The following is a 144,179-nucleotide window of genomic DNA, read 5'->3' as shown; positions in this document are numbered from 1 at the left end:
AAGAAAGTATACAGGAATACGTGAATGAATGAAGAAACAGTCTCACTGAAGGCCATAATAGCAGCCCCATACAATGCTTCGGGTCAAGACTCATGCATACTTTAGTGCCAATAGCCCCAGAATTGCCATAACTGGCAGTGGTGAAAGGTAACAGACAAAAAAGGAAGACGAACATTCACAGGCTAAAGGCTATTGTGATACATGAAGGGGGCGGTGGAGTACCTTTCTTTGATGGACATCCAGCCAGTTAGTTGTAAAATCCCTCTTGGTCTGTTCTCTGCTTGCTTTACCTGTAAACAATCCCACAGGTAAAAGAAAAGGAGTGGGCACCTGACCAAAAGAGCCAATGGGAAGGTAGAACTTTTTAAAATTGGGTAAGAAACTTTCCCTATGTCTGTTGTTCTCTGGGCTGCAGGGACACGGAGTAGTAATGCTGTAAGCGGCTTTAAGCCAGGTATGATTATAGATTATCAATGCATACCTCGAACCTACTTATCCAAAGCCTCAGAGATGTAAGTAAAATTAGGGAATGTCTAAAAATACGCGATTAGTGTTATTTCTTTTATTTCTTATTGGCTTGTGGACTCCTCTGTGCTAACCCCAGATGCTTTTGTTTGCTTGTAACCTTTAAGCTGAACCCCCAAGAAAGCTATTTGGGTGCTTGGTTTTTGAAATTGCTCTTTTAAAATGTAGCAAAAGCCTAAGTTCCAGATGTATTTTCTTTCTTTTTGTTTTTAATAAAATTCACCTTTTTTAAGAACAGGATTGAATTTTTGGTGTCCTAAGAGGTGTGCATATGCTGTTTGATTAGCTGGTGGCAACAGCTAATTTCCAGTTTACTTTCTCAGCTCTTCCCCGGGAGGTGGTGGTGGGGGAAATGAAAGGGCTTGAGGGTACCCCACTGGGAGGAATTCCCAAGTCCTCCTTCCTGGGTCCAAGGGGTTTTCTTTGCATTTGGGTGGTGGTAGTGTTTACCAAGCCAAGGTCAGAGAAAAGCTGTAACCTTGGGAGTTTAATACGAGCCTGGAGTGGCAAGTATTAATTTTTAATCCTTGCGGGTCCCTACTTTCTGCACTCTGAGTGACAGAGGGGGGATTCAGCCTTGACAGCTACTATGACTAACAAGCTAAAGACCTCCCAGAATACAACCTGGTGACACTGTCAGGAACAGATTATTTCCTCAGGACAATTCATGCACTTTGGAAGCAAGCTACATGTGTTGAACAGATAATGTAATGGTGGATGAGCACATATCTAATCTAAACTGCAAATACATTCACTCACTACGAACACAAGGCAAACATGGACATGGAAGATGTGAAACACATACTCTGTTGAGTCTTGATCAACATGTCATAGAATGAACACAAGCCAATAGACTGATAGATATTGGAACCCTCTCAATTCAACAAACACACAGAAAAACCAAGTGCATGGTAGTCTCCTGTCATCACAAGAAACACTTGCACTTGCTTCAACATCATATCACGTGTAAAGTGTAAATAAAACTGTACAATAGGGGAGGGATGATAGAATAACCTTCCCAACCTAGAGGAAAATATCTTAATTCCCAAGCAGGTTAAGAAAATAAAAAGTTGATGTTGTTATATATATTTAGGCTTCAATGGAGTACAATAGAATATGGTTTATGGCATTCATATTTAATTTTGCTATCTCAAATGAATGTGACAAAAGGGATGTGATGACAGATAGCTCCCCAAAAGGGGTGGTATAGTATGATGGTGTGATTGTGTATACAGTGATGTCTAGAAATGTTGAGAATACTACTTTCAGGAAATGCCTGAGGAGACAGTTGTAAGGGACTGAGGCGTAGGCAGTCTGGCCTAGTGATCAAGGCTGGGCTGAAGTCCACATGTCAGGGTTGGTAATCCATGAGCAAGGGTCGCAGGATTTGCTATAACAAGTTTCACTATGCAAGAGTCGGGGTCAAAATCAGGCTGTGGTCGGAGACATATGAGATGAGAGGTAGCATGAAGCTGGAATTGGGAGGCAGGAATCAGGGTCATAGTCAGGTTGGCATTGGAGACCAGAGAACAGAGGTAGCACCAGGCTAGCGTCAGGATCAGAGTCGGGTTGGGATCGGAGGCCAGAGATCAGGAGACAAGGAGAAGTCTAGAGTAACAACAGGCCCAAAGTCTGTGTTGTTGCCCAGAAAACATCCTGGGGCACCCTCTGGGGTTAAATAGGGTAGCTGGCCAAGCAGAGGGCCACAGGGAACTGTCACTCTGGCTCCCTTGGGTGGTACTTCCTGTGGCACCTAGTCTCCACAGTGGTCCCTGGCAGAAGCTCTGCAATGCCTCCCGCTGGCACCACGGGAATGTCAGCCATCCCAGGCTCTGCAGACCTGCGTTTTATTCCTGGCATCCTTACACTAGTATAGTATATGTGGAGAATAAAACCTGAATGTTACATCTTGGTCCTCTTTCTTTTTATGCCTGAACTCTGAACAGAGACCATCCCCTTGTTGTCTCTCCAGGATTTCTTCGGGATTTGCTCATTTATGATTAAACCCTCCTCAACCAATAACTAACTCCACTATGCTGAAACATAGAAACAGATTTTACTTCTCTTCTAAAATGAATCTCTTACTTCAGTGAGGCAATAAAGGACCATCTAATTGTATAGGTCACTTGCAATAATTTATTAAACCTGGACCAAGTGTCCATTACTACTATCTTTCACACTAGATCTGCTTTCACTCAGCCTAATTCCTTGCTAAAAATAGATTTCAGAAACCTTCTCTAGTAAAAATGGAAAGCCACAAAGGTATGAAAACAAACAAGCTGATTTTTTATTTAATTTGTTCATTGATATGAACTGCTTGGGAAGATGTAATCATAATAGGTTTTTATGATGGCCTAATATAAACATATTTCCAGATGCATAGTTTAGCTGAAAATGGCAATGTACATTTTATCTAGTGGATGACTAATGTGTAGAAATTCTTCACAGCACACAGTTATGGAAGATAATCAACTTCCTTGCCCAGAAAAACACTTTCCCTACTTGCTTTCAGAGCAAAATGTCCTTGTCAGAATTAGGGTCTGCAAGCTCCCAAGCTGCTTACATTTTCCTCGTGTATTGAATTCTCTTGCAAAGACGACTCGTCATTAGATGCCTCTCTCTACCCTGGTTCTTCTTATACAGCTCCCATTACTGTTGTGATGTTGCACTCTGTATGATTTTATGAAACTATGCTAATGAGTGTGAATATAATGTAACTGGAATATGCTTCGTGCAAAAGGTCTCTTGTAAGGTACCATTACAAAGCTTATAATCTACTGAGTGTGGTCATCCTATTTGTATGTATGTATCATTCTTGTATCTGAAACAAGAAATATGAACTATAACTCTGAGGGCCTATTGTAATTATGCAAAGTGTGGGCCACTAATGGTGGTTTGGAATCTTGGTGGCTCCCATTAACCAGGACAATTGACTGTAGATGGCTCTGTTTACTTGTAAGTCTTCCTATATACCAGTGTGTTGGCAAGTGGGTAATGAAGTCTTACAATGACGTGATCATGTCACCTGAACTGAAATCCATCTTTAACCTGGTGCTTTTTCATTTAGAAGGAGGGGTGGGAACCGAGAGAGGGACAAAGGATTCCCGCCTTGTACAAAAGATATATAAGGGGGTGAAACAGAACAAAGGAGGCTGCAGTCATGAGAAATTCCCTAGCTACACCTGAACTAGAACAAGGGCTGTACCAGGGGAAATGATTGCGCCCAGACTAGGAAGGCATCCAGTCTGTGAAAGAAGTTTATTGAAACATCTCTGAGGGTGAGATTTTATGTGTATTCAGTTTTCTTACCGTATTAGGCTTAGACTTGTGTGATTTATTTTATTTTGCTTGGTAATTCACTTTGTTCTGTTTGTTATTACTTGGAACCACTTAAATCCTACTTTTTGTATTTAATAAAATCACTTTTTACTTATTAATTAACCCAGAGTATGTATTAATACCTGGGGGAGGGAGAGGGGTGGAGAGGGGGAAACAGCTGTGCCTATCTCTCTATCAGTGTTATAGAGGGAGAACAATTTCTGAGTTTATCCTTTATCCTAAGGTTTATACAGGGTAAAACAGATTTACTTGGGGTTTGGACCCCACTGGGAGTTGGGTATTTGAGTGCTGGAGACAGGAACACTTCTTAAGCTGTTTTCAGTTAAGCCTGCAGCTTTTGGGGGATGTGGTTCAGATCTGGGTCTGTGTTTGTAGCAGGCTTGTGTGTCTGGCACAACCAGGCAGGGCACTGGACTTCAGTGCCCTGCCTGGTAGGGACAACAGGCTCAGTGGTGGTCTCAGCACATCAGGTGGTAGTCCCAAAGAGGGTTTCTGTGATCCAACCCGTCACAACTATGTAGTCAGGTACCTCCAAGAACTATGAAATGTACATAAACACTTGAGGGTGGGGATTTTCAAAGGAACCTAAGGGAATTAGGCATTCAAATAAGATTGAAATTCAATGGGATTTTGAGGGAGGATTTCAGTGGCACAAATGGCAGTTAGATGCTTAGGACCAGGTTTTCAAAGATATGTAGGCATCTAAAGATGCAAATAGCCACCTAGTGGGATTTTTCAAAAGTGCCTAATCAGGTTTCAAAGGGAGCTAGACCCACAAAGGGGACTTAGGCTCAGCATTGCAACACTTAACTTGGGGCACTCTGCCTCCTAGTGGAAGGCAAAATCCTGAGGTAGGTACCTAGGTTCCCTGTACAATGTATGGGAGAATCAAGGGCCTAAGAATGGGGTTCAACTGAGCCTCCTAAACTAGCCAATAAGAAATGCTGAGGAGAGGGGTGTGCCCCAAGCCCCACCCCTCAAGCAGACTTAGGCACTTGGAGGCAGGTGTCTCCCTCTGCTCAGGATTCACAGCTGTGAACTGATTCCTGCAGTTAGATGCCCAAGCCAGGTCAGTTCTTTCTCACAAAAAATAAGCAAGAGGTGGTGATCTCTTTATACCAAATAGCCCAATGGTTAGAGCATTCACCCAGGATGTGGGACCCAGGTTCAAATCCCCGCTCTGTCTGAGAACAGCAGGGGCTTGAACACAGGTCTCCCACCTCCCCAGTGAGTGACCTAACCACTGGGCCATTGTGAGGTGGGTCATAATGTTTCCTGTGGAAGCTGTTCCACTTTGTGAAAACTAATTAAATATTCATTGGGCCAGAGAGTGAGCATGACTCACTAGCCCAGTGGTTAGGTAACTCATCTGTGAGATGGGAGAATCAGAATCCAGTCCCTGCTCTAATGACTATTTTAAATATTATTTCAGAGCCAGGTTGAAGCACCAACTATTTAAAAATTATTGAAGGCCAAAACAGCAAAGCCTCTTGAAAGGAAAATCACACCCCTCCAATCTGCTAGAATTTTTTAAGTGTGTCAAAAAATAATGGATAAAGGAAAACCAGATGATATAATTTATTTGGACTTTCAAAACACTGTTGACAATGTTCCCCTCAACGGTCTATTAGGAAAATTAAGTAGGCATGAGAGGAGAATTAAAGTACCCTCATACATTAGAACAAGAGATAGAAACAAAGTGTCAGAATAAATGGTTAGTTTTCTACATGGCAAAAAGTTAATTGCGCCCCAAGGATCCATCTTAGAATGGGTGTTTAATTTATCTAACAATTATTAGAAAAGCGGGTGAGCAGTGAGGTGTCAATATTTGCAGATGGCAAAAGTGTACACAGGGTGCTCATAACTAGAGAACACAGTGAGAAATTTCAAAGAGCAGTAACAAAGCAAAGTGAGTGGGCAGCACAATGGTTACTGAAATTCAGTGTTGGCAAATGCAAGATAAGGCACCTTGGAAGGAATAATCTGATCCATTCATACACATTGGTGCATCCTTAATTAGCCATAATCACTCAAGAAAAAGGTCTGGGTATCACTGTGGGCATTCAAAGAAAACCTCTGATCAACATGCGGCGGTGACCAAAAAATACAAACATTAGATATTTAAAAAAAAAAAGATAAAGAACAATACTGGAAATATTATGCCATAATATACCTCCACCTGGAATACTGTGTTCAGTTCTGGTCACTCCCTTCAGAAGGGGTTCAGAAATAGGCAATGAAAATGATTAGAGGCCTAGAACAATTTCTGTATGAAACATTGGGTATATTTAGTTGAGAGGAGGTAGTACAGCACTGATCCTATGAGCTATTCCATATGGTTAGATCTGTGGGCACACATTGACTTCAAAGGCATCTGCATGGGCACAGGGATCAGCTTGTGCTTGAGAACCTTGTGGGGCCCTAAGATGGCATAGGACAGAGATATACAAAACCAATGCATGCGGTAGCCTGAAAGGGAACAGATTTACAGCTAATAAAAGAAAAAAAACTTTTTTTAACAAAATGCATAATTGAGAAGTGGAACTTATTGCCACAAGTTATTATTACTGCCAAAAGTTTAGTAGGATTCAAAAAAGGATAAACATTTATATGGATAATGAGATCATCCAGTTACACTAGATAGGATAGTTTTATTTTAAATTTAAGGGATATATACCCCAAGTGTCTTAGAGCCTAAGTCAGTTAGTAACTGACAGGAATTAGGAAGAAACTTTCCCATAAGATTTCATAATTGCTCACTATGAAATTTCTTATTCTGAAGCACCGGCTACTGGTCACTTGACTTGCTGGACCACTGGTCTGATCTATAATGGCAATTTTTAATTGCTTTTTTTTAAAAAAAGGTTTAAAAATGTGGGAAGTCTGGTCAAAAGAGTGAGTATTGTATTTTGCTCTGGAGGCACAGATGTTTGTGCCTTACCTCTTTCTGGAGTAGGATGACCAGATGTCCTGATTTTATAGAGACTGTCCCGATTTTTGGGCCTTTTTCTTATATAGGCTCCTATTACCCCCCACCCCGATTTTTCACACTTGCTGTCTGGTCACCCTATCTGGAGCAAGTTTAATGACAACAAACTAAGTTGCTGAGAAAGCTGCGTCTCCTACGCACCTAATTTTTACCCTTGCAGCTTACAGCTCAGATTTCTCACTCATAGTACATATAACAAATATGTAAGCAACTTGCATACAGAAGAAAAACTATAAGCTGCTATAAGAAGATTCTCAACAACAAGTTCACTATGACGAGCTGTTTTATAAACAACAACCCAAATTATTTTAATCTCAAGAGTCTTCAAAATCCTTTTCTACTCTCTCTCTCTGGCAAAACAGAGTTCAAATGCAAATGCTACAAGCAAAATTTGTTCACACAGATGGCAGTGTAGATCTGTGATTAGGCTCCCTTCTACAACATTGAGACTTCAGACACAATTACAGGTGCTCCACTGATTATAGGACACAAACGTCTAGGTTACTTATAATTCGTTCTACAGTTTGTCACTTTGGGGAAAAAATATTGTTTCTGTCAATAGAGCCATTGCAAGACACAGACTAAAAGTCAAGTAATTCCAGGTTAGATGCTGACAGGTGAACCCCCCATTTACAGTTTACATGCAAGGATCTGTGAGGAAATAATCCAATGAAACTAGGACCGCCTTCTTTAATCACCTGCTTCAATATAATGATTATACAAAGGGTATCTGCAAGGAAGATTAAAACCTACAATATATTATATACTCTTAAAATATATACAGTGTACAGATTCGGTCAAATCTGACTGTACCTTCACCTCTCCCACAATCATAGAGAAAGAAAAGTAATTTAACTGACACCTGTAGAGAGGAGCTTAAATTCATAAGTTTGCTAGACACTAAGAACCATGGCCTTAATGAAGACACTGGATGTATGGCTTATTACAACACCCGGTAACCCACTAATCCCTCTTTTTTGTCCCATGACTGCAGGGGCATTAATGGGCCACTTTACCTTGAACAGTTGATTAGAATATGTGTTAATTACTTAAGCTAAACAATCTGTTCCACCTAGCTGTGACACTCTGAGTATCTTTCCCAGACTTGAAGAAGATCTCTGTGTAGCTTGAAAGCTTCTCTCTTTCACCAACAGAAGTTGGTCCTATAAAGGATATTACTGTACCCACCTAGTTTTTCTAAGGGCATGTCTACACTGGCAAAGTTACAGCACCGGCAGTTACAGTGCTGCTCAGAGAGCACTGAAGGGAAACCGCTGTTGTGTGTTCACACTGTCAGCTGCCTGTGCAATAGCGTGTTCACACTTGAGGCATGTGCAGTGGTATTCGGAGTGGTGCACTCTGGGCAGCTATCCCACAGAGCACCTCTTTCTCTTCTGCCACTAAGACTTGTGGGAAGGCAGATGGGGTCATGCGGCATCCTATGTCATGTCCCACTGCCCCGTGATGCATTGCTTTGCATCCCAGAAATCCCTGTGCTTCCGTCCGCATTTGGCGCCATCTTTCGACGGTTTGTGTATTGTGCACCCTGCCTCTTCGGGCTGCAGGAATGGATCCAGAACTGCTGACTGGTATGCTGCTAGAGGAAGCAGAGGCAAGAGGAGCGTGACATTGATCTTGCCATGCGTAGCTACGACACGAGATTGCTTGTGTCATTCACGGAGGTGCTGACCACAGTGGAACGCTGCTTTTGTGCTCGGGAAACAAATGATGTGGTGGGATCACATCGTGATGCACATCTGGGATGATGAAGTGGCTGCAGAACTTTTGGATGAGGAAAGCCACATTCATGGGACTGTGTGATGACGCTCCCCAGCCCTGCGGCACAAGGACATGAGAACGAGAGCTACCCTGTCATTGGAGAAGCATGTGGAGATTACACTGTGGAAGCTGGCTACTCCAGACTGCTACTGATTAGTCACTAACCAGTTCAGAGTGGGAAAATTGACTGTTCGACTCGTGTTGGATGAAGCATGCAAGGCCATTAATCGCATCCTGCTCCGAAAGACTGACTCTGGGCAACATGCGTGACTTTGTAGATGGCTTTGCACAAATGGGCTTCCCTAACTGTGGAGGGGCGACTGATGGCACGCACATTCTAATTCTAGCACCAGACCACCTAGCCACCGAGTACATTAATCGCAAGGGGTATTTCTCAATGGTTCTCCAGGCGCTTGTGGATCGCCATGGGAGTTTCACAGACATTAACGCAGGCTGGTCCGGAAAGGTGCATGACACATGCATCTTTTGGAACACTGGCCTGTTCAAGAAGCTGCAAGCAGGGATTTTCTTCCCAGACCAGAAGATCACCAGAGGGGAATTCGAAATGCCTATTTTGACTCTGGGAGAGCCCGCCTACCCCTTAACGCCGTGGTTTATGAAGCCATACACGGGGCAACTTGACAGCAGCAAGGAGCAGTTCAACAACAGGCTAAGCAAGTGCACAGTGACTGTTGAGTGTGCATTTGGCCGTTTAAAAGCCCGCTAGTGATGCCTGTATGGGAAGCTGGACTTGGCCGATGACAATATTCCTATACTTATAGCCGCATGGCAGATGATAATATTCCAATGCTTATAGCCGGGTGCTGTATGGCTCCATAATATTTGTGAAGGGAAGGGTGAAAGCTTCACTCAGGGCTGGACCACAGAGACTCAGTGCCTGGAGGCTGAGTTTGAACAGTCAGAGACCAGGGCTATTAAAGGGGCACAGCACAGGGCCATAAGGATCAGGGATGCCTTGAGGCAGCAATTTGAAGCTGAAAGCCACTAATATTTGTTGCTGTGCTCGGGATTGCAGTGCTTGTAATGCTAGGAGGTGATTGGTGCACATGATGCAATAAGGGGGTTTAACATAATTGTATGTAGCTTTGCAGGGCTCTTTTTGCTTTCACTTAATAGAATAAAGATTCCTTTCAAAACAACACAATTCTTTTCTTAAAAGATAACAACCAGAGGAGAGAGTCAAGCGAAAAAATACATGAGCAGGGAGGGGGATGGGGGAAGGGAAGGTCCAAGGAGGAGGAGGGGTCCTGGGATGGCTAAAGATTTGTAAATCTATGGCTAAAGATCATATCCAACCTTCTCCTCTGGAGTAAAATGCAGTGGGTACTGTACTTCAGCAGGGCCAAACTGCAGAGGGATGGGTGTTGAGTGCAGTGGGTAGTGAGAGTCCACAGTGCTGGACTGTGAGTGGGGAGAAGTGGAATGCAGCAGGTATAGATTGGAGCCAGGTGGTTGATAAGTGTGTGTTGGCGGTGTCTGGGGGGGGAGCATAGGAAAGAGTTTTGTGACAGCAGCTGCGGGGTGGGGGGGAGTGGGTGGGCACGGAGCTGCTCAGTTTGCAGCGCTAGTATCATCTGGAGCATGTCCGCTTGGTACTCCATAACGTTTAAGAGTCACTCCATGGCTTCTTTCTGGTGTGCCGTGTTCTCCTTTCGGTCCCTCTTCTCATTGTCCCGCCACTCCTTCAATTCCTGTTTCTGGGCAGCGGAGTGCATCATAATCTCACGAAGAAAGTCCTACTTAGATCTTCTTGGCCACTTTCTAATTCTGCGCAGCCGTTCTGCCGCCGATAACAAAGAGGGAGGCTGGGCTCCCAAGGTCATCTCTGTGAAGTTTAAATGCAACATTTTACAGAAGCAGTATTGTTTGCAACACTGATTCAGTGCTTTAAAACACAGCCAGTACTCACACAGCTGTCACTAACTGGCTGACCCCAGGCAAGCACACATGAGCCGCAAGACCCCCAAAATGGTGAGTAGCTGCACAGGTAGGGTAAATCACTCTTCCCGGACCCTGCTGTATACTGGGCATGTGGCTCTTGGGGAGAGCCAGCACTGTGGGGGGAGAGGGGGCTTATAATCATTCCTGTCCCCACACTTTCCACAGGATGTGATCATTATGGAAGATATCTCGCTGCTGAGGGTGAGCAGGGAATCAAGGGAGGCTCTTCTCTAAGCCTATGGCTTCTGCCCTGGCCCCTATGTGGCTCGCATGTGTGCAGCAATGGTGCCCCCCCCGTGACGGCACAGTGGCGTGAGAAAATTACTGTTAATGGGGCAAGAAACAAAGCAGCTCTGCTGAAGAACCTGTGGCAGCAGATTGCCCAGTATCTCCACGACAGTTTCCTGGAGATCTCTGAGGGAGATTTCCGTGAAGTGAGGGAGTCAATCAACAGCCTGTTCCACTGCTCAGACTAGGCATGTGGTGGGAGACAAGCCTGCTTTCTGCAGCCCTCCTGCCCCCAAAACTCACTTCAGCGATTCCAAAAATCAGATCCACTTATCAGGGGCCTCCTCTCCTGTTTGCACTTCGCCAAGATCCAACTGCTGTGACTGGCTAGCCTCCTCTGGGATGGAAAAGAGCTCCTGGCTGCATGCATCTCTGGCCTCCGAGTCATCCTCTGCCTCTGGGTACCCCTCACCCTCCACATCCTCATCCAAGATTTCCTCCTCCTGGCTCAGTCCACTCTCGACTGGCACACGAGTCAACAAAGTAACCACAGGGGCCTTCACAACTACTCCACCGAGTATCACATATAGCTCTTTGTAGAACTGGCAGCTTGTGGGCGCAGCACCGGAGTGGTGGTTTGCCTCCGCGCCTTGTGGTAGGCGTTCTGCAGCTCCTTCACTTTTGGCCTACATTGCAATGTGTCCTGGTCATGGCCCCTTTTATCATGCATCATGAAATCTGTCCGTAGGTATCATAATTCCTATGGCTGGAGCGCAGCTGGGACTGCACAGCCTCCTCTCCCCAAATGCCGATGAGGTCCAGCAGCTCGGCACTGCTCCAAGTGGGGGATCGCCGGGTGCGTGTAGCAGGCCTGGTCACCTGGAAAGATGTGCTGAGACCACTGCACGCATCACCGAGCAAACAGGAAGGGGACTTTCAAATTTGCAAAGGAATGTACGGGGTGGGGATGACAGTTGGTTACCTGGGGGAAGGGCAATAAAGTTCAAACTGATGACCAGAGGGGTGAGAACAGGCATTGTGGGACACCTCCCGGAGGCCAATCGTAGCACTGTAATAGCCATGGTGTCTACACTGGCACTGCAGTACTGTAGCCCTGGTGCAGAAAGCTCTATGCTTCTCGTTGGGGTGGTTTTTTTAAAGTGCTACAACTGCACAGTTTCTGCGCACTAAGTGGCTTGGCCGTGTGTACAGCTCGGGAGTTACAGCGCAGAAAGCTACTTTACTGCGCAGAAACTTGCCAGAGTAGACAGGGCCTAAGTACCTGTAAAGAGGACAACTTTCAGTAGAAGGGCACTGAGGGCTTGATTCTTATCATTCTAACACTGACATCATTCCATTGATAGCGATGGAATGACTCTTATTTACACTGGTGTAACTGCAGTCAGGATAAGACCCTATGTACCATGGCAACCTAGACACGAACACTAATTCAGGTAACCCTAACCCAAGGATTTATGTTTTTTCCTTACTACAGAAGACATTTTTAGTAAGCATAAAATGTGATTTGTGAATTACACTGTGTAAAGATGCTTTAATTTTTCAGTCGTGGATAATCTGTGTTATAAGATCATACAACAGTCAGACAAATTAGAGCTTTTTTACCATCTGTTTTTGGAAAATGCCACACCTCTTTTATGGAGTTGAGGAAATGTCTGGGATTATCATTTATAGCCAACCAAAGCATCAATTTTTCCAGTCAGCAGAAAGTTAATAAATGCAACGTTCAAATTGGTCTTGTGAAACTTGGTTTTGTGATGTTGCCTAGCAAAGCAGATCCTGACTAACGCAGTTTAAAAGCCTGACGTGCCGCATAATGCATGAAGTGATATATATAAACCAGGAAGCAATCCAAAGGAAGCAGCACATTTTAGCCCTGCTACAGCCCACCCACGAGAACACGGATGGAGAAAACAAGTGCTGGCTGCTTTTGCCAGCAAATGTAAGTATTTTTGCCTCTGTTTCTCTCTGAAAGTATTAAAATTGCCTCAGTAATTTAAGTCAGGATTCCTCAGGGATGTGTGTTTGGGCTTTGTTATCCTCTACTTCTGTTTATTCTCTGACACAGTTTTGAGAAAGACAAGTTGGGTCAGGCAATATCTTTTATTGGACCAACTTCTGTTGGTGAGAGAGACCAGCTTTCAAGCTGAAAGCTTGCCTCTCTCACCAACAGAAGTTAGTCCAATAAAAGCTATTACCTCACCCACTTGTCTCTTGCATATCCTGGGACCAACATGGCTGCAACAACACTGCAAACAACAATTCTGAGAGGAATTTTGTAAAGATATGTTCATTTTATATTAAATATATTCAGTGATATTGTATTCTTATCAGAGTATGCAGGCATCATAACACATGTTATGAAATTGCTACTGTTAACTAAGATTTGTTAAGTGTTCTGATATTCTTGAATGAAAGGAGCTGTAGAAATTAAAAATATTGTAGACCATAACCTGAAGATTTTACTCTATCCTAATTCAGGAAAACTCCCCTTGGCTTCTAATGAAGTTTTATCAGAGTAAGGACTGAATAAAAATGAAATTAGACCATTAGGGTTATGCCCTATAGGGAGTGACCAGTTTGGAAATATTCTGTAACTAATGCTAGTAAAGAAATTTTTAAAAATGTAAATAAATAAATAGGGCCAGATTTGCTACTTTGCCCTTATTAAATCAGGGTGTGGGGCTGTCCTGGAGCCAGTTATGATTCCCTATTTTCAGTTAGGGTTGATAATTGTCTAATCACACAAACCCAAACACCCTTGCCCTGCCCTGCCCCTTCTCAGTCCATCCCCCCTCCCTCTGTTGCTAGCTCTCCCTCACCCACATTCACTTTCACCAGGCTGGGGAGGGGTTGGGATGTGGAAGGGGGTGCAGGCTCTGGGCTGGGGCCCAAGGGGTTCAGAGTATAGGAGGGGTCAGGGGGTTGGGAGGGGGTGAGGAGTGTGGGCTCTGGGTGGGAGTTTGGGTGCAGGAGGGGATTCTGGCCAGGGGCAGGAGGTTGGGGTACAGGCTCCTGAAGGGGGCTCAGGGCTGGGGCAGGGGTGGGAGAGGTTCGGGGTGCTGGGTCTGGGAGGGGGCTCAGGGCTGGGGCAGGGGTGCGGGCTCCACCACAGCTCCCATTGACCATAGTTCCCAGCCAATGGGAGCTGTGGAGTCAGCGCTCAGGGGCAGCACAAGGACACCCCCTGATCCCTGCCAGCCACTTCTGGGAGCAGTGCAGGGCCAGGGCAGTCAGTGAGCCTGCCTTAGCACCGCTGTGCTGCCAGACTTTTAGTGGCCTAAAAACTCCTGGTTTGGCTTCAGTAGCCTCTGAGAGATAGAGCCCAATTCTGGGAGACTCCTGGTTAAATCAGGAGGGTTGGAAACCCTATTTTCAGTCCAGCTTCAATGCAGGTTAGAGCAGTCCAGGCCATGGGCTGGCTGCTTTAACCAGTGCCAATTAAGGATAGCTGGAGTACAGTGCATCTAACTGCTCCTCCCTCATTATTCACACCTGCACCTGCATTGGGGACTATATAGGAGCCAGGTACATTGGCTCTCTATACTCTGGGGCCCTTCCCATGCTGGAGGCGTCCCTGGCTAGAGGGATGCAGTCAGTCTTTTATTCTCTTTGTGTAGCCTGAGACACACACAGGAAGCAGAAGAAGGCACATAATCTGCCCCATTATCTATATCTATCCGTATACTCAATCAAACACACACACACACGATGGATGCCTAGGATAGATGTGGTTTCAACCTCATGGGGAGGGCTCTGAATCACTCCACAGAATTCTTTCCCAGGCGTGTGACTGGTGGAACTTGCCCACATAGTCAGGGTTTAACTGATCGCCATATTTGGGGTTGGGAAGGAATTTCCCTCCGGGGCAGATTGGCAGAGACTCTGGAGCATAAGCACTGACTCCATGGGTGCTCTGGGGCTGGAGCACTCATGGGAAAAAATAGAGGGTGCTCAGCACCCATCAGTCACAGTTGTTCAGTTGGGCCCTGCTGATCAGCTGTTTGGTGGCTGAGGGAGGGGTTGGGGGGAGAGCGGAGAGTGATGGGCAGGGGGGGGCCTCAGGGAGGGGGTGGAGCCGGAGTGGGAAGAGGCAGAGTGAGGGGCGAGGCTTCAGGGAGGAGCAGAGTGTGGGTGGGAAGAGGTGGAACAAGGGTGGGGCTTCAGGGGAAGGGATGGAGTGGGACCAGGGCCTTGGAGTGGAGCGGGGGTGGAGCTTTGATGGATGTGAAGTTTGGATGGATTCACAATTAGTTTTCCATTTGTTTTTTGTTATCACACTCCGGAGAAGAGTTGTAAAACTGAATAATTAATTAATTGCATGTATTCTCTCAATTTCAAATATTAACAAACAACTTCCATCTGTATAGTACACGTCACCCAGAAGCTTCAGCCAGAGATACAGCTGGCAGTCTTCAGTTTAGCTGGCATCCCCTCGCTAGCTTCGTAGAGCTATACAGTATATAGCTATAGAATGTTTACAATAGTACTTGGTTGGTGTGGGGCAAATAATGCTTTCAGGAGTTGTAGGAATTGTCCTATTAAGAATATTTTTAATGAAAATAGGCACAATTTTTGTGCAATCTGCTGCACACCAAAAGATTAAAATATGTGCTTTTCAGAAATGACTTTATAAGTGAGCAGTACACTTCAGTACTATGTCAAATCAGAGATTATCCAATTGAAGAAGAGATACCTGACTTTCCCATATTTTTTTAGTTCTAACTAGAGATGGGCCCGTACCAAGCTCCCAGATATGACAAAGAAGCTTTGAGGATTTTTCCTGTTTCAAACTTAGGTCACAGAAATGTAAGGCTGGAAGGGATCTTGAGAAGTCTTCCAGTCCAGCCCCCTGGGCTGAGGCAGGACCAAGTTATACCTAGAGCATCCCTGACAGGTGTTTTTTGTCTAGCCTATTCTTAAAAACTGTCAATGATGGAGATTCCTCAATCTGCCTTGGAAGCCTATTCCAGTGCTTTACTATCCTTATCTGGATTTTCATTTCATTCATAGCTCATATCTTTATAAAGAGTCAAACTGGATTCAAACACTCATCTGACCCACCATCTCCAACTCAAGGGATGTTTCAAATCAAAATCTAGCTGGATCCTAATTCTAACAGTGTGCCCATCTTTAAATACCTTTCTCCACTCCTCATCCTCAGAGGTGAAATGCATCCATATCTCAGTAACATATTACGTGCTATATTCTTCTCTCATTATATCAGCTCAAGCCCACTGATTTAACTGGAGTAGCACTCGTCACTGTGTAATAACAGGAGAATTTAGTATTATGAGAGGGAGTTCGGAATAATTCTTCAATTCATCTACCGGGGAATTAAATGAAGGCAAAATGTTATTGCCTGCATTGCAGATTAGCCAAGATCCTGGGGCTGAGCACTCCTACTCTTGTCAAAAGGGTTATCTTGATGACTCATTACACTTGTAACTAAAGGCTCAGAGCATGAAAATCATCTGAGTCAATAAGATACAAGTACCAAGTGTCAACAAGCAACAGATTACGTGGGGAAAGTCTTAATCTAGAAAATAGTCTTGTGAGATTTACAACACCAAGCATCACTCAGCATTATTTCTTTCACATTATCTCATAAAAAAAAAGCCAATAAACCAAGACTTGTGGGAAGTTGCACTGGAAAAAACTTCATGAATAAAGTGCTCATATTTTAAGGACATTTTGCTATTATATTTAGTAAAATTTTGGGGCATTCTAATTTGATCTTAAATTCAATGTTCAGGTAGCAGGAAACTGATAATTGTCACAACTGTAGTAAGAATAAAGCCATGATGCACATTAACATGGAACTATTGCAGCCAAAGCCTTAGGTATAGGCATGCAACACATACTTTTTACCAATGGCTCCTACAAAATTGCTTGAGTAGCCACAAAAAGTATTATTTTATGATCAGGAAAGATCCTTTTAAATCTCATCTTTTACTGTGCACTGATAGAGTTTTAGAGTGAGGGACCAGAGCTAACAAACATGTTTGACACTTGTATTACTCTAATAAACTACATGAGTCATAACCTAACGATTCTTTGGATAGATCTTTAATGACAAAATAGGCAATAGGTCATCAATAGCTTTTTGCGTCATTGATCTGCCATTAAACATTTCCCATGACCCAACAGTCATCCTAATCCATCACAAATGTACCTGACATAGTGTATTACACAGATTGGGCCAATCCCTGAGTAGGTCGGAATATCTACAAATCCCACTGAATATAATGTAGGGTGTAGGCAGTCTACCTCTTCTGGCAATTTGACCTTTTAAAATATAAGGCCAAATCTTGCGGTCCTTAGTTAGCTTTCACTCAGACCTTAACTAATGCAAAACTCCTATTGAAGTTAATGGGAGTCTTGCATGGGTAAAAACTGAATAAAAACCTCAGGATTTGGCCCTTATTAATTAGATTGTTTCAGCATAGTAAGATAAAATGGCTATGAAGAATTACAATGTGAACATGATATGGCTGTTCTAAAGTACACACAGGAGGCCATATGAAACTCCCCACAGGACAGAAACAGAAAATCTACTCTTTTCTTTTCATCGAATTAAAGGAAAAGGTGAAGTGCTTCCAGTTTCTCAGGCTAGAGGAAAATGCTCACAATTCATTTCACACAGTTTTTATCAGCTAAGAGATTACTCCAGTTGGAGTACACAGGAACTGGCTGTTTTCATAGGATGCTGTGGGAAAGCTGCTTCAAAACTCATGTCCCTACTGCTCCAGATCTTAGTCCGGATGTGAAGTCTTCCCATAATTTTCACCTCCTGTCTCAGTTTCTCATAACCTACAACAACCACAGAATCCCTTCCTCTCTCCACTTGTAACTTCTTAAGTGCTACAAACCTTTCCTCTACTCCCAGATCAGTCCAGACAGATATGAAGACATCCAGATGGAGCCAGCAGGAGGCTGATTAAACAAACAAACAAACCAGAGAGATGCAACCATCCTTGGTGGGAAATGAGAGAAGTCCATAATTTTAGCTCTGTTAAACACACAGCATAAAATGCCTATATTTGCCAAACAGACGAAATACACTGGTTGGGGAATAATTATTGCTTGTTGTCTTTTGAAAGGATAGTACCAATAAGCAATAAAAATTTGTTATAAAAAGAACTTGAAATTGTGTGTCAGCGTCTAAATCAGTAGTTTTCAACCCGAGGTCTGTGAATCCCTGGGGGGCCACAGACTACATCTAAGATTACCAAAGGGGTCTGCACCTCCATTCGAAATTTTTTAGGGGTCTGCAAATGAAAAAAGGTTGAAAACTCCTGCTCTAGATTGTTACCATGAAAACTGTAGAAATAAAATCAACATACCGGACAAACATTTAAAATAGTGAAATTGCTGAGGACAGATGTCTATGTGCCCAGGCTCCATTTAGTGTTTAAAGCAGCCTTGAGAATGCCACATCATCATTACTCAATATAAACATGAAGACAGAATGTTGTGGCAGCTGCATAAAGGGTGGGAGAAACTGTGATGAACCTAACAGTAGGATAGAGGCTGCTCCCTTTATGAAGGCCCCTGGGCAATCCCATGGGCCTCCGGGATTAGGCAGTGGTAGCATGTTCTGTAAAAAATGAGTGTTCTGTTAGCAGGGCAGTGCTGTAACACCATCTTTCCCCATTGGAATGGCATCTAATTTTTTGCGAGGTTGTAGGCCAGGGCCATTTTGGGGTATTTGATATTTGTCCACATAAAAATGAATGTTGATAAAGCGTTTCCTTTTGAATCACAATATGCTCTTTCCCACCATTCCTACTCCCTCACCTATAGGCCTCAGTGATCAGTCTTGTCATTCGGTGACAGTGAGCAGGCTTGTTGAATGTATGGTAGATGCAAAATGAAAAACACAAGACAAAGTATCACAGACACTAACTTCTTTACCAAAAGGGATTCTCTCTAGGGCCACCCAAACAAGTCCAGTTGCTCACATGTGAAAACATACTTCTGGGAATCCTGATGAACACAAGTTAACCAACTAACCATACAGTTAAAGTTATAGTGGCTAACAACCACAACATTCATAATGCTGTTCTCAATAATTCAATGGGACATGTTTCTGATAACAATTCCTGGATGAAACTGACACTAGAAATAATTCTTCCGCTCTACTCCGTGGTGATTAGGCCTCAACTGGAGTAGTGTGTCCAGTTCTGGGTGCCACATTACAGGAAAGATGTGAAAAAATTGGAGAAAATCCAGAGAAGAGCAACAAAAATGATGAAAGGTCTAGAAAACATGACCTGTGAGGGAAGATAGAAAAAAAATGGGCTTGTTTAGTCTGGAAAAGAGAAGACTGAGAGGGGACATGATAACAGTTTTCAAGTACATAAAAGCTTGGTACAAGGACAAGGAAGAAGAATTGTTCTTCTTAACCTCAGAGGATAGGAAAAGAAGCAATGGGCTTATAAATTGCAGCGAGGAAGGTTTAGGTTGGACATTAGGAAAAACTTCCTAACTGTCAGGATGGTTATGCACTGGAATAAATTGCTTAGGGAGGTTGTGGAATCTCCATCATTGGAGATTTTTAAGAGCAGGTTAGATAAACATCTGTCAGGGATTGTCTAGATAATACTTAGTTCTTTCATGAGTGCAGGGGACTGGACTAGATGTATTCGTCCTGTTTTAGTCATTTATTTGATTTGTGAAATGAATAACTTAATTTTTATTCTTCTATTCTTTTAATGTGTTGTACATTAAAAATGATTTTCTCACTAAAATAAACATAGAAAAAGTATGGATACACTAATGTCTCTTGAACTATTATTTTCAGGACAAGTAAGTATAGAAAATGAAGAACATTTATGAAATGAACTCAGCATACAAAATACAGATATCAGGCCAGATTCTGATCTCATTTATACTAATATCAATCCACAGTCACTCCAAATCAGCGGGGTGACTCCAGATTGATACTGGTATTATTTACAATAAAAATTCAGTCCCTTGGGTTTGGCCTCAGTTGCTTTCACAACAGTTGCAATGTTTAGTATTTTCTTACAACTATTGGTTATGAAGCTGGATAATAAACCAATGTCATGATTATACTAAAGTAAGCAAGTGTCTATAACAGATGGAGAAATATTTAAACTTTCTGAAATCTATCCCATCACAGGACTTCTTCCCTATCCAGTGTTTTTCTGAAGAGAGACCACATGAGAGATCTCAGAAGATACCTGGTACTCAAATATATTCAGTACTTAGTCCTGCCTTCTTCAAATACTCTCATCACTCTTTTGGGACTTTTGGGCAGTCTGTATACAACACTCATTCTGAAGTCTCCAAGCATATCATACAAGTCCACTGCTGTTTTTATTTCATATATAGCAAAAGCAGACATACTGGTTTTTGTTAGCATTGTTTCCGAGATGATCATGGAGCCATTTGATGTTAAAATCGTATCTGCAGCCTTTACAACAGCCCTGTTGCAGAATTTCCTGACTGCAAATACACATATTTGCTGCCTGCTGCTAAGCTGTGTTACTTGTGAGGCCCTTTTAATCAGCATATTTTCAGTCAAGTCGCGCCATATAAGGACTGTGAAATATGCCAGACGGACATCTAATATGATCTACATTGTAGTAATTGCAGAATGCATCATTTTCCAGATAGAGGACATCCAGGAATCTTTTGGCCTCAACAGTCAATATATTTTGTTGCTCCACTTCTGTTATGGAGCATCATCTCTTCTCAGGTCTCTTAGTTATTCCATAGGCTTGTCTTTAAGGATAATCAATGTATATATTTACTACAAAATATTTTTTAACGTGTCTAACAGGTCTAGGCTAAAGACAAAGTAATGTACCTCCTAGAAGAAACAAGTACTCTGTAGCCCAATACAGAGTATATGGAAAATGCTATTTTAAAGTGATGGTTTGAATTACATATACATAAGCCAGGCAATCCAGGATCAAGGCTGATTGTTTTATGACTAGGTATTTAAGATTGTCACGCGGAGCTGGTAAATGATGAAATGTGCTTCAGAGCTGAGGCAAAGCAAAATTAACTGGAGGGTGCTGTCAGCAGCCTCAGCACAAGATTTACTTGTTTGGAAAGGCGAGGTCTCAGCCATGAAGTTATTGATTTTATAGACGTGATTTATTACCAATTATAGAATGGGTTTAAGAAATTAAGCAATCTGGATAACATTATTTATATTAAAACAATGCTTAGAGACTGAATTAGGGATCCAGGCTACATTGTGCCAACTGCTATACAAATATGTAGTAAAGAGCTAGTCCATGCTGCAAAGAGTTTACAGTTCAAGTTAATCATGATGCTCAACAGGTGGATGAAACAAACCTGTAGACAAGCTGTGTGCATGCAGTAGCTTGCCATCTGCCTAGCCATTATCAACATGCAGGGTTCTGCAAGCAGCTCACACATGTTGTGATAGCATGCCATAGCACACTACTTGCAGTTACTTTTATACAGTTACTTCAGCACATTAGCAAATAGCCCCTGAAACTTCCCCCAACTGAAATAAAGAGAAACTGAAGGGATAGATTATGGCTGTCCTAAGGGGGTGCTTTCTAGTCACCCTTTCTCGGAGAGAATTTACACAAGAGGCAGCCATAATTTGGACAGCTGTGCTCCCAGCATGCAGTGAGGGGAAGATGGGCTAGTGCTATTGACAGGGTGCCAAATCCCAGAGGACTTTGGGCAGGAAAGGACTTGGCCATGGATCTGTGTGTGGAAAAAGGGGGATCCCAACATTTAGGCACCAAAAATTAGAAAATTTGGCCTTTGACATCTATGCTTCGGTTTCCCCCATCTGTCAAGGGGGATAATAATGATTACATTACCTACCTCACAAGGGGGTTGTGAGACTCAATTTTTGTGAAGTGATTTGAAATCCATAATGGTGGAAGTTGCTATGGAAATGAAAAGTGAGTCAGCATATATTAACAGTATCAGTTGCCCAGCTTCCATATACAGCCCTCATCTGTTGTGTTTGCCAAACTTTCCAGATACACACACAGCTAGAATTCACCTGCTGTGCTGCTTTAAATTCCAGGCTCACTATAACAATCCACTGATTTGAAAAGAAATACAGTATTCCAGCACAATGTACAGATACGGCCAGAATCAGCTCTCACTTTCAGTCAGCTCTAAATGTCTTTTCTTTGGTTTATATTAGACCCTTACAGCCAAGGTTGCACTAAGGTCTAGAGTAACTGTTTACAGTGGTAAACTTTCTTTGCATTTATACTGATGTAAGTGAAAACAGGATTTGGTTTCTTGGGACAGTTTTTCAAGGGGCCACAATCCAGCTTCTGAAATTCCAGGTGCTTAAAGAGACACGTCTGTGACAGATATGGCAATTTCCTGCAATATCTTTGGGAGATATTATTTAATTAAGTTTAAGTATCTTAGGGGTCTTTGTATTAAATGCAAAAGTTATGTATTATTATGGGCTGAGATGATCAAAGGACTATATGGAACAATACGGCAGACAAGAATGAACTTGTGGGACAATGCATGTGAAGAGAATTTCCTGGGAATTATCTAGGGGGAGGTGAATGCAAATTTTCCCTGCCTCTGGTTATACAAAAACCCAGCCCTTTGAAGCTACTGCCTGAGGAGAGGAAGACAGTCTGCTGATTACCTGTTCCCAATATCCCAAGATTCAAGACCCAAACTATGTAAAGGAGAGACTCACAGATTGATGGGTGTTCTTGTTCTGAGCAAAAGCTGTTATGAACTTGTGACCACAGAAAAACCTTTGTGGAATTTGAAGGACTGAAACCTGCTGGAGCACGGGTGGGCAAACTTTTTGGCCCAAGGGCCACATCTGGGTATGGAAATTGTATAGAGGATCATGAATGCTCATAAAATTGGGGGTTGGGTTGTGGGAGGGGGTGAGGGCTTTGGCTGGGGATGCAGGTTCTGGGGTGGGGCTGGTGCTGGGGGGTTGGGGGTACAGGAGGATGCTAAGGGCTGGGACTGAGGGGCTTGGAGGGCGGGAGGAGTATCAGGGCTGGGGTATGGGGAGAGGCTCAGGGGTGCAGGCTCCAGGTGGCGCTTACCTCAAGCAGCTCCCGGAAGCAGCAGCATGTCCTCCCTCTGGCTCCTATGCGGCGATGCTGCCAGGCAGCTCTGTGTGCTGCCCCGTCTGCAGGTGCTGCCCCTGCAGCTCCCATTATCGTGGATGCAGCCCCCGGGTCGTAGTTGCCCACCTCTGTGCTAGAGCCTGGTTGGAGTTGAGGTGATTTCTAGTAAGCTTATTAGCATGCATGTAGTTTCTTTTATTGTTTTTTAAATGTTTCCTCTGTAATGCATTCCCTTAAGGATAAATGTGCTTGATTAGAAAGGATTGTGTGGTAAATGTGGGCAGTTATGCTGTTTATAACCTCTGAGGAGAAAGCAAAGTAGGCCTCTTCAGGCACTCTGACTTGCTGGGGAACTCTCAGCGTAGGCAGGGAACTGTACAGCCTGGAAAGACCCTGGTAAGCAGGGAGAGAGATTTGGGTCTCTGCCCAAGAGAGATGATGGCTGCGGAGCTGCGTGCCCTTGCTGGACCATGGAGGGGGAATACAGGCGCAGTTTCCCTGAAGTGTGACACTGTCAGCTTGAGTGGGGAGGAGTTAAAAGCAGTTTCACTCACTACATATGTCGGTCAGTCCAGTGCCAATGTCTAAGTTTTTGCATTTTACTATTTTAAACGTGTTCTCTGACCCTCAGTTGCTAGATCACCACCACACAAATAGGACAAACCCACTACACAAGGGGACACAGCAGAATTGAGTGTACAGAAAGTACTGTCAAATGCACTAAAGGTGTAATTCATCTTGTGCTGAGCACCAACACATGACTTATGGTGCATGTGTCTTGTGATGGCCCTCAGGACCGGGCTGAATTTCACATGCAGTAAATGAAAAAATAATAGAGAAAAATATTTTTCCCTATTTCTCTTTATTTCAGATAGAATGGTCTTAGGTGTTATTGAGTGGCAATGTCTCTCAGGGAGCAGTATGACTAAAATGGATGGTCGCTTTTTAGATTTATGTCTGAATGCCTTTTTTTCTGCCAAGTTTTCATGTGATAGACTTACTTGCACAGGTATGCCTGGCTGAGTAACTCCAAAATCATCTTAGTGCCATTCTCTGCCTTCCTCTTCCCTTTATACTTGTGTCTACTTATGATCCTCACTTGGTTTGTCACATCCAATTTAGATTGTGCACTCTGTGTCAGAGGCTGGATCCTTAATTGTTTGTGTGAGGTGCCAAGCACATTTTTGGGAACTGTTCTTCCCCACGCCCCCAAATCAAACCATGAATGAATGAATAAAATTACAGAAGTACCTGATGGGCTATGAGTTATAAAGATACCAAGCTCTTACATACTAATACTGAGATTTGCAAAGCCACCCAAATCCCTTTGGTGGCAATGATAGTAAATAAGAGAGAGAAAAATCTGTTTAAATGCAAACGTTTGCTAATTGGCAACAATGTCAAAGAATAGTGCAGAAAATGCAAAACAGAAATGGAGTGAAACCTGTTTGATGTGATGACTCAGAAAACTCAGGGCTGGTTTTCTAGTAAAGGCAAGGCAGAATTGTGCTCAAATCATTTAGAGATTTGTTTCAAATCATTTAGTCATCTCTTAAGATAGGAGGTTGCCTAATAAAGCTGGTTGGTCCCTTTGATAAGTTTTACTTTGGATCTATTTTATTAATGTGATATGTTGTCAAATTTTCACATTCTGAAAGTCCTTTCTAAATGTTATTTTAAACAGGAATTTTTTTTTAACTGGACTTTGTTCATGGGAAATTATTTGAATGTAAAGTATTGTAGCTAATGTTCAGGTAGATTGTGTTTCTGCTGTATTACAATCCTTAAAACATGAAGCCTCAACATTTCCTTGCATTATTTAGCCACTGAAGAAAAGCTGCTCAGTATATTTTTATCAAGATTTGATTTGCTCCTATCTATTTGTTTCTAACCATGAGCAACGTTTGTTTTTGTTTTTAATTAAAAATATGTGTTGGTTTTGTGTGTTTCAAAAGTGTCTTTCACCACCACACCTGTGGCCCCATCCTGCACAAACTGATGCAGGCAAATGACTGTTGTCATGGGAGTGGTCCCATTGACTTTAATGAGGCTTCTCACATCTGTAAGGACTTGTCTACATGATGAGGTAATGCACAAGGGTGTCGTTTCTAAAGCGCACTAACATGTTGTGCATTAATTGGCCCATGTTGACCCTGCTGGTGCTCACCACAGGTTCCCACCATGGTCACACCCCCATAGTGTGCCTTACCCCACTATGTAGGCAGCCCTAAGAGAAGGCTAGAGCTTTGAATATGTGAAATCACAAAGCGGTTGGAATAATTTTTGTCATATATTTGTAAGGCGGGCCCCTTCCTTCCATGTCATAGAAACATACAGCTGACATTTCCTTCCTCCCACACTTGAGTTTGGAAGTGAATTAAAATAAATTTAACGCGTAGCTTTCTTAAAAAGAAATAAAATAAGACAGTTCCACAGCTCACCCTAGTCTAGAATACAGCAGTGCTTTTAAGGTTTTACCTACACCACTAGTAGTCACAGTAGAGAAAATCCTCCAACTCACCTGTATGGGTGTAAGCCATATGTGCATTAGACTCATTGCGCTGGGGCAGGCTGAATTTGAGCAAGTCACACTCTGCAGGGTCTCCCTCTATGCTGCCAAGGAGAGGGTCTGGTAACATGGTGGAAGGACAGATGTGGGGATGATCCACTGATACACAGCTCCTTCACTCCTTTTGCCCTGCAAAGGCAGTGCACTAGGATGTGGAGCCTGTGCCAGCCCCTGAGATTGCAATAGCAGTTGTGGAGCAGCTCTTTTCCCTCTCTGAGGCTTAATGGTTGCAAAGGGGTGAGTATATGGCTTCTCTCCTTCCGGCCTCCTTGGAGTTCCCCAGCGCTTGAACCAGTTACTTGCGGCGTACGCTGGGAAGAATATGTGTCCGTGAGAGACCACGAATGGGCAGATCCACCAGCTATGACACTAGTGCAAACAGATAAAAATAATTTCAAATAGTGTTTAAATTTGCCCAATTGGGGGATCAAACACCTGCCCTTACTAATGCCTATAACACTAAAAAGCTCATTATATACATTACCTTTTAACAAATCCTTTCCCACCAGCAGAGTTACAGGATAAAGCTTTTATTGTGCCACTGACCTAAATTAATTTCATCTCTCTACATCCTGTATGGCTTAGGCCCTTTAGAAACTGCCCCATTACTTATATGGTAGAAGGACAGCTGAGATAGGTTTAGACATTGAAGCTACTCTCACTGGTTAAACAAAAAAGGTCCTTGACTCTGGACTATTCTTCTGTCTTGAACTGACAGATCTGGTGACCCTCATGGAATGCAGTAATGCTTTTCCAGAGGAGGCTGGAACAACACAGGAAGGCAGAAGGTTATTTGTAGGGATTGGGGTTCCCTTTCCCCAACCTATTGGGTTGTTTTGAAAGCATTAAATCATTCTTTTTCTGCACTTAGGCACTGATAATTTTTTACATATATACATATAGGACAGTTTTGTGCTGTGGGCTTTAGTCATCAGGTCAAGTCCATTAGCTAATCTCTCTGAGTTAAACAGAAGGGTCCTTGACTCTTACTCGGCATCTACTAAAACAGCTTTGAAAACACCCAGGGATGTTTGAAAGCTTTCATTAAAAAGCTTCTACATAAAATAACTAACTAACTAATATAAATAATAATAATTAGAAGCAGCTTCCTCACCCACAGTATCAGAGGAACAATCTCCTATTTAGACAGTAAATTATGATTTCATTCTAGTAATTTACAAAATCTTGAAAATACCCTTAGGCACTCTCATAAAATAAGAAATATGGCTGAAATGAATATTTACTTACTGAGTTGTTTTCAGAACAGAAACGAATGATCTGAGCACTCCAAGGAGGAAGTCATGTCATTAGTACTGCATGGAACACCCATTTGGTGTATTCAGCCACTGACAGGCAGATTCTGAACCTTTGACTGTTATTGAGCAGCACTTTTCTCCACTAAAAGTCCCAATGACTCCAGAAAAGGAGGTATATTCAAGTAACAAAGGGTGCCAGAATCCAGCTCATTAACATTGCAAACAGTAATACATAATAATACATTAATACATAATACATACATATAGGACAAATTTTTTAAAAAAACTTTAAAATAATGTATTGGCTTCTTTCCATCTTCTGCTTTAGTGGGGGTTAGAAAAGGAGAAAAAGAATCAGATAATTATTTTCAGTTTCTTTGGATTTCCTTTTATAATTACATAATCTTGCTCAACTATAATGATTGTGGGAGAAGAAAAAAGGTTGCAAATAAGAAGTCTAGTGCAATTGCACAAATTTGCACTTCTCAAGGTTAGTTAGCAATGACAGCATTCGTCTAGTTCTGTTCTGGTAGGGATTTTGTGAAGGCACGGTGCAGTTCTTCTGAAATTAGCATCTCATGAATGAGCAAAGTGAAATGAGCAAGGTGCAATTCTTCTGAAATGAGCATCTCCACTGAGCATACACACCTTCAAGTGCATGTGAATTAGTGGTGCTGTTTAGGGAAGGTGCAATTTAGACACTCCAATGTGGGTACTTAAAAGAATCATGCTATTGTTTCTTGGAAAGATACACTAGTGAGAGGTTTTCCCTCTTTGATTTATAAGCCCTAGGAAATTTAATGCACAAACCTTCTATTATGCAATAATAGAACTGCCCAGATGAAATAAAGGGAGTCAGGAATTCTAAAAAAGACCTTGTCATAAATATAAAGGGAAGGGTAAACCCCTTTGAAATCCCTCCTGGCCAGGGGAAAGCTCCTCTCACCTGTAAAGGGTTAAGAAGCTAAAGGTAACCTCGCTGGCACCTGACCAAAATGACCAATGAGGAGACAAGATACTTTCAAAAGCTGGGAGGAGGGAGAGAAACAAAGGGTCTGTGTCTGTCTGTAGTCGTCTTGGCCAGGGACAGAACAGGAATGGAGTCTTAGAACTTTTAGTAAGTAATCTAGCTAGGTATGTGTTAGATTATGATTTCTTTAAATGGCTGAGAAAAGAATTGTGCTGAATAGAATAACTATTTCTGTCTGTGTATCTTTTTTGTAACTTAAGGTTTTGCCTAGAGGGGTTCTCTATGTTTTTGAATCTAATTACCCTGTAAGATATCTACCATCCTGATTTTACAGGGGGGATTTCTTTATTTCTATTTACTTCTATTTTTTATTAAAAGTCTTCTTGTAAAACACTGAATGCTTTTTCATTGTTCTCAGATCCAAGGGTTTGGGTCTGTGGTCACCTATGCAAATTGGTGAGGCTTTTTATCCAACATTTCCCAGGAAACGGGGGGGTGCAAGTGTTGGGAGGATTGTTCATGGTTCGTAAGATCCAAGGGTCTGGATCTGTAGTCACCTAGGCAAATTGGTGAGGCTTTTTACCAAACCTTGTCCAGGAAGTGGGGTGCAAGGCTTTGGGAAGTATTTTGGGTGGAAGGACGCGTCCAAACAGCTCTTCCCCAGTAACCAGTATTAGTTTGGTGGTGGTAGCGGCCAGTCCAAGGTGTAATATTTTGTACCTTGGGGAAGTTTTGACCTAAGCTGGTAAAGATAAGCTTAGGGGGGTTTTCATGCAGATCCCCACATCTGTACCCTAGAGTTCAGAGTGGGGGAGGAACCGTGACATGGTGGCACAGCGGTGGGATTAACCTGAAATCATTTTGAGATCCAGTTGAGGTTTTTTGAACTAGAAATACAGATTTTAAAAAGGAATTTTTAGGAAGTCCAGGAAGCAGCTTTGAAACTGAAAGCAGCTTGGTTTCTCTCTGCTTTGTGGCCAAGCAGAGACAAAAGGGGATTATCTTGTGAATTGCAGGTTCTCTTTGCCTGGGGGCAGGGTACTTAACTCCTGCAGGGAAATTCACAGTCTTCCAACCCAGAGGTTTTTTTTTTCTTTTCTTCCTAAAAGTAAATAGGGGGTGTGTGCTCTACCCATTTGCCTGGAGACAAAAGTGGCAGGGTTTTTTTTTTAGGATTTTGATTTTTTTTTTGTTTTACAAGGAGCACAGGTTTGAAAAGAAATTTTTTTTTTCTTTGGGCTGGGTAAGCAGGTTTCCAAGTAGTTGGAGGTTTTTTGCTTTAATTTGGGCCCAGAGCAGAGACAAGGGAATTGTCTTTTTCTGTAGGCTGACAATCACTATCAGAGAATAGGTATTCTATTCCAGCACAGCAAAATTTTACAGCCAAGTTTTGTTTGTTTATTTCTAAACCTCGGGTGTAAAGTTAGTTAAAAACAGAGAGGTTAGAATGGCCAAATCCTCGGCTCAACTACAGCTGGAATTAGCCAAATTTCAGGCTGAGGAAAAACAAAGGGAACATGAAAGACAGATAGAACTCATGCGGCTGGAGAAGGAGGTACAGGAGGCTGCCCACAAGAGGGAAATGGAGGCAAGGAAGCATGTGGAGGAGATGGAGAGGATAAAGGCCCAGCAGAATATACCAACAAACCCTAGCAATCCTTCTCCAGGTACCACTTTCCATCCCAGAAAGTTCCCCACCTACAAGGCAGGTGATGATACTGAGGCCTTCTTAGAAAACTTCGAAAGGGCCTGCCTTGGGTACAACATCTCTACTGACCAATACATGGTAGAGCTGAGGCCGCAGCTCAGTGGACCCTTAGCTGAGGTGGCAGCTGAAATGCCTAAAGAACATATGAACAAGTATGAACTGTTTAAATCCAAGGCGAGAGTCAGAATGGGGATAACACCCGAGCAGTCTCGTCGGAGGTTCCGAGCCCTAAGGTGGAAACCAGACATGTCATTTACCCGACATGCCTACCACATTGTGAAACATTGGGATGCCTGGATATCAGGAGCAAGTGTTGAATCTCCAGTAAATTTGCCCTTCCTAATGCAAATGGAACAATTCTTAGAGGGTGTTCCTGAGGAAATAGAAAGATACATCCTAGATGGGAAACCCAAAACTGTAATCGAGGCAGGAGAGATTGGAGCCAGATGGGTGGAGGTGGCAGAGAAGAAGAAAACTGGTCGCAGTTGGAGCGGAGACCAGAAGGGACCACCCCAGACCACACCCTATTACCGGGGGCCGCCCAAAGCCCCACCTACCTCCCAAAGAACCCTCCAGACCCCTTATCGTCCCACCACCCCGTTCTCCAGCAACCCACCTCGCCCCGGTGACCCGTCAGCTGGACGATGTTTTAAATGTAACGAGCTGGGGCATGTAAAGGCCAACTGCCCCAAGAACCCCAACAAGTACAGTTCATTGCACCGGAATCACACCAGAGGTCCACAGGCCCAGATACCTCCCAGATACCCTTGGAGCGGAGGGAAACTGTGAGTGTGGGCGGGAAGAAGGTCACCGCGTGGAGGGACACCGGAGCAAAAGTGTCAGCTATCCATGCTTCCTTAGTGGACCCCAATTTAATCAACCCAGAGATCCAAGTGACGATTCAACCCTTCAAGTCCAACTCTTTCAATTTGCCTACAGCCAAGTTGCCTGTCCAGTACAAGGGCTGGTCAGGAATGTGGACTTTTGCAGTCTATGATGATTATCCCATCCCCATGCTGTTGGGGGAAGACTTGGCCAATCACGTGAAGCAGGCCAAGAGGGTGGGAACGGTCACCCGCAGCCAGGCTAAACAAGCCGTGGGGCCTAGCTCTGTTCCGGAAACTTCTATCAGGACCCGGTCAGAGGTGATGGACCCGGACCCCAGGCCAATGTCTGCAACAGCAGTAGTGGATCCAGTCCCAGAGACCCAGACGGAACCAGTCCCAGAACCGGAACCAGCCAAACAACCAACACCAGACCCCGTGCCAGCACTGAATCCAGTACTTGCAACCTCAACACCAGAGGGCCCCACCGAACCTGAACTGGCAGCAGCCGATAACCCTACACAAGAGGCTCAGCTGGAGCCTGAATCCCAACATAGTGCACCAGCGGAGAGCGGTTCACAGTCAACAGAAACAGCTCCATCCCCTATATCGCTTCCAGAGGGACCAAGCCTATGTCCCCAATCCAATGAGGAACTGATGTCTCCAGCATCAAGGGAACAGTTCCAGACCGAACAGGAAGCAGATGAAAGCCTCCAGAGAGCGTGGACAGCGGCACGGAGCAACCCACCGCCTCTCAGCTCTTCTAATCGATCCAGGTTTGTTGTAGAAAGAGGACTTTTATACAAGGAAACTCTTTCTGGGGGACACCAGGAAGACTGGCATCCTCAGAGACAGTTGGTAGTTCCAACTAAATACCGGGCCAAGCTCTTGAGCTTAGCCCATGATCACCCTAGTGGCCATGCTGGGGTGAACAGGACCAAAGACCGTTTGGGGGGGTCATTCCACTGGGAGGGAATGGGCAAGGATGTTTCTACCTATGTCCAGTCTTGTGAGGTGTGCCAAAGAGTGGGAAAACCCCAAGACCAGGTCAAAGCTCCTCTCCAGCCACTCTCCATCATTGAAGTTCCATTTCAGCGAGTAGCTGTGGATATTCTGGGTCCTTTTCCGAAAAAGACACCCAGAGGAAAGCAGTACATACTGACTTTCATGGATTTTGCCACCCGATGGCCGGAAGCAGTAGCTCTAAGCAACACCAGGGCTAAAAGTGTGTGCCAGGCACTAGCAGACATTTTTGCCAGGGTAGGTTGGCCCTCCGACATCCTCACAGATGCAGGGACTAATTTCCTGGCAGGAACTATGAAAAACCTTTGGGAAGCTCATGGGGTAAATCACTTGGTTGCCACTCCTTACCATCATCAAACAAATGGCATGGTGGAGAAGTTTAATGGAACTTTGGGGGCCATGATACGTAAATTCGTAAATGAGCACTCCAATGATTGGGACCTAGTATTGCAGCAGTTGCTCTTTGCCTACAGAGCTGTACCACATCCCAGTTTAGGGTTTTCCCCAGTTGAACTTGTATATGGCCGTGAGGTTAAGGGGCCATTGCAGTTGGTGAAGCAGCAATGGGAGGGATTTACACCTTCTCCAGGAACTAACATTCTGGACTTTGTAACCAACCTACAAAACACCCTCCGAACCTCTTTAGCCCTTGCTAGAGAAAACTTACAGGATGCTCAAAAAGAGCAAAAAGCCTGGTATGATAAACATGCCAGAGAGTGTTCCTTCAAAGTAGGAGACCAGGTCATGGTCTTAAAGGCGCTCCAGGCCCATAAAATGGAAGCATCGTGGGAAGGGCCATTCGTGGTCCAGGAGCGCCTGGGAGCTGTTAATTATCTCATAGCATTCCCCACCTCCAACCGAAAGCCTAAGGTGTATCATATTAATTCTCTAAAGCCCTTTTATTCCAGAGAATTAAAGGTTTGTCAGTTTACAGCCCAGGGAGGAGACGACGCTGAGTGGCCTGAAGGTGTCTATTACGAAGGGAAATGTGCTGGTGGTGTGGAAGAGGTGAACCTCTCCATGACCCTTGGGCGTATGCAGCGACAGCAGATCCAGGAGCTGTGCACTAGCTACGCGCCAACGTTCTCAGCCACCCCAGGACTGACTGAACGGGCATACCACTCCATTGACACAGGTAATGCTCACCCAATTAGGGTCCACCCTTACCGGGTGTCTCCTCAAGCTAAAACTGCTATAGAACGGGAGATCCAGGATATGTTACAGATGGGTGTAATCCGCCCCTCTGAAAGTGCATGGGCATCTCCAGTGGTTCTAGTTCCCAAACCAGATGGGGAAATACGTTTTTGCGTGGACTACCGTAAGCTAAATGCTGTAACTCGCCCAGACAACTATCCAATGCCACGCACTGATGAACTATTAGAGAAACTGGGACGGGCCCAGTTCATCTCTACCTTGGACTTAACCAAGGGGTACTGGCAGGTACCGCTAGATGAATCTGCCAAGGAAAGGTCAGCCTTCATCACACATCTCGGGCTGTATGAATTTAATGTACTCCCTTTCGGGCTGCGAAATGCACCCGCCACTTTCCAAAGACTTGTAGATGGTCTCCTAGCGGGATTAGGAGAATATGCAGTCGCCTACCTTGACGATGTGGCCATATTTTCGGATTCCTGGGCAGACCACCTGGAACATCTACAAAAAGTCCTTGAGCACATAAGGGAGGCAGGACTAACTGTTAAGGCTAAGAAGTGTCAAATAGGCCTAAACAGAGTGACTTACCTTGGACACCAGGTGGGTCAAGGAACTATCAGCCCCCTACAGGCCAAAGTGGATGCTATCCAAAAGTGGCCTGTCCCAAAGTCAAAGAAACAGGTTCAATCCTTCTTAGGCTTGGCCGGTTATTACAGACGATTTGTACCGCACTACAGCCAAATCGCTGCCCCACTGACAGACCTAACCAAAAAGAAACAGCCAAATGCTGTTCAGTGGACCGGAAAGTGTCAGAAGGCCTTTAACAAGCTTAAAGCGACACTCATGTCTGACCCTGTACTAAGGGCCCCAGACTTTGACAAACCGTTCCTAGTAACCACAGATGCATCCGAGCGTGGTGTGGGAGCAGTTTTAATGCAGAAAGGACCTGATCAAGAATTCCACCCTGTAGTGTTTCTCAGCAAAAAACTGTCTGAGAGGGAAAGCAACTGGTCAGTCACTGAAAAAGAATGTTATGCCATTGTCTACGCTCTGGAAAAGCTACGCCCATATGTTTGGGGACGGCGTTTCCACCTGCAAACCGACCATGCTGCACTAAAGTGGCTTCACACCGTCAAAGAAACTACCAAAAAACTTCTTCGGTGGAGTTTAGCTCTCCAAGATTTTGATTTCGACATCCAACACATCTCAGGAGCTTCTAACAAAGTGGCTGATGCACTCTCCCGTGAAAGTTTCCCAGAATCAACTGGTTAAAATCGTCCTTGAGATGTGGAAAATATTGTTAGTCTTTATGTACTTGGTAGTATATTTAGAGATGCATGTGTCTTATTAACTCTGTTTTCCTAGAGCTCCAGGAAGAAATCCCAGCCAGTGTTTCACCCTAGCTGAGATTTGGGGGGCGTGTCATAAATATAAAGGGAAGGGTAAACCCCTTTGAAATCCCTCCTGGCCAGGGGAAAGCTCCTCTCACTTGTAAAGGGTTAAGAAGCTAAAGGTAACCTCGCTGGCACCTGACCAAAATGACCAATGAGGAGACAAGATACTTTCAAAAGCTGGGAGGAGGGAGAGAAACAAAGGGTCTGTGTCTGTCTGTAGTCGTCTTGGCCAGGGACAGAACAGGAATGGAGTCTTAGAACTTTTAGTAAGTAATCTAGCTAGGTATGTGTTAGATTATGATTTCTTTAAATGGCTGAGAAAAGAATTGTGCTGAATAGAATAACTATTTCTGTCTGTGTATCTTTTTTGTAACTTAAGGTTTTGCCTAGAGGGGTTCTCTATGTTTTTGAATCTAATTACCCTGTAAGATATCTACCATCCTGATTTTACAGGGGGGATTTCTTTATTTCTATTTACTTCTATTTTTTATTAAAAGTCTTCTTGTAAAACACTGAATGCTTTTTCATTGTTCTCAGATCCAAGGGTTTGGGTCTGTGGTCACCTATGCAAATTGGTGAGGCTTTTTATCCAACATTTCCCAGGAAAGGGGGGGTGCAAGTGTTGGGAGGATTGTTCATGGTTCGTAAGATCCAAGGGTCTGGATCTGTAGTCACCTAGGCAAATTGGTGAGGCTTTTTACCAAACCTTGTCCAGGAAGTGGGGTGCAAGGTTTTGGGAAGTATTTTGGGGGGAAGGACGCGTCCAAACAGCTCTTCCCCAGTAACCAGTATTAGTTTGGTGGTGGTAGCGGCCAGTCCAAGGTGTAATATTTTGTACCTTGGGGAAGTTTTGACCTAAGCTGGTAAAGATAAGCTTAGGGGGTTTTTCATGCAGGTCCCCACATCTGTACCCTAGAGTTCAGAGTGGGGGAGGAACCGTGACAGACCTCACTAGTAAATACAGCAGGACTTTTCCATATGGGGCCAGTCGTTTACTACTCCACTTTGTGAGCAAATGAAAGTGACATGCCCATGAAACATTTAGAGTTAAACTGTATTTTTTGATGTAAGTGTTCTAACTGAAATTCTTTCAACCCACTGTAGTTCCTAACATCAGGAGGGTAATTAAAAAATCTCAACGCTCCTGAATTATATTAGGTGAAAAAACCCACTAATATGTGCCTGCAAAGTGTTTTATGTGGGAATCATTTTATTTGTCCTAGCATCTGAAAATACTGGTACCTCTCAGTTAAAATTTTAAATTAACATTTGCATACCACAGCCACTTGTCTGGCATGAGTTTTGATCTTGTCACTATAGAATACCCAGAGAGACAACAATCACTTATTCAGTAAAATATGAATAATTTAGCCAGTATGTTACAAGCCACAAAACTATGACAAATCAGACAGCTAAGAACCTCAAAATGTTGTGCAGAAGAGATAGGACCAGCTAGCTAGCTATTCTTTTCCTCTCTAGGATATTATGACTCATTTATTTTATAGCATGACAAAGTCATACTGAACTTGAGTGACTTATCAATAAAAATTTTTTACTGTTAATACTATGCTACAAGCAATGGGATTTAAAGTGAATGCTAACTCATTCCATTCTGACTGGAATCCAATCCTGACTGCAGGAATCCAAGGACAAGGTGTTGTATATCTTCAGAACTACTTTTAGGTTCTGCATATCACAACCAGTGATGGTGATCCAACCATCAGTCTAACAGCCTGAAAAGCCTACATATTTCTGTTCTATCTATCTTCTTATACTGTGACATTGCCATGATATCTCAAGTATCTCAAGATACACTTCTGTACAATTCAGTCTCCACGCTAGAGAGAGGTGCAGACTAGACTACTAATTTAAATGACATATAAGTTTCTAGGCCAGAGGTCCCCAAACTGTGGGGCACAAAGGAACATTTGGGGAGGCATGCCAGGGTCTGGGCCAGTCCCCAGGAGGGGTGGGGAGGGAGTGCAACCAGGCCCCAGTCCCAGCTGTTTCCCCCCCCACCATGGCCCTGGCTCCACACCTGGCCCTGCCCCCAGCCTCGGCCCCCTTACTCCTGGCTGTCTTTTTCCTCCCCCCCGGGTAGCCGTGGCCCCACTCCTGGCCCCGGGGTGGGGTGGGCACAGATAGGGTAAGTAGGGGTGCGACACTGGAAAGTGTGGGGACCATTGTTCTAGGCACTTCCAACTACTAGGAGCACGGCAAATAACCTTTTTGTATCTGCTTTGTGTAAGTCAATGAGAGAGTTGCATCTACTTATGGTGTGCCAGCGGGCTCCATGGCCTTCATGTCAGCTCCCATGCATGCCCTGAGAACTAACCAACCTTTCAATTGTTGGATTTAAAAACTGTAAAGCACGCACATGAAACAAACAGCAAAAGAAATACCATGGCTAAGTGATTTTCTCCCAGGGTCTCTTTAATACACATTTCTATGATAGAGTCTATAAACTCCAGTCTTTGCCTCAACATAAAAGTACCTTAAAAAGAAAATTGTGAAATCCTCAGGACACCTTATCACTCAAAGTAACCACACGATCCTGTCATAAGCCTTATTCTTCTTCCCCTCCAGCCCCCAGTGTTGGTTGCCATCTCCCCTATCCTGACATATCTCCGAGCAAAATCCAGAGAGGTGCTGAGCACCCAGTAGCCAGTCCGCAATTAGGATTGAATCTGGGTTAACTTTATAAGCCTGATGTTGGTCCCAGTTCTAATTTCCACAGGAGCAATCTCATCAATCTCAAAACTGGTCCATCAGGTCTGGGTCTGAAGTACAAATCTTCTAACAAACCTGAAATAAGCTGAGGCAAGGGGCTCCTAAATTACGGCACCCTGTTCACCAGAGTGCAAAGAGAGGGGGTGAGATAAAGCCTAGTATACTGGATTCCCCTAGCTGAGATCCAGGGCAAAGGGCCAAACATTACTTGATTACAATCAAACTTGCCAACATTTTAATTAGTAATATTGTTACGGGCTAGCTGGGCCTGATGAGCTTAGCTCAGTGCTCCACACACAAGGCTAGGAAGCAGAGAGAACCAGATATGAGAGACATTATTCCTTACCTGGATCTCCTGTACAGAGCCAGAGGGGTGGGAAGTCTCTGCTGCCCTGTTCTCCCCTTCCTGCATGTCTCCTAAAATGTGAAGGAAGTAAACCCTATGAAAAAGAGTGAGAATGGAGAAAGCAGAGGTTCTGTGGGGAGGAGATATGGGGCGTTTCCATCTTCCTGTGGATCTCCTGCAGTCTGGGAGCAGAAAATGCTGCCGAGTCTTAAGGGTATGTCTTCACTACCCGCTGGCTCAGCGGGTAGTGATCGATCTATCGGGGATTGATTTATCGCATTTCGTCTAGACACGATAAATCAATCCCCGAATCGATGCCTGTACTCCACCTTGGCAGGAGGAGTAAGCGGAGTCGACGGGGGAGCCACCGCGGTCAACTCACTGCCGTGAGGACAGCCAGGTAACTCGAACTAAGATACTTTGACTTCAGCTACGCGAATAGCATAGTGGAAGTTGCGTATCTTAGTTTGAATCCCCAACCCCCCACCCCCAGTGTAGCACAGGCCTAAAAGGCTCACTGGGACTCCCCATGCCTTTGAGAAGCTCACTGGGGACCAGCCTCCTTCCCCCCATGAAGCTTAATAGGCTTCTTTTGCACTAAGACTTGTTGAGGGCCAAGAAGCCTGTTTTGGCTTGACCGTGACTGAGAAGTCTATTTGATACTTCAGCAGATAGAGGTGGCAGAGACAGCTGCAGTAGAGTTATCCCATACTTTAATGACAATGGTGCTCATGGCAACAACTGATACCCATCCTTCTTGACGGTCCATTGTACTGGTAAAAGCCTTTTGTGTAAACGCTGCTTTCCATTTTCCCTGGGTTGTTAATTACACATAGTTTTCAGTTAGCCAAGCATGAAGCCACTCAGTTTTATTATAAGAAAATTTGGAATCACATACTTTCTTACAGTACAAAGTTTGTCAACAAAGTAATAGGAGAATGTAGACGTGATACTTCCTGTGTAGGAGCTCTCTAGGGTCATGGGAATAAACAGAAGTTTATGACATGACAGTGTGGAACTAGGAACACGAATTAGGATGATGGCTTTTTTCACTTTAAAAACTTCCTATAATTTACTCAGGAAATTAATGTTGATGCTGAAATTTCTCAGGTCTGTCCTCAGTCCAGATATATATATATATATATATTTAGAGAAAATGTGGTAAAATTTCACTGAGCCGTTTCTAAGGGAGGTGTGTAAGGCAGGAGAGAATATTTTTCACCAATAAGACCCTTTGCAGATATCTATTTTTTCAATTTGGAGAAACCAAAAAATGGCCTTTGATGTAGACCTCCACAAGAAAGGATGAACTGAATTCGCTGAACAGATGGTTGTGCACCTCATTATAGTGTCATAGATCATAATATTTTAGCTGGGGAATAACACTAGGACTTTGAACTCTACGAAATTCTGAAAAAGTTATAGAGCTCTACTGGTGTTTTAAATTGGTCTCAATTTAATTCATTTTACAAATACCTGGAATATTTTAAAGTTGAATTTAACATGACAGACTAGGATGTTTTTTAATGTTAGTTTAATCAGGCAATTTGTTTATTAGTGAAAGTCTGCTTATCTGCAGAATTACTGGGAGGGAAGATGCGTAACCAATAGCAAGGTACTTAGACGTTTACAAGTATGCCCCTAGGCTTGCAGAGTGACTCAGCTAACTTGTGGCTTTGTCATAAGAGGATGCTGTGCACCTCATGCAAGTTGTTGAGTTCCCTTATTCCTCCTTCACTTCAAGAATAAAGAATGTTCAGCACCTGCAGAATTGGGCCTTTGATGTTTTGTAGCCTTCCAAAAAGAAAAGGAGTACTTGTGGCACCTTAGAGACTAACTAATTTATTTGAGCATAAGCTTTCGTGAGATACAGCTCACTTCATTTATTTGAGCATGAGCTTTCGTGAGCTACAGCTCACTTCATCGGATGAAGTGAGCTGTAGCTCACGAAAGCTTATGCTCAAATAAATTGGTTAGTCTCTAAGGTGCCACAAGTACTCCTTTTCTTTTTGCGAATACAGACTAACACGGCTGCTACTCTGAAACTTGTAGCCTTCCAAATGACTTCTATTTAGATGTATGCAGTATTGTTGTAGCCGTCCACCCTAGGAGATAAGAGACACAAGGTGGGTGAGGTATCTTTTAGTGGTCCAACTTCTGTTAGTGAGAGGGACAAGGTTTTGAACTTAGAGGTGCTATTTCCAATGGCAACAGAATTTCACAAGTAACACGAGTTTGTAATTTGCATGTAGTGCCCTCTACTGGAAAATTTATGTTTCATTCTTGATGTCATCTGAAGAGGAAATTCATTCTCCTACTCTACCAAACACAAGGAGAAACATTAGTCTGATTCTTTACTCACTTATAGCAATGTAAATCAGGAGTAACTCTGCTGAGGTTGATCGAGTCACACCAAAAATCAGGCCTACTTCAGTATGTCATAAACATGGACGTAGGTAGAAATGTGAACACAGCCATTTAATTTTACCTCAGAGTATTTTGCGTAAGAATTTGCAGCCCAGATCCCACTTAATGTGTCCCCATTGGCTGCTCCTTGTATTTACGTTTTCTCTTTAAGCATTTGTTTATATTTTTATTCCTGAGTCTGCAATAGTGGGTGAAGGATGAAGCTGAGCAACAAATGATAAGAATTTTGTTTTTTTTCTTGGTTATATGAAGTCATACCAATCCTGGCACTTTCTAAAACGTGTTTGTGTTGCTTACTAAGAAGACAATGGTTCCTTGACATTTGCAACCCCCTGAACAAGGCACTTCAAATTGTTAAATGCCTGGAACTGAACAAATATATTTAAAGGGATCTTTGTGTTTTCTATCCAATAATTAGAGCCCTACCAAATTCACAGCCCATGAAATCTGGTCTCCCCCTGCAAAATCTGGTCTTTTGTGTGCTTTTACCCTATCCTATACAGATTTCATGAGTGAGACCAGCGTTTCTCAAGTTGGAGGTCTTGACCCAAAAGGGAGTTGGGGGGGGGGGAAATCACAGGGTTATTTTAGGGAGGTTGTGGTATCACCACCCTTACTTCTGCACTGCCTTCAGTTCTGGGTAGCTGGAAATTGGCAGCTGTTAGCCGGGCACCCAGCACTGAAGGCAATGCCCCACCAGCAGCAGCGCAGAAGTAAGGGTGGCAACACCATACCATGCCACCCTTACTTTTGTGCTGCTGCTGCTGGCGGCAGCTCTGCCTTCAGAGCTGGGCTCCCTGCCAACACCTGCCACTCTCCAGCTGCCTGGCTCTGAAGGCAACGCCACTGCCAGCAGCAGTGCAGAAATAAGGGTAGCAGTACCGCAACCCCCCGACAATAACCTTGTGATCCCCCACCCAACTCCTTTTGGGTCAGGACCCCTACAAATAATAACACCATGAAATTTCAGATTTAAATAGCTGAAATCATGAAATTTACTATTTTAAAAATCCTGTGACTGAGAAATTGACCGAAATGGACCGTGAATTTGGTAGGGCCCTACCAATAATCCTTAACACATTCAAAGCGCTGTTCAGGTATCAATTAATCCTGGCAACACCCTTCTGGGACATGGTCAGTAGTGCATTATATTTTCCTGTTTACAAATACAGAAACTCCTGGATAGAGAGATTAAGGCCAACATTTTCAAAAGTGGTCCCTGATTATGGTTGCCCAACTTAAAAAAAAACTTTCAGGCAATACACATCCTCCTCTACCAATATGCAACTATATGAGGAAGCAGTGAGACAAACTGTACACAGGGATCTCTCAAATGCACCAAGTAAAGAAACTGATAGTGTAGGGAAAATACTATATTTCTCTAGTCTCTTTCAGTTCTAGTAATCTTCGGTGCTACTTGTAACAACAGATAAAAAGTTGTTCACAGGAGTGAGAGTATTTTTAGCTAACAGCATCCCTCAAAATACAGCAAAAAATCAAACAAGAAAAAACATGATTCATTGTGTTTGGTTTAAAGAGAACAGCAAATTCACCATGAGTCCCATGAGAAAAGAGGAAGGACAAAAGATTACTCAAGGCATTTACAGAAGAAAAAATTGAGAACCCTTCAAAAGAGAATCTATGGTGCTCATGCCAGAAGTGGTGCATCTCATAGGAACTTTAATTATTTAATAGGTGATTGAAGTAGTGTGGATGTGACAGCATAGTTAGAGCCAGGGTCTAAGAGGAGTTCAAAATGAGGCAGACACTCCTGCTTTTCTCTATATGCTAGTGGCCAGTCAGTGTGGCCTAGTTTCACACTGGTTGGAAAATACAAAGGGCATAAAAACTGTCATTTTTGTTTGGTTTCTCTTTATAAATGTTTAATAGGAAGCTTTTGAACTTGGTCTCTTTCCGAAATTTTTTCCTTGGTTGTCTTCCTTGTCATTGTTGCCTGAGTTCTTAAAATAGTATCTATCTATACAAAACTTGGTATAGATGTGATTCCTGAGGGGAATTAGCGTGACAGGGAGATATTTTTTTAGCTATTACGTACTGTGGCAGAGCTCCAACCTTGTCCCTGTGGGTCCCGCACTTCCCGGCAGTTTATTCTAGCTTCAGAGGTTCACTGCAACCCTCCACGTAGCCCTTCTCTCTCTAGGGCCAGGGATACAGTCTCCGGAGCACTTTTCATCATAAGCCAGCAAGGAGGTTGATGAGAGAACTCCCACAGTCTCTGTTGCTCCTGCAAAGAGTCAGGTGTTCTCATTAGCCTGGAGCAGCCGCTGTTCTGGTCAGTCAGGGAACAGAAATCTGTTCATCCAATGACCAGTAGATCTGCCTTTGGCTCCTCTGCTGAACCCAACTGGCCTGGAGGGAGACTACTGCTCCAGCTGCTCCCCTGGCTGGGCCAGACCACCCCCCCGCTTCTCTGCTACCTGGTTGCTGGCTAGCTGCTGTCCCCCCTACCCCCACTTGCTTGCTGCTGCTTCAGCTACAGCCCCTTGGGCGGGGGGTGGCCTGCTGGCCCACTCCTCAGAGGAGGGGAGTGAGGGACCCCAGCCTCGGCCGTTGCTGCTGTGGATGCCACAGCCACCTGTGAGGGGTCCTTTCTGCCTGCCTGGCCACCGGACTGCCACCTGGAGCTGCTGCTGCCTGGGACCTGCTGGAACCCAAAGGAGGAGAAAAGGACCATCTGCTGCTGGGGGAGTGCACAGGGACTCTGCAGACCACCGTGGAGGGGGCCTTAAGATGGAGTAACTTTTGAACTATGCTTTTGTGGTGGGGGTTTTGACTGTGTTTGTGGGGACACAGGGGGTGTCAAGGTTCCTCCCCCACTCTGAACTCTAGGGTACAGATGTGGGGACCTGCATGAAAAACCTCCTAAGCTTATCTTTACCAGCTTAGGTCAAAACTTCCCCAAGGTACAAAATATTACACCCGTTGTCCTTGGACTGGCCGCTACCACCACCAAACTAATACTGGTTACTGGGGAAGAGCTGTTTGGACGCGTCCTTCCCCCCAAAATACTTCCCAAAACCTTGCACCCCACTTCCTGGACAAGGTTTGGTAAAAAGCCTCACCAATTTGCCTAGGTGACTACAGACCCAGATCCTTGGATCTTAAGAACAATGAACAATCCTCCCAACACTTGCACCCCCCCTTTCCTGGGAAATGTTGGATAAAAAGCCTCACCAATTTGCATAGGTGACCACAGACCCAAACCCTTGGATCGGAGAACAATGAAAAAGCATTCAGTTTTTTACAAGAAGACTTTTAATAAAAAATAGAAGTAAATAGAAATAAAGAAATCCCCCCTGTAAAATCAGGATGGTAGATATCTTACAGGGTAATTAGATTCAAAAACATAGAGAACCCCTCTAGGCAAAACCTTAAGTTACAAAAAAAGATACACAGACAGAAATAGTTATTCTATTCAGCACAATTCTTTTCTCAGCCATTTAAAGAATTCATAATCTAACACATACCTAGCTAGATTACTTACTAAAAGTTCTAAGACTCCATTCCTGTTCTGTCACTGGCAAGAACAGCATACAGACAGACCCAGACCCTTTGTTTCTCTCCCTCCTCCCAGCTTTTGAAAGTATCTTGTCTCCTCATTGGTCATTTTGGTCAGGTGCCAGCGAGGTTACCTTTAGCTTCTTAACCCTTTACAGGTGAGAGGAGCTTTCCCCTGGCCAGGAGGGATTTCAAAGGGGTTTACCCTTCCCTTTATATTTATGACAGGGGGTGTGGCATGGAGCCTGCCTTCTAGTCAACCGTGTGTCCCCCCCCCAACTCCCACCACCACCGTCATTGCTGCCCCCTCCACCAATCTCAGTGGACACTTGCCATCTGCCTTCAGCTCCTGCCTCTGGAACTCGGCTGCTCACCCGGCTTGCCGCGCCCTTTCACCACCATTTGGGCCAGAAGCAGCAGCCTGCCCGAACTGACTTCTTTGTGCAAGCGCACGTGGGCGCATGTGCTCCCCCCCAGACTGATCCCCCCTTCAGCAAGCCGCCAACTTTGTCCCTTGCTACCTGCCCCATTTGCCCCTTGCAGCCTTTTGCCCCTTCCCTTTGCCCCAGCCCCCACTTACTAGCTTCAGTTTGTTTGCCTGCCCCGCCCTTTTCCCTCTGTAGCTTTTGTTTGTTTGCGTCACCCCAGCCTCTCAAGCTAGCCTCTTGGTTCCCTGTCCTACCTCCAGCCCATGCCCCCTCCCATGTGCTTGTGCCCTTCCCTTGTTTGAGTTTGCCCCTATCTCACTGCACCCCCCCCAATGTTGTTATAACCCCCCTCCCCTAGTGCAGCTAGAGGAGCCGGATTTCCATCCTGAGTCGGTGACTGCCCCCCACAAGCCTTTGATTACCCCCCATCCAGCCCACCCCTTTGGCATCCTCCTCCTCTGCCTGCAGCCTAGCGGGGAGGAGTGGTTGACCTGCTTCCCTTTTCCCCTCCTCTCTCCAGTGTTTTCCCCTCCCTCCCTGCTCATTATGGTGGGGGACATGGCAGGAGGGGCCCCTCCAACAGACCCAGCTGCCCCTCCCCCACCTGCCGCCCGTCACCCCCCCCATACCTCTACCTCAACTGCCGCTGCCAAACCACCTGCCCCTGCCGGGGCTCCAGCAGTGGCGGGCACCGGGGTGACCTCCGCCTCTGCCACGTCCCTCGCCCCCTCAGCTTCTGGGGGAGCCCCCCCCAGTCGGTGGGAAGGGCCAGGGTAGGAAGACGGGGAAGACCCTCGCTAAAAAGGCCAGGCCCTCCATGGCAGGGACTGCCCCCACTGCCACGGCCCCACCACCGGCCGCGGCGTCCCTACCCGCTGCTCCCTCCACCAGCTCTGAGGGTGCCCCTCCCCCAGCCCCTAGAGCATACGCACAGGTGGCGGCAGCCCCCCGCCTGCTGCTACGTCATCTCTCCCACCCGCCATCTCCACTACCATCTATAGCAGCCGGGGCCCCTTTCCCACCATGACCAGGAGGCACGGCATCCGTTGCCTCCTGGTGCCTGCCTCCCTCCACGTGGAGACCTACGTGCGGGCGTTGGTGAGGGTGGTTGGGCCCACGGCCATCGTGGCGGCCTCCAAAATGTATGGAAAGGTTGCATTGTTCCTAGCATCGGATGCCGCTGCCCAGGAGGCAGTGGAGAAGGGCCTGGCGGTGGGGGGCATGTTTGTCCCCCTAGAGCCGCTAGAGGACCTGGGTGTCCATCAGGTCCTGACCTCTTTCCCTCCAGTTCTTCCCAATGCCGCCCTATTACCCACCCTCTCTACCCTGGGGAAACCCTCTCTCACTGGGCTGCAAAGACCCCACCCTCCGTCACATCCGCTCATTCTGCCGGCAAGTGCAGCTTCAACTGCCGCCGGCAGCGCGTGACAGAGAGGTGCTCGAGGGGTCATTTTTGGTCCCCTACCAGAGGGCCCATTACTGGGTGCATTATTCTACAGGGGAGGCCCGGTGCTACCTCTGCTGGGCGATGAGGCACGTCTGGAGGGACTGCCCCCGGCCCAGCAAGGAGGGGCATCCAGGACCCCTGAGTCCTGGCAGGGCGCCGGCCCCATCATCGCCGGTGCTCCTGGCTGCCCGGCGCCCGGAGACGCCCCTTCTCCTCCTCAGTCCACGCGACCGGGACCCGAGCCCCATGGGATGTCCCTCGTTGGTGTGTGGCAACTGACCTCCTTCCCAGGCAGGGACCCCACTGAAGACTGTCCACCTTCCAATGCCATGGCTACTACGCCGGTCATGGAGCCAGAGCCTGGCATCACAAAGGGCCCCATTCCCATCCCCCAGATCCCAAAGCCTGACCGAGAAGGGCCATCTCCCAGCGGCCTGGCTACTGGGGCCCAGGATCCTGCCTCTGCCCCTCTTCCTGACCCCTGCCCTAGCCCTACTCTTGATCCCTGCCCTGCTCCGATACCAATCCCGTCCCTGTCCCCTCCACCTCCCGTGATATCATTGCTGCACCTGGGGCTGTCACCTCCTCATTTCCAGAGGATGGCCCACAGAGAGCGGCCTCTGTATTTCCCTGTCCCAACTCACCAGGGGCTGCTATCTTCCCTCCGCCGCCCCCACTTGAGCTGGGGTTTGAGGGGGGCTGTGTAGTGCCAGCCCATTGGGCACCATGTCGGGGCTCCACCCCTTGCCTGCCCATCTCGGTAGGCCATGGGGCTCTGTCAGAGGCCCCTCTGGAAAATAGCCGGGGGCTAGTGACCCCAGCCCCCCATACTCTGTGAGAGTTGCTGTGGGAGTTCCTTGAGGACGTCCATGGCTCCCGTAACAAGGTGCACCTCACTCTCCAGCGATGGAGAGACTTCCATCAACTCCTCTGGGCCGCGAGGGCCCTCATGTGGGAGGGTAAAAGGACCAGGAAGCAGGCTGCTGCGGCCTACCAGCAGGTCCATCTCTTCTGTTACTCCTTACTCAGCTATCGGATAGGTCATGGTTTGTTGTGCGGCGTGACGGGGGCCGTGAGGGACCCTGCCGGCGAGGATCCCCCCCCAGCCCTCCTCTTGGCGCCTCTCATCATCGCAATGTTGAACACCTGGGGCTGTAGGATGTGTCTCCGCAGGTGCCAGGTGCTCTTCTTCCTTCGGGAGGGGAGTACTCTGTGGTTTTCCTGCAGGAGACCCATACAGATCCGGCTGCCAAAGACAGCTGGCGGCTGGAATGCGGGGACAGGGTCTACTTTAGCTATCCCACAGTTTGTGCAGCTGCAGTGGTGACCCTGTTCTCCCCCAACTTACAGCCCGAGGTGCTGGGGGTCACCGAGGCTATGCCGGGCTGCCTGCTGCACCTCTGGGCCCACATGGAGGGGCTTGTGGTCAACCGCGTCAATGTCTATGCCCCGACATCGGGCCCGGAGCGGCTGAGTTTCTATCAGCAGGCATCCGCCTTCCTCTGCACCTTGGATCCTCGCAAGTGCCTGGTCCTGGGCAGGGACCTTAACACCACCCTCAAGGGGTGGGACCACTGGGGGACTGAGCAGTGCCTGGCCGCTGCGGACGTGCTCCGGGAGATAGTCGAACATCACTCCTTGGTGGACTTCTGGCACGACCACCACCCTGACGATGTTTCAACATTCACCTTTGTCTGGGAGGAGGCCCATCGGTCGTGCCACTCCCGGTTGGACCACATCTATTTATCACGTTTCCACCTTTCACGGGCCCACTCCTCCAGCATCCAGCCAGCCCTGTTTTCTGATCATCATCATTTAACCACCATGACTGCCTCTCTCTGCGCAGAGTGGCTGGGGCCGGCCTATTGGCATTTCAACAACAGCTTGTTGGAGGATGTGGGCTTCGTGGCATCCTTCCGGGAGTTCTGGCTGGCCTGGCGAGGGCAGCAGCATGCCTTTCCCTCAGTGCGGCGGTGGTGGGACTTGTGGAAGGTGCGTGCCAGGCTCTTCTGCCGTGACTACACTTGGGGCGCCAGCCGACGGAGGGATGGGGCGATAAAGCAGTTGGAATGGGAGGTCTTAGAGCTGGAGAGGTGTCTGGCCACCAGCCCCGAGGATCCATCCCTCTGTGGGGTGTGCCGGGAGAAGCAGGAGGAGCTCCAGGCCCTCGAGGATCATTGGGCCCGGGGCACCTTTGTTCGATCCCGCATCCATCTCCTTTGGGAGATGGATGGCGTCTCCCACTTCTTCTACGCCTTGGAGAAAAAGAGGGGGGCCAAGAAGCACATCACTTGCCTCCTAGCAGAGGACGGCACCCCCCTCATGGATCCGGTGGAGATGTGTGGGAGGGCCAGGGCCTTCTACGGAGGCCTTTTCTCCCCGGATCTGACCGATCCTAACGCTTGCAGAGTGCTCTGAGACGAACTCCCGACAGTCAGCATGGGCAACTGAGACCGGCTAGAGCTGCCTCTCACTCTGGCCGAGTTCTCAGAAGCCCTCTGCCTCTTGCCCACCAATAAATCTCTGGGCATGGACGGGCTGACCGTGGAGTTCTACCATGTGTTCTGGGATGTCCTCGGCCCAGACCTAGTGACCGTCTGGGCCGAGTCTTTGCAGAGCGGGGTCCTCCCTCTTTCGTGCAGGCGAGCCGTGCTTGCCTTATTGACGAAGAAGGGGGACCGCCACGATTTATGAAATTGGCATTCCGTCTCGCTTCTCAGCACGGACTACAAAGTCATAGCGAAAGCCATCTCGCTGCAGCTAGGGTCCATGTTGGTGGATATGTTCCACCCAGACCAGACCTACACCATCCTGGGCCGCACCATCTTCGACAACCTGTATCTGGTCCGGGACCTCTTGGAACTCGGGTGTAGGGATGGTCTGTCGTTCGCCCTCCTGTCCCTGGATCAGGAGACGGTGTTCGACAGGGTGGACCATGGGTATCTCCTGAGCACTCTGGAGAGTTTGGCTTCGGACCCCAGGTTGTGGGTTTTCTCCAGGTGCTGTACACCTCTGCAGAGTGTCTGGTCAGGCTCAACTGGACCCTGACCAAATCGGTAAGCTTCAGGCGAGGAGTATGGCAGGGGTGCCCCCTCTCAGGCCAGCTGTATGCTCTGGCGATCGAGCCCTTACTCTGTCTCCTCCGTAGGAGGTTGATGGGGTTGGTGTTGCGGGAGCCGGAGCTGCAGCTGGTGCTCTCGGCATATGCCGATGATGTGCTCCTCATGGTCCAGGACCCTGGCGACTTGGCGCGGGTGGAGGCTTGCCAGGCCATCTATTCAGCAGCCTCCTCCACCTGGGTCAACTGGGTCAAGGGCTCTGGCCTGGTGGTAGGGGACCGGTGGCAGGTGATCCCCCTCCCACCCGCGCTTCAGGCCAGCCGGTGGAGTGCGGGTCCGCTGCTCTATCTCGGCATTTACCTTTCTGCCACACATCCGTCTCCGCCAGAGAACTGGCACAGTTTAGAGGGCAGGGTGATAGAGCAGCTTTGGAAATGGACAGGACTACTCCGGTGCCTCTCCCTTCGAGGGAGAGCACTGGTGCTTAATCATCTAGTCCTGTTCATGCTCTGGTACCGTCTCAACACCCTGGTCCCGGCCCCGGGTTTCCTGGCCAACCTCCGGACATCGATTCTGGAGTTCTTCTGGTCAGGACTGCACTGGGTCTCTGCAGGGGTTCTCCATCTACCCCTGGGGGAGGGCAGGGCCTGAAGTGTCTCCACACTCATGTCCATGTCTTCCGCCTCCAGGCCCTGCAGAGGCTCCTTTATGGAGCAGGTAGTCCAGCATGGAGTGAACTGGCGCACGCCTTCCTGCGCCGCTTCCGAGGGCTCCGATATGACTGGCAGCTCCTTTATCTCCATCCGAAAGGTCTTCCATGAGACCTCTCCGGGCTGCCAGTCTTCTACCAGGACCTCCTCCGGACCTGGAAACTGTTCTCAGCGACCAGGTCCATGGCAGCAGATCTGCTCGTGGAGCCCCTGCTACCCAACCCCCAGCTCCGTGTGCAGGTGGCAGAGTCCACCTCAGTGCGCCAGAGGTTGGTCCTGGCAGAAGTCACCAGAGTTGGAGACCTCCTGGACTACGACTGGGGAGACTGGCTGGATCCCCCGACGCTCGTTCAGCACATGGGGCTCTCCAGGCCTCGTACTCCCCGGCGCGTACTTCAGGAGGTGAGGGCTGCTTTGCCGCCTGCTGTTTGGGTTTACCTTGACTGGGTCCTAGGTCCCCGCCCACCCTCCACCCCAGACCCTCCAGACCTTTTCATCGGGCCCCTACCCTGTGGACCCAACCGACTCCCTCCCTCTCCCTCCCCCGCCCCCCCCCCCCCGTCCCTTCACTGTCAGCCATCTGCACAATTTGCAGCTGGTCCATTTCCAGTTTGTGCCAAGGAAACATCTGTACACGCTTGTGCTCCATGCCCTTCATGTCCTCACCCTCGTGTCCCGCTCCAACACAAAGTGATGGGACCTCCTGCCACCTCTAGAGGGTGAGGAGCCCTGGTGGGCCAGCCTATATTCCACCCTGGTCCCGAGACCCGCTGGGGATATCAGTTGGCGGCTCCTTCACAGAGCCATGAGTACGGGCGTGTACTTAGCATGGTTCACCCCTATCCCAAACACCTGCCCCTTTTGCAGCGTGAGGGAAACCCTGGCGCACATATACCTGGAGGGCACCAGACTGCAGCCCCTATTCTGGCTCCTCACAAATATTTTGTTAAGATTTTGGTTGCACTTTCCCCCTCACCTCCTTATCTATGTGCTCCCTATCCGTGGCCCCACTAAGTCACAGGATCTCCTGGTCAACCTCCTCCTGGCCCTGGCTAAAGTGGCCATCTATAAAACCAGGGTGAGGAGGTTGGCCGATGGAATCTCCTGTGACTGTGGGGCCTATTTACAATCCTCCGTCTGTTCACGTCTCCAGGCAGAGTTCCTCTGGGCAGCGTCCGCTGACTCCCTTGATGCCTTCGAGGAGCAGTGTGCGTTGTCCAGGGTTCTCTGCTTGGTGTCCCCGTCTGGTTCCCTTCGTTTGACCCTTTGACCGCACTCCTGTCCCTGTTACTTGTACTTGTCCCTGTTACTTGTACCCTTTGACCGCACTCCTGTCCCTGTTGGTTGTACCCTGTGATTATTTGGTTTTCCAGGTCCTGTGGACCCCCCTCTTAGGCTGGGGGTGGATTCTTTAGGAGTGGGCAGGCTTTACCCGCCCACTTCCTGGATCCCAATAAGGCTACTCTGCTGCACCCAACTGGCCTGGGTCTATCACAGTACCTTATAACAACAAGTTTATGGGCACATAAACCTGATTAATGGAAGCCTGGTGCTAACTAGTTTGACTGATTGTTGGGGAGATCAGGCAAACAGAAGTCTGACTGACAGCAGAGCCAGGAGCCTAGGAGCACACAAGCTGGTTAGTTGATAGGGAAGAGACCAGGCACATCTGCAAGACTGATAGATTAATGGGTGGGGGAAGGGAATGGACCCAAGCAAGTCAGATTTGTCGATGGGGGCTTTGTGGGAGTGATTGCATAAAATCTTCATAAGGACCTACATTTTTCTATCAGAAATTGAACATATAACAGAAAAGGTCTTCCCCATTGTACTTCTACCTCAACAGTTCTGCCCCCTGCCATCCAAACCCCACCACAATTAATTATTTTAAAAACCTAGGAAATTAATACACCCAAATATTATTGTGAAGCATTTAGGATTATTATAATATAGAATAATAGAAATGTAGGACTAGAAGGGACCTGAAGAGGACATCTTGTCCAGTCCCCTGCACTTATGGCAGGACTAAGTAATACCTCATAACTAATAACATATATAATATGCCTGACACAAACCCACAACAGCAAGGGATGAAAAGTTAAGCCACCTACCAGTATATACATCTACTCCTTCGCCCACTGGCGCACACCTGATCGCTATCACAAGTGCTGTTTGCTGCAGATCGTGCACTGCAACTAGGGCTGGCCAAAATTTTTCTGTTGAAACATTTTTCCACAGGGTTTCAACTAAATGAAAATGTTCATGAAAAATGTCTCCTCTCCTTGAATGTTTTTAGTTTTTCAGGAGAAACCAGAGAGCAAAAGTGTTCAGCCAAAAAAAGAATATCTGGGGGATTTCAGCTGAAAATGTTTATGTTTTGATTGTCAATAGCACCAATATATATTTCAGGTTTTTGATTAAAAAAAAAGTTATTATTTTCCGAGGGGAACTTCCCTACCACATATTTTAACCATCCCTCACCACAACCTTAATTCTGCCCCACTAGGGAGGCCAACCTTTCATAAACCACTTAACCAACCTTCTGCTAACTATCCTCCTCCAACAGAACTAGTACACTAAATATCTGCAGTACTACTGGTGTTGAGGAAAAATCATTTGCCAAAGGGGTGACTTCAGAAAGGTAAAAAATACAGGGCAGAGTAAAGGTGGTGTGCACAGTCTGTAGTTTAATGGTAAGGTGTGAGGTTGTAAGTTGGGGAGTAGAGGGTACATACCGTTAAATGACCTCACTTTTTATTTAAGAGTGTTTGTGAGTTTATATCAGGCATGTTGGGAGTGCAACAGCCCTATTGGTCCATGATAATGTTTTAAGTGTATTAATTACATTATGATCAGGCTCTATCATCCCATCTAGGCCTGGTTGCATGGGGTTTGGTGCAGGACCATATATATCTATATAGGACTGCAACCACCACTCATCCCCTGAAAGGGATGCAGCCATCACCTTTCTGTATGCCTAGCCAGCTCTGCTGGCTGATCCTGAGAGAAGGTTAGGGGGTATGGGCTCTCTCTTCTCCTCACCCCAGGGAGTGCACATTATGCATCAGGGAGCAAAACAAACAAAAGGAAGTATTTTTTCACATAATGCACAGTCAACCTGTGGAACTCCTTGCCAGAGGATGTTGTGAAGGCCAACACTATAACAGGGTTCAAAAAAGAACTAGATAAGTTCATGGAGCCAGGTTGGACAGGGATGGTGTCCCTAACCTCTGTTTGCCAGAAGCTGAGAATGGGCAACAGGGGATGGATCACTCGATAACTACCCGTTCTGTTCATTCCCTCTGGGGCACCTGGCATTGGCTACTGTCGGAAGACAGGATACTGGACTAGATGGACCTTTGGTCTGATCCAGTATGGCTTTTCTTAGGTTCCTATGAGTACAGGGACTACAAGTATGCCCAACTGCAGTGTAGGGCACAGTGCGGTGAATGAGGAGGCACATATGGGCACAAGCTGACCCTGTATTAAATAGGATGTAAATGACTTGCCAGTTCCCTCATTATATGGAGTTTTCTTTGGAAAATACTGATTGTGTCCGGACAAGGGAAAAAATCCCTCCTTGCTTTCAGCTGCTGCCATATTTATTTTTAGGTACAGCGTATAATGCTGAAAGTTGGCTGCCTGAAATACTTAGTCAGAACTGATGGGAAATCTTGAGCAATTGCTCCCAAGAGCTACTACTCAAGAGCTGTTTAGATGAGAAACGTGTCAGAAAGCGTATATCCTGTGACTATATATTATTAGAAAATGATCAGAAGGAAGAGATTATAGTGATGCACGCTGCTCTTCCTGCATTGTGCCAGTTCTCAAAGCCAGAAGGATTACCGAGTCCACAAAATATCCCCCACCACACAGAAATTGATGGGACAATTACTTAATGCTCACAAAGTTTGGTTAAAGTGGTTTATGAAAAGCTGGCCTCCCAAATGGTAGTAGGAAAACCAGAGTTACGGAAGCCAAGGGAGAATAAGATTTAATTATTTAATGGCCACAAACATTTTTTCTCCACATTCCATGGCATATAGAACAATGAGAAGGGAATTGATCATCAGGAAATTTCAGACAGTGGCTATGTTGTTTATTTTATTCTCCAAAATGGCAAGCACATGCTGGCACAGTAGAAAAAAAACCACAATGTATTTATAATTGTGGTGAAGATTTCGCAGTTATGCTTTTGGGGCTTGTTTTGGTGGGTACAGTCTGGCTTAACAATAGGCCCAGCTGTGACTTTGCCCCGAGTAAGGGATAGCACCTTGCACTGCCACTGGTATAGAAAAGATGGCAGACTGTGACTCAGTCACAATCTTCCTTCTAGGTTTCCACATGCTTTGAGTGAGAAGCACCTTGCACCAGTTCTATACCTTTTGCCCATCCCCTCCCTTTTAAGCTCTAATGCGGCCACACAAGCCAAGCCACTATCTGGCCCAGTATTGTAACGAAAATACAAGTTATTTTCGTTTCAGAGTGATGGATGCATATGCTTTATTAATAGTACTTGTGAGTTATTGTCATTTGAAATCTGTTTGAAGAGCATGGTGGTGCAGAATCTGATGAGAGTCAAAATAAATTTAGAATGTATGCCTCTCAGGGCAGGGATTCCATCTTTCAAACTGCCTGCAAAATGTCATGGAAACCACTGGTACAATACATTGTGACGGGGCAAGGCCAGATGGCTATAGAAAAGTAGTGGGAGATAGATATATTAGCTCCAGGCTAAACAAATCCCTGGTACCAGGTTAAGTGAAATTGAAGCTGCTCCAGGTCAATTAAGACACCTGGGACCAATTAAGAACTTTCCAGAAGGCAGGGAGAATGCTAGGTTGATTGGGACACCTGAAGCCAATCGGGGCTGACTGAAACTAGTTAAAAACCTCCCAGTCAGTCAGGTGGGTGTGCATGTCAGGAGCTGTGGGAGGAAGTTGCGCTGTTGGAGAGGCTGAGTAGTACACACCATATCAGGCACAAGGAAGGAGGCCCTGAGGTAAGGGTGAAGTGGAGCTTGAGGAAATGAGGGCTGCTGTGGGGGAAGTAGCCCAGGGAATTGTACATGTCATGTTTCTAAAAGGTCAGCTACCATCGCTGATACTATTAGGGTCCCTGGGCTGGAGCCCGGAGTAGAGGGTGGGCCCAGGCACCCCCCTCCCCACCTTTGCCCCCTGATTAATCACTGAGACTGGGAGACAACAGAGACTGTGCAAGGAAGGATAACATCTCCTCACCTCCTTTGCTGGCTTATGATGAAAATGGCTCAGTAGACTGTGACCCTTGTCTCTAGAGAAAGAAGGGTTACATGGAGGGTCGCAGTGAGCCTCCGAGGCTAGCGAAATCCACCAGGAAACGCGGGACCCATGGAGGCAAGGACAGAGCTTTGTCACAACATATAAAGTATAATAAATTGGAAGATAGTCATGAAGCAGTGTCCAGAGAGATACATGGTAAATTCTGTCTGCCACCACTTCTGCTTCTCAGAAATAAAGTGGTAGATGACTCAAGACAGGGATTTCTTTCGAGATCTGTACAGAATGGACCTCTATGCATATAGTATAGCCTGTGACGCATAAAAGCTGAAGAAGTTGCACAACGGAAGTTGCTGAAGCAGTGTGCACTGGTGGATAGGGTACTAGACAGAGAATCAGGAGAGCTGGATTCTGTTCTATCTCTGCCAATGACTTGCTGGGCAAGCGACTACCCTGTGCCTCAGATTCCTCATCAGTGAAATGGGATAATGATATTGCTCCTCTCTGTAGAGCAATAGAACATCCAGAGATAGTAAATACAAAGCTTTATCACTGTTAACTCACTAGTAACTCCACATACCATCTACAAGAACATAGTTATTCCAGCTAAGGTCAGCATCAGCTTCTGCCCACAAAATACTCTTTATAGTCAGCCTTCTTTAGATGCTATAATATAGTTTAAAGTCTGTAATGCCTCATCACACCCACTTTGTTCAATCCCATTCCTTTTAAGCAGATCTCACAATCCAAATGTGGATTTGGAGGTCCACCCTTTTTGGGGGATGGTCTCATACCAGCAGAGCAAAACTTTGGTACAGAAGTTACTGTCAAGCCTTTATATGTGTGCCTGACGGTACTGTATTCAGTAAAACAGGGCATTTAATCGTGAGATAGTGTGTCAGACAGAAAAGATGCAGTTCTGTTCTGAGATAGGAAAATGGCTCAGTGTGGTACCTACATTTCCACAGCTTCCTCCTAACACAGAATAAGAACAAGACTTATTGGTAGTGATAAGCTTCTGTATTTTATACCCATATCACTCTCACTAGAGTCTTCTCCCCCCGTATCAGCCATACAAGGTGAAATAAAAGTGCCAATTTACCCTGGGAAATGTAGGTACCTGTAATCTGGAGATGGGAAGGTGGAGGAAAGGTGAGTGGGTCCCAAAGACTTGCAGCTGCTGTTTAAATTTGCAGGGGTGAAGTTACCACTCAGGAAAGGTGTCAGAATTACAGCATTGGAGAAGTCCCTTACTTATTCAGAAACAAAAGTACAGAACAGCCAGCTTTGCCGTAGTCTCACCAGTGCTTTATCCTGGTTCTGAAGAGACTTCCTGTGGGGATGAGAGAGTAGGTTAGTCTACTTGTCCACTGGTCTCTCTGCTGAGATTGCCAAGATGTGTGTCAGCTGTGGTGTGGACATTTTACTGTGAACTGGAAACAGAACACTAAACTCATTTCACACTGAACACCAATCAGCCATCAGATATGTTTTGGTCACTCCCAACCTAGGGTAAACCTGAACCTATGATTTAGAGGTGAAAGTCTCCATAATCTCATTACCAATTCAGTGACCATCTTAATGAAATATGTTTTAAAATATTGGAATCCTTCTAGTTTTCATCCTTAAACAAGTTAAAGAAATATACAGATATAATGCTCTTGCCTTGATGATTATTTTAGAAAAAGGCTTTTCTTTTAAATATGCAAGATTTCCCTGTCAGATTAGTATGTCAAAAACTCTAAATTTTATTAAATGTATTGCTTCATATTTTGCCATAATCTTTTCTGATAATATAGGAAATTACCCAAACAACAACCCTGATCTTAGGGCCCATCGAGCTGCACTTGACACCATTTTGCATCCCCCCAATCCTCAGCCTCTTTCAGACCATAGTGCAATTTAGAGCAGCCTTGGGGCTATTCTAATTTATGCCTGGCTGCAACAGGACTCAAGGGACTTATCCAAAAGCTGGAGGTTTGCTAGAGCACTGTAATGCTTTAGCAACCTGCCATCGCTCTGGCATGCCTCCCAGCTTGTGCCTCTCCCCCCTCCAATATCATGCCAGTAGCTGAAAGAGAATCTTCAGATAGCTTTTTAAGATGGCATTACTGAAGCAGTGCAAAGGGGCTGGAACAGGTCTGAGGATCTGGCCCTATTTCAGGTCATAGACATTTTAAAAATTGTGATGTCTTATCCATTGTATCAGTTCAGTTACAGCTAAGCCTAACCCAAACACTCTACTCTGAACTCCAAAAGATTGGTTCTTTGCAGTTCTGGCCTATTTGCAATAGCAGCCTATACAGTTTTTATTTATGGTATTTACAAATTGGAGACTTGGCAGACAGTACATTTTAAAGTTGTTTTTCTCCTCTGATCTGCATGATTTTCTGTAAGCAGGCTACACACAGGATAGACGCATCGGTTTCTCTTTTCAATCTGTGCCATGTAAATAAAGTGTATTTGTGACATTTTGATTTTATACACATATTGTTTTTGGCATTTATTTGAGTGTGTTGGGGGAGGCTTTGCCTTGCTTTCCTGTTGCACTGGACTGGCTCATTATCATGGCTCTGATCTGCAGCCAGGCACCCAGAAATCTGTTTATAGAATATGGTAACCATTGGGAAGGGTGTGACCCCGACTGTAATTTACAGGAACTGTAATTTACTCTAGTCATTTTCTATAATGATGCCTGTAATAGAACCCATTGAAACCGTGACAGACTTAGCATCAAAATTACCACTATTGACATTACTAGCTCACTGCAGCCAGGTTTAATAAGGTTAGCATCAGGACACAGCGTCAATTCACTGCGTTTTTCTTTGGATGTGGACTGTGTTGTCCGCAATGACACATTAGCCAGTTAAAGTTACACTTGTCACCACAGTGGGGAGCCATTATCCTTTTGGAGGGAAGAACGTGTAATTCAATGTAGATAGAAACAACATTGTTTTCCTGCCAATGTGGGTGAGGCTGAAAGCATGAACAATAATTAGATACATGCCAGCTGCGCTGTTGATGGATCATTTGTGGATGCTCGTGCATGGAAACAATTATTTAGGGATTTCCACTGTGAAGCTATTCCCCAGTGCTGGCCCATCTGACTCTTAGGTTCTGATTCATTTCCTTCTTAGGAGTTGTGTAACCAAAGATTTTAAGACTCAAAAACAGATACAAATGTGTAAGCAGAAGCAGCCATCAAATTTCTGTCTGATTTTAATTCATTTCTTTTTTTCCGAAGTAGCTGAGACGAAGACCATATTTATTTTATGTGGACTGAAGAAAGTAAAGCATTTCTTAATATTAATTAATCTACTTTTTTTAAAAAAAGCACTTAAAGACACATGCCGTGGCCTTGAGAATATATAAAATCTGCATTTTTTCTTGTGAACACAGCAGCTCAGTGGTTTCCTGGAATTCACCCTTGAACTAGAAGGGACTTTTTGGTTAACAGGACACAGTGTAATTGGATATTTCATTATAGTTAACATTTTCAAGCACATGAACACATTTAGGCCCTTAGTCACCTTGCCTACTAAAGAAAAAAAGATGAAAAATCTAAACTCACTGACCCTACAACCCTTACCAACACAGAGAGTCTTAATTGAGTAAGGCTTCCAGACTTGGACCTTAATCTTTTATATTGTATCCAGTGCATATATTCTTTAAAATATAGATGCCTAATCTTAACTGGTAGCCTCAACTCTTTGAAAAATCTATATGGCGTAGTTAATGTAAGCACACAGCCCAAAAATATTCAGATTATCTAACATGGGTTTGCATGCGGATCAGTATTAGGCCTTTAAATTATAAATTGTTAAGGCCTGTGTCTGAATATTGAATAGGGTCATAACCTGGTAGTCTCCCTTCAGTTTTTCCATTTGATGATTTAGGCTTTGTCTGACTAGATTAGCTACACAGAGAAAGGGAGGCTTGGCTGAAATAATAAAGGATTAAATGATGCACATATCCTGCAAATAAAGGGCAATATAAAAGCAGTTTATGCCAGTGACTTGATTTCTCTTTGGGTTTTATATTGCCACCCATCACTGTGGTATCTGCACACCTTCCATGCAGAATCAATAGCAGTAGTGAAATCTGGTATTCACACCCTACTTATCAATGGTGAAGTTGAGAAAATATAGATTTTCTAGTTGCATTATTCATTCTGGGATATCACCAGGACCAAATGGATTGAATATAGGTATAGCCAGAGGAATGCTGAGACTATACAGCAAGGGAAGAATATTATTGGACAGACAGATTTTGTCCAAGAAACCAATGACATGGAATGGTAAACAGTGAGTTGATAATCTGTTCAATGAATGATGTTCTCTTCTGAGAAAACTGTACTGAATATGCTATGACGGAGGCAGCTGCTCAATCTAGCCTGTATAGCTAGTGGAGATGGTGTCCTCCAAATCAGACTGTTACAGGCAAAGCCTTGCTCTTTGGTGAGGTCAAATGTTGTATTTGCTTTTTTAGAAATGCCTCAAACTGGCAGCCTCCTTAATCCCAAAGAAACAAATTTTATCACTTACTCAGGGGGAGAAGGGAAAAGGGGAGATAATTGCAGGCTGGAATGGTTATGGAATAACTGCTTAAACACAGGCATCCAGCAAACCAGAAATCACCTAACCAATAAGGTGACAGAAAATTGCAAAGATCTTATCATAGCACAGGATTGTTGGTCAGCACAGTTTTCATGCCAGTGGATGAGAACAATTAAAGGATCAGTCAGTGTTTACATTATTGATAACTGTTTAAACAGCTGAAGCTGTTCGCCAGGAAACTTGACTCTTCGGATGCGGATGCTGGCTCTGTTTGAAAGAGCTCTTAAGGTACAACTAGCCACGTTCTTCCAATGTTTGTAGAATCCTGAACTTGAGGACTTGGGAAGTGGAATCACTGACTTTTTTCCCCCAGTTGGTTAGAGTTTCTATTACGAAATCAATCCACCATGAAGTGAACGTGCTTGTCCTCAAACTGAGCTCTACCTCTCCATTAACGAAAGTCTGAAGAAGCAATTATCCTCAGTACACCCTAAACAACTAAAAGCTATGGTTCCAAACCTGAAGTCCTCAATGGGAGTTTTGCTTGAGTGAGGACTATGGAAACACCGAGTAAGGACTGTAGGTTCTGGCACTATATAAATGTATAAAAAATGAACTACGTAATATTTATGGACAAATTTATAAGATGCCTCAAGAGCTACATGCAAATTACATACTGTAGTTAAAATTCATATCTGAGCCTCTCGCAGAGCTCACATTTGTGCATGTAAGTCAGGAGCTGCACATGAAATGAATATTTTATACAGATGTATCTGAACTCTGGTGTGATGGGTTTGATCATAAAAACTCTCTCAAGACTGTCACTAGATGTGCTGAGATACCACTGAGAACAAACCCCTCCGCCAGAGAAGGCTTCCTTCCACTCCCATCTTGCTGAGCTAAACACACCAGTCGGCTACAGCACAGACCAAGAGGTTGGGTCATGCCTTGCTGCAGTTCACAGAAACTAAGGTTCACTTAGCCCAGGGGCTTCTCAGTTAACAGGGACTTTCCCAGCACCCAGTATGCTTTCTTTCTGGGAACCTAAACCCCAAATGAATCCGTTTTACTCTGTATAAAACTTATACAGGGTAAACTCATAAATTGTCCGACTTCTATAACACTGATAGAGAGATATGCACAATTGTTTGCTCCCCCAGGTATTAATTACTTACTCTGGGTTAATTAATAAGCAAAAATGATTTTATTAAGTATAAAAAGTAGGATTTAAGTGGTTCCAAATAATAACAGACAGAACAAAGTAAGTTACTAAGCAAAATAGAATAACACACACAAGTCTAAGCCTAATACAGAAGGAAACTGAATACAGGTAAATCTCACCCTCAGATATGTTCCAGTAAGCTTCTTTCACAGACTAGATACCTTCCTAGTCTGGGCCCAATCCTTTTCAGACCAATGTAGTGATTTATGGCCTGGGTCCAGCAATCACTCACACCCCCATAGTTGCAATCCTTTGTTCCAGTTTCTTTCAGGCATCTCTTGAGCCAGCTGAAGACAAAATGGAGAAGATTCCAGGGTCTTTTATATTCTCTCTCTTGTGGACAGAAACCCCTTTGTTCTTCTGTGCAAAATCACAGCAACAGGATGGAGTTTGTAGCTACCTGGGCAAGTCACATGTCCATGAATGAGTCAGCTTTTTTCATTTGCATTCAGCTTTTTGCCATTGTTTACATGTTCGTTTGAATGTTCCCAGGAAAGCTCAAATGTGGATTGGCGTCTCCCAAAGTCCATTGTCAGTTAAGTGTTTCTTGATTGGGCACTTACTCAAGAAGTCCCTTCTCAAGAAGCTGACCAAATGCTTCACTGATGCTACTTAGAATCAAACACATTGAGATACAAGTACATAGCCAATATTCATAACTTCAAATACAAAAATGATACACACATACATAATAACAACCAGCAAATTACAGCCTTTCCATAGACACCTTACTTGACCTCCTTTGTCCAAGATTTGGTGCAACTATAGGACCTTGGTTGCAACAATGATCTGTATGGTCACAGTTCATGTCAGTAATGTCACATCTGGCTTTAAGCAAGGTTTGAAATGTCTGGATCAGATTTAAACTGGAATCTTGTGGATTGAGCTCATCTCTAGTATTCAAGTACCTAAGTAATTGTCTGCACATTTTACTCTTCTCCGATACCTACCTGTATTATTGTCTCCTCCTGATTGCATCTGAACTGGAGTCTTGATTCTACAATAGGCTCCATATGGACACAGGGGTCTGCCTACATGGAGCTCATTGCAGGATTGAGGTCTTAAATTGTAAACTGTTTAGATAGAAGAACTTGCCTTTGCCTGTAATCTACAATACTATGCAAAGTGTGATGCTATACAAGTTAACAATAATACCACTGCCTGATTTCAATACTCAGATATGGAGCAGGTCTAAGTGCATGTGTAACGCCAATAGGCAGGATCATGGAGCTTAGTGCATGAGCCTCTACAGCAGGGGTGGGCAAACCTTTTGGCCTGAGGGCCATATCTGGGTGGGGAAATTGCATGCAGGGCCATGAATGTAGGGCTGGGGCAGGAGGTTGGGGTGTGGGAGGGAGTTCAAGGTATGGGAGGGGGTGCGGTGTGCAGTAAGGGGCTCAGGGTGCAGAAGGGAGTGCAAAGTGTGGGAGGGGGCTCAGGGCAGGGGTGCAGAGAGGAGTGCGGCATGTGGGAGGGGGCTCAGAGTGAGGGTTGGGGGCTTTGGGCAGGGTGTTGAGGTGCAGGAAGGGTGTGGCAGGGGGCTTGAGGTTGGAGTGCAGGAGGGTGCAGGGGGTTCAGGGCAGGGGGTTGGGGTGCAGAAGGGGTGAGGCAGGGGATTCAGGGCAGGGAGCTGGAGTGTGAGGTCCAGGAGGAGTTTGGGGTGTGGGCTCCAGCCCAGCACTGCTTACCTGGAGCGGCTCTGGGGTGGCAGTGGTGTGCAGTGGGGTTAGGGCAGGCTCCCTACCTGCCCTGACTCCATGCTGTTCCCAGAAGGGGCCGGCACCACGTCCCTGTGGCCCCTGGGGGCAGCACGGGGGGGGGCAGAGGGCTCCGCACGCTGTCCTCACCTGTGGATACCTCCCCTGAAGCTCCCATTGGCTGTGGTTCCCCGTTCCCAGCCAATGGGAGCTGTGGGGGGTGGTGCCTGCAGGCGAGGGCAGTGCACGGAGCCCTCCCCCTCCCCGGGGCTGCAGGGACGTGGTGCCGGCCATTTCCTGGAGTGGTGCGGGGCCCGCGACGCCATGGGGGTGCCAACCCCTGCTCTACAGCATGAGCTAAAAGCCAGCTGGCTGTTAGCTAAGGCTGTAGAGCAGACTCATTTTATCTCTAAGTGGTCTTGATGCCACTAGATGGGACAGAACACCACACCCAGGAGGTGTGCGGGTTACAGTGCTCACATTTTATGGGTGCCTTTATAGAAGTCCTGTAAAAATGTGACCTTTTAAGTACATATATTTAAAAATTACTGTAACAGATTATTTTAAAATCAATCACTTTCTGCTCAAGCTGGTTGAAATTTTCATTGAGAAACAAGACAAAAGAGACAAAAAAGAGCAGAGAATAAAAAAAGTGAAAGTTTTGAATATCTACCTGAACAAAGTGAAAAGAATAGATGAAAAGCAGATATCTGAGGCAGTTGTGTGAACTAAACAATGGTCAGGCCAGAAAAGAGATAATAAAGAAATAACATCACCAGTGACATGCTTTTTGAGCACTAGTCCTATATTATTGGTAGTAGTATGATTTTTAGTTCCAAGTTGCACTCAAACCTATAGTGGTCTGATTTCCCTTCCCACCAGCATGCGCAATTTAACGTTGTGATATTAATAGGAGTTGTGTGAGAAAACAAATCAAGGATGTTTTCCTAAAAAAATATGCTCTAGGAATTATTTTGAGGAAGTTTATGGCCCGTGTTATTACACAGAAGGTCAGAGTAGATGGTCACAATAGTCCCTTCTGGTCTTGGAATCTATGAAAGATTAAAATAAAACCTTCATCCTTTAAAATGACTTTACTTGATGGAAGAGAATTAACTCGATACAGTCATTGAATATGTACAATGTCCACAGCTAAAATTCTTGGTTGTGTTGTTTACCAGCTGAAGGGCTACTTTAAAAAAACCCTGTGTTTAGTTAGCAAAATTGAATATATCTGGAATATTCTCAGTGAACAAATATTTGTAAAGTTACAGATAATTAAGAGTGCCAGGGACAGAAGACTGACTGGAGAGGTTCTAGGATGAAATTGGAGGAGAGAAACTCCAGGAGTGCATAGATGAGCTTAGAAACGAAAGGGAGAAAGTAGACAGATCAGTAGCTGAAGAGGCAAGTGGGGTCCAGCATGACTTTTTTAAAATGGGGGAGATCAACACGTTTGTATGCTCAGGGGAAAGAGTCAAAAGAGAATGAGAGGTTAAGGAGACCAATAAGGGTAGGCAGCAGGGAGATCAGAGGATGGGATGGAATGGGGTCACTTGGGCAAGTGGAGGGGCTAGAGGAAGAAAGGAGACTAGAAGTTTCTGCATCTGTGACGGGGAGGAGGAGAGAGACTTTTATACATTTCCTTGACACCTCCTGCCTCCGTTATTACTGTTATTTTTATTATTTAAAGCTTTTCAGCTTCATGGCATTCTCTGTTTAGTAGCAACTCCTCTTTCTTTAGGACTGTAACATCCAGTTGAGTTTGCCCCACTTCCAAGCTAAAAAATACCCACACCTTAGGACCTCTGAAACCTCAGACAATACAGTGTCCTGACAACAGTAGTAGTAGATATTAATTTTGATGTTGGACAGTTGCGTGTACATAGAAGTCACCCTAATAAGTGCAATATAATTTTGGGAACTTAGGTTTTCTGGCTTATACGTGGTTTATAAAAGATGATTTAAACAATGCTTTTAAATATCTTAACACATTACAAGTAAACTGGATTTTATTAAGAAAATGGCAGCACAAACCTATTTAATGGCCTGATCTTGCAGACATGCACAGTGCATAGCTCCAGTAAAGTCAATAAGATAGCTTGTAAGCTTAAAGTTAATCAGGTATGTAGGCATTTGCAAGATCGTGTCTTATATTACAAAATGTGCTTTCTGCACATGATGTTTATTTTAAAGAGCCCTGAAGATTAGAATTCCAGTTTGGAATATGCAATATAAGACAGCCAGTGAAAAAAACCACAACACAGCATAGAATGAGAGCTACAAATATTTTAGCTGTTGCAATGCTCTTGACTCTTGGTTGACGAGAAATGAAGAGGAGGCCCTGTAACAACTACTAAACTGTGGTATTAATTAACCCTTTCAGATCAATGTACCCTTTTTTTTTTTTTTGACATGATCACTGTTTTTTCTAAAGTGAATTTAATTGAGTCCTCTGAAAGATGTACTGGAAAATGTGATATTATTCTACTAGAATGGCAAGATTTGGACCCTACCGAATACCAAGAGCACAGATATTGTGACACTGGGGAGGTAGCATGATCTTTTTCTTATGTATTTGTTTAGTACCTAACACAACAGGATCCCCTGGTACATGGCTCAGGCTCCTACTTGCTATCATGATACAAACAATAAATAAATAAATACCAAAACAACCACCACCACCAATAGTATGCGAGACTGTGGCTCAGGAGACCTGGGTTCTATCCCCAGTGCTACCGCTAACGTGCTGTGTGACCTTAGGTAAGCCACTTCACATTTTGTGCCTCTGGTTGCCCTCCTACCCTGTGTTACTCTTGTATTCTTCTGGGTAGAAAAAGTCCCCATCTTGGGGCTGCTAAGCGCTACTGGAATACAAGTGAGAAACACTAATAATGGAAAGTTACACAGGCCCATCAGCACACCTCCAGTCTTGATAGGAAGGGACTATTTCTAGGAGAAAGGCAGCATCATTGAGACTGCAGGCACAGTCAGTCTTCTGGTGATTGCTAAAATTTCCAGGGGAGACAAACCCAGACAGTTTATATGATGCTGATGTTCAAGAAACTGAAGTTTCAACTCATTTTACATAGGTCAAACAGGCCTCAGGCTGCAGCCTCATACTGGATTCAAACCAATGATCTAAAAATGAAAGGCTCCATGTAACATTCTTTTATCAGTCCCCTGAGCCATCCTGTCTCCTCTGTACTATTTATTGGTTATGAAACACATACTTAGAAATTTAGAACCTCACTGCAAAATATAATCTAGGGAGCTGAAAACATGTCATCTCTAATGACTCCCACCTCTACCCTACTTTATTAGAATAATTCATTCACAATAGAGGCAGCCAGAGTTACAAAGTAGATTTAGGTCACATTTTTATTTTTTTTCAAAATCTGAGTTTCAAACCTTGAAATGATTTCTGAGCTGGAAAACACTAACAAGAGAAGTAACAGACCGAAAGTGGGGCTGCCATATGGAAACGTTACGCTTGCCATCAGTGCTGAGACTAATGCATACACAATTCATCGCTAGTGCAGCAAAATATACAACTCTAGTGTAGACACCTGGCCGAACAGAGAGTAGCCATATGACAATCTTTTAAGGTATCCTATTTTGTCACAGAAGCAATCCTTCTCTCATTTAATGGGAAGTATGATCATCTTCATTCCTCCTTAAGAGCGAGGAAGAGAAAATGGAAAGAAGTCATTAGCTTTCCCCCCTCGAGAACCTACAAAACTATTAGAAAAAGACTTATTGCAACAGAAATGTTCTTTGTTTTCTCTAAACAGTAAGATGCCCTACACAATTGTCTTCATGTAATGTTTTAAGATCTTTGGCAACTCTTATTAAATTACAGGAATCTCTGCATAACATTTCATAGTCATTTGTTAAATGTCTCTTTGGCAGTTATACTGCAATACATCACTCTCAGATGTTAGAGACATGCAGTATTATCCAGCTATAAGACAACTTGTCGCATGCATTTTCCTTCTATCCTGTGCAATCTAGCAATGTTGCTTGCTGCACTTCAGATGCCAACATGCATTATAACTGGCAGGAAATGATTGATTAGCAAAGGACATGTTAACTCACTAAATCCAGGCTTGGAGTTCTGCATGTAATCTAATTCAAATGAAGGCCATCCCCAATTCTCAGATTTGAAACAGGGATAAATGCCAGATTCTTTCCAGATGTTTTTGAATATCAGTGTCATTGTCAATCAAGTGTAGAAAAATTTCAGCTATAATGTAAAGAAAATAAAGAATTCTTGTATTTCAGTCTGTCAGGTACAGATTTATGGGTTGTCCAACTAATATAGTATTTGTTCTAATACTACTTTTAGCCCAGCTTTGACAAATTCCACTTACTCATGCCTCAGAGCAAGCAATTATTTTTGGACAGGTGAGTGAAATATTATTAGCTCTTACATTCTCAATCAACAAAGTAAATGTCAGGCAAAGTAGACTTTGTATCTGGGCTGGTAAATGTTCATTTCAATTTTGCAAGGCTGTCTCAGCCCCACTTAGCTCACATAACCGATTCCATATAGAAAGTGGTGAGACGCATTAGACTAAATAATGTAACTTAGTTAATTTCCATTATTAATGTAGAAAAACATAAAATAAATAATTTTAGCACATCACAGGCTCATTCACTCCACTGTATCCTAAAGGTCTTAGGGCTTGATCCAAAGTCCACTGCAGTTAATGGAAGTATTTCCATTGACTGATGGGCTCTGGATCAGGCACTTGATGTACCATATTTACCTCTGGACCAAGGCCCTGGGAAATAATAAACGTATGGCAACATCCAAAGGAAGAGAGACATGATTTTCCACTTTAATTTTGATTTGATTGTTCTGTCTTTCTTTATGGCCAGCTGGATGCTCTCTGACCAGCATCCAAAGCATTCTTATGCATTCACGGTGACTTCAGCACTAGCACGTTACAATGCCTAAAAGGGTAGAGCAAATTTTTTCACCTCCTATCTGAGTGGAGTTGGTCAAGTGGCAACATTCTTAGTGTCTCTGGCCTGGTGACAGAAAGGGTTGGTCTTCCACTGCTTACTGGATTGCCAGTCAGGAGGCGCAAACATCTCAAAGTTTAGGGCCAGATCATAGAATCACAGAATCATAGAATATCAGGGTTGGAAGGGACCTCAGGAAGTCATCTAGTCCAATCCCTTGCTCAAAGCAGGACCAATTCCCAATTAAATCATCCCAGCCATGGCTTTGTCAAGCCTGACCTTAAAAACTTCTAAGGAAGGAGATTCTACCACCTCCCTAGGTAACGCATTCCAGTGTTTCACCACCCTCCTAGTGAAAAAGTTTTTCCTAATATCCAACCTAAACCTCCCCCACTGCAACTTGAGACCATTACTCCTTGTCCTGTCCTCTTCTACCACCGAGAATAGTCTAGAACCATCCTCTCTGGAACCACCTCTCAGGTAGTTGAAAGCAACTATCAAATCCCCCCTCATTCTTCTCTTCTGCAGACTAAACAATCCCAGTTCCCAGATCATCAGCTGCTGTAAATAAATGTAACCCCACTGATGTCAATGCGGCTATGCTGATTTATAATCACTGAGGGCCTATCCCTCAATGCTTATGTTTGGTTTGGATAAGCATCTGAAAATTCGGACAATTATCCCAAATGTTTTGGGAATAGTGTTGAATTCTGATATGACCCAGATAGCAGGTTATCATACAGACTTCAGGCTGACAGTACAATATAAATGGCTACAAAATAATAATCTGAAGCGATTATGCTGATACCTATCATAATTGTATAGAATGCTGCACTGAACAGCTGCTAATAGAATTAAAGATGTCGAGGACCCTTTGACAACAAAAAATACAACTCAACAAAATAAAAAAATTTACTAAAAAAATTGCACAATTTTAAGCACGAGTGGCACTGTATGTGTGTCTTTGACACAGATAAGATGTCATGCATCTTATTCCATTGTCTGAAATTGTTCTCAAAGGAGAGAAATGAATACAATGAAAATAGTTTATCTCAAATGTGGCATATGGCCAACTATTTAAAATATTTAACTAGGACCTTGAGAATGATGAGACTGAAGCCCTAGTGTCAAAAGAACGTGTTTCCTTGCAGAGTCTTGTATTAACATATGTTTACTTTTAAGGATTAACTCAAATATGCTTTGTACAGATGACAGATGGCCTTAAGTACTGGGTAGAAGGGAAAATGTTTAACTCTGCCTCAGAAAGGCAATGTACAGCTGCATCCATATGAAAAGGAACTTCTAGGATATTTGATCATTTCACTGTATACAGGTCAGGGGTTCTCAAACTGGGTGTCATGACCCGTCAAGGGGTCGCGAGCTGTCACCCTCCACCCCAAACCCCATTTCGCCTCCAGCATTTATAATATAGTGTTAAATATAAAAAAATGTGTTTTTAATTTATAAGGGAGGGTCGCACTCAGAGGCTTGCTGTGTGAAAGGGGTCACCAGTACAAAAGTTTGAGAACCACTGATCTAGGTAAACAATTACTCAGAACAAAGAAAGTGAACAGCACCCATAAACTCTACATATTTGTGCTAGGATGAAAGAGAATGTTTATATATTGCAGGGCAACACCTGGCCTCATACAGCCCTTCTATGTCTCACAGGTAGTGCAAATGGGCCATAAAGCTACCTCAGCTGGGCAGCTGACGGTGGACCACGCAGGCATCACAGAGCTAGCTCTGGCCCTGTGTGGCACAGGAGATGTGCTGGCAACACGTGTGATGGAGAAGGTTTGGCCAGAGCACAGCTTCACTTCACTGATTCCAAGTTGGCAGAAAGTCCCTCGGGGACCCTTATCAGCTGATGTATGTTAGAATAGACTGGAGGCTGTGCATAGTGGGGTCGAACTGGCTATCAGCAGCCTGGGTGATTGGAGGAACAAAGAAGTGACACCTTGCCCCTTTGGCCCCTCTCCTCGGGTCCTAGGCCGGCAGAGCTTAGCCCAAGCCCAGGGTTGGGCCTAGTAAATTTGAAGTGTGGAAGTATTTTGGTGTGATATATTTGTTATCAGGCAAGGCTGAGGCCGTACAAAAGCAGGTAGCTTAACTGCCTGAAACATATGCAGAATTCTTTTACCAGGAACCGTCAACAAGGACAGAGACCTGTCAGGCTGAAGATCATTAGAAGTTTATATTGTCCCCATACGCACACCAAGATCTGTAGCTCCATTAGAGCCTCCACACTTTACCTTTATTTCTTCCCCTCTTGCATTATGGAGACTCCTTCCAGCCAAACAGGGCTGAACACCTTTTCCTGGGGCAGCCAAATGGGGCAGCAGAGAAAGATGGGCAGCATCTCCTCTCTCGCCTCTAGGGGAGGAGCTCGCATGATTATAGTGCTGTCACCCACCACTGGCCTTAGGAGCAAGGGATTAATGCTGGACTTCTATTCTCTAGGTCACCAAGCATGCCACGTTGCTATTAAACCATTGTGACTGCCTCTATTTTTCGTGTTTAATACAAATTGCTATATCATTATATTTTGAACACTTTTACACACTTCTCTAGGCACCTTTTAATAACTGTTTTGTCTGGAGATTGTTTTAAAACTAAGGGTAGTGATCTGCTTACCATAATACTACATTGGGATTTTTAAGCAGTTATTTCTTCTTTTTCTGACCTGAAAAACCCTTATTCAGCTTCTGCCACATACCTTCTGTGGTCCAACAGACAGGAAATGTAACTGTTAGGTGAAAAGATTATGTGCTATCCTAGCAGAGCAATGTGGCCAACTATTTAATCTCTGGCTTTTTGTAATGCTGTGAAACCATGTAATCTCTCTCTCAAATTAAACGGCTTATCAGCTTTCCTTGTATTTCTTAACAGATGTGGCCACACAAAGAAAAAGGTAACCAATATAGCAGTTATGGGAAAAGTAGAACAAACTACAAGGGAACAAATTATAAGGGAAATGGTAGATTCTCCATGACTTGAGATGTTCACCTTAAGAGTGGATGCCTTTCTGGAAGATAAGCTTTAACCAAACACAAGTTATCAGGCTCAATAACTTGGGGTAACAAGGTGAAATGTAATGGCCTGTGATATAAAGAAGGTCTGACTAGATAATCTAATAGTCTCTTCTGGCCTTAAACTATCAATCTGTGAATACTTCAGCTGCATTTGATGAAACTTGGACTTTTCAACTGAACACTATTTCTGAGAAGCACAGAAATTAGAAATGGAACAGTAATTGTGTCAATTCTTTTGCCAATACAAGATTGTTCCCTTCGGCATATACAGACATTTATTTGGTGCTTTGTTTCTCATCTGATGTCAGTGTTCCCCAGCTCCCAATAATTGACTCTTTTCACCAAAAGATCCATAGAGTTCTTTGTGAAATACTGAAGTGCTTCCTGAATTGACCAGAAGTTAAATGAAGTTAACAGCAGTTCCTGAGTTAACTTTAATAAAGAAAAAATCATAATAATTTGATTCATTTGTGATTTTCCATTCACTGGCTTAGTGTCTTTTATAGCAGAGCCCCACACAGGACTAGCGTAGGGCCCTGAAGCAGGACTGTGATCCCTCAGGACCCGCTACCATAATAGCTGGAGTGTGTGGGAGTGGGATTAAGAATAGTCCCGCACAAGGCTCTACTTTACAGCATTTCTGTTACCCTTTGTGCAAGCTCCCTGCTCAGCAAGTAGTTCTGTCACTGGAGCATAGTGCACCCTTTCCTCCCCGTGCTTGGGAAGCCCCGCATGCAATCAGTTTAGGTAGCTCTGTGGATCCTGCCGACTAATTGCTCCATAAATCTTGGCCAATACTCATCAATTAGTAGAAACAATAACTTACATTTATTTAGCATCCTTTATCTTAAAGAATTCCAAAGTGCCTAAACAATTACACTACGGATCATTACATAGATCTGTTCACATGACACTGTAAACAGAACTTCTAGGATATCTCATGATTTCATTGCACCTAGGTAAACATTTCCTCAAAGCAAAGAAACTGAATAGAACCTACAAGCTCTACAAATTGGTGCTAGGATGAAAGATAACCTGGGTCTCCCACATCCCAGGTGAGTACCCTAGACAGACAGTCTCTCAATATCTCTGGCTGAACCTGTTCCATTCTGATTAAATATTCACTGGGCCAAACAGTGACTCTCCAGCACAGTAGTTAGGGCATTTGACTGGGATGTGGGAGAACCAGGTTAAGTGCCCTAACCACCAGGCCATTGACTATCCTGGGGTGTCTCTCTCTCGTGTTATTTCAAAAGGTCTCATTTTTGTTCTGCATTGGAACAAAATATTTTAAAAAATGGTTTTTGAGGTTTCAAAAAGACCTATTCCTCTGAATAATACTAATTTGTTCTTGGACTTTCTAAGAGCCTACAGGTTTGCTCTGGTAGACTTTTGGAATAGGATGGAGGCTTGAAAATGTAAACAAGGTAAAAATACTTAGAATGGGAAAGATTTTCAACAGGTATCATTGAGAGTTAGAACCCAGCATCTATTGATTTTCAGTGGATGTTGGGTGCCTAATTGCCCTTTGAAAATCTCTCCCAAATTTCCTAGTGAATGCAAGGCCAGATAGAAAAACTCTACCTATTGAATCAGCAACCTCATGTCTTTCAGCAGCCTAGATTGTCTGTGACCGTCTCGCATCCAAGTAGCAACTAGTGCAAGCTTGCTTGGTTTGTGAGACTCTGATGAGATCCCAGACTGAGATGGTATGTAACTAGTCAATTAATGGTATTTTTAAAGAAAAAAATTCTTTATAAAAACTTTACATATTTTGAAAAGTTTTTAATTGAGTTTTTTGAAACGGATGCCGATCAAGTCATGAAGTGGCTGATCAATAGCAAGGAGAGTGGTGGGGAAGCAAGGAAACTAATTTAAGAAAAAAGCCTCTTTTTTATCCTTTTTGGCTGGTAGTCCAACTACTTGACCTGCCTTTTCTGGAAGTTTATTAGAGGAAGGAAAATAAGAAAAAAATCAAAGATCCTATCTTCTGAACTGTTCAGGGGAAAAGAAATTTCTTGGTTATAAATATCAAAGTACTTTGAGCACAAGTAAGGATAAGAATGCGATCATGTCAAAACGCATGTCAAGGTTTTGTTATTCACAATTTAATCCTCTGAGAATATGAGAGAGAATTTATCATAGTTCTTGTAATGTTTATGACAACAGTTTAATTCAAAGAAGTTTTGTTAGGCAAGTTCACTTGTGTAAGAAACGCCAAATACATTTGCTTAACAATTACAAAGCAAAGCACATGTTGAAGATTGCAACAACAAGAAACAGTCATGCTTTTTTGGGTTAATAGCTTACTTGTGCTTCTTATTTAAAGGACATAAGGAAGGAAAAGGATGAATAAGATTAAATTCCAATTTTTTTACTTTTCAACACCACCACATATTTTTAAGATTCCAAGCGAATGAAATTTGATGCCATATCCTTAGCTCTCCGTTCCACTAAATTCATTAAACTGTGGTTTCGGTTCCAGAACCTCTACGGGGTTTCTTTAGCTGAACTCCTATAGTTCCCAATGATAATTCTGCTCAACAAAGTTCCTGGGCACTCCACGGCATACCCTGTATGGAAGGAAACCCGTATCAATAACATCTGGATTCGACTCAGAGGGAATACGCTACCATCCACATAATGAGGGCTGCTTGAAAAGGACTCTCATCAGTGCTTGGTGGCACACTTCCAGGGAAACAGAAATTTAGAAAGGGGTGGCACACTTCCAGGGAAACAGAAATTTAGAAAGGATCTCTGCCAACGTGAGCTAAATTTATTATCCCTCGTTAAAGCTCTGGAGGGAGGAAGAAAATACAACGATCCTTGCCAATAGGACGCTTGGGAAGAGTATTTCCTAACCCCAGGGCCTGTAATGGACAAAGCACTGTTTAGGTGTCAGGAGTCCTGGTTCTGTTCCCAGCAGCGCCATGGCCTGTCTGGGTGAGCTTGGGCAAGTCACTACATACCTTAGTTTCCCTTTCTTTGAGATCCATGGATGAGAAGTTCTATATTCATTATTCTATCTCTCCAAGCTGTGAGTGCCCACAGCTTCAGTCAACTAAAATGTGAGTAGAAGGTACTCAGCACCTTGTAAGACTATGCTACATATCTGATGATCATTTCAATCATGTGCATGTGAGCAGGTGTAAACAGGACAGCGGGTAGGTAGGCAGATGCAAAGTACTTCCCAGAAGTAACAAATTAAAGGCCTGTTCCCTCTGCAGCTTATACTCTGATGAACAATGGAAGTGAACAGGTCCTGAAGAGCTCATAGACTGAAACCTATTTGTTAAAACTATTTGGCAAGTGCTTATGAATACTGAAAGAAAAGGAGTACTTGTGGCACCTTAGAGGCTAACCAATTTGTTAGAGCATAAGCTTTCGTGAGCTACAGAAGTGAGCTGTAGCTCACGAAAGCTTATGCTCAAATAAATTGGTTAGTCTCTAAGGTGCCACAAGTACTCCTTTTCTTTTTGCGAATACAGACTAACACGGCTGTTACTCTGAAATCTATGAATACTGAATCCATTCATAGCAATGGGGACTGCCAATCTGCTGATGAAAAGGGGGCTAAATTTGTTATGAATGTTATTCTAAATCAATAGTTCAACCAGCTCTGCCAGTCACACACACTGGGCCTAAACAGTGTTTTCAAAGCACTCTGTTCTAGAGAACAGTTTTTAAAACTTCCTCTTAACCATGATTTGTCTGGCCTGTGTAAAGCTGAATTAGCCTCAGCTGCCATAAACTAGTTCAGGAAGCACAATTTAGCCACAGGGTAGATACAGCCATAGAGTGAAATCCTGGCTTCACTGAAGTCAATGGGTGTTTTGCCATTGATTTGAATAGGGCCAGGATTTCATGCACCCATAGTCTTTGTAAGTATTTCTGGTTCATATCCCAACCTTACCGACAGGAGCCTGCTATCATGCTACTGCCCATGATGCACTTGTGGCTGGAGTACTGGCCTGGGAGGCTGGGAGTCCGAACTAGGATCGGTTTTCCTGCCCTGTCATAGACTTCCTGTGTGACCTGAGGCAAGGCAGGTAATCTCTGCCGCCATTCACTACTATATCTGCAAAATGGGGATAAGGCTTCCCTACCTCACAAGGGTGGGAGGTGCTCAGATACTGTGGGGATGAACGCCATAGAGAAGCCTATAAATAAAATAAACCTCTCCTAAAGGTTAATAAAGGGGCAATGACACTGCTGCCCTCCAAACTGACAAGGGGGAGTCCTGCTATTGACAAGACTGCTCTCTGGCCTTTCCCTTCCGCTGCAAACAAATCAGAGCAAAGGCAGCAAAGTCTGGGGTAGAGATCAAACAAACTTATCTGCAGGAGGGGACATGAGAATTACAACATACTCAGCCAGTTATTTTGAATTGAAAATTTGAAGCTCTTGTTTCAAAATGGTCAAAATGGAATGTTTTAATAATTTCAAAACTATTTCCCCAAAATTCAGGAAATGCATTGAAACTTACCCTTGTTCACCAAAAAAATTGGCTTTGACAAATCTGCCTTTTCAGATGAAAAGAAGTTTCAATGAAAAATTCCCACCTGGCTCTAGCAAGAGCAATGTTAACTGTTTCTTGGGTGCCAGAGACAGGCAAAAGGGATTTAATAGAGCATTTCTGACAACATAAGTAACTATTTAAACAGGCCTGTGAAATATATTTGCAGCTTCCCCATGTTATGATACTGTCTCTTCTCCCATAATCTCCTGTGCAACTCTACTATCTTCAGATTATGACCTCAATGACACCTATGCATGAATTTGTATAGGTCTGACTGGCTCTGCAATTGGAACATGGACCTGGCCTGTTCCTGCAAAGATTTACACAAATGATTAACTTAATGTATGCGATTAGTCCCTTACTAAGATTGTTCTATGTTTGTACAGTGCCTAGCAAAGTGTGGTCCTGGTCCAAGACTGGAGAGCTCCTATAATAATAAGTTAAGCACATGTGCAGTCTTTGCAAGACTGGAGTCTTATTAAACAACTCTGTTGATGAGGCACAAGAAAGAATTCAATCCATCTCACTCATAGTAGTGTTTGCTGAACAATGCTAATAGGAGTAAAATAAAGTAATTTACTATTGTCGCTAAAGGAAGCAGATATTAATTTGACTATATACAAGGAACAGCTCCATGGAGTAAAATGATGACATTTTTGTATAGTAAATTTTCAGAGTAGAACTGCACTGTAACTTGCCTGTAAGCTGCCTAACCAATAGGCAGTGGTCTAAGCAATAGGCAGTTTTCAAACAATTCAAGAACTTCATTCCTTTAAAATAAAAAAAAATCACCCCAGAGGATAAATGTATGTGAAAATGTTACAAGAATGTTTAGCTGCAGCTGCATGCTTTACAGCTCTAACTGTATTTGTGTTTCTACTCTCCTGTACATTTACCATCAGGCTTTTAGTTGTTTTGTGAAAATATAAATTCCTATTTCTAAAGAAATAATTTACTAACCCTGACCAGCTGCAAGGAATCCAAAATGTCAAAAGGTATTAAGTCCAGAAATAGTTGTAACCAGATGCAAAACATTATTCTTTCCAATGAAGGTCCTTTCTTGACACTTGGTATATGTATGTATGCATTTATTTATTAAAGATAAGTTGAGCAATGGTTACTTGCACTTTTTAATATATTTTAAATTTGCAAACACTTGGTAGAATTTATTCAGCCCATAAGTTCTCAGGGTGAAATAAAACAATGGCTAAGATCTCTCGTATGCAGAGATTTTCCAACAGCTTTGTGCTTTAGGAAAAAAAACTCTTAAGGACCACAGGCAAAAACAGTATAAACGGAACCATCTGACTGGGGATTGCAAATGACCAATGATGTCTAACTATGCAAGTGTAGTGCCAGACTGGCCTGAGATTAAGTTACAGTGTGGAATGACCTCACTGCTTACACATAAGTCAGCTCTTCTTTAGGTCTGGCAATTAAATTAATCAGGATTTTTACTGTACGTGTGTCTACATCTCTTTCTGTGAAGCTCTTCAAAGTTCATCAAATCGCTGAGCCTGATATTCAGACCCTTACATGCTATTTGGGACCTTGATTACTATGTTCAGTGGGTACTGTAGGCAGTGACTGAAAATGTTTATAAAAGAGATGATAAAAATCAGACAAAGAGGCTCCCTGTCTGCGGCCATCTGTTGTGTTATGTTTGACAAGCACCGGAGAGGGGAGAAATGTTATCTGAGGACTGAATAACTTCCTAAAGTGAGAGAGATTTGGGTAAGTTCATTTGTTTTTTCTGTACCTTTTCTTCCTGTTAAACAACTTTTCCCCATTAGTGACACACAAAGAAAGGAACCAACGATCATCCCAAGCACCAAATATTACAGAAAACAAGCATCATCTGGCAGTGACAGGGGAAAAGGGATTTATGTTTAAAACTGGCTATTGTTGATAATTGAGTGACAGAATAGCTGTTCTAAGCAGCTTACCCAAAAATTTAGATATCAAAGATTCCAGCAGTTTTATTTCTTTGCTCTGCCTTCCAAGACCCATCCCCATTACTTCAGGTAACACCTTACCGTAGCTGAGCTATACCATTTGCTAACATATTTATTCCTTTTAGGGGGAGATTAGTTTGTAAGCAGCCCACTGTAGAAAACTACCAAAGACGAATGCCTCCAAACTAAAGCTGGAATCTGAAAGAATACTTAGCAAGTTACACAAAGGCAGAAAGAGAACGCATTTGCATTGACCCTCAGAGGAAAAAGTTGGCAGAGCACTAAGTGAAATAAAACAGTTGGGGGGAAACACATGTCCTGCAATTCCTTTGCTTGTGATAGCAAGTATCATTTTCAATGGTCTTGAGAGACTGAAACCCCCTCTGCTTTTTTTGGATTAAAATGAATTGATTCAACAGTAAATTAGCAACAGATGACGTGTGTGTGTGTGTTACAGTATTTACAGTTTTTGGCCATATTTTCCACTCCCCAAAATTTTTGAGCACAATACAGTTAAAAAAATGATACTACACATATGTAAATCAACCTAGAATTGTAAACATGCTGTATATTGCCAGCGTCATCACAGCCAGACTTTAATTCATCCTTTAGCAACAAGGTCCCAGTTCAACAAAATACTTCAGCACATACGTCAAACTAAGTTCTTTCCTGAAAAGGGATAGGTTTAAGCATGTGCTTAAATGTTTTGCTGAACCAGGGCCCAAATCCTGGAATGATAAACAAAAGGTCGTTATGAAACACAGGTGAGCCCTCATATGACAAATGAAATGGCACAGTTTAAAAATGTGTCAGTGGATTGATTTAACATAGGAGGCAGCCATTGTAACTGGCATGCAATGGCTACAGGTTGTCTGCTTTGGTTAAAGAAAAAGGGGCCAACTTCTGTTCTCATTCACATACTGCAGACCCACAAGGCCAAATTCAGCATTGGCATAAGTGGGCACATCTCTGAGTTCAGGCAAGTTGCATTCATTTGAACAAGCAGGAAAGTTAGTCGGCTGACTAAAGGGGGTTTGTACGAATGTGAATGTGGAAAACCTGTGCCCCAGTTGATTATTTTCCTCAGGAAAATCTCAATTTAATTCCTTACAGAAGAGACCCATGAAGGAGGACATTTCTTCTCTGTTTTACGTTTATGCATAAAGGGTAGTTATAGATCCAGTCCTTATAAAGAAAAGGGTAGAGCCAGGCAGAAAACCATGTTTTCTAATGCCATTTCCCCCCATCTTAGTGTAAGGAAAATTTGTGAAGTTATTTCACAAATTGCTTGGTCATTTTTGCAACCAGTTTATGAATATCCTGTGGGCAGGGGTTATCTTAAAACAGAATTTGCTAGTTTCATTTTACACTTGAAACACCATAAGAAAAGCTAATGAGAGAATGAGAGAGTACGAGAGAGAGAGAGAGAGAAACTATTCTGATAAATATTTTCTCATTTAACTTCAAGATACATTTGGTCAAATTCTGCAATCAGTTACAAGGCATCCAACACCATTGTACCGGTTTAACAAAGCACAATTTGACTCATTACTTCTTTCCTACGTATATGTATTGAAAACCTCCCACACAGAGCCAAAGTGCAAACATATGCAGATTCTGCCTTAAATTGTAATCCTACATAGGGCTAAATCCTGCAGCCCTTACTCAGAAAAAACCACCATTAAAGGCAATGCTGGCTTTGCCTGAGTAAACTCTGACAGGAAGTGGCAAAATTCTGCAGACATCTCCAACCTGATGCCAGAAAATATTGTAAGAAGAGTCACATTCACTGAACCTCTATTCTGATTGAAAGCTGAGTTTCCCTTCATTTACATGAAAGGACAGCATGAGCTTTCCCCTCTCCCCCGCAAAGTGATTTGGAATTCTCTCTCAGTAAGATCATCATACTTTGAGCCAAAATACTTTGGGGCATTTTTAAACTGTCTTGTTCTCAGACAACCCTGTACTGTCAAAGGGCAATGTCATGGCAAGTAGTATTGAATTTACTTCTTCCTCCTGTATTACGATATATGGATGAGTATACACATTATACATGTGTGTTGCTCTGTCTGTCTGCTTTGTTCTTATAAGCAGAACTGAACAAACTATACACAGTGATTTAATTCAATAACTATATCCCCTTTTCTCAGTTCATGAATGATCATAACTGACTGATTTTTAAAATTGTATCTGGTTTGGAGTTGTTTGACAGAGTGGTTATGGGAGCAAATTTCAGTCTATCCGTTGTGTACAGATGCTATGCTTAGGCTATTTATTCTTCCTTATTTGTTGAGAGAGACTTGTCACAAAAGTCATGTTATTGTTTCTGCTTCCTGATTAGACCACTGAAACTTTAAAACAGGCAGATAATGAATAGCAAACACTCTTATCCACAGTTGAATGGGGGGTCTCCATAGCTGCAGTCAAGCCCAAAGCATTTGTGTGAATAGCCATATATTTGCAAACGTAGGAAAATAGGGGCTGGAACTTCAATCAAGATTTTAAAAAATGAGTACTAATTGGCACTCATTTTTGAGCACCCAATTTAGCACACCCTCAACAGTGATGGATTTTCTAGAACCACGAAGCACCTGCCATTGAAAATTAGACCTCTGAAGTTGGTGTTGTGTTTCATGGCACACAAACAAAGAAGCTAGATAATAAATACTCCTGTTGGAAAGTTATAACATAACACTACTTTATTGCTTAGAAATCAGAATGATAACATGCTAGAATCCAAAACCAGAGATAAACAAAAACCAGGCTGCTCCCTGAAATAGAAAGGCACAACTCACCACATCTTAATCTGAACATAGTAGCTGACAGACTAGATTATGTGCTTTCCTTCAGAGTCCCCTAGCCTGCAAGCAGGATCAGGAAAACACTCTGACCATTTAAAGTAGCAACTTACACTTTCAATACACCACAACTGAGAACCCAAAAGTTGAGGCAGTCACTTTTAAAAATCTTGGCCATTGGTTTAAACAACATTCTGATGTTCAACTCTCAGGCCATGAAGCTTTTGCGGCTGCACAGGAATGGACCAAATGGCGAACAATCGCTACAGCCGATTATCTGGCTAAGCGTTGAAGAAGAAGATTGGTTTAAAGCCAACAGCCATCCAAAATCAAAGCAATGTAAGTACATACTGATTGACAGCATTCAGCCAGATGTACTTGCAAGTGGGAGGCAATCAAATACAGAAAACCAAAATATCAGGTTTCTTATTCTTGTATATCTTGCTACACACAAAAAGCAAACAGGCTGAACTACGTGACAACACAGCATGCACAGGGCCACATAAACCGGTATCAGATTTGTTAGCGTAAGAACAATAGCATCCTAATAACTTTAATGTTAGCTATATTACATCTTTCATCTTAGAGAACAAATAAGTTTATAAGTATGATATTTATTTCTGCTAACTTCCCAGCTATAACAAACAACATCACAACATTTGTGATAACTGGGAAGATAGCAGGAATAAATATATTTCTAAGAGAGATAGCATTTTGGTACTTCCAGCACTGAGGAGTTAGTAGGCAATGTCAATGTAAGAAAGGCTAGAGACATTTTTATAAGTGGCATGAATGGGAGAGTAGAGATGGGCAGATAGACATCTGGATAGATGCTTTACTACTTTGTTTGATAATGGAAGGAAGAGAAAGAATTCTGATGTTTGTTGCAAACTTTTTTATTCCTGAGCAGCTGGAAAATTGCATAATAGGCTGTCATGAGCCATGAAATATAGACCCGAACTTCCCCAAAGCTTAGGGCTTTGGTTCTTGTGTTCTCATTTGGGCCTCATCTCTAACTCTTGTTATTTATTCATGCTTCTTAGATTTGGCTATTTATTTGAATTTTCCTTCTGGAATAGTACTTGCTCACACTAGTTTCACTGAACCTTTCCAGGGGGCCAAGTTTGCATGGTTTCATAAAAATTTATTTTTGCTGAGAGTTTCAGGTTCATTCAAACCCAGAAACTCAACCTGAAACCAGCTAGTTTAATTAGATCTGTCAAACTGACAAATGCCAGTGTTTCTCTAGAAGACCAACAAATTGCTGGTTTTGTAATTAAACTCTATTGTGAAACTTGCTAGGGACACTCAACCCGCCCCCCCGCAATCCCCTTCTTGCTGCAATCTCAGGGAAGCCAGAATCTCGCAGTGAAAAGATTCAGCTACATTTCTTGAGAACCTTTGGCTGCTTAGATAGTCAAACTGAACTCCCTAAACCAGGCAAGAAAGTTCAGTTGACTTCCAGTTTTGTTATGAAAGTTCTGCATAGCTCTAAATAGTACCTGGGTTTTGAAATAGTGGGACTTTGTTTCTTTATTATAGAAATTGTTACATTTTCACCTCAAAGAACAGGGTGTTTGTTTTAAATTGGGACATCCACAGAATTCTCTTAGTGGCTAGAACAGTTGCAGAGAGTGAATGAGCCTGATTCGCTGAACCTGGATTTACTGTGCAGTGACTGTACCAATAGTTCTCAACCTATTTACCATTGTGGGCTGCATATGCAGCTCTCTGTGTGTTACGTGGGCTGCATCCACACAACATATAGACTACCTGTATGGCCCTGAGAATGCCACATGGGTTGCAGCTGTATGCTGATTGGGCCACAGGTTGAGAACCACTACTGTAGACATACCCCCAGTACCCTGTGCACTGCTCTGGCAATGTACAAGTGCCTTAGAATGGCACGTGCACTTTGCACTCACTTTAAGTAACAATGTAAAGAGAATGATGTATAACAGACTCAGGCCAAGTATGTTTTATTCTGCATCCTTCCTTGTGCTCACGTAACGAATTTGAAACAAAAGCTATTTACAATATGTTGAAATCAAATGCCTGTCTCCCTCTTCATCACCTGTAGCTGAAACACCGTGGGGCCTGTAAACCAACCAAGTATTTTAGAGCACTGTTGTCCTATGAAAAGTGCCCAATTTAGAGCCCAACCCCAGAAGTTCTGAACACGCACTGCTCACATTAGGTTCACCTGCCAGGATCAGGCCCTCACGTTGCAAATTGTGTTAAGAATCTAAGTTACTGCAGTTTTAAATCTGAAGTTAAATCTCAACTGAATGAAGCCCCAAAGCTTCCAAAAGATTTTATTTTAAATTGCTTTCCTATTTCAGTCTCCCTGTTTGTAAGCTCCTTTTACACAGTGATTCATTCATAGCAGCACTGGCTGCTAGATTTCCTCCAGCTAGTGCAAGTCATTAGTCCAGCTGCAAAGCCCCCTTTAATTCATGCAATGGTTTGTGTCTTGTGGACATTCTGTGGGTCTCTTTCATGCTTTAAGCTCCAGTTGGGCTATTTATAAATGTCATTTTCAAGTGTTGCACTCCGTTAAAACTGCAATCACGGTTGTTTTACACTGTATATTTATACAGAAATGTGGCTAGTCAAGAAGCATAGAAACCTCAGTTCTGAATATAGTAAGTTCAGTCTAGAGCTCCCTGTGTACCCAGAATAGACTAAGCTGAGGCAGATCCTCCCAGGTATGGTTTTTTTTTTTTAATTTAAAATGTACCATTAACTTACAAGAACACAATCAAGATTGACAGGAGAGAGCCATATTCTTGTCCATTTCATGCACTGTGTGTACGCTGTTTGATCACAAACAGCCTAGGGCACTGGGAACGGTGGTGGATGGTCACTCAGCACACCTGCAGTTGTGACCATGTTATACCACTTGTTTTGTGACAGACGGTAGATTTTTCATTTTCAAGAGAATATTGATTTTAGAGCAGGTTGTATGTAGGGCTGGGTAGATACTGAGAGTTTCTACCCTAAGAACAAGACTTGTGGGCACTCAGATGCTCTGCCTACACACAAAGGCCTAGCTGCTGTCCTGTGCACCATTAGCAGTGCTGGAGGGGTCCCCCGGCATTTGGACATGTCTAGAATTCTAGCTGAATCAGTCAGAATTCCTCGCAGGGGCTCTCCAAAAGCATGCACCAGTGCGCCTGTTGCACCACCCTAGAAGAGGGTGCAGCATCCTTCCCTAGCCCAGCTCCATTGGCTGGTGTGGAACAGATTGGGTAGGGACCATAGACTTACCCTCATTCCTTTCCTCCTCTTTCTGAGCACTTATTGCCTGCAGAAGCCTCAGAAGGAAGCAGGTGCTATGCTCTTATGGTACGTCTGCACAGCAGCGGGGAGCGTGCTTCCTAACACAGGTAGACAAACATGCTAGCTTTGCTTAAGCTAGCATGGTAAAAATAGCAGTGTGGCTATGGCAGCAGCTCAGGCTAGTCATCCAAGTGCAAACCGACCCGACACCTGGGTATGCACTCAGGCAGCTAGCCCGAGCCACTGCCCACACCGCTCTTTTTAGTGCATTAGCTCGAGCTGAGCTAGCACATCTGTCTACCCACCGTGGGAAGCAAGGCCCCAGCTGAAGTGTAGGTCAACCCTCAGCGTGATCCTGACTAGCCCCTATTCAGGGGAGCAAGGGAAGGGAAAGCTCCTTATGTCTTTCCCTGCTTGCACAACCAAGCAGACGCTTGCCAGAATCAGGCTGTAGAATGGAAATGGAAGGTGCTGAGAGATAAGGGACATTATGCTCTGTGGATCTGCCAAACAAAACAAAGCTCCACTAAGTCTTCCTCCAGCTTCCCGCTAGGAAGATCACGGTCAGAATTCCCATTCCTGGTCCCTTCCTTCTCTAAGAAGAAAGGATACATCCCCTCCCAGTTATACTCGAACTATATACCCCTCCTATTAGAAAAGGGGCTGCACCCTCAAGGGCAGATTATCCACTCCCTACATGATTTTCGGCTGGTGCTGGTCCCACTTGCCCATACAGAGCTACTCTGGGCTCACTGCCAATGGTTCACTGCATGTTGCCTGCTTCCTGGAATGAGGATGGGGATTAGGCAGTTCATACAGAGAGGGCAGGTCAAGGGTTCCAAGTAGGATGTTCGGGCCAGGTGCCATTCACTGCAGGCTGAGACTCAAACTTGTCCCAATGTTTCCAGCTGGCAGATGTTCTGAGTGTGCTCAATGTCTGTACATGGAAATAGTTAATATTAGATGGCACTCAAGAACATGTAGCATAGCCCCTCCTGGGTGTTGCAGGATCAGTATTACTTGTTGTGGAATGCAAATAGGGTTCTTTGTGCAGCTCTTAACCAGTGCCTGTAGTGGCCAACTGAAGCCTGGAAGTTAGCCAGTCTGCAGTTGAGGAGTGCCTAGTCTCCCAAGTGTTAAATGTCCTCTTTTTTTACTATAGAAGGAGCTGGTAATAACCTCTATGTTGCATAACACTTTCCATTTTAAGAGTCTTGTGACATTTTTTGAGATGCTCTACTACATCCATTGTTTGCAGCAGGCCTTTGAAATCTGAAAGGGAGAAAGCCCTTGGGCTAGAGATATGCTTTTTCTTTGTTCCATGAGATTCTATTCAGATTTAGTTGAGTTAAAGACAGTTGAAAATTACTATTTTCTGTCCTGTGCACTGAATGAGGCTGGGTCTCATGGAAAAAGTGAGTAGTAGTTAAGGTTGCCTGGGTAACCTAAATACTGGCAATGCCTAACTTTTGAGTGCTTGATTTGAAACCTACATAGTTTTAAATGCAGTTTTGTACCTAATTATATGAAGGTTAATGTGACATTATGGGATGCAATCCAGGCCAGTGCGGGTCTGGGTCACCCCTGCTCTGAATGCCTTACTGCAGTAGCTCCCGCCTGGGCCACTCACAGACAGCCTTCCAGCATGCAAGCCACACCCTGAGTATCTGTGTGTAACTGCAACTTGCCAGCCACACTTGGTTTACATACAGTCTTTTACCGGCCTTGGTTACTTCTGCCAGATGAACCCAACAAACTCCAAGTCCCCGATTTCCCCCCAAAATGTGTGTCTTATATTGCCCAGACCTCTCCTGGACAGTCCAGGGATATTAGGTCTGTCCATTGTCCCTTTAAGAGAACAATATACAACAACTTGCCACCTTAACTGGAGTTACCCAGACCATCTAACTTAAACACACTGGGTTAATTTCAGTTAAAGAATAAAACAAGTTTGTTTAACTACAAAGAGATAGATTTTAAGTGAATACAAGTAATGAGGAATAAAAGTCAGAAATGGTTACAAGAAAAATGAAGGTTAAACACTTCCTAGTGCCCAGCTTCACAAACTATACTTAATTTAAGGTAGAGTCCTTACCAATCCTTTGGCATTACTGACCAAACTTTTCACATCAGGACCCCTCCCCCAAAGCCCCAACAGCTGTTTCTTTTGTCTCCTCACGTACAAAAAGGGTGATAGAAAGGGAGAGAGATCCCTTGGGGTATCTGTCCCTCACTTTTATAGTTCATCCCCCCTCATAAAATTCTATTCAGCTAAGCAGAAGGAAACTAGTAAGAAAGTAAGAAAGAGTCTAGTAAGAAAGATGCTTCCCTGCTGTTTTCTTTCACCTGTGTGTGCTGAGATTCAGATTTTCTTTGTCTCCTTTCTTTTCAGGACTGTTTACTGCTTATATGTAAATTGAGGTAACCACATATCCCTTTGTTTAAGATCTGCTTGATCAGTTGTGCCTAACATGAGTTTGAACATGTCCCTTTAACTTTATAAAGAAGGAATTTAATTCCTTTGCACACCATATCATTACATACATTTCACCATGATATTGAAGAGTAAGGAATCAGTTTTCAAATGATACCTTAAAAGGCCCATTTTGTGTAAAGATTATTACAATAGCGTGTGAATACAGGGGTGCATTTGGTCACAGTTGAGATATAGTATAAGGGGTTAATGCAGAAGACAATCAAGGGGAAATAACTGTTTCTTAATTGATTGGTCTGTATATGTTGCTTGTACAAAGTGGTTTCAAAATCTACCCTGCACAGTCTGATCTGTTATATTTCCATAGGGTTTTGGACACTTCAGCAATGAGGATTTTTTTTTTAAAGACAGTAAAATCCTTTCCCCGAGTGTTATAAATTTAATCTCATCTTAAGTGAAACGCATTTAAACAGACTTTAAGACTGTAATTTTGGTATGTCATGATGCAAAACACTTAAAATTCTTCACTGCAGGATTTATGGAGAATTGTTGACTTGAACCATAAACAAAATTAATGCCTTCCAGCTATTACCCTTCCAACGTGTCTAAATCGAGGATGTGGATGGAAATAAAGCTATAGTGCCCACCACGCACAACTGATCTACAGACAGGAAGACAAGAATGTGTTTTGACATTTATCACAGATTTTGTCCTTGTTAACCTACATGTCCATTTCTGAATGAAATATCCAATAATAATAATAATAAAAACCAGTTTCACATTGCCTACACTGCTCAGTGCTTGGAAAAACTACCTATATCCAGAGGATGGGGAAGGAAGGACTAGTGATTAGGGCACTAGCCGGGGCCTTGGGAAATCTGTGTTCAAGTCTCTTCTCCATCACAGACTCTTATGTGATCTTGGACAAATCCCTAAGTCTTTCTGGCTATGTCGGCACTGCAATTAGACACTCACGACTGGCCCGTGCCAGCTGACTCATGCAGGTAGGGCTCAGGCTAATGGGGGTATTTAATTGCAGTGTAGACAATCGGGCTTGGGCTGCAGACTGAACTCTGTGACCCTCCCACCTCATAGGGTCCTAGAGCCCGGGCTCCTGCCTGCGACCAAACATCTACACCCCAATTAAATTGCCCATTTGCCCAGGTCAGCTAACACAGGCTTTTGATTGCAGTGTAGACATACCCCCTGTGTTCCCCATCTGTAAAATGGGGATGCTAGAACTTCCCTGTACCATAGGGGTGTTGTGAGAATAAAAAAAAGATTGTGGGATGTTCACATAGTAGGTTAATGGGGATTATGTAAATATCTTAGACAGATAGCTTTTTGTCAGTTTTATTTTAATAGTGAATGTATCAACCAATCTTTTTATGGAGAAGTCTGATAGCATAATAGATATGAAGCCACTGTAGTTCTATGGAAGTCACTCTAAAATCCTGTAAGGGTTAGTAAAGATTACACTCACTCATCCTTCCTATAGGCTTTTGGAACCATCCCATAAATTATTACAGTGGGGAAAAAGTATAAGATGGTCCAAAACCAATGAGTTACTTTTTGTTAAATTCTGTAAAGTTTTTCCAAAAGGGCCTGTTACATAAAAATAAATTAAACTTAATTGATCATTACCTGTTAGGTTAACTCCCTCTGAGGCACTTGGCATTGGCCATTGTCAGTAGACAGGATACTGGGCTGGATGGACTTTTGGTCTGACCCAGTTCTTATGTTCCAATGGCCCAGTTCTTATGGCCATTCTTATGTTCTTAATATAAAAGATGCACAAGGATCACTCAAGACACAGTAAGCCATTTATACCCAGGTTTGTCTTCCTTACTGCCAAACTGAAGTTTCAGAAACGTTATTTAATAATTGGACCAACTCTCTTGGGATCCCCTTCCTTTTAAGCAGCCCGCACTATTATTGGTACTGGGTCCCTCATGTGGGGGATGATGATTGGAAATGGCCCTCAGATCACCTGCAATTCAAGTGACTAGACAGCTACACGATACAGTTTGTACCATTTCCATTTCCACCCATAATGCTGTGGCCACAGAATGAGATATCAAGTTAAAGCTCCTTTCAAAGCATAACTCTGCCCTGGACACCCTCACCTGTGCTACAGGGGCATGTGGAAGGGCTGCTTTGTGACTGGAGCTGGCCAGAATTGCCCCTAGGGAGCACACACCGGAGCAATAGCTCACCACTGTTGGAGAGGGTGCAGCATGTTCTCTGCTCTGTGACCTAACAGCTCCATGCGTTGGTGCAGGGTGATGGGATCATTGTCCTGTTCTTACTCAGCACCTACAAGGGTGCTAGAAGGCAGCAGAGACTGAGCTCCCCAGTGGAAGTAAAGATTGTGTCTTTCGGTGCCCTTGTGCACTCATGCAAAGGCTGACCCGGATCTGGCCCTGAATTGTGCCTTTTGGGTCTTTTCCCTTTATCACCCTCGATACAAGAGCATCCAACATCTCAGTGTCAAAGAATAGACCCCATAATTAAATATGACAATGTCTTGATTAGAGACAAAGAAAATATCAGTAAATGTTGGAAACCAGCAGCTGGCAAATCTATACACAGGAAAACCAATGACCATGGGCTTTCATTGTTAAAATTCACAGCAGAAATTACTTACTTTGGCAGATACATATTCGAGACATACAACTTGTAGCTCTTTAGCTAGTACTAAGCAAAACCATGTGTTTGTATAAAGCCAGGGAAAAGTTTAGATTCAAGACTGTGAAAGCATAGAGCAGTGCTCACGACCTGTGCTGACAGCAAAATTAAATTGAATGTGGTTAACAAAACAGAACGTCTAGGCTCACAGAAAAATACAGAGGAACTAATGAAAATCACGCTGTTGATACTGGCAGTTTGAAAGTGGAATGAAAGGCTCATTTCCATCCATCGCTTGTGAGAGATGAAGAAAATGGGCATCGGATTGAAGAATATATATCTTAGTGGCAGCACTGGAATCGGGAATAGACTATAGTTCCACATGGAGAAGCAGAAACAATGCTTCCCAGCACTTTGGGGACTGGAGGAATCAGTGCCCACTCCTCTGTGCTCCACCAGCTCCCCACTTCCTTTGGGAAGGCTAACAGCAGCAGTTGTACTGTCCCTACACAGCCCTTGTGTTTCCCGACGTCTGCGCCATAACCTGTCCATGCCTCTGGGGTTTCTCTTTCAGTGAGTGGGTTACTACTACTTACGTAGCTCTAATGCTTCAAATGTGCTGTGAGGTCCTGAGAGAGAAGGAGTTCTAGAAGTGCAACTAGCCTTTTTGTTACTGTTGTACAACATAAACCTACTCCCACAAACCATAATGGGAGCATGACAGGGCCCACACAGGATAGTCTCTTCTCCTTTCATTAGACGGGTGTGTGAAAATAACCCCCACAAAGGGCTGTGTTTGATACATCTTGAATGGGTTCTCTACAGATAGATCAGACTCAAGGTCATTTTTGGCGGTAATGGTTTATGTTTGATGGTATCTGAAGTCCAATTATGTTGTACTGCTAATGCAAGTTTGTATCCAGAGATCACCTGGCAATATTAGCCTCATTAAAATATAGTACAATTAAAAAGATAGGTTAAAGCACTTTTTTTTTTTTTTGAAAGCGTGAGAAATATTCCCATCCCTTTAACCACTGGGGCAGGTTAGCGGATAGCCATGTAAACTGTAGTTCTGCTCTGGCGGACAGCTTTTGGTTCATGCATGCAGCGTCAGGGCGAACAGCTGCCAACAGTGCTATATAGGACTCTTGTGATTAGGGGTGCATCCATCATCATCATCATAAATTAACAAGAGCCAAATAAAAGTGAGAAGAGCAAGCAAAGGGAAAAATGGTATAGCTTTAAATCACCCACTTTGCAACCAGGCATCCCATTAATAATCCAGCTGTGGATCCCACACGAGTAGGTGAAACCATAATTCATAGTGTTATTTTGACACTAAGGATGGCATGAGAGGTGAATTGGCAGTAACCCCTCAAATAATAAACCTAAGGAAATAAAAATAGAAGAAGTGTTTACAGGAGAGAAATAATAGGGCCATCATAGAAAAGGACATGTCTTCCGCAACAGTTTCTTGGCAGAAGAAATTCTGTAAGATCAAAGAACTATTTAGAGGAGGGCTTTGTTATTTTTGAAGCAGGTTTGCAAATACTGCATTTCATGACAGTAATCATGGAAAATCCTTTAAACAGAGAGCCTGTAACAGCCAAGCCTATTTCAAGATGTGTCAGCATTAGGATAAATATAGCACCAGCTGGTAATGGCCCAAGAAGCTGCTTTAAATTCACTTGAGAATATTTATCATTTAAACTTCACCAGCCAGCCTATCACCATACTATTAGATCTCACAGCCAAGCAGCACTGGGATCTGGGAGACATCCAGCAAATTAATTGCTGGAAAAAACCACCCAAGTGCTGGAAAGGTTGTAGATGGGACTCTTATTTTCTTACATCAGCACTGAGCTGATGCTCCAGCTCCATGATATTGGTGGATAATCATGTTGCTTGGGATACCGTCATTCAGAGGATACATAAAATTGGGGTTCTGACCGACCACGTGTGGTCATTAAAGTTCTGCTGGAATATATTGTAAGAAATAGGGTGACCTAGTTGAATTCCAGTTTGTGTAAGTTCTTTCTGCCTCCATGAGTTCATCCCGACCTTCTATTTGGATTGTCTATTTTTTCTTCCTCTTCTGAACTGTCCTATAGTGTGGGTGTCCATTTTAGTTTGGGTGCTTATTTAGTTGAAAATGTATTGTATTTCATTACTGGGAGCTTCTGAGTTGGTAAATAAATGGGGCATGGTGTATAGGGCTTGTACCAAAATAGCTCCCTGATACCCTAGAAAGACTCTGGAGCTTCCATAAAGTTGTGCTCCCTGAAACTCTGAGAAGAGCAGTACATTTTCAGCCTTCTCCTTTGCAAACCAGGAGGAGCTCCACAGCAGGAAATGAAATTGCACATGTAAAGCCTACATTAGAGAGAGGGGAATTAGACCTTTTATCTTTCAAAAGAAAGTAATCCTCAACAAAATAGGTCAAGTAGGAGCAAGGGGCTCACACATAACTTCCTATAGAGCAAAAGTAAGAGAAGCCCACTCAAAGGTTGGCAGAGCTATTGTTGACAGGCCCAGAGTGGTGTTTCCCTCTGCATGTGCCTTCTTATCAAGCTGCTACATCAGCATGATGCAAATCAGAGTGAGGTAATATCAGCTCATTCTCCCACACAAGCAACTTCCCCTGCCCTTGCACAGCGGAGAGACCAGACACCCCAACAGCTGCGCTGCATACTTCAGCAGCCAAAAACCGTGAGGAGATAAGAGAGCATAAAAAGGGTTAGTGTCCGCAAGGGGTAAATGTGTGTGCCTACTAGGGCAGGGAAAATGCCCAGATGCCTCTGCCAAGGGAACAAGGAAATGTATTAGGATTGCACTGTGTAACCTCTGTGGATGTAACACCAGGATAGATAGCATGAAACAGCCTTGTAACATGTGGCCATATTGTTATTTGTTGGTATTGCAGTAGCACCTAGAGGTGCCCATCAGAGGCCCCAGTGCTAAGTGCTGTACACATATTGAATAAAAAGACAATCTTTGCCCCAAAGAGCTTACAGTCTTGGTTGTAAACTGGGATTCCATCACTGGGTTGGCCCTTCAATAGGCAAGCAAGCTTAAAACTAGGCACAGGAACTAGGAACACTCTGATCCGGCCATTTGGAAGCTTTCTGTACTGCATGTGGTTATAAAAGTCACCCTCAAGATGCCTTAAACAGCTCCATACAAAAGCTCCGCAAACCCACAGTTTGTAAAAGTATCAATCAGTAGGTGAATTCAAATACAAATCTTTCCAAGTTTGCTCCAGAACCAAACTTCGAGTTTTGACAACAGATCCAGAACAAGTCTGGATCTAATTCAAAGCAGATTATCCTCAAACAGGGCGAAAGTAGACCATGCGAGAGGATGCTAGCTTCAGCAATGCAGGTGCTGCACACAGCTATTTGAACAATACAATGTTTAAATTAAACAATCATTATAATGGATCATGGCCCTGGAGAAAAGAGAGAGCAAATTACGATAAGAACAGCATTCCTAGACTTAACGTTAAAGATTATTTCAAGGGGCAGGGGCAGGAAAATTGGGTCTATGCCCTTTATAACTATTTTACAGTGAATAAAGAAGGCTTGAAAAGTGTGCATAGGTGGCTGGGTTTTTTTGTTTTTTAAGATGACTCTTTTCTCCCCTCTTCCCCAGCATTTATGTTAGAAATTCATGGCCAGTCTGGCCTGACAAATGCTAGCATGATTGGAGAATTAGTGAAATGGCATCCTAAGGACCAAAAGAGTGAAATATGAACAACAGAACAGAGATGGGAAGGCAAAAATAAATTAAAGTAATAAATTAGACTAATTAAAACTTTGGGGTTTTTTGTTTGTTTTTAAAACCTATTTAACATTACTGCCTAGATTCTTGAGAAAGGAAATCTTTGCTAAACATTCAAACTCCTTCCTTCGATTAAGATGCAAGAGCTAACATCTTCTGAGATCTACCCTCTTCCATCCCTCCTTAGCAAAACTTGAGCTGACATACCTGATAATTCTGAAGAAAAAAACAAGCAGAATCCCTCCCCCACGTAAAAAAAAAAATCAAGAATAAATTAATAATAGTTCACTGGTCACCTTTAAGAATCAGACTTCAGGTACCATGAAATAGGAATTAGCTTTAAAACATGGATATCACCATTTAAACACAATCATTTGCCCAGCCATTGCTGGTTTTAAGAGGTTGCATCTGGTCCACATTGGCCAAACAAATCATGTTTGAAATGTGAGAGCAAGAAGCATTAAAAAAAGCTTCTAATCCCCCGTGTGAAAAGGGGTTATTAGTAGAATTATACAAAAGGGTGAGAGAAAGAAAAAAAACAAAACCCAGCTAAGTCTGTGGCAGTCCCTTAATGCTCATTTCTGATTCTGTAGCTCATAACAAATCATATTTTAAAGTCCTTTACCAGTTCATTTAAGGACAATGGGGTGAGATGATTCAGTTATGAGCAATAATTGCTAGTCACATTTAATGGTTCTTTGCAGGACTGTAGTATTTGGTTCTTCAAAGCATTGTACACTAATTGACCACACAACTGTTACAGTAACAGCTGGTAGCTTCAGGTTTGGTCATGGTGAGAGAACTAGCAAAAAGGGACGCTACAAAAAGGGATGAAAGCCCCCCTATAAATGCAAAATTGAACCATGTGGTTTGCAAGATAAAGTTACTTGCATTTGAAATCATTGTTGCAGCTTCTGAGTGATGTCCTGTACAACATTAGCTTTCCGGTGAAGTTGCATCAAAACCAGAAACACCTTAGACAAACACCTTGGAATTTCTCAAAATTTCAGATTAGACTCCTCAGATTTACCTGTCTCGTAATTTGGGTTCCAGGCTGTATCTAAAACCAGAAGGGACATTGGTTTCACTTTTGATATACCCAAAGTCTCACGATGGAAACTGATCTTATAAGATTTCTGGCATTGGGCTGTATCCTCATGAGAAAAATTCATGAGATTGAAGTGTACTTGAGTCCTAACCCTGAACTTTAAACTGTATATGGTTTTATACCTGCAGCCTAACCTAAGCCTAGTTCAGATCCAGTCCCAGTCCAACCAAACATTGTCTCTTTGAAGTGCAGATGATAAATGAAGTGAATTAGCATTGTAGACATATTAATACTAGATACCAATTTATCTGATTAATCCTGTGCACTGTCACTGTCATGCTGGATCAGATGCATTCAGGGTAAATGAAAGCAGGATTCAGTGTCCTAGAAGGGCAGGTAGCAATGAGTGCAAGATAGGTGTTACTATTCCCCACGTACATCAGAATTAGGAGAGAAGGCATTGGTGGCTCTGGGATGAGGATGTGTCTCACCAGAAAGACAAAAAGTCACTTTAACATCCTGGTTCAGGAAGGAAAAGAGCAGGGAAGCAGCAAGGTGCCACAGATTAGAAGAGCAACTGCAATGGAAGCAGATTGAGCACAATGAGGTCTAGGAGAGGCAGAAGGTGCACTGAATACTGATATTCTAGGAGCTCAGCCCAAAAGGATCCCACCAATGCCAGAAGCCCAGCCCTCAAAAGGTTATGTAAAAACTCCAGGCGAGTTTGTATTGAACATATCTATATCTCTACTATTGCTGCTGTGTGGGGTTTGACATCTAATGCAGGCAGACATGAGCAATCAGCAGATAAACAGCAAGCAGAGTCCCAATAACCCCCTTTGGTCTCAAGAGGTGTAGTGCTTGCCCTGATACAAACGATGAAAAGGTTTAACCTTTAAGAGTCTTTTTCCCTTGATAACATTTTACATGATATCGAGATTTTCATCCTGATCTATGGAAACCATGGACAGAGTAGCCTTTCCCCTGCATGACTTGCTGCCTCTCAAAACTCCTTCTACAACTCCTCCTCCCATAGGAAGAAAAAAAAGTATTTTCGAAAACACCTTTTATTCAGATATTTTTATTTGGTTGGTTGAGGTTTTATTTTTAAATCTGATGCCACAAATATCCTGCCTATTTCTTACTGAAAGTGAACGCTGGGGATTAGATCTCCATACTCATGTTGAATACCTCTCAAATCCACAAGTAATCTTATTGACTTCAGTGGGACCACTTACAGAGAAAGGTGATACTGAGCGTGGTTCAAGGTATCAGAATCTAGCTGTATGCTTGTGACAGGAGAAAGGAAGAAAGGAGACGGCAGTTTGTATAGGCAAATAATCTTTTACCTAAGCAAAATACTCTTCCTCATGTCAAGCCTCCAAATGACAGCATACACTGCTCGAAATGGAATGTTCACCAAGCTAGTGCTTTCAGTAACCACCATCTTCCTGTCCTTAAAAGTCAAAGCACCACAATCAAAGTGAAGTGACAAATGTGGACAGGAAAAGGTGCTCACTGTGCCTCAACTTGCAGGCAGTCTGTAAGTGGTATGCAGATAATAAAATGCAAATTATATCTATGAGCTTTCAACCTATCCCTGTGTTCAAGGGAATCCAGATTCTTAACCACCTGAATTAAAATTAGGCCATCCTGTAACCGGTGACATTATTCTCATAAACTAAGTTAAGTCAGTTTCCAGCGGATCTGATCACCCTAAACTATGGGAAAGTTAGCTTTAAAACATTGTGATTTGGATTCATCTCTATTTCCAAACTACAGAGGCTGCTGAGTTGCTGCATAGTCTATCTTAAATTAATGTACTAATGACAGACCTGGCCGGCTAGGCTTTGACCAATCTGGTAGTAAAGATATACCATTAGTTATTTGCTGTTGTCTTTCGATTGGTTTAACCTTCTTGATGAGTGTCAGCCCCCCTTGCAGTCATTAATTACTTTGGTACAGGTGGCTCCATTTAAAAGTAATCTGTTTTACTTTCTAGAGAACATCTGGCAAAAAGTAAAGTACAGTATGGCTTGCAACAACCATGACATTTCTTAAACACTTAAGCTTCAGTCTTGGCATGAATTTGGAATTGTTAACGGGATGCTTTGGGATTAATTTGTTATTTAAAGCTGAAATTCCATTCATCAGGTATCTGTTCAGAGGTCCTGAAGGAGATTAGAACTATGTTGAGGAGGAGGAGGAGGAGGATGTAGAGTCCTGATAGCTTTGTGAGGGATTTTTTTGGTGAACTTTGTGATGTATAATTTTGCCTCATTTTTTTGTTTGAAAGGGTTTCAATATTAATCAGGCCACAGTTCAGCAGAGAATATGCTATCTCAGAGGGCTGGGGAGTATTCTATTAAAGGCTAGCAGAGTGAATACAAGAGCCTTTTCACTCTCAGAAGAGGGCTATCTTCTGTTATACTATAAGTGTTGCCTTTTCATTTAATGGGGGAGGGGTCCATCCCCACTGCAAGAAAAGACTGGTTGATATTTTCATCTATTACACCCTTTAAGCATTGCAAGTAGCCTCTAACGTAAAATACATGTAGTTGACCAAAGCCTACTGTAGCATCTGGTGGTTATTTTATGCTATTTCGGCACTGAGATAAATGGTAGTTCATACAATAATTGCAACATATGATATAATGATCCAGTGTATTAAAGTAAAGTGTATTAAAGCAACAAGCTTTAGGCCGTGGACAATCTGGCACTAAGTCAAACGATTAAAAAATTTACATTTTTTCACCTACTGTTTGTGTTGTGTTTCTGGGTTAAATGGACTATAAACAAAAGAGGAGTTTGGAACCGTAGAGACCACGGGCAGAAAAGGAGTTTCTGCATTTATTTTAAGATTGAAGTAGAATAAAACTGGACCTACGTAATCGTTGCATGTAAGTTGCATTTATTTGAAAAAAAAAAGTCAGTGCCAAAACATTCTCTAGAGACAGAAAAGTGCGGATTTAATTCTTCGTACCAGAATATAATGCAAAATAAGGATTCCCAACTTCTCCCCAGAACCCAGAAAAGTAAGATTGTCCTTTATTAGGTCCTGCTCACCTAATGAATCAGATTGGAGACTGAAAGAAGCTGTTTGATTCTTTTAATTAATTATAACTCCATTTCTGGTTGAAAGTTTTGCTGTACCAAGAAATTCAGCAATCTTTATCTGCAAGTACAATTTAGTCTAATAATGAGTCACAGGCTTTTCTAGATATTAGATAGCTCTCTCTCTAAATCAGTCTTTTCTGTTTATAGCATTTCTATTGCCCTTATGCACATATCCTACTTTTATTAAGAACACAGGCATTTTTTATGACCCTGTGATTAAAGGAACTTTAAGACAGTCTTTTGCCAGTAGCAAAAGCTTTAGGAAAACTGCATCATTCAAGAGACTTCCCCACTGCCACAAAAGCTTTTTTCAGTCAACAGAACTGATAATTCAGTGCTAAAATGGACTCACTATCACAAACAAGGATGATGTTAATGTGTTAGATGCCATACTCTTTGAAACTTCCATTGTGGAGAACCTTACAAACTTCTGGATCATGAACAATTAAAGCCAGCACAGATAAACCATGTGTGAAGGGTTACCCACTTCCCCCCACTCCTGGGGTGCCACCTGATGTACTGGGGTACCACTGAACCTGCCTGTTCCACCAATCTGGGCTCTCTTACACTGTGCTGCTGAGCCAGGCCCTCAAGCCGCCTCCTCCAGTGCGCACAGGTAGGGACACACCCAACTACAGAAAGAGACACAAAGACAGATGAGCTCTGCATGGGAAGATTCAGGGCTTGTCTACACTGGCACCTCACAGCACTGCAACTTTCAGGCCTGGGGTGTGAAAAAACACCCCCCTGAGCACTGCAAGTTTCAGTGCTGTAATGTGCCAGTATACACAGTGCACCAGCGCTGGGAGCCGTGTTGCCTGCTACGCCCCTCATGGAGGTGGTTTTTTAGAGCGCTGGAAGAGCTCTCTCCCAGCGCTGTGTTGCGACTACGCAAGCCACATTAAAGCATTGCCATGGCAGCGCTTTAACATTGCCAGTGTAAACAAGCCCTCAGCTAGGGATTTGCCCAGCCCTCAAGTGCACACCCCCTCTGGAGAATAAACGCAAAATTGTGTTGTCTTGCTCCGCACAGAAAACTGTACAGCATAAGCTCATGAAATTCGCCCCCTCCCTCAATGTGCAGAAGATATGCACAGTTTTTTGCCCCCCAGTTATGGATTCTACAAACTGGGTTTAGAGAAAACAAAACAAGTTTATTAGCTACAAAAGATAGATTAAGTGATTATAAGGAATAGCAAACAGATCAAAGCAGATTACTGAGCAAATAAAACAAACATGCAAACTAAGCTTAACACATTAAAGAATCATAGAATATCCGGGTTGGAAGGGACCTCAGGAGGTCATCTAGTCCAACCCCCTGCTCAAAGCAGGACCAATCTCCAATTTTTGTCCCAGATCCCTAAATGGCCCCCTCAAGGATAGAACTCACAACCCTGGGTTTAGCAGGCGGTTACAAGTAGTAATTTCTCACCCTAAATGTTGTTTTATGCATTTCTTTCACAGGCCAGACACTTTTTCCAGCCTGGGCTCTGTCCTTCTCCCCTCCTTTCTCTTTGTTTCTTAGATGTTTCCAGCAGTCATCCTGGGCAGGGATTCAGTGAAGAATGAATCCTGATTAACTCACTTCCCTGCCTTAAATAGGATTTACATATGGAGGGAATCTTTTGTTTCCCAGTTTGATCCCCACCCCATATTAGTGGAAAAATACTAGTAATCCAAGATGGAGTCCAGTACCAGGTGACATGATCACATGACCCTGCAGTGTCAAAGCAGCCATAAATCCTCAGGAAGATTTCCCAGGAAGGTGGAAATCATAGAATATCAGGGTTGGAAGGGACCTCAGGAGGTCATCTAGTCCAACCCCCTGCTCAAAGCTGGACCAATCCCCAACTAAATCATCCCAGCTAGGGCTCTCAAGCCTGACCTTAAAAACCTCTAAGGAAGGAGATTCCACCACCTCTCTAGATAACCCATTCCAGTGCTTTACCACCCCCCCTAGTGAAAAAGTTTTTCCTAATAGCCAACCTAAACCTCACTCACTGCAACTTGAGACCATTACTCCTTGTTCTGTCTTCTGGTACCACTGAGAACAGTCTAGATCCATCCTCTTTGCAACCCCTTTTCAGGTAGTTGAAAGCAGCTATCAAATCCCCCCTCATTCGTCTCTTCTGAAGACTAAATAATCCCAGTTCACTCAGCCTCTCCTCATAAGTCATGTGCTCCAGCCCCCTAATCATTTTTGTTGCCCTCCGCTGGGTCCTTTCCAATTTTTTCACATCCTTCTTCTAGTGTGGGTCCCAAAACTGAACACAGTACTCCAGATGAGGCCTCACCAATGCCGGATAGAGGAGAACAATCATGTCCCTCGATCTGCTGGCAATGCTCCTACTTATACATCCCAAAATGCCATTGGCCTTCTTGGCAACAAGGGCACACTGTTGACTTATATCCAGCTTCTCATCCACTGTAACCCCTAGGTCCTTTTCTGCAGAACTGCTGCCTAGCCATTCGGTCCCTAGTCTGTAGCAGTGCATGGGATTCTTCTGTCCTAAGTGCAGGACTCTGCACTTGTCCTTGTTGAACCTCATCAGATTTTTTTTGGCCCAATCCTCTACTTTGTCTAGGTCCCTCTGTATCCTATCCCTAACCTCCAGCATATCTACCTCTCCTCCCAGTTTAGTGCCAACTGCAAACTTGATGAGGGTGCAATCCACGCCATCTTCCAGATCATTAATGAAGATATTGAACAAAACTGGCCCCAGGACCGACCCTTGGGGCACTCCACTTGATACCGGCTGCCAACTAGACATGGAGCCATTTATCACTACTCGTTGAGCCTGACGATTTAGCCAGCTTTCTAGCCACCTTACAGTCCAGCCCATACTTCTTTAACTTGCTGTCAAGAATACTATGGGAGACCGTATCAAAAGCTTTGCTAAAGTCAAAGAATAACATGTCCACTGCTTTCCCCTCATCCACAGAGCCAGTTATCTCATCATAGAAGGCAATTAGGTTAGTCAGGTATGACTTGCCCTTCGTGAATCCATGCTGACTGTTCCTGATCACTTTCCTCTCCTCTAAGTGCTTCAAAATTGATTCCTTCAGGATCTGCTCCATGATTTTTCCAGGGACTGAGATGCGGCCGACTGGCCTGTAGTTCCTCGGATCTTCCTTCTTCCCTTTTTTAAAGACGGGCACTACATTAGCCTTTTTCTAGTCATCCGGGACCTCCCCCGATCGCCATGAGTTTTCAAAGATAATGGCCAATGGCTCTGCAATCACATCCACCAACTCCTTTAGCAGCCTCAGATGCAGCACATCCAGCCCCAAGGACTTGTGCTAGTTCAGCTTTTCTAAATAGTCCTGAACCACTTCTTTCTCCACAGAGGGCTGATCACCTCCTCCCCATATTGTGCTGCCCAGTGCAGTAGTCTGGGAGCTGACCTTGTTCGTGAAGACAGAGGCAAAAAAAGCATTGAGTACATTAGCTTTTCCACATCCTCTCTCACTAGGTTGCCTCCCCCATTCCGTAAAGGGCCCCACACTTTCCTTGACCTTTTTCTTGTTGCTAACATACCTGAAGAAACCCTTCTTGTTACTCTTAACATTCCTTGCTAGCTGCAACTCCAGGTGTGATTTGCCTTCCTGATTTCACTCCTGCATGCCTGAGCAATATCTTTATATTCCTCCCTTGTCACTAGTACAATCTTCCACTTCTTGTAAGCTTCTTTTTTGTATTTAAGATCAGCAAGGATTTCACTGTTAAGCCAAGCTTGTCTCCTGCCGTATTTACTATTCTTTCTACACATCAGGATGGTTTGTTCCTGCAACCTCAATAAGGATTCTTTAAAATACAGCTAGCTCTCCTGGACTCCTTCCTCCCTCATGTTATTCTCCCAGGGGATCCAGACCATCAGTTCCCTGAGGGAGTCAAAGTCTGCTTTTCTGAAGTCCAGGGTCCGTATTCTGCTGCTTTCCTTTCTTCCTTGTGTCAGGATTCTGAACTCGACCATCTTATGATCACTACCTCCCAGGTTCCCATCCACTTTTGCTTCTCCTACTAATTCTTCCCTGTTTGTGAGCAGCAGGTCAAGAAGAGCTCTGCTCCTAGTTGGTTCCTCCAGCACTTGCACCAGGAAATTGTCCCCTACACTATCCAAAAGCTTCCTGGATTGTCTGTACACCGCTGTATTGCTCTCCCAGCAGATTTCAGGGTGATTGAAGTCCCCCATGAGAACCAGGACCTGCGATCTAGTAATTTCCGCTAGTTGCTGGAAGAAAGCCTCGTCCACCTCATCCCCCTGGTCTGGTGGTCTATAGCAGACTCCCACCACGACATCACCCTTGTTGCTCATACTTCTAAACTTAATCCTGAGACTCTCAGGTTTTTCTGCAGTTTCATACTGGAGCTCTGAGCAGTGATACTGCTTTCTTACATATAATGCAACTCCCCCACCTTCTCTGCCATGCCCATCCTTCCTGAACAGTTTATATCCATCCGTGACATTACTCCAGTCATGTGAGTTATCCCACCAAGTCTCTGTTATTCCAATCACATCATAATTCCCTGACTGTGCCAGGACTGTGCCAGTTCTCCCTGCTTGTTTCCCAGGCTTCTTGCATTTGTGTATAGGCACTTAAAATAACTCGCTGATCATCCTGCTTTCTCAGTATGAGGCAGGAGTCCTCCCCTCTTGCGCTCTCCTGCTCGTGCTTCCTCTTGGCACCCCACTTCTCCACTTACCTCAGGACTTTGGTCTCCTTCCCCCTGTGAACCTAGTTTAAAGCCCTCCTCACTAGGTTAGGCTAGTGCTAAATCTTCTAAATCCTATTCTCCCTAATGACCCATCCACACTGATTGCATTCTGTATGATGGGTGTTCCCCAGGTGTAAACCCACTTGTAAGTGTTACATAATCCAGTGGTTTTCAAACTTTTTTTTCTGGGGACGCAGTTGAAGAAAATTGTTGATGCCCGCGACCCAGTGGAGCTAGAGATGAGGGGTTTGGTGTGTGGGAGGGGCTCAGGGCTGAGGCAGAGGGTTGGGGTGAGGGCTGTGGGGCCAGGAAGGAGGGGTTCAGAGTGTGGGAGGGGGTTCTGGAGTGGGGCAGGGGTGCGGGTGGGGCTCAGGGCTCGGGCCAGTGATGAGGGGTTTGAGGTGCAGGAGGGGCTCCAGGTTTGTGGGGGCTCAGGGCTGAGGCAGGGGGTTGGGGTGTGGGAGGGGGTCAGGGCTCTGGGGTTGAGGGATTTGAGGTACAGGAAGGGATTCCAGGTTTGCGGGGGCTCAGGGCTGGGGATTGGGGTTGGGACATGGACTTACCTCCCAGTCAGCGGTGCAGCGTGCGTGCAAAGGCAGGCTTCCCGCCTGTCCTGGCGCCACAGACTGCTCTGCGCCCTGGGAGCGACAAGCAGGAGGTCCGGTGGCTCCTAGGCGGAGGCATGCAAGTGGCTTTGTGCGACTCTCGCCCACAGGTACTGCCCCCCCTCCCCAGTTCCCGGCCAATGGGAGTGCAGAGCTGGCGCTCGGGGTGGGGGCAGCATGCGGAGCCCTGTTGCCCCCCTGCCTAGAAGCCAGACCCACTGCTGGCCACTTCCGGGTAGGCACTAACCTGCCTTAGCGGGGCAGCACCCCTGACAGGACTTTCAATGTCCTGGTCAGCAGTGCTGACCAGAGTGACCCAGTACCGGGTTGCGACCCGAACTTTGAAAAATGCTGACAGTCCATATTCCTAACTTCAGATACAGAAATGATACATGCATACAAATAGGATAATCATATTCAGTAAATCATAACCTTTCCAATGATACCTCACGACCCATCTTGCATAAAACACATCTTAGTTATGCCGTATTCATATCATAACAATATCTCTGTGAAGAACATTGGGCATAGTGTCACACCATGTGAGATGATTTTTAAGAAGATTTATTTGATCAAGTTGACACAATAACAACGTACTATCGATCATGGAGTTTTGGACTGCAGGAATGAACTGGAGATACAAAAATAATAATAAAAATCATGCTACCACTTAGTTCTTATATCACACTTTTCACACATAAATCTCTTTATGCAGCATAGGTAATATACTTCACCAATAAAACAAGCGTCTCTATATAGATGTAGATACAATATAAACCTGCTGAATCTGTAATGGGACGAGCATAGACAGATCCTTGCACCTGCACATATCACTTTGCACAGCTGGAGCTTTAGTCATGGCCTCCCACTGCCTTTTCAAAAGTGAGTAGTGTTGTATATTAAGATATTATAATGTGCCATCCACTAACCGATGTCTGAGAAGGCAATGAAAATCCTAGGCTATAACAACGATTAGACACTGTAGGCATGGAATCTTAAGAAAACTGGAAACTTGATTTTTCTCCCTTCTTAATATACATCTTCTAAGCAAGTCATGTGTTGATATTCATAGGTTCCAAGGCCAGAAGGGACCATTGTGATCATCTAGTTTGACCTATTTGATAATAGCAGCTAAGATACTGCGAGATATTGTCACACCTGGTGAAACTGGACACCATGTTGAGTCCTATTGTTTACATCAGTACAGATGCCAATACACATTCTATTAAGAGTGCAAAACTTCTGATTTCTGGCTGCAGCTCTGTAGCCGTGGAATGACATCTGACCCTTAGCTGATATATCCAGAAGGCTGGAGAAGCTAATATGTTATGAATCAATACTGCACCAGCCCTCTGCATCTGGTGGTGAGAGTTGAAATCCCACAAATTCTGTAATGTCATGAAATGTAAAATGGCAAACAGAAAACATTGGCCAGGATTGAAACAACTCTGTATGAGGGAAGCAGCTGCCCTCTAGAGGGAGACAAGAAAAGGATTAGCAAGGATTCCTTGTAATAAAACTGAAAGCACAAAAACTACGCTGCTGTTTAGGATGTGTTTGTGCCAGAAACGGACAGGTACCAATTGTTCTAATCCACCTCACACAAGCAAAGGATCCTTGACAGTGGAATAAGGCAAGGTATAGTAACAAAATTAAGTTTCTAAATCTGCAAAATGTATCCTTAGGAGGAATAAAGTAGTATTCTTAATAGAAAGCACCAGTACTTCTCTCATTAGATGGAAAAGTGTGTTGTGTCTCATATCTTCATTCCCTTAATTCAGGATCCCTCTCTAAAGTATATACTCAATTGCTTCATCTAGTCTAATTGTAAATGATTCAAGCCAAAGAGTTTTGCCACTTCCCCTGGGAAATTTTACTGAAGCCTAATAGTTCTCATTGTTTGAAAATGTTTCCTGATATTCACCTCCCTATTCCTTGTATTCATCTGCAGCCAAATTGTAATCTACTGCCTGGTTGCACTTTGGATTGTCCTGGACCTTCCAGTTCCTTTTAACACTCACGGATGTTAATACTTCCCATCACTACATGGTCACGATTTTTTATTCTCCACATTTGTTTTGTTGAAAACATAATTTCCATATACTCTATGCTGAATTCAAACAGTTCCTGGTCACTTGATCCATGCTTCTCTATGACCCTATTTACCTGCTATGTAGCACCTGTCACTAATATCTGAGTGCTAAATTCTTGTTCATTTTACAGTTAAGTAGATAGTCCAACATTACTTTTCAGAGAGTTTCTCACGTTCCTTTGGCAGTACTCAGTGTATTTCAGTAGTCACCATTAAAAAGCTATCATTTACCACAGTATACTATCTCAGATACTGCTGAAACTTCTTCCTACTGCACATTTATACCAGTGTGGTAACTGCTGGTAATGTGGGCAACCAGTTAAAGAAACTTGTTAATGTATGACTACGTCCTACCATATCAGAACATACTTCAGGATGCTTGAGACTGGATACAATAGTAGCTTGACCACAATTAGAATACAAGTGTTTTTTTACAATCTCTTCTGAAAACCCTATGTTCACTGTTAATATCAGTTGGGTTTCCCTAAACAGTTGTAATTCACTGAAGAACAGTGGCCACCATTTCACTTCTCTTAGGAGAGAGAAATTACATGCCAAAGGATCTTCCCTCCAGTAAAACAAAAGTAATAGTACTGAGCATTACAGTCAGACCCCTACTCTTCTGGTGCTGGCAGTGTCCCACAACGGCAACGAAACCACTTTGTAGGAAAACACCAGCTCCATTTTCCAGAATTTCTCCATAACTGGTGCCTCTTGTTAAAATAATATATGTAAACCAAGTATTTATTCTAGGGCTGTCAAGCGATTAAAAAATAATCGTGATTAACGGCACTGTAAAGCAATAATAGAACACCATTTATTTAAATATTTTTTGATGTTTTCTACATTTTCAAATATATTGATTTCAATTACAACACAGAATATAAAGTGTACAATGCTCACTTTGTATTTATTTTTTATTACAAGTATTTGCACTGTAAAAAAAAAACCAGAAACAGTATTTTTCAATTCACCTAATACAAGTACTGTAGTGCAATCTCTATCATGAAAGTTGAACTTACAAATGTAGAATTATGTACAAAAAACCCTGTATTCAAAAATGAAACAATGTAAAATTTTAGAGCCTGCAACTCCACTCAGTACTACTTCTTACTAAGCCAATCGTTCGGACAAATAAGTTTGTTTACATTTGCAGGAGATAATACTGCCCGGTTCTTGTTTACAGTGTTATCTGGAGTGAGAAAAGGCGTTCTCGTGGCACTGTTGTAGCCGGACTTGCAAGATATTCATGTGCCAAATACACTAAAGATTCATATGTCCCTTCGTGCTTCAACCACCATTCCAGGGGACATGTGTCCATGCTGATGACGGGTTCTGCTCAATAAGAATCCAAAGCAGTGCAGACCGACACATGTTCATTTTCATTATCTGAGTCAGATGCCACCAGCACAAGGTTGATTTTCCTTTTTGTGATTCCAGTTCTGTAGTTTCCGCATCGGAGTGTTGCTCTTTTAAGACGTCTGAAAGCATGCTCCGCACCTCGTCCCTGTCAGATTTTGGAAGGCACTGCAGATTCTTAAACCTTGGGTCGAGAGCTGCAGCTATCTTTAGAAATGTCATATTGGTACTTTCTTTGCGTTTTGTGAAATCTGGAGTGAAAGTGTTCTTAAAATGAACATGTGCTGGATCATCATCCGAGACTGGTATAACATGAAATATCTGGCAGAATGTGGGTAAAACAGAGCAGAGGACATACAATTCTCCCTCAAGGAGTTCAGTCACAAATTTAATTAACGCAATATTTTTTTAATGAGCGTCATCAGCATGGAAGCATGTCCTCTGGAATGATGGCTGAAGCATGAAGGGGCATACAAATGTTTAGCATATCTGGCATGTAAATACCTTGTAATGCTGGCTACAAAAGTGCCATGCAAATGCCTGTTCTCACTTTCTGGTGACATTGTAAATAAGAAGAAAGCAGCATTATATCCTGTAAATGTGAACAAACCTGTTTGTCTTAGCGATTGGCTGAACAAAAAGTAGGACTGAGTGGACTTGTAGGCTCTAAGTTTTACATTGTTTTGTTTTTGAGTGCAGTTATATAACACACAAATCTACACTTGTAAGTTGCACTTTCACGACAAAGATTGCACTACAGTACTTGTATGAGGTGAATTGAAAAATACTATTTCTTTTATCATTTTTATAGTGCAAATATTTGTAATAAAAATAATATACACATTGGTTTCAATTACAACACGGAATACAATATCTATGAAAATGTAGAAAAACATCCAAAATATTTAATACATTTCAATTGGTATTCTATTGTTTAACAGTGTAATTAAAACTGCGATTAATCGCGATTAATTTTTTAAAGTTAATCGTGTGAGTTAATTGCGATTAATGAACAGCCCTAATTTATTCAAGTAAGAACTCTGAAGAACACACAAATAGAAAATATTATCTCTTTTGGATAAGAAGAATCGACCCATCCAGTTCTCTTACTAAATAAGGGCACAGCAGGTTTTTGTTTTGGCTGATTTCTGATGAGTGAGTGTTCAGGTACTTCTTGCTTGAAGTAATTTTTCAGCACCAAACCAGTCATGGATGCAGTTTCTGAAATGAGTTGATGTTCCATGCTAGATTTAGTGATGAAAAATTGGAAACTGTTCCAAGCTAAAGGGAAAAATGACCTGCAAGTGAGTTGGGAACTTCTTAAATGAATTAGTCCTCAGTGGAAAAGAAAAATTAGAGACTTTGAAACGGCTGAAGTACATTTGGAAGAGTACAGTTAAATCACTGTGAGATGTGAAAAGCGAGGATAGGTAGATGCCACGAAGCATAGAGAAGACACTGTCCAAAAGACTGGCAGTGGCAGACTACCTAACTCTATGCTCCCTTCAAAACAAACTGTGAAATGAGTAGCTACTGCAAATCCATTTTTGGTTTTTTAAAAAAAGGAAATTTACATGAAGCCTTCTTTTCCTACAGAAAGCACCTTGAGGAGAGATCTGTTCCAATATCAGATTATTTCAATTACTGCACAGTTAACAATTTTAGTACAAGTGTGGAAATAGAACTTGGGAATGATTCCCCTCCCCCCCTCCGCCCGAGTTAATTTTCAAAGCATCAGTGTTTAAACAACTGTGTAATGAGTCTTTCATAACTCCAGTACTATTTCTAGCAGGGAGCATTAGTGCATTGCTCATGCATATTCATGCTCTGGCACATCACATTGTTACACTACAATACACAAGCCCATGATTTTAATACAATTATTTTCTTAAAGTATGATTAGAAACACTAGTCTATTACAATGGTTTCCCATGTTCTTTCTCCAAGGCAGCTTGATATTCATCCTTATCATTCTGATTCTTATTAATGGCCTGCTTGGTGACCTTGGGGAAGTCACTTCCCCTCCCTCCCAATGCTTGTTTTCCCACCTATAAACACTGGAATAGGGATACCCATCTTCTTTGTAAAACATTTTGAGATCTACTGATGAAAAGTTCTGTATAAGAGGTAGGTATTAACAACTATTATCATCCTAGTTTATTGAGAACCCGTGGCACACATGGAAGACAAAATCATAGGTTAGGAAAAAATAGACAGCTTGCGTGGGCATTTAGCGTAGCTTGATATTTTTATGCTGACTGATCTAGAAAGTTGTACAGTTTGCTTTTTTTTTTCTTTCCCATAATTAAATAAAATGTACTGTGGTAGTTAACAATCAAAGTCCTTCGTACCCAGCTAATCATGCCTAATACAAGTGTGGGCTAAAGGTTGATCTACATGAAAATAATTGCTATTTGATGGCTCTGAAGTCAGAAAATGGGTCTCACCTGGACTGACTAATCCTATTTCTTAGTGGATTATGTACATTGAAAAACAGTCAGATAGGGCCTCGTCTGTATACCTCCAACTCCCACTGAAGCCAAAGGAAGAGTTTTGGGTGCACAGGGACTGTAGCATTGGTCACTAAGTTGGCACAGTTTGCAGTTTTTCCTAAAAGGAGGGTTAGGTTTAAACAAACATTTAGAGAAAAAATATCCTCTCATTTTATTAGAGGAAAACCCTGTCGGTCGGAGAAGTAGGGGAACATTTAGTTCTGCCAAATTAACAAAATATATACATTTTGAAGTGAAGACTTTTTAAAGTTACAGGAAACCTAAATCAATCCAAATGGTAAATCTCTATTTTTTATTGTCTAGCCCTAACTATTAAAATGACAAAACTGATTCCTTCCAAATGTATATTTTAAAAAAGCTTCTACAGCAGGGGTGGGCAAACTTTTTGACCCGAGGGCCACATCTGGAAATAGACATTGTATGGAGGGCCAAGAATGCTCACAAAATGGGGTTGGGGTGTGGAAGGGGGTGCCGGCTCTGGGGTGGGGCCAAAATGAGGAGTTCAGGTTGCGGGAGGGGGCTCCGGTTTGGGGTGCGAAGAGGGTGGAGTGAGGGCTCCAGCTGGTATGAGGAGTTTGGGGTGTAGGAGGGTGCTCCGGGCTTGGATCGAGGGCAGGAGGGGGATCAGGGCTGGGGCAGGGGTTTGGGGCATGGGGGGGGGTCCTGGCTCTGGCTGGGGCTGCAGGCTCTGGGGTGGGGATGAGAGGTTTGGGGTGCAGGAGGGTGCTTGGGGCTGGGTCAAGGGAATTGGAGGGCAGGAGGGGGATCAGGTCTGGGGCAGGAGATTGGGGCACAGGGGGAGGCTCAGGTGTGCAGGCTCTGGGCCATGCTTACCTCAAGTGGCTCCCAAAAGCAGCGCCATGTCCCTTCTCCGGCTCCTGTGCAGAGGTGCAGCCAGGTGGCTCTGCACAGTGCCCCATCCGCAGGCACTGCCTCTGCAGCTCCCATTGGCTGCAGTTCCTGGCCAATGGGAGCTTCAGGGGTGGTACTTGGGGTGGGGGCAGTATGCAGAGCAGAGTCCCCTGGCTGCCCCAGGGGTGGTACTTGGGGTGGGGGCAGTATGCAGAGCAGAGTCCCCTGGCTGCCCCTATGTTTAGGAGCCAGAAGGGAGCCATGTCACTGCTTCTGGTAGCTGCTCGAGGTAAGCACTGCCCAGAGCCTGCACACCTGAGCCTCGCCCCATGCCCCAACCTCCTGCCCCAGACCTGATCCCCCTCCTGCCCTCCAAATCCCTTGATCCCAGCCCCAAGCACCCTCCTGCACCCCAAACCTCTCATCCCCAGCTCCAACCCCACCCCAGAGCCTGCACCCCCAGCCGGAGCCATGACCCCCCATGCCCAATGGGAATTCGAGGGCCAAATGAAAACAGGTGGCTGGCCCGTGGGCCGTAGTTTGCCCACCCCATTCTATATGCTGACACTCTTCATTCCCAGTTTGATTCCCAAGTGAATTATTCTAATTAAGAAGAATTTGAAATGGAAACATTGACAAACTATTAAGTATTCTAGCACCAGTGGGTATTGAATAGTATCTGCTAGAGCTGGTTTGGAATTTTTCATCAAAGTGTTTTTTCAATGGAAAATGTCATTTCTGCAAAAATCAAAGTTTTCAGCAGGAAAATGTAAGAAGAAAAATTAAAAGTAAAACTTTCTACTGGGAAAATCGAAATGAAACATTTTGTTTGGGTCACCCTGAATCAAAATCTTTTCGTTTGTCAACCAAACATCAAAATATTTCTTTTTGGCCTGGCTGAATTTTAATCTGGGTACGTCTGAGCAGCCACAATGTCTCATGAGAATTGTTGTTCAGGAGCCTTACACCCCCATTTCTGCGTATGGGCCGGACTCCCTAGCTGGCCTTCATCTTCCACGATACTGGAGATGTCCATTGCTACTAGAGACTTTCTTTACCTCAGTTGACTAAAGCCTGTGTTTTAGAAGCACAAGGTCACCATGAATTGTATTCCTGATGTGCATACGTGCAATGTAGCAGGTGGCCATGATGACCTACAGTTAGACCTGGTTGAAAAATTTGACAAAACTTTTTTCCGAATTAAAAAGTGCTGTTTTGTCACAACCAAAATGTTTTGATTTCAATAAAAATTTCATCTGGAAGGTTTCTTGGATCCAGGATGGAATAGCAGTTCAAAATGAGAGACAAAGAGAGAGATCAGTGTAGGCAATAGCCCTGGTGGTTAGGACTCTGAATAAAGCAGAGCATGGACTGGAACCCAGGTCTCCCACATCAGCAGTCTGCCCCGGCCTAATTTTAGGTCTCATGCAGGCTTAATCCCACCCTTCTCCCCAAACCTGAGTTGCCACAGCTGCCACTACCTCCTGCCCCTGAGGTGGGCCGTCCTCCTCCTGCTTAGAGTCAGTGCACCAGTGGCTATGTGGCTGTCATCCAGTGCTCCTTGATGTCGTCTGTGCATGCTGTGGAGTGAGAGGAGCTGCCACTCCTTGGCGAGCATATCCTGGAACACAGCCCAGTGAGGTGGTGGTGGCTGGGAGAAACAGAACATACAGACACCCCAATACCAACCCCACAGGCAGGAGGAGGAGAGCTGACCTAGCCCAAGCCCAAGAAGGTTCGGTTGTTTTGCCACCCAACCCAACCCAGACCCAGCACTTGTAGTCTCGTTCCAGTGAGTTTGGGTTGGATGCAGGTCTCTATCCCTCTCCGTAATGGCTGCGGAACCACCTGTACAGAGAGTCCGTCTCTCAATTGCTCCAGCTGGAGCAGTTCCACATTGTATAAATATTCACAGGGCGTGAGAGACAGAGACACTACAGCCCAGTGGTCAGGACACTAACCTGGGATGCCAATAGCCTGCTGGCTAGCTAGAGCACTTGCCTGGAGCATGCAGATTTCAAGCAGAGACTTGAACCTGATCTCCCAGACCCCAGGCAAGTGACTTAGGCACCAGGCTATTAGCTCCTTTGGTCTCCCTTGTACTCATGTGGGTTTGTTTGGGTGAAAAAATGTCAAGAGGTTTCATTTACTTTTTGCATCAGAACAAAAATTGATTTTGAAACCTTGAAATCTATTGTGAACCCTAACTGGTTTTCAGGCAGCCCAGTGTGTCCAAACACACAGCGTTCATAAACTCACAGCCAGGTTGTCCATCTTGGCAAACCAACCATCCACCAAACCAGGATGACACAAGTATTGTCTTCATAAACAACATCACTACACTGATGGACTGTGATGATTTCAAACAGTCACCCACCTGATGCATGAGGACACCCTCTCCTACTCCCTCACATTTCTCCTTGAGGCTAACGTCACCCCTGGTGCTTACAACAAGTCACTTCAATTGCTAGGCTAAGGGGACTTGGGTCAGTAGGTGAGGGGCAGTTGGGGGAAGTCAACATTTATGTAATTATAAAACTAAAATAAATTGAGTAGTGACTGTGTACGGAGAGCAAATGCCAGGAAATCTAAACACAGGGGATGATTGCCACTTCCGCTATAATACAAATGGTAAATATTTCATTGCCTCCATCTCCTCCTCCCTTTATACATGGTTTGTCTTCAAATTGTAGACTCTTTGGCACACAGAATATATTTACCTCTGATTTTATACAGCACTTAGCAAAATGGGGCCCTGATTCTGAATGGATCCTTTGACAGCTAATGTAATATAAATATTTAATAATCATAATAAGAATTGCAATAACAATTTGTAAAGACTGTAACAATGTGCCTGGAAGTATTCTCTTTAGCAAATGGTGCTTTTATCTTTGCTACTTAGACTTGTGCATGGCTTTGATAAGATGTACAGATTTTTTTTATAGGGGCCCAATATAATATTTCAGAATGTTTGGCACATGGTACAATACCAAGCAATGATTCATGCAGAAGCTAGTCACAAATTAAGTCTGCTTTTGTACAAAACAAAGAAAGGAAACAGAAATCACTCATGTGAAAGGAGGAGAGTTGGGACCAGTTAATGTCTATAATGTATATATATTCTAGGGGCTTTTAAAAATGCAAGTTATTGATTTCGTACCCTGTTTTGGCTACTTTGCAAGTAGAGCTGGGTGAATAATGGATTTTTTGGTTTATTGGCAATTTTGAAAAAAAAATTGTTCCAGGTCAAACTGAAAACAAGGTTTCTCAAAATTTTTGGTAAATCGAGTAGTTGAAAAAATATTGTTTTAGGTCAAAACATGTTTTGTTTGATCCAAAACAAAAATGTTTCCTTTAGGTATCAGGCATTCATGTTTTTTAAAATTTTAAATAAAATTAAATTTTTTTTTAAAAAGGCATTTTGAATAAAAAAATCAAAATGGTTTGTTTCTAAAATATAGAAACAATATGTTTAAAAAAACCCCTCAAATTCAAAAAAATTGAAACACTGAAACAATTCAGCAAAAGCTACACAAATTCGCAAAACGTTTTAGTGTAGCTAAATCCGCATTTTTTCCCCCCACCAAAAAAAAAAGTCACTTGAAAAATTTTGTCCAGTTCTACTTGTAAGTACCTTGAGGCAGGGACAACACCTTCCTGTGCACGTATATTTTGTAGGCACAATTGGATATGAATTCTAATAGAAACCAATGGCAGCTTCAGCAATAGAAATTAATGATAATTTGGAACTATGATATTCCATTCTTGGGGGCAAAATTTGCCTTTGAAACACAAATAAAACTTGAATTAAATGCAATGCAAGTAACGTACGCCAGTGCAAGGCAGAATGTGAGAGTTATTGGATCACTGACATGATCACAGATATGACAGAAAAGAGCACATCAGTAGGGCTTCATTGTACAAACACTAACTATGTGTACTCTAAAAGCATGGCAGCACTTTTGCTGAAAATGTTGTGTATTCTAAGCAGCCATGGTTCCTGATAAGATAACAGGCTAGGTTGATTTGTTTTCCAAAATAGCTGGAGATTGCTGATGTACTGCCAATATTTTAACAAGGGATGCCGACAAAATTCCATGTTCCCCCAAGTCTATGAACAAACCAATGGGATTAGGGGTGGGGAGGATGGATGCTGCAGAGAGGAATTCTGGGTGAAGACCTATGAGATCTATTAATTTGTTTTTCCATTTTAAAGAACACACTTCCACATAATCATAACCAAGGATGGAGTCAACACACGGCCGCCCTCTTTTTTGTGTTTTTGTTTGTTTTTGTTTGGTAAATTAACTTACATTATGAGCACTTTGTTGGCTATTTTTATACTTTATTGCTGAAAAAATTATACTGAGATTATTTATAGTATAACACAGTATTCAGCTTGTTTAATTAGAAGTGGGGAAGGATGGGGCAGAATGTGTATTTGAGAGCAGGTCTTGTGAGGGAACCAGGTAAGTGTCACCCAGAGAACATTTTTGGAAAATAACTGACGTTTACTCAGTTTAATCAGGTACTTTCCACAGGGTAAGGTTTGTTCTTTATGAGCCCTAGGAATTGCAATACTGGACCAGCACAGGGACTCTTCTAGTCCAGTCTTGTGCAGTTGCCAGTAAAACATGCTCCAGAAAAAAGAAAAGCCCATAATAGATAATTACGGAATAACTTGCCTATGCAAGAAGTTTCTTTCCAATTCCAGAGAGAGAGAGGGGGCAGGAATTATTTGGAATGGTTAGAGAGGGGAGTGAACTCCCTAAGGGGCAGGAAAGCCATCCCAACTCTCTCTTCAGCATGGCAGGAGAATTTTAATAAGGGGTTCCTGAGAGACCCCTCAAGCCCGCTGCTGCTAAAGATACCGGTTAATCAGTTAACAGTTAATAATTAAACCACTGCCTTGAGATAAAGCAACCACCCCAGATTAGTGCAGCGGTTTGATTAAATTCTAAAGGTATCAAAGTCACTGGTAAAGTTGCTAGGTTCTGGCTAACTATTATAATTGGCAGGATGCTGTTTTTTAAAAGATATATCCAGTGTTTATTCTTCAAAAGGAAACGTGGGAAAATTCTTGCAATGGCGGAAATACAGTAATTCTGGAGGACTGACCAAGTGACTGATATCTTTTAAGGGCTTTTGCCACGTAGGCTCACCACTAATCCACAGGGGTTTCTAGCCCCTCAGACTCTGCTTGACATGGCTACAGCTGTACAACAGCTTCAGATCAGCTAAGCTGCATTTCTTTTGCTGAACACCTTCAGGATGGCCTCAAGTGCAAATTTCAGGTTTAGTGAATTTGTACTGAGGGCACTCAGAGGCAAGAAACTGAAACAATTTCTGTTTTTCAGTCTGAAAGGCAAAGGCCCAATCGGGCTCTCTCTGAAGTCAGCTGTAAAATTCCCATTGCCTATTATTCCCATTGCCTATTATGGTAAAATCAATTTTCGTTATTTTCCAGGAAGCCAAATCAGACCTCCCTATGTGTATAAATCTATGGATACAATTTACTCTGGTGCAATAAGCCAGCATGAGGTCCTCCATACCATTTAAAGCATGCAGCTGAACCGTGTAGGGAATTCCTTAGTTTACCCATACTGGTGTATGGGATAAGTTCTCTGCACACCTGTGTGCTGAAGAGGTTTGTGTGTCAGCCTCCTACAGGCTGGTTTGGAAAGCGGCAATCAGAGGAGAATGGAGGATAGACCATACAATCTGCCACTATGTGGACAGTGTCCCTATTACCTTATGCTAGAAGTGTGGCGAGCCAGCAGCGACTATATCCCAGCCCATAAACTGGGGTACTGACCACAGAAATGGGGGATCAGCATGTCTGCAGCCCTACACCCTGCTTCTGGATTGGGATAGTGGCTTTAGTCTCCTCAACCCCTCCACTCCCATATCCTCTGCCCACAAAAATGTGATGAATCTGATTGTGGGTGGGTTACTAGGGGAGCTTTCAGTTGTGTGTTGCTCTGTAAATTAACACTGCTGCTATCTCCTCAGCCATATCTTCATTACTCATCTATATTCTCTCTCACCTTTAAATCCCAGGTACAAAAGGGAAAACTGACCCATTTTCACTTTGCACCTAAAAGCATTTGCAAATTCTTCACTTGCCATTTGAATCTATGTAGGTCTTTTTATGCAGTTTAAAGGGAGAATAAGTGAATCCTGACCGGATGAAATTCATTTATGGTCAAGGGAAGAAGGGCTACCACAGTGTCTGTGCTTCTGAGAGTTAAAGCTGCTATAATGTGAGATTCAAAAAGTTATTTGAGAGTCGACTGGATAAAAACCCATGGCAGCTGGTCATGATGACTCTCTCTCTCTCTCACACACACACACACACACACAGTCTGTAGGAGCAAGACAGAGAATCCTCTTTTTGCAGTGCTGTATCACCCGCCACTAGTCCAAGGAATAACATTCACTCCAGCTTCACAATGAGTTGTTTACTGGCCTTGGCTGCCTGTGAGAGCAGCCAGAAGAGAGCGGAGAAAAAGGAGAATAAACAAAATGAAATCAGGGCATGTGAGCTGTTTGGCTAAGTTTTAAAAACCAAAGTTTAAAAGCAGACTCAGGATCCCAAGCGGAGGGCTGGAGAAGGCTGGGAGAAAAGAAACGGACCACTACTTGCCATAAGAAAGTAAAGCTGAATAATTTGTCCACTAACATTGCTCTTCCTCCCAGACAGAAGACACCCGAAAACCTTTTCCTAGCTGAAGGGCTGGCACTGAAGGTAAGAGATAGAAATAAAACTCCTGGTTAATTGGTAAGTCAGGAGCCAGATTTACTGAGACAGTAAGATTTAGCAGACTGGGCTATAAAGACCTGAGAAGTGCTACCTCTCTGGAGATTGTGAACTTTATAATGATCTCCATAAACATTTGAAATCAAACTACCTTCTAAACGTTTTAAGCAGGAATCTAAGGCTTTCAGAGCAAACTGCTTGAGAGCAAGAGTCTAATCTGTTCTAGCTCATTTTTATCTAAACAGTTGCACACAGAATTTGAGATCAATAGGAAGTATGGAAAGATCAATAGGAAGTATGGAAAGATGTTAATATATTATCTTTATAAAGTTTCATTTTGCAGCCAGAGGGTGTTCTCTGGAGCATGCCTGACACAGAAATCTCTCCCCACCCCCCCTCCCTTTTTTTTTAATTGGGTAGGTGGGTGTGGGGGAAATCACTGTAGTTGTAGAAACAAAATTTGAGCTTTCAGTCCTGGGTATTCCCTTGCTTTACAGTTGCTAGTCTAAAGCAATACTCTGCTGCAAGCACACACACACACCAGCTGTGTCAGCTAACCAACCACTCAGGAAATAAGCTTTATCTATTGTCGAGCTGTACTTAAGCTGCTAATTCTTAACTGTGAAAGGTGCTTTTCCTGGGCAAGGCGCTTCAGGGAAAAACACAATCAGCCCAATGACTGGTGACTAAAAGCACAGAGGACGGGGCGGGATCACAGCTACTAATAATGCCTTCTTATCCAATGAAAAAGATTTCCCATTGAGACCCCCAAGAGTTCCCCCTGCCCACAGATCCTGCATAGACATTGGGCCTTCTCTTGCGTCCTGTTTCCTAAGGCATGATGGCTGCAACATTCAGCAGTTTCTCTCCCCTAACAAAGGAAAGGAGATAACTGCTAGTAGCCTCACATTTTAAAGGATGAACGACAATCCGTAAAAAGCTAGAGCAGGCAGATTTTACTTATGGGATTAAACAAACCTTTATTTAAAAAAAAAATGGATAAATCTATGGACTGCCAGAGAGGAATCTGTCTGAAAACTGCTAACTAGGTAGCTGTCTGGAGGCATGCTATCTCTAGCCCTATATCTCTTGGGTAAGTTTCTATTTTTATTTATTAATTTTCTGGTTCAGTTATAAAAGTGTACAGATTTAATGTCAGCTCTGAGAATCTGATTTTCATACTTTTAAAATCTCTGCGCAGACTGATGCCAGCTGTAACTATTGGAGCCAATAGAATGATTTCACTCGAAATAAATCTAGCCCACTAGGTTGGAATTGTGGAATATTTTAGTACTAACTTAGCAATACTTTTATCTGGGGAAAGATTTCATTTCTCTTGCCCAAGCCATAATATTATTTCTATGAAAGAAGTGCTAGTTTCCTGCAGTGATGTAGCAACATGTTTACAGTGAAAAGATTATCTCCATGTTTTTGGAATGCAATTACTCTGCAAAACTACTTACTTGCTATGAATTATTGCAGTGCAAACCATTGCAATGCACACTATCTCCTGAAGTCAGTATGACAAATTAAGGACCTCTGTTAGAGTTGTGTTTAATTAGCTAATTAATGTGCTTCAGCTAATCCAAATAATAGCAGCTTGTTCAATAATAAATTGTTTAGAACATTTTTTAACATTTTGAATTCAGTATCTGAAAGATACTGTTTAACTTAGGTTTAAACAAGCAAGCTCTATATTAAACAATGCTAATTTAGGCTGTCATCCTGCAAAGATTTCTATGCTTAGCGCACTGTGATAGTGCATACAGTTAAGCACGTGTCCAAATCTTTGCAGGATCAAGGCCCTAGAAACTATATTTCCAGAACTGAGTATAAGAGTCAACATTTCTCATTTTGTAAAACTGTTTTATTTTAAAGAATTAAGGGGCATTCATTTGCAGCCAAATTCTGGTCCCTTTTAATCAATGGCAAAACTCCCATAGATTTCAATAGGGCCATGATTTGGCTGTAAGTATATGTAAAAACTTATTAAATATAAAATTTATTAGGCATATAAGATGCCTAGTTATTATTAAAATGTGATGCTTTTAAAAAGAGAATTACAAATAAAAATCCCTTAGTTTTTTCACCATCTCAAGAACGGTTTGCAGCACAAATACTTTTAAATAACAGTGCTGAGTTTTTCTTTAAGACAAGGCAGTTCTATAATTTATTATTACTCCAATAGATGAATAGAATAGTTAGCAAAACCTAAAGGATGAGGAAGTTCAAAGCTCAGTGAGGATATCCTCTCACCCTACAATACTTTTTCCATCCTCTTTCTCTTGTTAGTTCTATGAAAGCCAAAGCAAACCTAGCAGGAAGCTAACCTTACTACTTTAAAGAGTTCAAAGCTTATTAACTTAAAGAGTCCTCAAATACATGGGGAAGGGGAGAAAGGACCCAGTGTACATTCCTTTTTACTCCTTAGAGACTAAAAATGAGATTTCTCCTGACTAGGGTTTAGGTCAGTTGATAAAACCAGTGTCCTTTAAATTCTGGAGATAGAAGTTCAGAACATACAGAGAAAGTACAAATAGAATCATGCCTGAATGCAGTTACCTATTAACTTTCATTTCAGAAGATGTGGTTTGACAAGGAACAGAAAGAAAATACATCAACTTGTCTCTCGTCATGTTCTCTGACAGAAGTGAGATATTAATGGTAATAGTTTCTAAGTGCTGCAGATCACAAACAGCAGAAAAGATGCAATCCTAGCAGTAGCACTTTCCGCCCCTAGAGGCTGTGTAACATAACTAGGGTGACCAGATAGCAAGTGGTGAAAAATCGGGACGGGGTGGGGGACAATAAGAGCCTATGTAAGAAAAAGCTCCAAAAATCAGGACTGTCCTGGTAAAATCGGGACATCTGGTCACCCTAAACATAACGGATAGAACATGGGACTAGGAATAGGAAACCTATAGTCTAGTATCTAGTACTGCCACTTTTAAGGGTATGTCTGCACTTCAGAATTAGTCCAGGCTTTTACCCAGGTGTCGCTCCTAGCCCCTGTCCTATCCAACCTCAAAAACCTCTCACCTGAGAGAAGTGCTTTCAACCCTGGGTTAGAGCTGAGATTCTGCTTTCACTTGGACGGGTAACCCACCCACTTTGCAGTGAGGATGCAGTCTAAATCACTGCATTATTGATAGTCCACCAATGCCTTCCCACAATTTCACCCGTGTGCTCAGAACAGAACTTCTCCCACAATTCACTGGGAAAGAATCAGAGCAGCTCAGCTTACTGCAGCATGAAGACTCATGGGATGTGCCCACAGAAGTCCTAATGACACGCATGGGGGAACACAGCATCAGTTAGGACACAGTAACTTGGGTGTGGTTTTACAGTGTGGTCACTCACATCCAGGCCAACTCTGCAGAGAATTCATACCCTTACATGCAGGTTGGGTCTGAGCCTGTCCCCATTGACTTCAGTGGTGCAAAACCAGACCCTCTAAGTTCTGGATCAGTTTCCAAAATAGGGAAAACCATAATTAAAACCCTGCCATATCTCATAGGATTAACAGCATTACAAGGTTTACTAAATGTTTGCAAAGAGCTGTCTATGTGTAAATCACTATAAAGTTGCTCTGTATTTGTATTAATATTATAGGATTTCTTCAGTCAATTTGGCCACAATTGTTAAAGTATTTATACTCATATTCTTCCTGATTTGTCAGTCTACTTATGTTAATTTTTTAAGATATATTTGTGTTTGTTAGAGTTCACCAAAACATGACATCTAGTTATAGAAGATTGCAGCCCTAGCTTGCCTGCTAGAATTTAGACCAGGTTGGTAGTGAAGAACATTAATTACCATATGACACATTGTTGGCCTTCCATACGGAAAGCGAGCTGATTAAATCAATCCAGTCCCTGGCTATTTGCATGGACAGCTGTCTACTGCCACAAATGACATTCTATTTAACTATCCCACCAGACAGACATAGGACTGAATGGGTATGGAGCCTGAAATCCCCATCCATCCCCAGTGGGGTTTTACCAGGTCAAGTGGGTATAAAGGATTGCTCTGCTGCTATGCTTGTTCCATAAATAATATGACTTTAGTCTCTGGGGACATGAAGCCACCACCTTTCACAAAAGTTTAATTATTTTACTGGAAAGAGAAGTTATCTATTCACCAGAGCAGACAGTGGTGGTACATGTTTTGCTCAAATGCACCATCTCCTGCATTTACTCAAGAGAGACTGTGCTCTGAAAGGGTGAAAACCAGTTCAGTTTCAGTAACAGTTTAGCCTGTCCTGATCCCCCTTAAATGAGAGAGCTTTCTGAATTATTTGTAGTTTTGTTTTCTAGAAAATTCAAATACTATCTTTATCTTGGCAAGTTTGAGCAAGGGAATTTGAACAGTGTTCATCAGTCATTCAACTTCAGAAATGAATACATACGAAGGCAACAATAGCTTGCTTTTTGTATCATAGGTCTTAATGAAATACACACAATATGCTTTTTCATAATACTTTAAAAAGTTATGTATGTTCACAAAGAAAGTCACATCTGAAAAGATGTTTTTGTTTTCAAGTTAAATATGAGTTGTATTGCATTACTCAAAAATAACACCACCTCCCCTCAAACCATGCTGTAGTTTTCCCACCATTCTCTGTCATTCTTGGAAATATGGCATCTAGAAATTGAATTATGGGAATGAAATTATGGTGTCTCTGAATCTGCGTTTTTCTAAGGACAAATCATTCTAGCTTTATTCCATTATTATAGCTTTGCTCCCTGTAGTTTATTACTGAAGGAGTAAGATGTCACAACTCTCGCTGTCTGTTAGCTTTCAGCACTCGGGTGTGTTTTCTCTTATGTATTTTCATTATAATTTACTGATTTTTTTTCAATTTACAAAACAAAATAAAAGCCTGATTTACTGGAGAACCCTGGTTAGGAATATGACATTTTCTCTGTGAGAGGGTATAGATGCTTCTGTGAAAACACCAATCAAGCCTCTAGGTCAGTTTACATCAGTTTTGGCAAAGGTACCTGTGACACATAAAATATGGATGCCTAATGTCCAAAACCATGTGATAATCTAACTCCAAGGAGGTGCTGATTACCTTCAGCTCTCAGGCTATGTCTAGACTGCAGTGTAAGCTCAGGGTTCAAACTCAGGCTCAAGCCTAACCCCCCTTCTGTCTACACACAAATCGTGCTAATGCAGGGCTTGGTCCCAGGAGCCCACGAGTTGGAGGGTCTGAGACTGAATCAGCTAGGACCCTGTTGCTCTGCAGTGTAGATGCAGGCCCATTGGACTCCACCAGCTGGGAGTCCACCAGATGTATCTCACAATCCCACCGTCCGACTTTCTTTGTCTTCTGGACAGTCAAGTTTGGTGGACAGTCAATTTTCCCCCCATACTGTACCACAAACACAGAGCTAGAGCAACCATATTTTGGGAGGGCACTAGGAAGTCTCGGGTATGGGTTGTTGGACTCAGGCCTCCATAATGCAGTGCAGATGCTGGAGCCTCACGTTGGGACCCCAGGTTCAACAATTCCTAACCTGTGGTTACAAATGAATGTAGACGTTCAAGCTCTGGGTTAACAAACCCAGGGTCTGCTAATTCAAGTTCTACTAACCCTGAGTTTACATTGCAGTGTAAACATACCCAAAAATAGTCAGCTCCTCGGCTAGTGCAAAGCAGCACCATTCCAGTGCAGTAAATGGTAATACGTCCATTTACACCAGATGAGGATCTAGTCTATAGGCTTCAGTGGGAGTTGCGGGTGCTCAGCACTTTCCAGGATCAGGCCCTTTGAGAGAGCCTTATTACATCAATAAGATCACCTACCAAACCCGTGCAGGGTGCACATCCTGCAAGTTCTGGAGCACTCCTGTGGGGTGCTGAGTGCCTTCAACTCCTGCTGACTTCAGTGGGGGAGGAATGAAGCACCTCAAAGGAGATCAAACCTGTAATCCCCTCATCACAGAGTTTTATAACTGCAAAATCCTGAGACTCATTTGTATTCTGATGGAGGCTGAGTGAAACTTCACTGAAGCTGGTGGGCATAAGACACCATTCATTCAGGATAAATGTAAGATGCAGTTAAGCTTCTTTTTACAGTAAGATAGATGAAAGTGTAGGAGCCCCTGCCCCAAACACAGGCCATATGCAAGGCTGGTCAGAAAAATGACTTATTGGGCAGTGGGGTTATACTGGGAATTATCTGATAGAGGTGTGCATGTGAGAGCAGAAGCACCCAGAGAACATGCAGAGAAGCAGGCCAAAAGCCAAGCAAGACAGCAAGAGAAGCACTGAAGACATGGCTGAGAGAGAAATCCAAAAGAGAGAGGGAACTTTTGGGCAGAGTGCTGGCTGGAAAGAGACTTTGAACTTGGAACAAAGAAACTCCTTCCTGTTTGATTCCTCTTGTGTTCAGGGAAATAGGACTTTGTACATTCTTTGTAAATAAATGGGATTGCATCAAAGAAATACCCGACTCCAACATCATTTTCTCCTTCTAATGGAAACAACCTACTAAACTCCAAACATTGGCTAACTGGTTAGGTCACAAGCATAACAGGGTTTTTAAAATAATTTTTCATTGATTGTTTTCTGTACTACATTCTCTGTTGGATTTTCCAGATTTTGCATGGTCTACTGCTATGCTGGCCAACAGCAGCACTACATTAGATCTAGCTATACCAGTGTAAAGAGAGATCCACCCAGTAAAAGACTTGGGCATGAAAAAAGACACACGCAAAATTACAGTCTCAGTCTTCAGACATCATATTGAGGTTCCTTTGAAAGTTAGGCCCAAAAGGTTGAGTTCTCTTTTTACTAATAATAATCCATTAATATATATGAATTGAGGATCAAGTTTACCACATCAGTGTACACACACATTATGGTGACAGTTTGAAACATTTACTGGAATGTAGCTCTAATCTTAGAATAGATTAGGGGATGAGGGGTCTGGGAAGAAGGCATTTTTAGTGAAAGGAAAAAACAAAATATCTTGCCCTGAAGGTCAGCATATGATTATTGGTTAGGTCAGTTCACCATTCCGATAAAAGGAAAATGTTTTAATGAGCTAAACACAAAACAGATAGAGCACAGAGAAGTCGCCATGCACAGGAAACGCCTTGTAGCTCTCCAAGGACTGTTAGAAGAGTCAACAACAGTGCTGATCAATCCAAAAGGAAACAAACGGTTATCCTTTAGGATTATAATTTATATAGATCAGGTTTCCCTTTCCACATTCAGTGAAGAAAAATCTCTAGGAAGAACCACCCTAATCCTGGCTCCTGTTTTGGCCACTTTATTCTCCTCTGCTAGTGCAAAAAGGAGCTGTAGGACCATGGGTGCAGGTTGGGGGACAGGAGGGGTTGCCTCCCCAAATGGAGGCAATGTGTGGGGGGGGTTACATGCCACTGCTCCCTCCCCCAATTGCTGCGAGTGCTGCAGGCTAGGGCAGCTCAGTGGGGACTCTCCAGACGGGCCCAGCCATCCCTATGGGGTGGGACCTGTTTGTTCACCAACACCCCTCCCCCTGCCCCACAAGCTGGGCCCAGGCAGGACACCAGCCTTGCTCCCCACTTGCTCGGACTGGTGTGCAGCCCTTTGTCAGGCAGCCATAGGCCAGCTATGGCAGCAGCAGGGTCCTGGGAGAAGGGTTGGGGCTTGTCTCCAAGGTGACCCAGCCCCGCACCATGTCTGCGCCCAGCCATGGCCCTGGCCCCTTTGTCCGGGGTTCATGCGGCGCCACCGCGGGTGGGCAGTGCAGGCGCGGGGCCCGCATGGGCAGTGGGAGCGGGGACACTGCCCAGAACCACCACAGTTTCTCCCATCCCACCCCTACAGTGGGAGAGGCCAAGAGAAAGGGGGTGTGGCCAAGGTGTGTCTACCCCTGGCTGATTCCTGGCTGCTAGAAGGGCCTGTTAGGACCCAGGATTATGCCAAAGGTTCAGATGGCCCCAGCTCTGGAGTAGTCTAAAACTTTGCTTTTTGTCTAATGTATTTCATCTGGGATCGACAGCACTGAAACATGGTGAAATCCTGGCCCTACTGAAGTCAATTGGCTTTTTGCTACTGATATCAGTGGAGCCAGGATTTCATCAATTATTTCAGCCTCAGCACCCACGAGGTACATAAGAACAGCCATACTGGGTCAGACCAAAGGTCCATCCAGCTCAGGATCCTGTCTTCTGACAGTTGCCAATGCCAGGTGCCCCAGAGGGAGTGAACCTAACAGGCGATGATCAAGTGATCTCTCTCCTGCCATCCATCTCTACCCTTTAACAAACCTTTAACAAAAATGGGACACCATTCCTTACCCATCCTGGCTAATAGCCGTTAATGGACTTAACCTCCATGAATTTATCTAGTTCTCTTTTAAACCCTGTTTAGTCCTAGCCTTCACAACCTCCTCAGGCAAGGAGTTCCACAGGTTGACTGTGCGCTGTGTGAAGAACTTCCTTTTATTTGTTTTAAACCTGCTCCCCATTAATTTCATTTGGTGGCCCCTAGTTCTTATATTATGGGAACAAGTAAATAATGTTTCCTTATTCACTTTCTCCACACCACTCATGATCTTATATACCTCTATCATATCCCCCCTTAGTCTTCTCTTTTCCAAGCTGAAAAGTCCTAGTCTCTTTAATCTCTCCTCATATGGGACCCGTTCCAAATCTCTAATCATTTTAGTTGCCCTTTTCTAATGCCATTATATCTTTTTTGAGATGAGGGGACCACATCTGTATGCAGTATTCAAGATGTGGGTGTACCATGGATTTATATAAGGGCAATAAAATATTCTCTGTCTTATTCTCTATCCCTTTTTTAATGGTTCCTAACATCCCATTTGCTTTTTTGACTGCCGCTGTGCACTGCGTGGACGTCTTCAGAGAACTGTCCACAATGACTCCAAGATCTTTCTCCTGATTAGTTGTAGCTAAATTAGCCCCCATCATATTGTATAGTTGGGGTTATTTTTTCCCAATGTGCATTACTTTACATTTATACTCATTAAATTTCATTTGACATTTTGTTCCCCAATCACTTAGTTTTGTTAGATCTTTTTGAAGTTCTTCACAGTCTGCTTTGGTCTTAACTATCTTGAGCAGTTTAGTATCATCTGCAAACTTTGCCACCTCACTGTTTACCCCTTTCTCCAGATCATTTATGAATAAGTTTAATAGGATTGGTCCTAGGACCGATCCTTGGGGAACACCACTAGTTACCCCTCTCTATTCTGAAAATTTACCATTTATTCCTACCCTTTGTTCCCTGTCTTTTAACCAGTTCTCAGTCCATGAAAGGATCTTCCCTTTTATCCCATGACAACTTAATTTACGTAAGAGTCTTTGGTGAGGGACCTTGTCAAAGGCTTTCTGGAAATCTAAATACACTATGTCCACTGGATTCCCCTTGTCCACATGTTTGTTGACCCCCCTCAAAGAACTCTACCCTTTACAGAAACCATGTTGACTTTTGTGCAACAATTTATGTTCTTCTATGTGTCTGACAATTTTATTCTTTACTATTGTTTCAACTAATTTGCCCGGTACTGACGTTAGACTTACCGGTCTGTAATTGCCAGGATCACCTCTAGAGCCCTTCTTAAATATTGGCGTTACATTATCTATCTTCCAGTCACTGGGTACAGTAGCTGATTTAATGGACAGGTTACAAACTATAGTTAATAATTCCGTAATTTCACATTTGAGTTCTTTCAGAACTCTTGGGTAGATGCCATCTGGTCCCAGTGACTTGTTATTGTTAAGTTTCTCAGTTAATTCCAAAACCTCCTCTAGTGACACTTCAATCTGTGACAATTCCTCAGATTTGTCACCTACAAAAGACGGCTCAGATGTGGGAATCTCCCTAACATCCTCAGCCGTGAAGACTGAAGCAAAGAATTCATTTAGTTACTCTGCGATTACTTTATTGTCTTTAAGTGCTCATTTTGTATCTTGATTGTCCAGGGGCCCTACTGGTTGTTTAGCAGGCTTCCTGCTTCTGATGTACTTAAAAAACATTTTGTTATTACCTTTTGAGTTTTTGGCTAGCTGTTCCTCAAACTCCTTTTTGGCTTTTATTATTAAATACATTTAATTTGGCAGTGTTTATGCTCCTTTCTAATTACCTCACTAGGATTTGACTTCCACTTTTTAAAAGATGCCTTTTTATCTCTCATTGCTTCTTTTACATGGTTGTTAAACCACGGTGGCTCTTTTTTAGTTCTTTTACTGTGTTTTTTAATTTGGGGTGTACATTTAAGTTGAGCCTCTATTATGGTGTCTTTGAAAAGTGTCCGTGCAGCTTGCAGGGATTTCCCTCTAGTCACTGTACCTTTTAATTTCTGTTTAACTAACCTCCTCAATTTTGCATAGTTCCTCTTTCCGAAATTAAATGCCACAGTGTTGGGCTGTTGGGGTGTTCTTTCCACCACAGGAATGTTAAATGTTATTATATTATGGTCACTATTTCCAAGCGGTCCTGTTATAGTTACATCTTGGACCAGATCCTGTGCTCCACTCAGGACTAGATCAAGGACTAGACTAGGGGGGAGGGATAGCTCAGTGGTTTGAGCATTGGCCTGCTAAACCCAGGGTTGTGAGTTCAATCCTTGAGGGGGCCATTTAGGAATCTGGGTCAAAAATTGGGGATTGGTCCTGCTTTGAGCAGGGGGTTGGACTAGATGACCTCCTGACGTCCCTTCCAACTCTGATATTCTGTGTGATTCTGTGAGAGTTGCCTCTCCCCTTGCGGGTTCTCGTACCAGCTGCTCCAAGAAGCAGTCATTTAAAGTAGTGAGAAATTTTGTCTCTGTATTTCGTCCTGAGGTGACATGTACCCAGTCAGTATGGGGATAATTGAAATCCACCACTATTATTGAGTTTTTTATTTTGATAGCCTCTCTAATCTCCCTTAGCATTTCTTTGTCACTATCACTGTCCTGGTCAGGTGGTCGATAATAGATCCCTACTGTTAAATTCTTATTAGAGCATGGAATTACTATCCATACAGATTTTATGGAACATGTGGATTCATTTAAGATTTTTAGTTCATTTGATTCTACATTTTCTTTCACATATAGTGCCACTCCCTCCCCACCCTGTACGGCCTGTTCTGTCCTTCCGATATATTCCTGGAATGATTGTGTCCCACTGATTGTCCTCACTCCACCAGGTTTCTGTGATGCCTATTATATTAATATCCTCCTTTAACACGAGGCACTCTAGTTCACCCATCTTATTATTTAGACTTTGAGCATTTGTGTACAAGCACTTGAAAAACTTGTCACCGTTTATTTGTCTGCCCTTTTCTGATGTGTCAGATTCTTTATGTGAATGTTTCTCATCTGATCTGGCCCATACTTTATCCTCTTCCATCCTCTCCTCCTGACTGAAACCTAGAGAATCTCTATCAATAAACTCTCCTCTCAGAGAAGTCTCTGTCTGATCCACATGCGCCTCTGCAGCAATCGGCTTTCCCCATCTGCTTAGTTTAAAAACCTTTTTAATGTTAAGTGCCAGCAGTCTGGATCCACTTTGGTTTAGGTGGAGCCCATCCTTCCTATATAGGCTCCCCCATCCCAAAAGTTTCCCCAGTTCCTAATAAATCTAAACCCGTACTCTTCACACCATCGTCTCATCCATGCATTGAGACTCTGAAGCTCTGCCTGCCTACCTGGCCCTGCACGTGGAACTGGAAGCATTTCTGAGAATGCCACCATAGAGGTCCTGGATTTCAGTCTCTTTCCTAGCAGCCTAAATTTGGCCTCCAGGATATGTCTCCTACCCTTCCCTATGTCATTGGTACCTACATGTACCATGACCACCAGCTCCTCCCCAGCACTATGCATAAGTCTATCTAGATGCCTCGAGAAATCCACAACCTTTGCACCAGGCAGGCAAGTCACCATACAGTTCTCCTGGTCATCACAAACCCAGCTATCTATGTTTCTAATGATCGAATCTCCTATTACTAACACCTGCCTTTTCCTAATGACTGGAGTTCCCTCCCCCAGAGAGGTAACCTCAGTGCAAGAGGATACCCCAACATCATCTGGAAGGAGGGTCCCAACTATGGGAAGGTTTACTTCTGTTCCCATTGACTCCTCTCCTTCTCTGGGCCTTTCATCCTCCTTAACAGTGCAGGGGCGGTCTGACCAGAGGTGGGACAAATCTACAGTGTCCTGGAAAGCCTCATCAACATACCTCTCTGCCTTCCTTAGCTCCTTCAGTTCCGCCACCCTGGCCTCCAAAGCCCATACACTGTTTCTGAGGGCCAGGAGCTCTTGCACCAAATGCACGCATGTCACCCACCCACAAGAGGCAGGTAATCATACATGCTACACTGAGTGCAATAAACTGGATAGCCCCCACTCTGCTGCTGAGCTTCTGCCTGCATTTTCTCCTACAGCTACCTAGGTTAATGATAGGGTTTTTGTTTAAATCAAGGAGTTCTGATTATAGTTTAGTTTAAAGGTTTTAAACAATGGCAAGTGTACCTCACCCCCTTTCCAAACCCCCTCTCAAAACTCCCTGTTACAGTCCCTGGTCGCTTGCTCACTGCTTTATAAAGCCCTGGCCTTGTTGATAGCCCCGCCCCCTGACTACGGCTCAGCCAGTGAACAGAGTCTTCTAGATTTCAAACCTTGTTTAGAAGCTCACTGCTTCCAACTGCCGGCCACAGCACACGGTCCTTCAAACAAACAAACACAAGCTCAGCACGCAGCAAGTAACCCCCAAACACAAACACACACTATAGACAGCCACTTGCCCCAAGGGTCCCGTATTTGCTCCTCCTTCACCTGGAGAACTCCTTCTCGAAACTCCCTGCAAAGCTCAAAGGTAAGTAGCATTTGTGCTCGTAAATATGGGGAAACTGAGATAATATAGGTGCTGAAGGTACACAGCAAGTCAGTGCCAGAGCCATGAATGAAAGCCTGACTCCTTCCCTTATTGTAAGGCACTAGAAAACTCTACCTTTCACTGTAACCTACATTTCATCTTCCTAACAGTAAATTGCTTTGTTAAAATATGCATGTTTGTGTGTCGGAGGATCTTGTTTGGCTCTTTGGAGTTAGAGGCTTTAAAGGGACAACTTAAAAGTCACACTCTATCTGAATATGTTTTCCTACTATTGTCACAGATAACACCTAGGATTACTAGAGTTGCAAGATTAGAAAAAAGTCTCTTTTCTGCTTTCAGTTACTTTGTACATTTAACAACACTTTGTTTATAGACAGTTTCATTGTTTTCTGTTGTCTGTCAACCAGTTTCTTCTGTTCATGTGGCTTTTTCACACATCAACAGGAAAGAGGAAAAAAAACTTTTGAAAATAGGAAAAAGTTACTTTAAAACCACAATAACTGGCAGGGGAAGGTGTAGTGCCTGAATCTAATTCTAGATTAACCTTATTTCAAATGAATGTCCAATTAAAAAAAAAGACACTGTTTCCTCTACCAGTAGCCAATGGAGTCAGTGAACACCTACTCCTGCTGTGTGACAGGGGACAACCTTTTGTGACCCCACCCTATGCTATGCGACTGAGGCCAGGAAATAAAGATCAGTCTTTTACCGGCACTTGTCTCATATCTTTACAATATTGCCAGACCTGAGCGTTCAAAAATCATGAGTTCCCGAAAAAACAGATTTGTTTGAGCCTTTAGACTGTACTTAGATCATTTTTTCAGGCTCTCTCTCCAAAACCGTAAGCAGGGACATCATTTGCTAAAGGCAAGGGGGAAGTTGTCTCCCCCCCATCCCAACTTTTCATAGGTCTGTATGCTCCATTATCTCGAGTTACCAGATAGCAACGTGAAAAAACAGGACAGGGGGTGGGGGTTAATAGGTACCTATATAAGCAAAAGTCCCCCAAAACAGGACTGTCCCTTTAAAAACGGGACATCTGGTCATCCTACCATTATCTCTTCCACTTTTTGCACTCCCCTCCCCTCCTCAATTTTGGATGACATTAGGAATGAAGGAATCATCCGATGAAGTGAGCTGTAGCTCACGAAAGCTTATGCTCTAGTAAATTTGTTAGTCTCTAAGGTGCCACAAGTACTCCTTTTTTGCGGATACAGACTAACACGGCTGCTACTCTGAAACCTGTCATTAGGAAAGCAATAATTGCTTAGTTTCTCATTTGTGATCCTATTTGGGACAGAGAACATCCTCTACGCTGACACAACTTTGCTCCCATCTCAGAATTTTTCTGAAATGACGCCCCTAACCATAAGGGCAAAAAACTTTTTCATAAAAAAAAAAGAAAGAGTAATGTAAGCTTTCAGACAAAAATCAACATATATTGCAAGACTCACAATAAAGTCATATGAGCTGGCTTTATTACTATCCCAAATGCTAGCTGGGGTTCTGGATTCAGGGTTGTTAATTTTTTAATTTAAACCTTGTAAGACACCAGAAATGCTTGATAACTAGATGCTACTGTGATATGTCTATTAGAAATACCTTAGATTTGTCACACAATCTCATTTTGCATTAAGAAAACAAACCATATCTGTAGGGTCCATATTTACAGAGATGTGTTACAGTCTCATATCAGTAGTTCTCATGCAAGTCTAGAAGAATCTACATGTGGCAACCCTTACACAGGTTTATGCCCTAATAAATCTGAAGAAAAACTAAAACTGTCTTTAGACCAAAATAAATTCCCATCCAAAACCTCTACCTAATCCAAGTAACCTTAGAAATAGACGAAAGGGAGAAAATTCCAAATCAGTGATTATAGTGACTTTGACCTTAACTCATCTTACTAGGCTTCGCAGACATGATGCATAAGACATGTTTTAGTGCAGTGTTACACACTGTGGAGCCATATCTTTATATTCTGTCAACTGGATGCACAATAATGATGCAAAAGCCTTTTCATGCCATTCTTGCCAAGAGTAGGAAAAGTTGTCATGCTGTGTGCAAGGGCAATACATAATGGTCTACTACTGGGGCAGAGGCTGTATGTACTGACTCATACAGCCAAGACCCCATGACCCTTGCACCCCCAACTCTTTGGTCATGAAAGGCCTGTACGCTAGCCTATTTGCATGAGGCAATCCAGAGCAATTCTGTCGCATCACCTCCTGGCCTATGGCTTTTCTGTCATGCACACAGGTACACCTTCCAAAATTTGGTCCTATTTGTGTAACACTATTTTGTGCCATAAAGTGCATTAAGCATAATAATTCCGTCAGAATTTTGAAAGGCTTTGGCAATCTGAGTCAAACTAAGAAAATCAACAAGCCATTTAATTTTTATTTGCTGCATACCCACACGACTTCTTAAATATTCATGTTAAAGTTCAAATCACTTTACATCTCCACTAAGTTAGTATAAAAAGCAAGGGAAAGAAGCAAATGTATTGAGATGATGTGATTTGTAAGTTTTGATTCCAAAGTAGTTTTGTAAAGTAAAAGTGATCCAATTAATGTATATTTTATGCATAACATATAAAACAGACATATAGCACTGAAGGGGACCTCAAGAGGTCCATCTCCACCTGTGCTGAGGGGGATTGAAATATACTTAGAATTAAGCTTGCCAACTTCATAATGTTTGAAAACCGGACACTCCATCAGGAGTTCTGGAACATCCTCCACAGTGCATCTTTGCTGCCCTGAGGCCCCACCCCCTCCTCGGTCGGCTTCCCTCTTCCTGGGTTAGGAGGGACTCGCCTGCGCAACCGCAGCTGAATGCTGTAGCCGCCCGATGTAGGTAGGAGACAGCTTTGGCTGAGTAGGGCTGCCCACAGTAACCAAACTTTGAGTGTCAGTCAGTAGATCTGATTGGACACTGTCAGGTCCCCTTTTTGACTGGACTTTCTGATCGAAAATTAGGAACCTGGCCACCCTACCTAGAATGTCTAGGTATACTTACAGTTAGCACTGAGTTCATACTGCATTATACTGGGCCTCTAATGGCTAACGTGTAGGGAAAGAGATGTCAAAAGCAACAAAAAGAAGGCAGCTTCATGAATAAAATAAGATGAACTCAGTTTTTCCTTTTTTTTTTGAACAGTTAATTTATTGTGTGTCAAGAGCAATATTTTCAGTGCAAATATACTTCTTTCCCAAATTAAAAGCTCTCTGGAAGCCAAGTAAATATATTTGATAATTACAGTGCCTCGAGAAGCTACGATGTGGCAATAATGAGTGTCATAGTGCGTAAGGACAATAGAGTCAGAAACAAAGGGATCATGTATTTTAGGAAAGACGAGGCGATTTCCTTAATTTTCAGTGCATGGCAGGTGAAAGTGATCCCTATAGCACATGAGAATTGAGTGAGAGCAAGCTTGACTGTCAATTATCTGTTGCAACACTGCTGGCTTCATTCTCAGTGGGGCTGAACTGGCGTACCTGACAAAAGATGTAGAGTCACGTGAAGCTCCCAGTTATTCGCTACTCTAATGTAAAAGCACTTTTCTATATTCCATTATGGCATCGCTTCTAATCTAAAGATCTGGTCTGCCTGAAAAACAGTATTCCAAGTTACTTTGTTTATTTGATGTGCACTGAACTTGGCATGTTAAAAACGTGAAGCTAGATCTTTTTAATCTTTCCCAAATGAGTGATAGGATGGTGAGTATGACAGGCAGGGAAAATTTGCTGTTGATTTAATTTTGGTTAGAGAGAAGGAGAATGTATCTTATATTTAAAGCATTAAAATTATAGACCCTGACACCTTGTAATTGAAAGTGAATGACTCAGTTTGAGTAATTTGGTAAACAACATGGGTTCATATTTTCTAGATCATAACCTAGTTTGGACAATTGTTGGTAGACAATTCTCAGGCTGATGCACCAGGAAAGTGAAATATGTCCATGTGACTCCTTGTTAAATGAAAACAAAAAAATTAAATGATCCAGCATCTTTTCTCCAGAGCACTTGAGCTGCATTGTATGTAGCTCATATTGCTGGCACATAACATAGCTTGATTGTGAACAATAATGGTAAATATTTCAAAATACCCTTTGAATATACACGCCTTTGATTCTGAATGCACAGTCTGGGGCTGCCAAAATGCAGGACCACGTACACAAATGGGAAAATTGAATATCCAACAATCTGATGTAAGTTTTGGGTGAGTAGAAACATAGGTTCCCAAAATTGTACCCTCCAACATTTGGACATATATGGAACCTACATTGAGGCCACATGGAAAACCTGGCTCTCAATGAGGAAAAAAAAAGCAATCTATTTATGCAAGTTAAATTTCAACATAAACATTACAGATGGAGATAAAGTGCAGTCTGTTTATATACTGTATGTGGGTTAGAAGCCAGGAAGTTAATCTAGTAGACTGAGGTTTAAGTTATGAGGCAAACCATCCCTGTTGGAACTACATATATTTGTGAACCTGGTTAATTATTGCCTTAAAGGCAGGCAAAATATAAAACCTATGCAAATTCATTTGATATAGATATAGCCAGCTAAATGTGTAGGTCATCCTATGATTATTTTTAGATTATTTCACAATTAAAGAAAGTGTATTTTTGTAGTATCTCTTCCAAAACAAATCTCTGTGGAATTTTCTTCTGTGTTCTGTTTCCTACTGCTTGGCAATGAAATTCAATTTGTCATGAATTTAGTAAAGCAGACATTGAAATAGTGAAAGAGAGAAAATGTGTGGATTACAAAGCTGAGAGACACCAAAAGAGCATTTTGCCCCCTACATTTTTTTTAAAGACAGTTCACATAAGGAAGCATCTGTCTGTTTGTACTGTAGAAAACATCTGAATGTTGGCTTCGATCTCATTTGTCATGCCACACAGCCAACGGCTATCAGATAAAGGTATGTCTTCTTCTGATTTGAGTGTGTGTTAACCAGGATCCTCATAGCAACTGCACATCTCAAACATAAGTAACGATAAAGAAGTTTACTGAACTGTGTTTAAAAGCATGTGCCAAAAACTGCCAGGAAATCACAGACCAAATTCAGACAAACCGATGCACATACAGTTAGCAATTCCTAGGAAGCCCACGAATAAACAGGACAGCCTGGGGTAGAAGTTTTTTGCCCCAATCCTGGCTCCTCCAGAACCTAGAGAGAGGCTGTTGTGTAAGCGCGCTGTGACACAGGTGCAGTTCCAAGGTAAGGCTTAGAGATCAGGGCCATGGTCCATCTGATCTGACTCCGCACTAACTCCTATGCAACTACTTATACACAGACCGATGCTCTTAGCAGGAATAATCTCTAAGGGACAAGGCAGGGCACTGATTAGAAAACTGGCATATAATGCTGCTTTTGCAGTATCTACAGTATATGTACAGTTTTCTGGTCACTCCTAGATTGGGCCAGAATTCATGCCTGTCGTTTGATGAAGTTTTGTGATGAGGAAAATGAGAAGTTTCTGTTCTTTTCATTGTAGTAGAGTAGGTTTTAGTAAAGTTTTGAGCACTGGACATTTTACAGTTGGTTTACAGATAACTTGCATGCAAGAAATATTGTCTGACAATGTACTTTTTCCCACTGGGAATACAAAACAGAAAATGCTTGATTTTACTAGTTAGACAATATGCATCCAATTATCCTGATTTAATCCATGCTTCATTTCAATTAGTTGTTTGCTTACATATTCTAATTTCAAAAGTGTTTTCAATTATTTCAGAGAATCATAATGTATCCTATATCACCTAAAATTTGCTATTTAATCTATATTGCCACAAGATCTCTTTTTGATGCAGCTCCAACTCCTAATTAGTGGTTTCATCTGTCAAAAATGCTCTATAGTTTTACCTGCCAGGTCAGTTGTTAGATCACAGGAAACAAGCTTTATATTCTCTATTTGGTTTGCTATATTTTACAGTGCAGACACTCCTCCTACAGTTGTCTGACCTTGTCCCACTTTCCCCAGAGATACAGCCATGCTCAAAAAATTATTCTCTCCCTAATCTGAGAAACATTCTGATTGCTTCTTTGCACAGGCCTTAAAAATAGACTTAAGATAGAACAGTTAATGAGGGTACTTCAAATGGGTTCCAAGTATTTAGTTCTAATAAGTGTAAAAAACCAAATGCTTATCAGAACAATCCAAATCTTTAGAGCCTGCTAAATTGGGTTGGAAGTCTCATGAGACCAGATTTTCTATGGGATTTCCAATACTTCCTGTTCTGATCCTAGTCAAAGACCAGAAGTGAAAAAGGAGCTGTTTGGAAAAGTTTCACTAGAACCCTTTTCTAAGGAACACAGTTTAATCATCAAAACACTTAATGAAAACATGTTTTTGCCAAAATCTTGTTTGAGAAAAAACTAAAGAGTTCCAAACAATTTCAGAATGTTCCATTTTGACCTTTTCAGAATGAAATGTTTTGATTTTTTAAAATGACTGTTTCAATTATTTAAGTATAATTGAATTTTTTTTTAAAACAAATGCAAATCAAAACAAAATGTTTCAAGGTTGTATCTAAATATTTTTCAGAATTTTCTTTCAGAGAGAATTTCAAAATGTTGAGATTTCGTTCCTAATCGGAGAAATGACAAATGTAAAAATCCTTCACAAAATAGAATTTCCGTTCTCTGCATAGCTCCAAGAGCTTATCTGAACATTTCAGAATCTTATTTAGTTCTAGCTAAGGGTGATGTTTTAGAGTTAGGTTTTGTTTTTTGTTTCCCAAACCTGATGGTCCATTCCTATTTAGGATTTTAGGGGGAGGTTTATTTCAAGAAGTTACCAACTCTGACTGAAGCTATTCTGGGAGATTTTTACCACCAACATGACGTAATCTCATTTTCTTAAAATATCCTATTAAAATCTCCCAGATTGCTTTCAGTCGTCACTGGGAGATTGATGCCAATTCTGGGAGACTCCAGGCCAATCCTGGAGGATTGGCAATCCTATTCAAGGCACATATGTAAATTAGGCACCCAACTCCCATAGACTTTCAGTAAGAATCTGGATGGTTAACTGGCCTTTGTGACAAACTCTCCCTCCTGATGTATTTCCAGATCATTTCAAATTTCTTGGTTTAGTATATAAGAAAATATATTGTAAACCAAATACTACCATTATCACAACATTTCTAAAGTAGAATAAAGATACCTACTCCATGATACTTACCTATGGGATGTATCTTTAAGAAAATGTACCTGATAAACATTTAAAAAACCCTGAACATCTGCAGTGGTAAGAATATGCTCCATAACATGTGAAAGTGGTGGTGTTGGGGGAAAAGGGGTTGTGTGTTTTCATGTACAGAGTTGCAGAACTGACTGTTTGTGTCTTCCTCAGGACGACAGGACATCACAAATATGAGGCACCAGCGATTCAAGCCACAACATTAGAATGTGTTTCTTAAGGAAGAGTGTGCTCACTAACTTATTTTATGGATGCCACTGAATTCAGCTTTGAAGGGCTCCAAAAGCACGTCACAAACCTGGAATGGGAAACCACAGCAATAATCATACCTGTTTGACAGATGATTCCTTTAAATACAACCTGTATGGGGCCGTATACAGTGTGGTATTCATCCTTGGCTTGATCACAAACTGTTCCTCTTTGTTTGTTTTCTGCTGTCGAATGAAAATGCGAAGCGAGACAACTATTTTCATGACAAACCTTGCTGTCTCTGACTTGCTCTTTGTATTCACTTTGCCTTTTAAAATATTCTATAATTTCAACAGGCACTGGCCTTTTGGGGACACTCTGTGCAAGATTTCAGGGACTGCATTTCTCACCAACATATATGGCAGTATGCTGTTCCTCACCTGCATTAGTGTCAACCGTTTCCTGGCTATTGTCTACCCATTCAGATCTCGTACCATTCGGACAAGGAGAAATTCAGCCATCGTGTGTGCAGGAGTCTGGATACTAGTCCTCAGTGGAGGAATTTTAGCATCCTTGTTCTCCACAACGAACGTCTCCAACAGTAGCACAACCTGCTTTGAGGGTTTTTCCAAAATTGTCTGGAAGACCTATTTGTCTAAGATCACTATATTTATTGAAGTGGTAGGATTCATAATTCCTTTGCTAATCAACCTCACATGCTCTTCACTGGTTCTGAAGACTCTCCGGAAACCTGCTACATTATCTCAGATTGGGACAAACAAAGAGAAAGTACTAAAGATGATCATTGTGCATGTGGCCATTTTTGTAGTATGCTTTGTGCCCTACAATTCCATACTTTTCTTATATGCTCTTGTGCGATCTCAAGCCATAGCAAACTGCTCCTTGGAGAGATTTGCTAGGACAATGTACCCAATCACATTATGCATTGCAACAATGAATTGCTGCTTTGACCCATTCATTTATTACTTCACATCAGAATCTTTTCAAAAGTCTTTCAATGTACACCCCCAAATACAAATGGACTCCATTTCCAAGACAGAAACACCTCTAACAATGAAGACTGCACTGCCTGCAGTACAGGAGGAAGTGACTGACCAGGCTATAACAAATGGAGGTGATCCAACTGCTGAATCACATTTTTAATGGCTTGTCTACACAGAGTTATTCCTGATTCACTCCCAGGGGTGAAAGTAGGCCAGTACAGTGTAATGGTAAGAAGCCGGTACCGGCCTGTACGCAGCTGACTTTAAAGCGCTGCTGCGGCAGTGCTTTAACATCACTGCTCCTTTTGCCCCACCATTGGCGGCCCTGCTGGAAGGGACCCTACCGGCAGGGCCGCTGATGGGAGGGGAAAGAGAGGCAGCTGCCCTGGCGATTTAAAAGGGCCCAGGGCTCCCGGCCACCGCTGTTGCTACTGTGGCAGCGGCCGGAGCCCCGGGCCCTTTTAAATCGCTGCCGGAGCCCTGGGCAGCACAGAACAGGCATCACGGATGGGCTGGCTGGGGGAGGCTGATCCCCAGCCCCGCTCCTTCCGGAGCAGGCCCCCATACTGGTAAATATTACTTTCACCCCTGTTCACTATACCTATGGATATTCTTATTCCAGAATAAGAGTGCCTTGTCCCTGTTTAGCTTAACTCACTTTAATTTAGCTTTCAAAGTGTCCACATGTGGAGTTAATCGGGGATTTCTCCATGTGAAGATAAGCCCATCAGATAACAGGTTTCTCAATTTTGAGAACTCAAGATATGTAAGTCCAGGTAGATCTTTCTCTGGAGATTATTTATGGAGGGAGTGGAGCAAATTCTTGCATTGAACGATGCCAACATTTGGTATGTTTTCCTAGGATTAAACATGGGACCAGTCAGGAAATATAAAAACTTTATCTTACTTTAGAAATCTTAATCAATTTTTTACTGCCTTCTGAAAATACAGGATATGTTAACTCAATTTCACACCTATGTATGTTTTCTTTCAAACATATAATAAAAACTTTCAGCTTTACTATGAGTGTATATTCTGGGTTTACTAGATACAGGGTTTTTTTTAAATGAGAGGAGGTGTGGGTTGGTTTGGAGCTTAATTAGTTCTCTTATAGAATGCAGGAAATGGTTGTTCGTTGTACTAATAATAGGAAAGAGCAAATAATTAAAGGACTTTGATATACAAAGTCACCTGCAAGATGCTGTGTTCTTTTGAGCTGCATGATTAAGTTAGCTTTCAATTGATTTTAGCACTGTATTAAACACCAACTGTAGATAAAAGAAAAAGCGTATTACAGCATTATTAAGACTGGTGTTTCTACAGACCATGATGTTACTGCAAATTACAGGCCGGTCCTTACTCAGCACAGCCAGCTCAAAGAAAGGATCTGATCCCAAAGAGTTCTTGCTCCAGCAACTTTCTTAATAGCATTAATAATACACCGTCAACCAGAAAATGTGTAAGTCTATTTTAATTCAGAGCTGTCAGGGATAAAGACAGTAGGACCACAATGAATTGGAGAGACACTTCCTTTTAGCCATTTGTTTTAATTTTCACATGTTGAATCTCCTGACACATTACAAGCAACCCATTAGGTCTAATTATGTCTTGAAATGGTTGGAGTTTAAATGCTTACTTGCTAAGTGCAAAAAAAGTGGATTGCAAAAAAAATCACTTTGAAAATAATATTTATTTAGCACTACCATTGTTTTGAATAAAAGAGAAACAGCCATACAGTGAGCAAAATAAAGAAAGACCCTGTAGTTCAATATATTTTAGCTCTTAAATAACTACAGCACCTGACTTCTGGCACTCAGGTACAGAATGGCTATGTGATAAATTCCCAATATACAATCTCACAGTCAAAATGATAGAGTGGCCAAACCTTGATAACTTGGCTTTGCATTATTGCCATCTTGACTAGAAACTAACATCTCTTACTGGGATTATGGCTGCATAAGTGTCAGGGCAGTCAGCATTTCCAGACAAGAAAGAAAACATGACAACAAGGAGAGAGGATTCTAGCCACTTGGGAGTATAAGTCAATAGCTGGAACAGATGGTGGGCAGGGTACACCTGCATAGCCCTGGTGAACCCATTGATGCTTTGAAAAATACAGGCAACTCAAATGAGAAAATTAATTAGCTGGCATTTTACAAAGTTGCAGGGTTTGCTCAGCAACCATCCACCACGCCTGCTTTGCATCACCAAAACCATCATCAAGCACAAAACATGCATCCAATTTTAACCAGATTGTTTTGCTCCCCCTTCAACAAAATACTTGGACCTCTATAGAAACATGTGTGCTCAGGGAGGAGTTTGTTCCTGTAATTCAATACAGCCATTTTAGTCTTATGCCTAGTGGAAGAAAAGTTCCCCTTCCATCCGCCCCTCAATGTATACCTGCATTGAACCATTTACAAGGATTTCTGAAATCTCTATTTTCTTTGGGTGATGAACCTGTTTCAACACTTGCCATAAGTCGTATGCATTTCAAAGAAGCTGCTTCCATCACTTCAGATCAAAATCCAAGATGTGGCAAGAGTGATTCATTTGTGTAAAACTATCTTTCACACCCGAGCACTGACAAGGAAGCAGTCGGGTCTGTCAAATCAATAACAAGTCTGGCATGTTTTTGCAGTAGGTATTCCAGCTTCCCCCCCCCCCCCCTTAACTGGCTCATGAATGTTGATATCTAAAATGTTTAAAATTGCATAAACTGGGGAGATAGAACTTTATTGTGTGGGAGGGGAGGGAACAAGGAATGAAAAGGGAAAGGGGTATAGTTAGAAGCTAGATTCCTGAATTAATGATGCATTTCTAAACTTTTAATCAAGCCCTTTTCCACTGAGTAAGGAAAAACATCAGGGTAAACAAGTAAGCTCAGATCTCAGAGGCAGGATCCAATTATATTATTATTTCAGTCTTACAAAAGAGAAAATGGAAACTTCTGTGTAGATGCCAGCTCATTCTTAATGGAAAGCTTTGACTTTCAGTTTGTGATGCTCTGTTAGTTAAATCTTTCTACTTTCATGCAATAAGCATAAAAACATGATTCTTGAATTATGTGGGGGTCGTTGGGATGTTCTTAGGCCAAAATCTGTTCTCAGCTCATGAAGGCAAGGGCGTTTCATTGGTGAGAACAGAATGTGGCCCACTATGTCAAAGTGGACTACAAAGGAGTATCTTGTTACCAATGATCTTGGAAAACCTCATGCTCTACTCAACTTTACTCTTCTACTAGTTAAATTTGCAGGATTTTTTTTTTAAAACCTAGAAACCACTGTCTAGCCTTCTCAAGGAAATGTTAAAAGAGGAGGGAAAGAACTGTATGTGACTGGATACCATCCAGCCTGTACATGCATAGCTTAACTGTAATGCTAGTATAATGGTGGTCTTTCTCTAAGTGGAACTAGTGCCAATGCTTACAAATTTCTGTTTGCAGTTTTATGGGGTGAGAGCTGTGGTTGATATTCTCACATAAAATGTAATACTATCATCATGTGCCAAAATGCTAACTGAAAAGATTCATTATTTTGTAATTTAATACTTTATAAGTTATATGGAGATCATACGGTGACTGACATATCTGGAAGGACAGGGTTTGGCTGATTTTTTTTCGAGGTCAGGTATACCAAGAAAATGCCTGTACCGTTTGTATATAAGTAACTAATTATGCATTGAAAGGGAGGAAAATAATTTTTCAGATGCTAGTAAGCAAGTCTGGAAACAACTCTGGTGGCAAATGAAAAAGTGGATTCCGTTTGCCTGGGTAACTTGCAGCTGGGTCCTCTCCTTCTCCCCCTCCATCCACCCCCGCACCGCCCCTGGCCAACAAAGGGCTTCTGTTATCCAATAGCACAAAACAGAAACATTAATTTAGATGCAAGAAACAAATTAAAGAGGTCGATGCTCTCATCTAGCTGACCCTGCGAGAGATAGGACTCAATCTATAAACTTAATCAAGGATTCCATCTATTCACAGCCAGCTTTTCCTTTTTTCAAATGCCACTTTTGTGAATCACTAAACTATAGCTTACTACATAATTTTGGGCCACTAATCTTTCTTTAACTCTGGTGCTAAGCTGGAGCATTTGCAAACACTGATGTGCAAAGAATATCTTCCACATGTGTATATATACATATCTATGTAAAATGCCATACAAATCTCATCTAAGGGTTTTGGTAGTAATGTTGTGAATTTCTAAAGAGGTTGATTATATTAAGGCCATTATGTGCAGCTGTGGGACCACATTTTATGTGGCAGTTCGCAAGACAGAGCTACTTTTATAGCAGAAGAAAGGTGTGTGTTTATCTGATGGGATAAGTTTTCATTGGCTTTGCAGAATTAAGGGAAACTATCCAGACTAAATTTTAAATGGCCTTCAAGACCAGACAGGCACTAGAAGGTCACACAGAGAGTCTGTACATTGGGTCAAGGTACCCAGAGGCCATGCTGGCTTGGTGAATAAGGAAGAAGGGTAAAAAGCACCCACACCACAAGTGAGTTACACAGTTGATACATGAAAGTAAGTGCTCTGCCCCATGAGTACCACTATACCCTCTTAGCCATACCTTCCTCTCAGATTTTGTGGGGAGGGAACCCAACCCCTAAGCATCTCTGATAATCCCAACAACATTCTTCGGGGCCTCTCATACTACACTGCTTCAGGAACAATGGAAGTTGGAATGCCTACCCCCATTACACATCCAAAGGCAGTGAGCTATAGCTGTTGAAAGGCTTCCCCACCAGTGGGGAATTTCCTCCTTCCCTCCACAGCCTTTAAAGAGGGGCATATTTTCAGCAATATGGGCCCCTATCCCCAGCCAGCACACTGCGGAGGCACCAGCCATGCTGTGCCAATTGGCTTCTCCTCAGTAACTCCTCTGTCATTCCCAATGGGCTCAATTGCTATAAATTTAGGAAGGAGACAGCCACTTTCCAGGGGAAGTGCCATCTCAGGACAGGGAATGGCAATAGGTAACAGTGACAGCTCTCAAGAAGTTTCCGTGGGTCAAGCAGTGCCCCAAATGTTTACAGCATTTGGGTAATCAAATCAGGACCTAGCTGTATATTTAGTATCTGAGGAACAGGCAAATACAAAGGCTTTGCTGCATCTGAAGGGATGTGTTGTGCATAGTTCACTTCAAGAACACATGTCAAAGCAATGATCTGTTCATGGGATATGAGATGGTGGTTTCTATTAATTGAGTAGGAGGGGAGTATTTATTTTGATTAAGATTAAAGGACTAATCCCTTTGGAAATGGAAACCCTACTTTTCTCCAGATTGGAAGCAGCTGTAATTTGAACTGCCACACAGTGCCCTCAGACCTGTCAGAGCCCTCTAATAGAGAGCTACTCAGAATTGGGTCTCTGATGCACTTCTCATAACCAGGCCTGTAACTGCCAAGTGTACCAGCTTGCTTGAATGAGGGAATGAGTACTGGAGTTGTTTTATTTTGTGAATTAAATGCACCAGGATTTAGCGGAGATCACTGTATTTAAAATAATGCATTCAAGACCTGAAAAGTGAAAAACTAGTTCGTATCCCAGGGCTTGTCCACACTGGCAATTAACAGTGCTGCAACTTTCTTGCTCAGGGGTGTGAAAAAACACCCCCCTGAGCGCAGCAAGTTGCGGCGCTGTAAAGCGCCAGTGTAGACAGTGCCCCAGCGCTGGGACCCGCGCCCCTCGTGGAGGTGGTTTTTTTAGAGCGCTGGAGGAGCTCTCGCCCAGCTCTGCGCCGCGACCACGCAAGGCATGTTAAGCGTTGCCAGTGTAGACTAGCCCTTCATGTTTTTATAAGCTTCCTGTGTGCAGAGACACTCAAAGACATGCAGGGCCTGTGACGCTACTGAAAGGTGAACTGTCAGGCTGGAGGGAGGTTACCAGTGGAGTTCCTCGGGGATCAGTTTTGGGGCCAATCTTATTCAATCTTTTTATTACTGACCTCAGCACAAAAAGTGAGAGTGCGCTAATAAAGTTTGCAGATGATACAAAGCTAGGAGGTATTGCCAATTTAGAGAAGGACCGGGAAATCATACAGGAAGATTTGGATGACCTTGTAAACTGGAGTAATAGTAACAGGATGAAATTTAATAGTGAGAAGTGTAAGGTCATGCATTTAGGGATTAATAACAAGAATTTTAGTTATAAGCTGGGGACGCAGCAATTAGAAGTAACGGAGCAGGAGAAGGACCTTGGAGTATTGGTTGATCATAGGATGACTATGAGCCGCCAATGTGATATGGCCGTGAAAAAAGTTAATGCGGTCTTGGGATGCATCAGGAGAGGTATTTCGAGTAGAGATAAGGAGGTTTTAGTACCATTATACAAGGCACTGTTGAGACCTCACCTGGAATACTGTGTGCAGTTCTGGTCTCCTATGTTTAAGAAGGATGAATTCAAACTGGAACAGGTACAGAGAAGGGCTACTAGGATGATCCAAGGAATGGAAAACCTGTCTTATGAAAGGAGACTCAAGGAGCTTGGCTTGTTTAGCCTAACTAAAAGAAGGTTGAGGGGAGATATAATTGCTCTCTATAAATATATCAGAGGGATAAATTCCAGAGAGGGAGAGGAATTATTTAAGCTCAGTACCAATGTGGACACAAGAACAAATGGATATAAACTGGTCATTGGGAAGTTTAGACTTGAAATTAGACAAAGGTTTCTAACCATCAGAGGAGTGAAGTTTTGGAATAGCCTTCCAAGGGAAGCAGTGGGGGCAAAAGACCTATCTGGCTTTAAGATTAGACTCAATAAGTTTATGGAGGAGAGGGTATGATTTTGGTAATTAATTGATCTTTAAATATTCATGGTAAATAGGCCCAATGGCCTGTGATGGGATGTTGGATGGGGTGGGATCTGAGTTACTACAGAAAATTCTTTTCTGGGTATCTGGCTGGTGAGTCTTGCCCATATGCTCAGGGTTTAGCTGATCACCATATTTGGGGTCAGGAAGGAATTTTCCTCCGGGGCATATTGGAAGAGGCCCTGGAGGTTTTTCACCTTCCTCTGTAGCATGGGTCACAGGTCACTTGCTGGAGGATTCTCGGCTCCTTGAAGTCTTTAAACCACGATTTGAGGACTTCAATAGCTCAGACATAGGTGAGAGGTTTTTCGCAAGAGTGGGTGAGATGAGATTTTGTGGCCTGCGTTGAGCAGGAGGTCGGACTAGATGATCATAATGGTCCCTTCTGACCTTAGTATCTATGAATCTAAAAGGCACCCATGTTCACTACCAACACAGAGCCTTTCATCTAGATGTCCACTCCAAATACCAACTCAATATTTTTCACTTTCAAATTTGCTATAATTTGCAATGTTTCTGCTCTGAAAACAATATCAGATTGGTTTGCATAAATAGAACAGTGCCGAATTTGCAGACAATGGGGATGCAGAGATGACCTGAGTCAGAATTCAGTCTGCAAATCTATCTTTGGTGAGGGTCCCTGTCCGAGACCAAGTCCAGGTTGACCTTCAGATCCCAGGGTGAGCTAGCATGGATGGCATTTAATGATCTTTTCATCTGTAAAATGGGCTAATTTGATGCAGAAAGACAAACAGCATCATTTCTGAAGTGGCTTTTTTCAGAGTAGAACATCAGTTGAAATAATATTTATTAAACTTAATGCTACACGCAGTTCTCTTTATGAATCTTTAAACGTCACCCTAATCATATTCGATGCAAGATGCACTAACAGTACTAACTTATGTAAAATATATGAATGCAAGAGGGAAAGTAGCTGGTTTCCCCTTCAGGATTAGGTAGTTTCTGTGTGCGAGTTTTCCCAAAGATGCTGAGAAAAATCTTGCATTAGCACTTCTGTCTGTGGAATTTTCACTATAAACATGTGAATATTGTATATAATTTTATTTGGCATCTTGAGTTTTTGCAGTGTTCACTATTATATTTGTATAATGAAGATGGAACACAGTTTGAGGAAAAAAAGTGGGAATATATTCAGCAAAATAAATTAATATGAACACATGCAGATTAACCAGAACAACATTTAAACTGAAGCTTTTCTATAAACCATTTGAAAAAATAACGTCCATCATGCAAGCAGAATTTCCTGGACAGCATTAGCATGGGAATCTGGTCATTCTCATCTTGTTGTTTTATATAAATACCCAAGCCTTTTTTTGTGGTAGCACTTCATTTGCCTTAGGTCTCCAGGACCAAGCAACACTTTCTTTGATGTTGCTCTTATTCATTAAACCACTTCTGAAAGTCAGCATCATATGACCACAGAAGTCAGATGATGAACCATCCAGAGTGGTTGCCAGAGAGAACTCATTTGATGTAGTTTATTTCCTTTAATTCCCAGCTGTCTGTCTGTCAGAGGACAGCAGAATCAAACACATACTACACTAAAGGGTCACAGCAGTGTGTCTGAAGGCCAGAGTACCATTTTGTCATCACTTGTGTAACACATTCATTTTTTCCCCCAGGATGGATCTCTGTTTTCCCCATTTCACTCCTTCTACTCCCTATTTTTGATGAATCGCTGGGGGGTGTTTCCTGTGGAGCTTGTCAATACCACTGTGTAAACCAGAAAGAGGATTGTTCCATAATGATGGCTGGAGATTCCTCCAACAGCAACTGTTTTAGTTCTTGGCCTTTTAATTGATTTCAAGTGGAACACTGGCACAGACCCAGCCTGAAGACTGGATGCTATTGGTCAATGAATTCTGAAGACTGTTCCAGAAATTGGATGGAATGTGTTATACAGAATGCTGACTTTGGGTATGTTCTCTCTGAAAAGCGAGCTAGCAGAAAAATGACTGAGCCTAAAGCAAAGATTGACCCTGAGTAGCTCTTCCTTAGGGAACCTGAGTCCCATGCATTGCACTTGGAAGCTATGTCAACTTCTGTGATCAAGTCATCTAGGAATAAATGGCCTTTCTGAATTATTTCATTTTGCTAAATTCGTATTAGCTGCAATAAGACTACCCAAGAGAATGCTTCACACTGGAGAATCCCATTATTCAGTGAAAAATCAGTGAAATCAGTCCATAGTTACTGAGATCATTCCAGTGTTGCCTTTTACAATAGTTTCTTTGTCGGGATGATATTCTTATACCTAAGCTGAAGTACATAACTTCAACTTCTGCAAAAGGAACACTGGTGAAAGACCTCCAAATCCCTGCACTTATTTACTGGTGTCAGAACTATAACTTTTCAGTTGGTCATGTCTTTGCAGCTTTATAATATTGACAAAACATAACCTT

The 144,179-nt window shown here is 43.1% G+C and overlaps 1 protein-coding gene across 4 annotated transcripts; it reads left to right on the top strand.

Annotated features, from left to right (window-relative positions):
• Positions 1–75,180: 75,180 nt before the first annotated feature.
• LPAR4 (lysophosphatidic acid receptor 4) lies at positions 75,181–136,099 on the top strand. Of its 4 annotated transcripts, XM_084639958.1 has the most exons (3): positions 75,181–75,480; positions 113,626–113,674; positions 133,901–136,099. In XM_084639958.1, exon 3 carries the CDS (start codon positions 134,051–134,053, stop codon positions 135,098–135,100), a length of 1,050 nt encoding a protein of 349 aa, XP_084496084.1. In that variant the 5' UTR covers positions 75,181–75,480; positions 113,626–113,674; positions 133,901–134,050; the 3' UTR covers positions 135,101–136,099. The 4 variants fall into 4 exon arrangements, with proteins under 4 accessions (XP_084496084.1, XP_084496085.1, XP_084496083.1 ...); XM_084639959.1 differs by lacking the exon at positions 113,626–113,674; XM_084639957.1 differs by lacking the exons at positions 75,181–75,480; positions 113,626–113,674 and adding an exon at positions 114,481–114,779.
• Positions 136,100–144,179: the final 8,080 nt, after the last annotated feature.

This window comes from Lepidochelys olivacea, assembly GCF_965140295.1.
Source record: "Lepidochelys olivacea isolate rLepOli2 genome assembly, chromosome: 9".
In the NCBI taxonomy this organism is placed as follows: domain Eukaryota; kingdom Metazoa; phylum Chordata; order Testudines; family Cheloniidae; genus Lepidochelys; species Lepidochelys olivacea.
This window is presented reverse-complemented; position numbering and strand designations above follow the sequence as displayed.

What these genes read in the sequence shown, in the direction of transcription:
- LPAR4 (XM_084639959.1), top strand. Translation starts at nt 134,051, where the DNA reads ATGGGAAACCACAGCAATAATCATACCTGTTTGACAGATGATTCCTTT.